Source organism: Polypterus senegalus, chromosome 5, assembly GCF_016835505.1.
Source record: "Polypterus senegalus isolate Bchr_013 chromosome 5, ASM1683550v1, whole genome shotgun sequence".
NCBI classification, from domain to species: Eukaryota; Metazoa; Chordata; class Cladistia; order Polypteriformes; family Polypteridae; genus Polypterus; species Polypterus senegalus.
In genome coordinates, this window is record NC_053158.1 from 143,622,221 (window position 1) to 143,766,399 (window position 144,179).

Below are 144,179 nucleotides of genomic sequence, written 5' to 3' on the forward strand. Positions count from 1 at the left end.
CAACCGCCTACCGTAAGCTATTTTCTTTTTTCTTCGGTTAAATTCTTGAATAAAAGTGCACTTGTTTTGTTATACTTGTACCTTTTGTGAAAGTGCTTATTTCATATTTGTATTTCAGGCTTCACACATTATACATTTCATTTCTACATTTTGTCAATTATTGCTAGAACATGAAAAACATTTATGTGTTTTTACAGAGATTGTTGATGACACTGAACACACATGAAATGTATGTATTCCAAATGACGATGTACTTTTTTACCCAATAAAGCTCCAGCTCTTCACTTGAAGATAAACAATGAGCACTGAGAAGCATCTTTGTGAATTGAACTATGGCGGTGGGTGGGGGGATGGGATAGCAGGCTGCTTGCTGTTATCGACACATTTAATGGACAAAAGACACTGATGGAGAGGTGCGAATGGATTTAAGGTGGACCGGATTTACGAGTTTTCTCATTGGCTCTGGTAATTCTAGTGTCAATCTACAGGAAAGTTTAGTAAACATAAAGTCACCACTGGCAACTCCCAGCATGTTATCTAGAAACCAGCTTATTCTATATGAGGATATGCATAATTCTAGTGATTCTTTTCCACTAGAACTCTATTTAAATATAAAATAAACTTGTATGCAATTAAAATAACATTAGAATTCTTGAAGCCTATGAAAAAACTTGTAATCCTGGTCCACCTTAAATCCCTTCACACCTCTCCATCAGCGTCTTTTGTTTTGTAAACATGTCGATCAGCACAAGCAACAAGTAGCCTTCTGTTCCATCTGTTCCCTAACCACCACCAGGATTTCATAATTTACTTATGAATATGTTCTGTTTCTGCTGGTTGCTGAAGTCACTAAGATTACAATATGATATTTAGTTTAGAGTAAAGTCTGTTTCTTTAACAAAAACATTTTTCAGCTTTTCTCTGTTTATTTTTAACATAGTGTTCCTAAGTGGACTCACCTTTAAAAGTTGCTTAAGTAGAATGAAAAATGATATCAGTATTCTCCTAATTATAGGAAAAAGAGTGTTTGTACGCTCTATGAACATAATAGTGTTTCATACTTGTAAAGGTACAACCTGAACAATTGTTTCAGAAAATACGTCAGCTTATTGATTACTGTTTACTTCACTGTGGTAAAAGCAGGCTATAATTTATTCAGTAAAGTAACCTTGATTTGTAACAGTCTAAAGGCTTTGGTCTTACATTATCTATGCACTGCTTTTCTTTCTTTCTTGACTTGACTGGTGCTTACATTTTTATGATTTTCCTGTATTTTATGATATGCATATGTAGATAATTATGATGTTGCAGATTATTCTTTCTCTTTTGCCATTGATGATTTTTGTAGCTTGTGGATGTATCTGGAGCATCAGTTACTATACCATGTTGCGCCAGGCAGAAAAATATATACATTGTGATGTCAACTGAGGGAACACACAAAGAAATGCTGGGGTGCCCATCAGGTCTCCCCTTGTAATAACTAAACAGTTCACCAAAATAAACACCAAAACAAAAGAAGATGGTATAACCTGATTAGAATGAGACAGTTCAGGTTTTGAAGAGTGTCACAGGGTCAGGTCAGAGCTTCTTCTGGCGGTCTGGTCTGTTTTTCAAGAAACGAGAGTGTCTCGGCTTTACAGTTGCTCTCATTGGGCGGTTTCTCTGAGAGAAAAAGAGGCAATAGCGTCAGCCACAATGCTCTCTCATGTCCTGGAGTGGTAGTGCTTATTCTCTGATGAGTCTGAAAGGTGATCCTCTAATGGACATGCATGAAAATTTTTGTTTGGATTATTAGTTAAAAACAATAATAAAGTATATTATTAACTCTAAAGTTTTACATCATATAATCAGAGGTGGGTAGTAACGAGTTACATTTACTCCGTTACATTTACTTGAGTAACTTTTTAAAAAAATTGTACTTCTGCGAGTAGTTTAAATGCACCATATTTGTTACTTTTTATTTGAGTACATTTGTGAAGAAGAAACGCTACTCTTACTTCGCTACATTGCGCAACACTCGACTCGTTACTTTTTTTCATTTACACATTTATATACGCTCGTACGCTATATTTTAGTTGGAGAGAAGTCGCCAGTGGATCTACTGAATGACTGTTTCACCAATCAGATGTAGCAACAATAATCACATGACTCTGTTTCACCAAACAGACATAGCAACAATAATCACATGACTCTGTTTCACTAATCAGATGTAGCCATGCAGTCACATGGCCACACACAAGCTTCATGCGTCTGCAGCCTGTGAGAGACTTTTTAGTCATATGGGGCTCCTGATCACTGCTAAACGGTCACAGCTTCACTGAAGGAAACTTGAGAGCCAACTCCTGCTGAAGCTTAAACATTACTTCACTGAATGAAGAACAAGCACATTTTAACCAAACATGCACAGACACACACAGTCAAAGTAAAGTGAGACTTCTTGTATGTGCAGAAGCTGCCTTGTTCTAATGTTATTTTCTATCAGCTCTGCTATTTGGAAGGCAAGTGAATATATGCAGTATTATACTGTCAGTGTACAGTATATCTTGTCACTGTAAGCAGTTTGCACTGTTCAAACATACATGTTACCTACGGTATTGGCTTCAAAACTTTGTGTTATTTGTGCATCTTTATTTTGTAAAGATGTTATTTATTTTTACTCATTTTTTATTTGGAAATTGCAGAATTTGCACATTATTTAATATTTTTGTCTGTCTTAATACATTTCTAAAAAATAAAAAATTTATTATGATCAAACAGTTACTCAGTACTTGAGTAGTCTTTTCAACAAATGCTTTTTTACTCTTACTTGAGTATTTTTTTGGATGACTACTTTTTACTTCAACTTGAGTAATATTATTTTGAAGTAACGCTACTCTTACTTGGGTATAATTTTTGGCTACTCATCCCACCTCTGCATATAATACCTGTTTTTCTACCACTTGGATTCACAGCATCAATGGGTGCTGTGTATTATCTCACCCTGAACTGATAACTCATCTGCTACAGAATGTGTGCATGCATATACACAACAAGGCAATTAAGTATTACCAGATAAATGGATACTGTATGTCTTTAAATTAAAATCAAAGAACAAATCAGGATGAAATATAGACAGAACAGGCAGACTCTGCAGCTTTTCAATGTGACATATATTGTTTGTATATATTCAAGGTTTGTGCCTTGCTTAATGCAGGATGTGTTTTTTTTGTAACATTAGTAAAGCGACTCTTTATTCCATGGTGGCACAGTGGTTAGTGTTACTGGCTTGCAATTCCACAGTTCTAGATTTGAATCCATGCTCCCATCTGCACATTTTCAGCTGGATAGGTTTCCTTCAAACACCCCAAAGGCATACATGCTAGGCTAACTGGTGACCTCAAATTAGCACAGTATGCACGAGTTTACTCTGCCTTGTGCCAGATGCTGCAAGAATTTGCTCATGACATTAAAATAAATCAAGCCAGTTTAATGATGGATGTATGGACAAAATCATAGATTGAGGAAAGGTGTAGGCTGTCTGGCTAAAACAGCATCCCATTTAGTTTTAGATACATGTATTAGCTGTGCATAAGAACATAAGAAATTTAACAAACAAAAGGAGAGCATTCGGTCCATCAAGACTGTTTTTTAGTTAAGCTGTCCCAATGATGTAAAAAGATCTGGCTCACAGGAAGCAGTTGAGGCTGCTAACCCTGGAGAGACCATCAATCCACCGTGTGGAACACCTGCATTCATTCACAGCCAATTCAATGTCTCCATTTAACCTAGCCTGCATGTTTTTAGGATATGGGAAGAAAACTGGACTACTGACTTAAGACAGAAAAATGTACAATCTTTACAGAGGAAGTACGCAGGTTGGGAATGCTTTTAATTACAATTATCCTGAAATAACACACACTTGAAATATCACGACAGCTAGTTTTTATAACCTGACTTAGCATATTAAGTAAGTTGGATATTTGGAGCAGTTGTGTTTATAGATGTGTGATTAAATAAAAAACCTGAACATGGTTATTGAAAACACCTCCCTGCGATTCTAATCTCATAGAAATCAAATATGAAATCATTCCCATATCTTATGCTGGCATAACCCAATCTGAAGCTGAATGTTTTTGACCAAATGGATCTCTGAGACATAAACATCATTTTTTTCAGCTTTGCATTGCTTTCTGGCTTCTATAGCTAGCCATATTCGTGAGCCTTTAACAAGGCAAATTAAAATTGACAATTCAAGCTTTTCTTCCCCACTGAATTTCAACTGGGTAAGCACATTTGAAAACAGACGGATAGAACATTAATATTCCTTCTGTTATTCTAGTGGTTTTCGAACATGTCGGGTAACACAACAATATACAGGGGTGCTGCAAAAGCTCTTGGTAATTAATTAATTATGACAATGTTTTTTGATATGAACTGCTGGTGTCTAAGACTGTGTTTGGGAGAATGCTTTAAGAGGGAAAAGCAAAAACAAATTAAGTTAAGGCAAGATTAGAAATCTAATATGTATGTTATTAAGACATGTGGTGGGCTTAAGGTTGCAGGTGAGTTGTTTGGGCTTTTCTTCAGAACATATAGTATTTCACTTCATAAAAACTCTGCAAAATTCACTCTATTGACTCTGGAATAAAGATGTTTTAGATCCAGTCTAACTTGTAACCAGCTTTGTACCCCCAAAGCCCCTCTAAGTAGATGATCAGCAAGATTTAAGTGCTGCTACTTGACCACTTTTGCTTTTTGTCGGTGTCATTACACAGCTCCCCCTCTGTGTGTGGAATTTATACAAATGGGGCTCCATCAATGGTTGGTTCAGCAAAAGAATATATCTCTTTAGTAAAGTAAGAAAACAGTTACATCATAAAAATTACTGTTTATTCCATTTGAAGTGCTGATTGGAAGATTCCTCAGCAATGAGTTGAAAAATGAACTAGCCTCAGTTCTAAAAATGATCAAATATCTGAAAAGTAGACCACTTAAATCACATGTTTGCCAAGACATTGAGGGAAAGCCTTTTAATCTTCTTCCTCACTAGAAAGCAAGATGGATATCTAAGAAAGACAAAGTGTTGTCAGAAGTGGTTGAACTGAAGGATGAGGTATTTTTTACACTTTAGAATTCTGCATTTCATTTGCAGATGATATTTGAATTGCAAGTATCATAAATAGTTGATATCTTTGAATATTTAAACAAGATTAGCCAAAAATGCAAGTGAAAGCTAAAAATATCTCCCTCTGAAATCTCTCAAATCTTTGATTTTAAGTTAAACTTGTGGGTCAACATGGTGAAAAAAGTCAATGTGAATATTTTATGTTACCGCCTGCTTTTGCTACAGAGAATAAAAAAGATCATATCATTAATTTCTGAGCATCTTCAAGTATAGGAATAATATATTTAGTTTTATTTTCCAAACATGAGTCCTGAAAAATATGCATATATAAATATGAGTTGTGGAGCCCACGAGTTTAAAGATATTCTAAGCTCAGTCTCACCAAGAAAAATGTAATGGTGATAGTTTGAAAGTCAAACTTAAAGAAGTGCTTCATGAGAAGTTATAAATAGAAATGAAGAATGAATCTTCACATTGAAAAAAATGCTCTGATAATTCTTCTACAATTTTTAAAATATTAGCTGTGGTATCCGGGGTGAACTTCTCCAGGCTGGTGGTAAGGCTGTCCTCCTGGCATTGCAAGCAATCTTTGCTTCCATTTGGGAGACTGGCATCATCCCAACTGACTGGAAAATGGGACTGATCGTCCCTATCTGGAAAGGGATGGGTGATCGCCTGGATTGCAGCAACTACAGGGGGATAACACTGCTCTCGGTGCCGGGTAAGGTCCTTGCTAGGGTCGTCCTCAATATGATCCATGATCACTTGCTGACCTACCAGCGACCGGAACACTCTGGTTTTACACCTAAGAAATCTACCATTGACCGCATCCTGGCACTGAGGGTACTCATGGAGCACAAACACGAATACTGGCACAGTTTCTTTGCAGCCTTTGTCGATTTTCATAAAGCGTTCGACTCAGTTGATCTAGCTGCTCTGTGGGACATCCTGAGGGTTCACGGGATCCCCTCGAGGCTGGCGGATATCATGGCCGGCCTGTACACTGGTACTGTGAGTGCTGTGCAGAGTGGAGGCAGAACCTCTGTGTTTTTCCCAGTTGATTCTGGGGTTCATCAGGGGTGTGTTCTTGCTCCTACTCTGTTCAATGCTTGTATGGACTGGGTGTTGGGCAAGGTTGTGGGGTCCAGCGGCTGTGGGGCATCTGTTGGTAAAGAAAGATTCATGGATCTTGACTTTGCTAACGATGCTTTGATCTTCACTGAGTCAATGGAGGCTCTGATTGGGGCACTCGAGAGACTGAGCGAGGAGTCTGAGTGTCTGGGTTTGCAAGTGTCCTGGATAAAAACCAAGATCCAGGCCTTTAATGACGTCTTGGGCACAGCCATTAGCAATGTGTCTGTCTGAGGAGTGTCGACCTTGTCAAGAGGTTTACTTACCTTGGCAGTGACATTCATGTCTCTGGTGATTCTTCCTATGAAGTCAGTAGATGGATTGGGACAGCATGAGGGGTCATGAGGTCATTGGAAAGGGGTGTGTGGTGCTCCCAATATCTATGCAAAAGGATGAAGGTCCAAGTCTTTAGAGTCCTGGTGCTTCCTGTCTTACTATATGGTTGCAAGACATGGACGCTATCCAGTGACCTGAGACGAAGACTGGACTCCTTTGGTACTGTGTCTCTCCGTAAAATCCTTGGGTACCGTTGGTTTGACTTTGTTTTGAATGAACGGATTTGCTAATGGAGTCCCGAATGAGGCACATTACTTGCATTGTGAGGGAGTGTCAGTTACGGCACTACAGCCATGTGGCGTGTTTCCCTTAGGGTGGTCCAGCTCGTAAGATCCTAATTGTTGGGGACCAGAGTGGCTGGACCAGGCCAAGGGGTTGCCCACGTAACACCTGGCTGCGGCAGATAGAGGGTCATTTCCGGAGGGTGGGACTGGACCGTGTGTCTGCCTAGGGGGTTGCCAACTGAGATCCCAAGTTGTTTCGTCGTGTAGTGGGTGTGGCAAAGCACTATACCAGTGCATGCTCCCCAACCTGACTTGACTTGACTTGCTGTCTGAGTTATGATTTTATGTATAACAAGTATAAAACTAACTACAGAGATGCTACAAATGATTGAGAGAGTAATGAGAGTATGTGTCCAGTATTTTAACTAATATTAAAAGGTCCGTTAAGTTATTTCAGGCCCAAATATCTTATTGAAAAGTTACAATCATAAACCAGGTTAGTCTGTTTTGTTCATTTCATGATTACCACGATTATAGTTATGTATTTGTAATGTCCCTAAAGACGTAGTAAAATTTAGAACTCTCGTAACCCTCAATGGCGGTGTACTTTGGGAAGTGGATCGATCTAACAGAAAATTGACTAGGGCTGTCACAAAATAAAAATAAATGACTTACGGGTGCCTTCATTAAAAAATGTTGAAAAATATTGTGTTATTTACTCTTCTAGTTGCTGAACATGTAGCCGATTGGGCATAAACCCTCTTAGTTTTCTTCCTATCATTAGTAATGCCTAAAAGGCCTAAAAGATTAAAAAATCAGGTTATTATTAAAATAAAGTGTGTAAGAGAAGGTTAATAAAATACAAACTAAATGACAAAACAAGAGGGCAAAACAAAAACTTTCCTTAACAGGTCTTAAGTGCCCGTATGTCTGGTGGGGCACCCTAACCACTTGACCACCTACCAAGAACTCTCTCTCATCTGTTTATTTGTGTTTCTTTCTTTTATAAAACCCATGCCTCTCCTTACATCCCTTACCTCAACTTACATTCTGACCATAAGTACAATTACAATAAACTTCTGACTTGAGGTGGCTTTAATCCCTCTGCAGGGATCACGGACATCTGGAATCACTTATAAGTTCTGAGTAGTCCTTCTTTAGTTACAAATGTCACCAGACTAGAAGTCCCAATGTGATTGGGGGGAAATGCTTTGAACTATGTAAGGAACTTGGAGGAGAACTATTGCAACTCAACATTTAGAGGAGCAATGTAGTAAGGATGCCTCCAGGGCACCATCCAGAGGAGATGTACCAGGCATAACCCACAGGGAGAAGACCCAGAGGCAGAACAGGGCACACTGGTGAGATTATTGCCTTTTAGCTCTCTTAAATATCACAGGAGCAGCTGCAAAATGTTGCTGATGAATGGTTGACTTAGTCTCTGTAGTTTGACATGCTGCCACTGCAAACCTCACCAGAGAAATTTATGCAGATGTACAGTGAAGTAATGAAAGGCCAAGCTTCCAGTGGTTGCAGTAAATAAAGTAGCTAACCACTGTAATAATGTACATCATTTTCAGTTAATATTGTTTTTTGCTGTACCTTATAAAGTAATGCTACCATTTATATTGCAGAGTATCTGTTTCAGTTGTAATTGGTAATATGCATTTCTAGGAAAAGAGGTTAGAGTTAATAGTACCCTTAATTTTTGATTCCTTCCAGTACTTCTTATGGTGGTTATTAAAACTGGGATCAATTAAACTGATTTCGGCAAGTTTGGATTCTATTGTCAATATTGCAATATATAGCATAGCGCTTATCAAAAGGCATTGGGGCCTTGCCAGGTACAGTACGTTCTGAGACTTTAACACAGAGAGTATATTGACTCTACAAGTGAGTTTAATTTTGATTAATATGAGCAGCAATTGAAACTCCATAATCCATATTTTTTTTCTAAATTCTGTAATACAAATGAGTAAAAGTTTTAATTCTCTGAGAATAGTATTCACTACCAAGTTTTTTAAAATGTTTAATTGTTTTATAAGAATATATAAAATTTAAACTTCTACCATGAATATGTGTATTTTAGGTATTAGTTATATTGTACAGAATACAGAAATAACTAAAAAATATACCCCTCTGTACATTGCCATTCTCCCCATATGTGCAAGTTTTTCCTGCAATATTTTGGGTTACCCTTATGATGGACTGGTGCCTTGTCCAAGGCTCAATGCTTGTTGAGATAGGCTCCATCCCCCTCAGGATAAGCACACTTAGAAAATGGTATGTTATGGTATTCCAGGTTTTTCCTCATAACAACATGGATGGAGTTAATCGGTTCCTTGGTAGGGCCTGGCCTGCCAGCCTACCATAACGGATGTGCTATACCACTGACATAAATCCCATATTAAATTATTTTTTGTTTCTAGAAAAGTTTTTTTTATTAAAACTAAATCTCATGTAAATATATTGATAATCAGGTAAAAACAATGGTTAAATCCACCCTGGTCTAAGAATCCTCTTTTGCACACCATTAAAAAACAAACATTCTTTATGACTTCAGTTTGTTTACTGTTTCAAATTTGGCTTGAGACAGATTATTTCAATTTGTACAGTATATTTTATATACAATGTTTTCCTTTTTTACTTGTCCAATAGTGAATGTTTTCAGCAAAAACATACTCAGCAATCTATATAAGTGCTGCACTTATCATTTTCACTAATGTACCTATGGATAGGAACAGCACTGTCCTGGAAAATTCTATTACCATCAAAATATAAATGCTTTAAATGAATGAATACCATTTTTTTTTTTGCAAATATTGACATTTACCTTGCTTTGTAAGGGAATCATTCAGTCTAAGGCACTCTTGGAAACTGTACACCACACTACAAAAGAAACACTAGAACCCTTCATTGTTAAAGATGTTTTTGAATTTGTAGACCTCTTTTCAATCCATCACACATCAACTTTCTCAGTTGTTGAGAACATAGTGGATAACTGACTTGAGCAATTTTTCCAGTGTTCAGCAGACTTCTGTTTTTTTGCACATTTTTTGTTCTAAAAGGAATTGGATTTCCATCTTAATTTCATCTTGAATTAATACAGACGTGTTAATTATTATTTCATTAACAGTTAATCCTAGCTGCTGAACAGGCCTACAAATGAGGAGCAGGCAAAACAACTGTAAGGAGTTGGGTAACCATCAACCTTTGGTTTGTATAAATAGGGCAAGAAAGGAATCTAAAAATAAGATTTATTAACATTTTTTTTAATGAAGTCTTTACATGTGTAGAAGCGGATAGTCTCCCAGCAGTAATAGGGACTACTATGTAGGTACTGAGTAATCTGGAAATTATAGGAAAAGTACTTCTCAGATTAAATAGGCTGAAATTAAACAAATCCCCAGAACAAAATAGTATTTAATTTCAAATGCTCAAGAAGGTTAGTGAACAAATATATAAACCCTTGATGCACATTTTCACCAAGACACTGTGCACACTTTGCTCCTTTAAAATCTTGGTCTGATTCTTTTACCTGGTCTGTTCCTTGGTAAACCACTTAAAGCTAAAGGCCGTAGACTGGAATGTTTGTCTGCTAAGACTGGTTTTGCTAAATATAATTTTCTTTTTTAAAAAGATGCTCTTTCTGCCACCAAATCTGCCTATTATACAAAACAGTTCAGGTTAGGTGAAGGGAATTCTAGAGCTTTGCGTTCTCCTGTTAATAAGGTTCTACAGCTGCCTAATGCCCTTGCTCAGCACCTTTACTCAATTTTACAATGTGATAATTTTATCCATCCATCCATTTTCTAACCCGCTGAATCCAAATACAGGGTCACGGGGGTCTGCTGGAGCCAATCCCAGCCAACACAGGGCACAAGGCAGGAACCAATCCTGGGCAGGGTGCCAACCCACCGCAAGACACACACAAACACACCCACACACCAAGCACACACTAGGGCCAATTTAGAATCGCCAATCCACCTAACCTGCATGTCTTTGGATTGTGGGAGGAAACCGGAGTGCCCGGAGGAAACCCACGCAGACACGGGGAGAAATTCTTTAATGCAAAAATTAGCAATATTCTCCAGCAACTGACATCAGAAGTAGGTACACTACACAATACTCTTAACCTTGCCTCTGGTAGGCCCTGTTCAAATTCCTTTTGTCATTTATACTCACTTCTGTCTCTGAAATCTCTGATCTCATTAAAAAATCTAAATCTTCTACTTCTCAGTTAAATCCAGTTCCCACTCATCTGGTAAACATTTGTCTCCCTTCTATTACCTCATTAATAACTGATATTATACATTCTCCACCTTCTTCTGTTTTTATTTCATTCAGCTCTTAAGATTGCTACTATAACTCTGACTTTAAAGAAACCAGGGGCCTCATGCATAACATTGTGCATAGAATTCACACTAAAATATGGCTTACGGACAAAAGCAAAAATGTGTGTACGCACAAAAATATCCAGATGGATAAATCTGTGCGTTCACCAACTTCCATGTTCTTCCGCTCCATAAATCCCGGTCAGCGTGAAAAGTAACGGACATGCACGCGCCTGCTGCCATTCCCCAACTCCTCCCAGAATTACGTCTCTTTGAATATGGAAATCAATATAAATAGCCCTTAAGCTCAGCGTTCTGTGAAAAGGCAATGGAAAAAGCACGGGGGAAAATAGAAGAATTTCAGCGAATACCAAGTGGAGGCAAGGAAAATCATACTATTTGTTGGTTTAAATAGTGGTACAAACAACAAAAGGAAGTTGATCGGGTGACATAAAGTTTTCGGAGAAACTCGAAAGCTCAAGTTCACAAAGTCGCTCAGTGCCCAAAATAAAAAAAGAAGTTCTCAGATATCAAAGTCGCCGTGAAAAGGCGAGTCATAGCCCACTGTCTGAGTGTCATATGAAAGCTTATTGGGGTAGAGAGAAAAGAAAAAAAAGGGACATAGTGGGAAAAAAGCTCACAATGTCAACTTTAATCTCGAAATTTCCACTTTAATCACGTAGTCTATTTTGTCATTAAAGTAGAACATCATAAACTTTGTCTTAAAATCGTTTAATGTTCTATTTTCTCAAATACCATCATAACTAAGGTAGCACGTTAAATGCATTGTTTTGTAAGTGTTCTTCTATGTGTTCTATGTGTGTGAATCACTACATGCTTCTTAAACGGGCTTTCTCTTCCTCCAACAAGACATATAATCCATTACATTCATGATATTACAGCTCTCTGAATAATTTAAATACTGAGATCTATACTTGATATCATTTTCATGATGATAGGAATGTAAGCATGTATTAAACATGGGAACACGGTGGCACAGTGATAGTGACGAGCTGGCACTCCATCCAGAGATTGTTTCTGCCTCACTCAAGATGCTTGTTGTGTCGTTTGCTACCTTCGATGAAATAATTTATTGCAGCAGTACTCTCTTTCAAACATACTAACCTCCAATTCCTGTCCTTCCTTTTCTTTCTCTAAGTACCCAATCGCCGCACAATCATCTCTGTAACAGACGTTAAGCCAACTGTAAGCTTAGAATGCCGTTTCTTCAAAACTTTTAAGGAACATTGAAATATCTTCATAGTACATGTTTAATTATCCTATCCATCTATCATTCCAGTGTCACGCCAGCCCCTGCAAGAATACAGCTCGAGGCAGGAACAATCCCTGAATGGGGTGCCAGCTCCTTGCTAGCACTGCGACACCATGTCCTCACATGTTTAATTACTAAAAATATAGATTATTTAAATAATGTTAACATTTTATCTGTATAATGTAATAAACATATTTTGCTGCATTTCATCTTAAAATTATATTGTCATCATATGTAAATATGTGCTAAAGCGGCTCAGGTTGTGCAATATTATAACTGTATCACAAATTTACAGTGAGGTAATTGTACTTATAAGTACAAACAGTTCTACAAGGAACACTCGATGAACTGATTGATTGCATTTATAGTTCTTGAGATGAAACAGTTTCTGAACCGCAAGGTCAGTACAGGAAAAGCTCTGAAGCGTTTGCCGTATGGGTGCAGTTACTATTGGCACTATGACTGAGGTAGTGTGTGCTAGATGCTGTATACCGATAATTCTCTTTCCGGTCAGCTGCTGTAGAGCTGTGATTCCACACTCAGATACAGTGATATAAATACTCCGAGTGGTGCAGTGAGAGTAATATGGAAAAAGATGATCCGCTGTGGCAAACCCTAACGGGGGCAGCTAAACAACGCTAAAGCAGCTATGGTATTTCGAATAGTTTGGCCATTCTGTGGACCATTATATTTACAATATATAATTACAATCAGATGCCTTAAACTAATAAAAAATATGTGGTTAATTTCAGCGTATATGATAAAGGCGTGTCAGGGATGTGGATCTAAAAAAAGAAAGGGAAATCACACACAAACAGTAGCACTGCTTTGACGCTGGGTGCCACCAGTTTGGAAAACTGAGTGGAAAACTTGCATACGCCAGGGTCTGAGCTAGTGTGAAAATGTATGTGGCTTTAAGGCAAGTTTAGTTTTTATACATCTCGATGTGAGCATGGAAACGGGCATATGCAACATTTTCGTTTGTAGGCACCATTTATACATGAGGCCCCAGATGCTGACCCTGATAATCTGAACAATTTTTAACCAATTTCAAATCTGCCATTTTATTTACTACATATTTATACACATCTTCATACTCTTAGATATTCTTATTTAAATATCTTGGCTACACCCTCTGCTCATTTATCTACCATGGGGTCTAGATATTAAGCTTTGTTGGTCATCATCTTTGGAACTCCCTTCCTCAAGATATCCACAGCATTGATTATCTTCCCATCTTTAAATTCATACTTAAAAATGATCTCTTAACTTGCCTACTCCTCTTGATTTTGTCCCTTGATTGTACAGTCTAGTACATTTATGACCATTGTGACGGACAGCCGGGTCCCATGCCCGGCCGGGACGCCTCTGCTGCATACGTCCCGGGGGAGCCATCATGGACATTGCAGTACCTTTCTCGGGGCGCTTGGGGGCAGTCTCCCTGGCCGTGGATCCCTCCTCAATCTCCCTCGTGGCTCCATGGGACATGGAGTCCACCAAAGCAGCCCGGTTGGGAGATGGGGTGGCCGCTAGGGGTTGCTGCGGAGAACCAGCCACCACACTGGACGGTTTATCAGCCCCACCCGAAGGTGCAATTAAGACCAGCTGGTCAGGCACCTGGAACACTTCCAGGTGGGGTATAAAAGGGCCTGCCTCCCAGCAATCAGGGCCAGAATTGGGAGGAAGAGGACACGGTTGCCTGGGAGGAGTGGTGGAGCAGGAAAGTGTTGGTTTGGTGTGGGTTTTGTGCTTGGGACTGTGTTGGGCCGGTGGGACACGGGGAAGACGTGTGCCCACGGCTGAAGAGCAAAGAAATAAAAACCCTTGAGTGTGAACACGTGCCTCTGAGTAGTCTGTGCTGGGTCGGGCGATATATAGCGCCTTTATCACACCATATATACATAATGCTATTTTAATTGTATGTTGCTATTTTTCATTGTATTGTTTTCTTTTTATTTATTGTTTATTTCTTTTAGTATTTATTAATTTAATTAATTCTTTCTTTTAGTAAATTTCTTTGACTTTTTTGTAAAATGTCCTTTAGTGCCAGTAAAGGTGCCTTTAAATAAAATCTATTATTATTATTATTATTATTATTATTATTACTAGGGAAATTTTGAAAGAGTGGAAAATTACAAATATTATCCCATTATATGAAAAGCATGATTGGCCATATCCAAGAAATTATAGGCCAGAATGCTTAACATGCATCACAAGTAAATTAATGGAAGAAATTATTAAGGAACTAATTGAGCAACACATGGCAAGAACAGGAGTTTTACAGAACAGTCAGCAAAGGTTCAGATAAGGGAGGTCATGTTTTACGAACATGCTGGAATTTCATGAGGAAGAAACAAAAAGATACTATCAAAGTGATGAGTACAATATTATTTATCTTGACTTTCACCATGTGATAAGGTTTCAGCATTTGATAAGGTGCTATATGAGAGGTTGAGTATCAAACTAAAAGGAATGTGAGTTCAGGGTATAGTATGTAGATGGGTGCAGAACTGGCTAAAACACAGGAAGCAGAGGGTGGTGGTGTGAGGAACCTTTTTGAAATTAGTGATGTTAAGAGCCCCACTAGGGTCAGTGCAAGGCCTCTGTTTTTTTAATATACATAAATGATTTGGATAGAAATATAAATAATAACATGTACAGTAGGAAATAAAAGTGTTAGGTCTGAATACAAAACATTGGTCTCAACATTGACAATACTCCATAAGAAAGGGATTTAGGAGTCGTAGTAGACTTGTTACTATAAACTGCCAGACAGTATTCAGAAGCCATTAAGAAGGCAAATAGAATGTTAGTTTATATAACATGATGTGTGGAGTTACACATCAAGGAGGTTATGCTCAAGCTTTACAATGCACTGGTTAGTCCTCACCTCAGTACTGTGTACAGTTTTCATCTTAAGGATACAAACAAGACATAGAAGCACTAAAAAAAAAATCCATAGAAGAGAGACTTTTATGATTCCAGGACAACAGTGAATGTATTATGAGGAATAATTAAATGAGCTGAGCATTTTCAGTTTAAGCAAAAGAGATTGCTGAAGTGTTTAAAATTATGAAGGGAATTAGTACAGTGGATCAAAATGTTACTTTAAAATAAGATCAACAAGAACACAGAGACACAATTGGAAATTTCAAACAGACATTAGAAATTTTTTGGAATATGTTGCCAAGTTGTGAGGTAGTCAGTAGGACTTTAGAGGCCTTCAACGCTAGACTTGATGTTATTTTGGAAGAATTAAAAATATTTTAAAAACATCAAAAAGAGGCACAAAGGGGAGGCCTAACAGGCAATTCAAAGCAAACAATGTTTCAAATGTCTCTTTAATCATAATCCTTTAACCAAGAGCAGGGGTCAACAAGAAACAGAAAATCCAACAAAAAACAGTGACACGCAGTAACTCCAGTAAACCACAATGGTTCTCACTGTTAGACTTTGGCATTCAGTTTAAATAGGCTGAGGGAGGACCTAGGAGTGTTGACGTCAGGGTGGTCCTGTCTCTTGGGGTTCCACCTACAAGGAACATTAGTAAATTTAAAAAGACAGAGCATAATAACAATATCACATATGAAATCAATATAAAAACACTTAACAACACAAAATTAAATAAAAACAAGAATAAAATCTAAAATACACATAATTTTAATCCACTACATCACAATTGTAAGCACTTTTTTCATGAAAAATTAGTTCGTACTGGAGTTCCTTTTAAATCCAATGTAATCCAACAATCATTCCTCATTTAAGGTTACTGAGAACCTTTTCTTAAAGGAATGCTCCACTGGCCTATCCCTCTCACTCATTCTTCACAGCCCTGTCTTCAGTTCAAAAGCTGAATCCTTCCTGTTTGTGCACTACTTTCAATTTCTAGAATTATTTAACAGTATTTTAGCAAAAAAAAAAAAATCATGTATTTTGTAAGTATGACTGGATGACTTGATATGGGGATTATGCCAAACCTGCAATGTGAGATTTGTCATGGATGTTTTCGATATTTTGTTTGCTGTTGTCCAGCATAGGAAACCATAGACGTCCATTATATCATAAAGACTATTATCTCTGTTTCCTATGAAATCATGAGATTATTTTTTTTTTTCATCCATCATCACAAACCACGGTAGGGTTAATAACATATAAAACAATATAATTTATGGGTGGAGTATTCCTTTAAGCATGGCACTCAACAGCACCTGACTCTGCCCAGCATATTTATAAATAATATGTCAATTGCTTAATTATCTTAATGAACACTCCTGCAACAAATAAATAAACAAACAAACATGTAGAATCATTAGTATTACAACTTCAATCCACTCAACTTTCAGGAAAAAGGGGTAGGAATTACAAAATCATTTATCAGACCAGTACAAAAAGCTAACCAAATTATACCTCTCCTGCTCCAACAAAGGCAAAATAGGTTTACTTTCCTGTTATTTAATCACAGTCACTATGTTCCAGATTTGATTGCATTTTTTCTTCTCACACAAATTTTTAAATGCACAAAGCTGCCACTGTTCTTTGCAATAGTCTTATTTTCTAATATGGCAGACATTCTTAACAAGTCTCTACTTGCCTAAATAAGCCTGAGCATTGTCAAAGTAGCCCATTCTAAACCACTACAGGCAATTAATTAAAACATACACACACACACACACACACACACAGTGTATGTATATATAAATATTATGATGTGAAATCAGGAAGCAGACAGAAAAAGGCTTGGGGATGGCCACCCCATATACTGAAAAATCAGCAAATGGGGAAAAAAATATGTCTTTACAGGAGCAGAGTTCACAACTGAACAAACTAACAGATTGAGACTGCTCTATAAATATGGTGGGTAGGAGGAAAAGGTGGAGTCAGGACAGCCGGAACAGGAACTGATGTAACAGGAAGAGGTCATCAGGGTGGGCCAGAAGTGATGGTGATGTTATTAAAGAGTAACAGGAAAGAGTAGGGTTTTATTTACTAATTATTGCTTAATGTTTTTAGCAATATCTTTGTCCATTTCTGATGTGTATAGCTTGTCTTATTACTTTATCAGAAAGAAGAATGCATTTTTAAATGCTGCTTATTGAACATTCGCTCTCTTGGCAGTAAAGCTGTTTTGGTAAATGATATATTAAGTACAAAATCTGATCTGTGTCTTCTCACTGAAACCAGGCTTAGTAAGCTGAGGCATCACCAGATGGGTACTCGTTCCTTCATAAGTCTAGAGATTCTGGTCGAGGAGGCCTTGGAATAATTCATTGTAACAAAATGCAAATTACTTCTAAAAATTTACATCCTTTGAGGCATTCATTTTAAATATTAAAACAGATTCCAAAACAATTATAATGCTAGTCTACAGACCACCAGGGCCATATTCATTGTTCATGACTGAATTTAGCGACCTTTTATCTGATTTGGCTATAAATTATGATCACATAGTATTGATGGGGATTTTAATGTACACATTGATGTGGAAACTGACACTTTTAGCAAATGTTTTACTTATTTGTTAAATTCAGTAGGATTTTGTCAGATTGTCAAAGGTCCAACTCATAATTATAACCATACATTACGTTTAATTATAACTTACAAAGTTGAAATTGAAAATTTTAATATTACTCCATTAAAATAAATTATTTCCAATCACTACTTAATTAAATTTGATTTAGTCCTGCCCTTGCACTCACAGATTAAAACAAAGACAGTGCGACATCTAGATTGTAATTCAAAATTTATAGATACTTTGAGTAAGTCTAGTGTAATTGTGGAAAACCATTTAGATCAGTTAACATCAAATGTAAACGTGGAAAACAATTTAGATCAGCTAACATCACATTATAATGTGACCTTGAGAGATGCTCTGGACACAGTGGCTCCCCTTAAAACAAAAGTGATCAAAGCACATAGAAACTCTCCCTGGTTTAATGAAAACACTCAAGCTCTTAAATTAGTACAGAAAACTGGAGCACAGATGGAGGACAACAAAGCTACATGTCTTTCAAATTGCATGGACAGAGAGTGTTAAAAAATATAAAAAAAGCTCTCCTTAAAGCTTGCTCAGAATACTATTCTACAATAATAGATAACAATAATAAAAATCCTTGGGTACTATTTAGAACATTGGCTAAATTAACAAATGGGAATTCAGATCTACAGTGCAAAATACCAACAGATATTAGCAGTACAGACTTTATGAACTTCTTCAATGAGAAAATTAAAAATATAAGATCCCAGATCTCAGCATCACAGTACAAACCACATGCTAGCTTATCATTCAGCACTTTAGTAATTTTAATCCTGTAACTAAGCAGGAAGTCTTAAAGTTAAATTCTAAAATGAAACCCTTTACTTGTTCCCTAGATCCAGTGCCAACAAAACTAGTAAAAAGCACAATTTATGTTCTTGCAGCGCCTATTCTAAATATTATCAATAGTTCATTATTGCATGGCACAGTACCTGATGCACTAAAAGTGTCAGTCATTAAACCATTACTTAAAAAGTCAGACCTAGACCCACACATACTAAATAATTATAGGCCTATTTCAAATTTACCTTTTCTCTCTAAAATACTAGAAACAAATAGTCATCAATCAGCTTTAGTCACACTTTACGCATTACAATTTATTCGAGAAATTCCAGTCTGGTTTCCGCACTGGTCACAGAAACGGCACTAACACGGGTTGTAAACAACATTCTGATATCCTCTGATGAAGGAAACTCCACTGTAATTATGTTGTTAGACTTAAGTGCAGCATTTGACACTATTGACCATTCTATTTTATTACACAGGCTAGAAAATGATGTTGGGCTTACAGGCACTGTACTTGCTTAGTTTAGTTCTTATTTATCAAATATGTACAGAAATGTGCTGACAGTACTCCATCATTATATACAGAAGGTGTCCCACAGGGCTCAGTACTGGGACCTTTATTGTTTTCACTTTACATGCTTCCACTGGGATCTGTAATTAGGAAACAATGTTAATTTTCACTCATGTGCAGATGACACCCAGTTATACCTTTCATTTAGATCAAATGAAGTTTCTCCAATGTTGTCTTTAATTATATGTGTTAGTGAATTAAAGGGAGTGGATGGATGAGAACTACTTGTCTTTAAACACAGATAAAACAGAGATGTTAATTATTGGAGGGAATGACGCTGATCACAACAATAGTTTGTCATCCTTTAACTCAGTTGGAATCACCATTAATTTTACTGAATCAGCCTGTTATCTTTGACTCTACAATGTCATTTAAAGCGCACATTACAAAGTTGTCCGAATCATGTTTCTTCCATCTGAAAAATGTTGGGAAATTAAGGCGCTTTCTAAATAAATAGGATTCTGAGAAATTAATTCATGCATTTATTTCTAGTAGGATTGACTACTGCAATGCGGTGTTCACTGCATGTTCAAACTGTTCTTTATACAGCCTCCAGTTAATCTGAAATGCTTCTGCAAGAATTCGTACAAGAACAAGAAAATACAAATACATAACTCTAGTTCTTAAATCGTCACATTGGCTCCCGGTTAAGTTTAGTGTAGGTTTAAAAATCCTTCTTTTAACATATAAAGCCTTAAGTGGCCAAGGTCCGGCTTACTTATCTGAATTTATCATGACTTACAAACCTGAGTGCACATTAAGATCTCAAGATGCTGGTCTGTTTATGATTCCAAAAATTAATAAAATAACAGTGGGAGATCAAGCTCTCACCTACTCTGTTTCTCTTCTAGTAATTGAAATGTGGCACTTGGTGTTACGACCCACCTGCTATGTTGTTTTGCCTGCCTAAGGTAAAGTCATTCCTGATAAAGAATCGCAGGAATTGTCAGGTAGCTGGGTCATCGGATTGGCTGGCCCAGCACTGTCTCAACTGTGGAATGGCCTAATGAGGGAGGCAGCTTGATGGCTAAGGTTTCCAGGACTTTAAACAAATCCAAATCATATTATGTGATATCATCTACTATTAAATTCTGCTCCATACTTAATAATATTAGTAATATTTTTATACTGTATTGAGGATTACTTGTATTGTTGTCGACATATTGATTTGGCTAAATTTTACACCGGATGCCCTTCCTGACGTAACCCTCCCCATTTATCCGGGCTTGGGACCAGCACGAAGAAACACACTGGTTTGTGCATCCCCTGTGGATGGGTTAGGTTAGGTTATTAAAGGATAAAGATGGAAACGTACTCACAAGCGAGAAGAGTGTGTTGAGCAGATGGAAAGAGTACTTTGAGAGGCTGATGAATGATGAGAACGAGAGAGAGAAGAGGTTGGATGATGTGGAGAAAGTGAATCAGGAAGTGCAACAGATTAACAAGGAGGAAGTAAGGACAGCTTTGAAGAGGATGAAAAATGGAAAGGCCATTGGTCCAGATGACATACCTATGGAAGCATGGATATGTTTAGGATAGATGGCAGTGGAGTTTTTAACCAGATTGTTTAATGGAATCTTGGAAAGTGAGAGGATGCCTGAAGAGTGGAGAAGAAGTGTACTGGTGCCAAAATTTAAGAATAAGGAGGATGTGCAGGACTGCAGTAGCTACAGGGGAATAAAATTGAAGAGTCACAGTATGAGGTTATGGGAACGAGTAGTGGAAGCTAGGTTAAGAAGTGAGGTGATGATTATTGAGCAGCAGTATGGTTTCATGCCAAGAAAGAGCACCACAGATGCAATGTTTGCTCTGAGGATGTTGATGGAGAAGTTTAGAGAAGGCCAGAAGGTGTTGCATTGCGTCTTTGTGGACCTGGAGAAAACATATGACAGGGTGCCTCGAGAGGAGCAGTTGTATTGTATGAGGAAGTCGGGAGTGGCAGAGAAGTATGTAAGAGTTGTACAAGATATGTACGAGGGAAGTGTGACAGTAGTGAGGTCTGCGGTAGGAGTGACAGATGCATTCAAGTTGGAGGTGGGATTACATCAGGGATCGGCTCTGAGCCCTTTCTTACTTGCAATGGTGATGGACAAGTTAACAGACGACATTAGACAGGAGTCCCCATGGACTATGATGTTTGCTGATGACATTGTGATCTATAGCGATAGTAGGGAGCAGGTTGAGGATGCCCTGGAGAGGTGGAGATATGCTCTAGAGAGGAGAGGAATGAAGGTCAGTAGGAACAAGACAGAATGGATGTGTGTAAATGAGAGGGAGGTCAGTGGAATGGTGAGGACAGAGGGAGTAGAGTTGGCGAAGGTGGATGAGTTTAAATACTCATCAAAAAGTACAGAGTAATGGGGAGTGTAGAAGAGAGGTGAAAAAGAGAGTACAGGCAGGGTGGAATGGGTGGAGAAGAGTGTTTTAGGAGTGATTTGTCACTGACGGGTATCAGCAAGAGTGAAAGGGAAGGTCTACAGGACAGTAGTGAGACCAGCTATGTTATATGGGTTGGAGACGGTGGCACTGACCAGAAAGCAGGAGACAGAGCTGGAGGTGGCAGAGTTAAAGGTGCTAAGATTTGCACTGGGTGTGACGAGGATGGATAGAATTAGAACATAGTACATTAGAGGGTTAGCTCAAGTTGGACGGTTGGGAGACAAAGTCAGAGAGGCGAGATTGCGTTGGTTTGGACATGTACAGAAGAGAGATGCTGGGTATATTGGGAGAAGGATGCTAAGGATAAAGCTACCAGGGAAGAGGAAAAGAGGAAGGCTTAAGCGAAGGTTTATGGATGTGGTGAGAGAGGACATGCAGGTGATGGGTGTAATTGAACAAGATGCAGAGGACAGAAAGATATGGAAGAAGATGATCTGCTGTGGCAACCCCTAACGGGAGCAGCCAAAAAAAGAAGATTGAGGATTACTTGTGTTCTGTGTATTGTATTGTATTGACCCCCTTGTTTTTGACATCCACTGCACGCCCAACCTAACTGGAAAGGGGTCTCTTTTTTGAACTGCCTTTCCCAAAGTTTCTTCCATTTTTCCCTACAAGGGTTTTTTTGGTAGTTTTTCCTTGTCTTCTTAGAGAGGGATCTGCACTGGCAATCGAAAGGTTGCCCGTTCGAATCCCGTAAATGCCAAAAGGGACTCTGCTCTGTTGGGCCCTTGAGCAGGGCCCTTAACCTGCAATTGCTGAGTGCTTTGAGTAGTGAGAAAAACGCTATATAAATACAAAAAATTATTATTATTATTATTTAGATTCAAGGCTGGGGGGCTGTCAATAGACAGGGCCTGTTAAAGCCCATTGCGGCACTTCTTGTGTGATTTTGGGCTATATAAAAATAAATTGAATTGTATTGTACTTATTACCATGTGAGTATTGTATATTACAGCTTTTCCCAACCTGTGGGCAGTATGCCACTCGTGGGCAGTGGCAGCATTGCAGGTGGGCTGTGGCTGATACTGGACAAAACCCACTCCCCAAACTGCTCTGACAATTGAACTTCTTTCACAGCAGGAGCATTATAGGTGGATTGTGGCAAATACTGGATGACCACTCTGATGATTGTGTTCAATTCACCAAGGAGGAAAAACGTTGGTAATTACACTTGATTCATCTAACATACTGGTGATTGAGTGGGACTCCTCCACCAGGAAAGCTCAGATGATCATGCTAAATTGCTCAGGTGGGCCATGAATGTGCTGACATGTGAAAAACTGGGTTGTGATGCCATCAGGTAGGGAAACCCTGGAATACTGAATTAAGGTATGTTTGCATTATAAAATCAAGAAGGAGTTCAGCTCGAAAGGAGGAACAATATTCTAACCTGGGTGTGTATGGCTTATGTAAAAAGTTGATCTTTATCCAAATCAAATGATCTCAAGTCTATTTCATTTTCAAAAACAGAGATTTGGAAACAGACTATGCTAATAATGTGATTATAACCATAAATGTAGCAATTGTTACTAACAGAAGCAGAGACGTAAATAAAAGCACTAATGATTGTTCTTTGCAAAAGTGAACTCCTGAGCTTTTATTTAGCCCTGAAGGCTCAAATCTCAAAAGCTGTTCCCAAGATGCAGTATGTGATAAAGGGATGACATTCTGCTAGTCTGTGTTCTCTACAAGGTATTCCCACCTCTGACATTTCCTTCCTTGCTGTAATGCCAGAGCTGTTTTAATTTGGCAGCCAGGCAGTAACAAGGACTGAGAGATAAAGACTGAGTCAGTAAATAAATGTGGGTAAAAATAAGGAAATTTGATAGATACTGTAACAAAGCCTAATTCATAAAACAAAAATGAAGTAAAAAATAACAAAGCCAGGTCTGGTCAAATGCCGCACACATATCCCATGTATGTTGTCATTGCACTTAAAGTATTTAAACTTTACTAGCCAACCCGTGGCATAGCACACGCCACATAATTATCAACGTGAACAGTCAACGTGGCTCACAGCTGCATGTGGACTGTAGCACAGAACAAAGCGAATGAGGATGTTTTTGGTGACGTGTTGGGGACGGGCACATGAGCAAGCAGTGCCCATGCCTCGAGAGCGAGGGTGGACGCAGGAGGAGGGTGAGAGTTGGTGGGCGGGGCTCTGTCGTGCTTTCCCCATGATGCGAGAGAAGGGTTAGAGTGGGCGGTCTGGGCTTTGTCGTGCATACCCCATGGTCGGGCAACTTGGTCGATTATATATACAGTGGAACCTCGATTCACGACTGTTTTATCTTGGTAGAGTAATATATATTGCTCTACTTTCCCCTATTGTATTATTAATATGTAGCCTTAGAATGCCTAATCTCACAGACTTACCACTGTATATAACTTATCCCCACCTTCCCTTCTATATCTATAACCTCAGGCAATTAGATGTAGTAAAAAGACAAGCAGGAGTTAAGTTACACATAAAATAATGAATTACTGATAATATTCATAAATAATAACAAAATGCAAAGTACATTTGAATATTGGCAACCATACAACCTGATAAAATGGTGATGTGTAATTCAGGTGGCACACAGACTTGCAGTTACTTAAAATGTCTCTAGTTAAGGCATCATTGGTGCTCAGCTTTCAGCCACATGCCTGTTCAATATGGCTGCTGAGCTGTGCTCTTCATTGTGTTGTCTTCATCATCACAGGTTAGCAAGAGAGATGCTTCTTCCATCATATGTTAGTTAGAGAGAGAGAATGTGGTTGAGCAAGTACATTTATAGATGTTCTCTCCAATTCCTAGAACCAATAGGACATCATGGTACTTAAAGGCCTCTGAGACAAGCCAATTCCAAACAGCCATATCTCAGACCAATGGGAGCAATAGTACATTCAACACCTGCAACCCCCCCAAGACCATATGTTAAGCTAACCTGGCTTTGTGTGGGGGATCAAACTGGTTTAAGACACATCCCCCTAAATCCTGTCATAAAATTACAAAGAAAAGTCGTAAACATGGGGGGGGATAAACAAGAATGCCTCTCACCAAGGTACCACTAAATTACATTGGTTTGCCTAAATTATAAATAAAGACATACAAAACATTTATCAAGTTATATGCAAAATCCCACATCACAACAACGACCATAATTCGTTCCAAAACTCTGGTCGTAAACCGATTTGGTCGTGAACCGAAGTAATTTCCCCCATAGGATTGTATGTAAATACAATGAATCCATTCCAGACCGTACGAAATGTATGTAAATATTTTTTTAAGTTTTTAAGCACAAATATAGTTAATTATACCATAGAATGCACAGCGTAATAGTAAACTAAATGTAAAAACATTGAATAACACTGAAAAAACCTATAGCGCTATAGCACTACGAACCGCTCACTAAAAACACTTTTTTAATGAGTTTTAAGCACAGGGAAAAAGATTAACATTTGAAAAATCCGTAATTTAATAAACAACCAAGAAAAGTAACATTGCAACAATGCACGTGCGCACCTGTGTGTGTGTGTGTGTGTCTCTCCCTCTCGTGCGCCCGTGTGTGTTTGTCTTTTTCTCGCGAGCCTATGTGTGTGTGTGTGTGTGTCTCTCTCTCACGCGCCTGTGTATGTGTGTGTCTCTCGCGCGCACCTGTGTATGTGTGTGTCTCTCGCGCGCACCTGTGTGTGTGTCTCTCTCTCTCTCTCTCTCTCGCGTGCCTGTGTGTGCGTCTCTCTCTGTCACGCGCCTGTGTGTGTGTGTCTCTCTCTCGCGTGCCTGTGTGTGTGTGTGTGTCTCTCTCTCTCTTGCGCACCTGTGTGTGTGTGTGTCTCTCTCGCTCTCTCTCTCTCTCTCGCGTGCCTGTGTGTGTGTGTGTGTGTGTGTGTGTGTGTGTGTGTGTCTCTCTCGCGCGCCTGTGTGTGTGTGTCTCTCTAATGTGGACTGTAGCACAGACAAAAGCGACTGAGGCTGTGTTTGGTGAGTTGTTGCGTGCCGGCACATGAGCAAGCAGTGCACATGCCTCGAGAGCAACGGTGGACGCAGGAGGAGGGTTTCAGCTGGCGGGCAGGGTGCTGTTGTATGTGTCCCATGACGTGGGAGGGTTAGAGTTGGTGGGCGGGGCTCTGTGAGTTGGCAGGTGGGGCTCTCTGTCTTGCTTGCGCTCAGTGTCTTGTGTGCACTTAGTGAATTATATATATAGATGTTACTCAAAAGGTGCACTAATGACGTAGGGTGGGCCACTCACATCATGTCTCTGTTTCTTGCTCACTTGTTCATTCAATTTGTAGGCCTTACAAATTGTGGCCTGACAGCATGGCCTACAACAGGGGTGGCGAACTCCAGGCCTAGAGTGCCTCAGTGGCTGCAGATTTTCATTCTTACTATGTTCTTAATTAGTGACCAGTTTTTTCTGCTGATTACTTCTTTTAATTAACTTGACTTAGGCCCAATAGTTGTTTCTTTTTCTTTAATTAGCAGCCAAACAATAATGAGTCACAAAACAAGCCACCACATGACCAGCTCCCCTGTGCCCATTTCACAATATCTGAAATTAGGAGAGGTGATGGTCTTGGTAAGGTTGATCTCTCAGGTCACCAAAACATTTTGACAGTGCTCTTAGAAAGAACAGAAAGACAACAGTTTTCGAAATGTGTGCTGTGGTAGAATGGGAGTAGCAAGAATTGGCTTTACATTAAGAAAGTGATTGGAGTGAAATTGGTTGGAGTTTGAAGCCCCAGCTTAGCTGGTCATCCATTAGCTCGTTTAACATCTCATTTCTGCTTGGCTGTCATTTAATGTAGAAAGGAATCAATTCAAAGGGCTGAACTCTTCTAACAGGGCTATTAAAGTGATGGGAAAAAATTAATTAACAATGAAAACTGGTCACTGATTAGGAAAAGGGTTAGAATGAAAACCTGTAGCCACTGCGGCACTTCAGGCCTGGAGTTCGCCACCCCTGGCCTATAGTGAGAGCAGCCCACCAGGAGCTGTCCAATTAATCCAATGGCTAGCCCATACCTGCCTGGATGGAACCACTGGCTATTGAGCTATGCATTTATGCATACATTAACACCTGGCCAAATTAGCATTGTCTTGCTAAGAATCAGCATCAGTTCTGAATATGGGTTTAAACAATACTGCCTAAAGAAAATATACAAGGCCATTTTCAATTAAAACGTATAAATTGTTTCTTCCAAATTTAGTTTTTTTTCCAGGTTGAATGTACAAATGGCAGACATTGAGCAGACATTTCCACTAACTGGAATTGTAGTATTTATAGATGCTTCTTAAGTTCATCGATGATAAATTGCCCCTATCTTCAAGTGCTAACTAGAACATTTCCATTCACTTAATTGAATAATTTATAATAGTCAGGGAAGTGCATGAGCATTTCAATATCACTAACTGAACAGTGTCTGCCTAAAGGCAAGTGGATAACACAGGCATCATATACTGTAGGTAGATTGTGTTTACACAATGCAAAATGAAATCACTGGATGAATTATGACATGACTTAAAGGGAACACCCAATCAAGTTACTTCTTAAATCAATAAACTGTAAACTAAATAGAATTCCAATGTCATCTTCATTTTCCCTAGGGGAATATATATATATATTTTTTAATTTGGCTGACACCTATAAAAATAAGGCATAGACATTTTGCTGCTTTGAGTAAATCTGCTATTGAAAGTAATAGATCAGGCAGGCAGTCAAATGAAAATGACAGTATGCTTCTGCATGCTCCTTTTTTATTCTTTGTGTTTGCTAGCAGACCATAGGTTAGAGTACTGTTGTGCAAATGGGAACTTGAATGTAATGTTTATGGATGTTTAACCGGATTAAATTAAGGCAGGTGTTCATTATACTATGCAATTTGTAATTAATCTCACAATCAGCTAAACAGATAAGGTTAAGATAAGATAAGGAAACCTGAAGCAATGGTGATATTTGCCTTGCAGAGAAAAATCGTGTGTCGTGATATTGAACGAGAAAGAGAATGATAGAAACATTAGTAGCCTTTAAAATGTTGAATAAGGCACATATAATGAGATATATCACATTAAGTTCATTATTTATAATTTTATATTTGAGATTTTCCATAAATATATTTTGCCTGTGAAAATTAAGCTTCACAAAGTTCTAGGTAACAAATTGTAATCAAAGTATTTCATATCTTATTTAATAAGCAATTGTTCCAAAAGAATAATCTGAAGATAACAGGACTAGGCTCACAAAGTTCTAAAACAACAATTATTTCTATAGCGTATTTTCATACACATTTGTTTCCTTGACTGTAATGCCGATATGAATGATGCTATAGCCAAAGTAATATACTGTAAAAACATTCAGGAGCTCATACAGCAATGGAAAATAGACACACACATCACAAGTGTAAAGGTTTCTTGTTCTGTTTATTTTAACTTGAACAATGTGCAAGTGAATTATGTACATTTTCATATACTGTAGCAGCCAATCAGAGATGCCATTTGCTAAGCTCTGGTGTTGTGGCTGTAGAGCCATGCCTTTACTGTTTTATCCCTTTCAAAGTTACTTATTATTTCTGGCCATTCGAAATGCTGTTCTTTCGCTAAATTTGCTCCCATGTAATCGGCCTCAGGATATGCCACTACACATTGTGGACTGTGCCCGGCAGTTTATCCCGGCCAAGTCCCCCAAGCCACCAGATGGAGCCCTCCCTGCAGTATGGAGGTGCCCCGAAGACCAGCAGGGAGTCATGGGCTTTGTAGTTTGTATCCTCAGCCCTGCTGGATACCACAGGGGCCGCAAGAGGGAGCTGCAGGGAGGACCAAAGACTGCTTTTTGCCCTATGCCCCGGAAGTACTTCCAAATCCCATGACAGGAAGAAATGATGTGCTTCCAGGGTGAAGATAAGGACTATTTACCCTGACCCGGAAGGAATAAGGTCTTGTGGACTGTTGGGCAGGAACACCTCTGGGTCAGGGAGTATAAAAGGACCATGGGAACTTCCAGACAATGAGCTGAGCTGGGTGGTAGAAGGTCAACGTGTCTGGGAGTGGAGGATTGATTTATTATTAGTATTGTTATTGTATTTGGTTTATGAATAGTGTGGAGTGGAGGGTGCTTGGTGCACGTCATTATTATAATAAAAAGAATAATTGTGGCACTTTTACCAGGTGTTTGGCGTGGTACCTGAGGGTTCAAGGGAGCGCTAGTGCCCCCTACTGCTACAACATATACATCTGCTTCTATATTCCTGGCACAGAAGTATTCTAATCTGTGGTCTCCCCCTCTCCAGCTTTTTGATTTTACTGCCAGTTTCACAGCTCCCCGTAGCTTGTTGATACCAGTCTCCATGTATCTTCTAACAGCCATTCTCACTACTGCTAGAAACTCAGCAGTTCCCAAAGCAGCTGACCTGAATTTCATGACTGTCAACACTCTGCTTTAGCTGCTGCTGTTTTGCAGCTCACCAGTAATTTTCATGAATACCACCATGTGTTTATTAGGGGTGCCTATCAGAAATGCTCCTTCATCTCTGCCATACATGATCAGTCATAAACTTAGCACACTCATAGACTTATTGTACATGCTCACCTATTCACACCACATGTGCATCCAACATTACTGTGGTCTAAAATCCTTATATGCTTTCTTGGAGGTGGCTCCACACCCTAGACCTTTAAGTTATAGAGTTTTTTTAGCAAAGTCTGCTGTTTATTGCCTTTACTTGATAAGATAACTTGAATACGCAAAGGCTTTTCCACCTGTAGCTTAGAGCTGGTCTTGCATCCCTCTTAAACTGTTGGTATATCAACTGACCTTCCTTATCTGAGACTAAAACAATCATATCCAAACCTCTGACCAAGGTGCTCAGACATCAACAGCCGAGTTGTTGGAATATGTTATGTATGGTTGAGCTCATGTCTATTGAAGATATCCTCTTTGGAAGTACCCGCTAGGACTAAAAAAAATGACAAACCACAAGATTATAAATCTTCCTGATAAACAACAAAGATTAATTCTGTAAATGTTACATTAACAGAAAAGTTACTAGAAATAAATAAGTAAAAATAATATCAGCAGTAGATATTTAAATGCTGAAGGGAGAGGACAAACACAGAACTCCAGACCTAGATACCTAGGCCAAAACCTTGCTTGAGAAAGGTAAGGTTAATTCTGCTCAAAAGTTCATCTTTTACTTTTCCAATGACCACTCCTGGTGGAAAAACAGTTGTAGTTGCAGCAGGGAACTGTTATTGGCTATGGGTCCCAAGGCACATAATTCCCAAAAAGCACCTTCAAAAATGCCCACTAGAAGGGGATATACCACCAAATCCTGGCAAGATAACAGGGCAAATGCAGGATCTTTATAAAAATAAAAGATGTATTTTTAACACAATGTTCAGTCGAAAACAGTTAAAAAATCCAAACATTTGCAACAAGGCACAGCAAAACACAATAACTCATCCAATACAGAGTGCATCCATAATGAACTGCCAGAACCTATGGAAGACTCTCTGGATTTATAGGGCAGATGGCAGTAATTGGCAGGTGACCCTGCCTCTTGGGCAACCACCCAAAAACATATGGGATATAATCAAGGCACTGATACATAGGCAGAATAAAACACGAATAATACAAATGATAAACACAAGCAATATTAATGTAAACAAAAGAAACAAAATTGAACAAAAAACAGCATAAAACAAAGATTTGAACCCAAGCCAGAGAAGGGACCCTGACTGAAACATTAAAGGAACCTTTGCCATATTGACTCGCTTCTCCTTCTACTTGAAATCATACCAAGTAGGTAAAATGTTCAAAACTATAAAAGTAAAAAAATACAAACAAATAAATAGATGAGAAAAGGAGCCCCTGTTAATGGATTTCTAAGAAATTATGCATATAGCAAATACAGCATTTATTATAAAAATATGCAAGTTCAAATTCAGATTGGGAAATTATAATAATTCAATAGTTCTCTGTCACTATTATTTATCTGTTGTGAAAGATAGGGGCCACTGTCATCCCATTGAACCCTCAGATCAGACACCAGATAAAAGTCCAAAAGTTCAATTTATTATAATAAAGTGCACAAAGCACCCTCCTCTCCACAATACTCATAAACAAATACAATTCTCTAATCAATAACAATCCTCCATCTCACAGACGCGTTGCCACCCTGCCACCCAGCTCAGCTCGTCTGTCTGGGATTTCCCATAGTCCTTTTATAGACCCTGACCTTGAAGTGTTTTTGATCCTCTTAGTCCATGTGATTCTTATCACTTCCAGGTCAGATGAAAGTACGTCATTTCCTCTGTCGCTGTTCCTAAGACGTACTTTCGGGTTATAGGAAAATAGTAGTCTCTGCTCCTCCCTGCAGCGTCCCCTGGAGGTCCCCATGGTATCCAGCAGGGCTGTAATGAAAAACTCCACTGTCCATGATGCCCTGCTGGAACTCGGGGTACCTCTATGTTGTAAGAAGGGCTCCACCTGACAGCCTTGGGGTATTGGCCGGGATGAAGAGCCGACAATAATCCCTCACTGTAAAGCGCCCCAATGACATGCTATCCAACTTGGCCAACATGATGAAGTCAAAAACTTTAGCTGGAGATTTTAAAATAGATCGTAACTCTCTATCACGTATTTCTGTGAAAAGTAGTAATTTTAAGAAATATGAACCATAACTACCCATTGACTTTCCATAGATGACAAATAACAACAGTACAAACATGTGATTTTTATATCACTTGCCATTAGGCTGTTGGGCTTATTTTTTTATCTACATGATGTTGTAAAATGCTGCTAAAATCATGTAATTGATTTACATTGAATTACATTCTGTTATCACTTTTATTTTAGGATCAGACTTATTATTACACAAAATTAATAAACAAAAATGTGATAACTGACCCTATGATACATAAATAAAAATTTTAAATGTCCCAATTTTCAAAACAGTCACCTAAGCCCCTGAATGCATCTGAATTGTACACTCTACATCAGGGGTCACCAACTCCAGTCCTGGGGCCTCGTGCATAACACCGTGCACAGAATTCACACTAAAACATGGCATAAGGACAAAAGCTGAAATGTGCGTACACACAAAAAATCCAGATGCATAAAGCTGTGCAAATGTCAACTTCCACGTTCTTCCGCTCCATAAATCCCGTTCAGCGTGAAAGGTAACGCGCGTGCACGCACCTGCTGCCCCATCCCAACTCTTCCCAGAATTACGCCTCTTTGAATATGCAAATCAATATAAATAGCCCTTAAGATCAGCGTTCTGTGAAAAGGCAATGACAAAAGCACGGGGGAAAATAGAAGAATTTCAGCGAATACCAACTGGAGGCAAGGAAAAACATACTATTTGTTGGCTTAAACAGTGGAATAAACAACAAAGGGAAGTTGATTGAGTGACATAGAGTGTTGGAGAAACTCGAAAGCTCAAGTTCACAAAGTCTAACAGTGCCGACATAAAAAAGAAATTGTCAGATATCAAAGTCATCGTGAAAAGGCGAGTCATAGCCCACCTCATATGAAAGCTTATTAGCGTACAGAGAAAAGAAAACAAAAATAGGGACACAGTCGGGAAAAAGCTTGAAATGTCAACTTTAATCTCAAAATTTCCATTTTAATTATGTACTTTATTTTGTCATTAAAGTAGAACATCATAAACTTCATCTTAAAATTGTTTAATTTACTAGTTTCTCAAATACTATTGTGACTAAAGTAGCACGTTAAATGCTTTGTTATGTACAGTATATGTTCTTCTATGTGCTCTATATGTGTGAATCACTACGTGCTTCTTAAACGAGCTTTTTCTTCCTCCGACTGGACACAGAATCCATTACATTTTTATATTACAGCTCTCTGAATAATCAAAATACTGAGATGTATACTTGATATCATTTTCATCATGATTTGAGTTAAATAATGTTATGAAACATGTGAACACTTTGGTGCAGTGATAGTGACGAGCTGGTGCCCTGTCTAGAGATTGTTCCTGCCTCCCACAAGATGCTTGTGTGACCTTCAATAAAATCATTTATTGCAGCAGTACTGTCTCTTTCAAATATACTAACCTCCAATTCCTGTCCTTCCTTTTCTTTCTCCAAGTAACCAATCACCACACAAGCAGCTCTGTAATAGATGTTAAGCCATCTGTAAGCTTAGAACATGGATTCTTCAAAACTTTTAAGGAACATTGAAATATCTTTGTAGTACAGTGGAACCTCGTTTCACGAACGTCTCGGTTCACGTACAACTCGGTTCACGACCAAAAAGTTCGCCAAACTTTTGGCTCGGTTCACGACCACACGCTCGGTATATGAACAAGCCAGTTTCCCTTTCAGTTTGCGCGTGCCGATGATTTCCGCACGTGTTGTATTTTTCTCAGTCAGACGTGCCTGCCTGCTGCTGAGAGAGAGAGAGAGAGAGAGAGATAGCCACGTGCCTGCCTGCCTGCCTGCCTGGGGAGGGGGAGATTGCTACACGTGCTTGCCTGCCTGCCTTCCTGCTACTGACAGGGGGGAGGGGGGATTTGCATGCACTACGTGCCTGCCTGCCTGCCTGCTACTGACGGGGGGGGGAGGGGAGCCACGTGCCTGCCTGGCTGGTTTATTTAAGCAGAGCTGCTCCCTGTTCATTGTTCTCAGTCAGACGTGCGTGCTTTACTTGTGCTCTCTTTGTGCTCTACAGTATTTCGTCTGCTTTTGCAGTTAACTATGGCTTCTAAGCAAGTGAAGAGTGGTGAGAAGAAAGTTTTGAAGAAAATTGAAATCGAAGTATAGAAAGAAATTATTGAAAAGTTTGAGCGTGGCGTTTGTGTTACTGATCTTGCCACCGAGTACAAGAAGTCAAAATCTATGATTTTGACTATTCTAAAGCAGAAAGAATCTACTGTATTAAAGCAGCTGATATTGCAGAAGGAGTTACAGCTTTAACCAGGCAGAGGCTTCAAGTGCTGGAAGAGGTGGAAAAACTGTTTACCAGTTTACTCATTTAACAATTTGAGAACCCTCGTGCTTTAAAGCAGCACAATGTAAACAAAGCCAGACTGCCAGTAATGTGGAGGGCAAACACGAAGGGTTGGGTCACAAGGACTTTGTTTTTGGAATGGCTGCATGTGGCTTTCACTCCCACCAGCTAAACAGCTAAAAACACCAGAAACCCAAGAAATCACAAGAGAGAAAACACCTGAAGGAAAACATCCCTCCATTGTGGAGCCAGACTTTTCCTCCTTACTTCATGCCAGAAGTCGACTCATGAAAAGTTAGTTTTCTTGGTGGGGTTTTTTTACGGATTTTTCAAAAGTTAATTTTTCAGTTCGTAGCGTGAATTGTTGCAATGTTACTTTTCTCTTTTTTCAAATGTTTTTTTTCCACTGTGCTTAAAACTCATTAAAAAAAAGTTTTTACAGCGATCGGGCTGTAAGGCTAAAATAGCGTGATCTTGTTACTTTTTTGGTTGCTTGTGGTTGGTTTTTAAATTAAAGTTCGGATTTGTTCAAATGTTCCCCTCTTTTCAGAGAGAGAGAGAGAGAGAGGGCTCGGGAGCTAGCGAGCAGAGAGAGCGAGCGCGTGCTGCTGACAGGGGTGTGTGTGTGTGTGCTGCTGATGGGGGGGGGGGCGTAGGGTGTGTGTGCTACAGAGGGAGAGAGCGCGAACGAGCGCAGAGAGAAAGCGAGCTCGTGTTTCTGTGTGCTACAGAGAGAGAGAGCACAAGCGAGCCTGCTCATGTAGCTGAGCTGGGAGCCTGGGTGTTATGTGTCAGTGTTATTCAATGTTTTTACATTAGTTTACTATTACACTGTGCATTCTATGGTGTAATTAACTATATTTGTGCTTAATCTTTAAATATATTTACATATTTACATACAGTTCGTACGATCTGGAACAGATTAATTGTATTTACATACAATCCTATGGGGAAAATTGCTTCAGTTCACGACCAACTCAGTTTTGGAAGGGATTATGGTCATGAACCGAGGTTCCACTGTACATTTGATTATTCTATCCATCTGTCCTTCCAGTGTCGTGCCAGCCCCATACAGCGCGAGGCAGGGACAATCTCTGTACTAGCTAGCGCTGCGATACCGTGTCCTCACATGTTTAATTATTAACAATATAGATTATTTAAATGATGTTAAAATTTTATCTGTATAATGTAATAAACATATTTTGCTGCATTTCATCTTAAAAATTATATCGTCATCATACTGTATGTAAATATGTGCTTTATAAAGCGGCTCAAGTTGTGCAATATTATAACTGTATTGCAAGTTTACAGTGAGGTAATTGTACTAATAAGTACAAAGAGTTCTACAAGGAGCAATTGATGGACTGATTGAGTGTGATTATAGTTCTTGGGATGAAACTTTTTCTGAACCGCGAGGTCAGTACAGAAAAGACTCTGATGTGTTTGTCATATGAGAGCAGTTCAAATAGCGCATAACTGAGGCACCGTGTGCTTGATGCTGTATACCGATAATTCTCTTTCCAATTAGTTGCTGTAGGGCTGTGATTCCACACTCAGATACAGTGGGATAAATAGTCTGCTAAATAGATGCTAAAGCAGCTATGGTATCTGGAATAGTTTTTCCATTCCGTGGACCATTATATTGTTACAGGTTAATTACAATCAGATGTCTTAAACTAATAAACAATATGTGGTTAATTTCAGTGTATTTGATAAAGCCGCTTTAGGGTTGTGGATCTAAAAAATAAAGGGAAACCACACTGGAACAAAAGCACTGCTTTGATGCCAAGTTTAGGTTTTATACATCATGATTTTTGTGTAGAAACGGGAGTACACATTTTTGTGTGTACACACCGTTTATACATGAGGCCCCTGGTAAGCTACTATGGCTGCAAATTTTCATTCTATTTTCTTAATTAGTTACCAGTTTTTGCTTCTAATTAGCTATTTCCCATTATTTTAATTGACTTTTCTTGAGACTCTGACTGCTGAATTGATTCTTTTTTCCTTAAACGGCACCTAAACATAAATTTGATATGAAATGAGCCAACAGATAATCAACTAAATTGGGGTCTTAAACTCCAACCTTCATTCAGTTTCTTAACTTGAAGCCAATTCTGGTTGCTAATTAAACCCATTATTTAATTCCATGCTGCTCTTTCTGCCATGGCAGACATTTCCAAACTGTTGATTTTCTTTTTTAAGAGCACTGTCCAAATGTTTTATGTACCTGAGCAGATCAACAATACTGAGGACTTCACCTTTCTTTGTTTTAAGTTATTGTGTGTTTATTGAAGGTTGTTGTTTATGTGTTGGTTCATTTTGTGTCTTAATATTGTTTGGTTGCTAATCAATGAAAAAAAGAAATAATTAATTGGACTGAGTCTTAAGTTGTGCATCAATTAAAATTACTGCAAAGAGTTAATTAGCAGTTAATGAGTAGCAAAAGCTGTTCACTAATTAAGAAAAGGGTTAGAATTAAAACCAGCAGCCATAGTAGTGCTCCAGGACTGGAGTTGGAGACCCCTGATCTACATGTATTTTTTAAAATTTATAAAAAGGTACTTTCACTGTTCCTACCAATAATTTTATTTTCCATTGTTCTTAATCTGAAGGAAAATGTGCTTAAATATCTGATTGGCTGTCATGACATTAGTCCTCTTCTCTGTCACTTTTCGACCATTTTGTTCATTACAGCCTGTGAATTCAGTGCTGGAGACCTATAACATCAGGGCCTGCACTGAGTTCTGTCTTGAAATTAAACCATTTAAACAAAGCTTACCAACATCAGACATTTTCTTAAACATAAATTCTTAAGTGAATGAGGAGTAAAAATATGTTATTTCAAATTCTGCAGTAGTCGGATTAATCCACCCTCGTTATTTAGCCCTAAACAACATTTCTGTGTGTTAGTTGGCACGCTCGAGGCATTTAGTTTTACTACAATCATAAGTTTCCTCTTTTTCTTGCCATGGCCAGTTTTATGTTAAACTGCACTCTTATCTTTCTATCCCTTATGTAATGACTTTTTGATATAATAAAATATATTTCTGAGGGTATTTAATCAATGTTCATTTTTACTATTTCTTTGGTACAGTGCCTTTTGTTCATTTTTAAGTAAGGCTTATTTTTAATTTTTTAATTGAACTTGGACAGCACTTTGGCATACTGAATTTTCCATGTTTGTGTGTTTTTTTTTTTCTTTGTGTAATCTGGTTTTACTCCAACGTCCCAAAGATGTGTATGTGTTACACATGTGTGCAATAACTGGGGATTCTAAATCAGCCCCATGAAAGTGTACTGGACTCAGTAGGTTTGATTATACTGTGTTATGCTAAATATCCATGTCAATCTACTTAGACCAGCAAATGATAACATTCCAAATGTAACACTTCCCCACTGTTAAAGATACTAGCCACCAGGGGTCTCAGCACACACTTCAGGTTTCTCCACGATGACATTTTCACTTTTTCCTGATATTATGGACCTGATTCTTAATGTCAAGGTTTGACTTCATAATGTATCAAGAAAACTTATTGAATCCTTTACCTGTTTAGTATCATGAAGAGAGCCAGGATGTCTCCATCTATGCTTACTTATATAGATACAGATTGGGATCTACTCTCACTGGTGACAAAACATGAAGTGCCTGCTCATCTCTGAAACAGCAAACACAGCAGAGGATAGTGAAATTTTACATGGTCTCTGTAGTGCTACCTCCGGCACTACCTGGAACATTATTTCATATGCGCCCAGGTTTTAATTGAATACTTCATTTTAATTTAACAGATGGAGTCCACCATGCTAATTTCCTTCACAATTTACTTAACACTTTAATCATCCCACCTCTTAACCTTCTTTTGCTTGAACAGAATAGGTTCTTGTCCTTCAGTCTTTCCTCATAACTCATACTTCACACACCTATAGTCAATGACACATTATTGTATTGACTAAAGACACTGAAACATAGATTTTACAAATGGAACTTGATGGCCAAAAGATTTTTATTGAAGCAATGTAAGACTGGACTAGTGATTAACTTCTTGTAGTCTGCTGTTTTGAGTCACAGGGCAGACCTCTAAAATAGGAAACACTTCCCTCCACTCCTTTAATCTCACTTTTTAAACTCTATAACTTGGATTCCTTGGATTCGTTCATTTCAATCCACAGTTTTGTACCTTAACACTTCCTTTGTTCTGTTTCTTTGTTGACTCCTTTTGTCCCCCTCTCTTTTTTCTTTTCTCTTTCCCTCACTGGGTGTTTAACTTCTGCCTAGTAGCTAAGCATCCCAGGATCTCTTCTAAGAAATGTGCTACCCTAACATGTAGCAGCCAACTAACAACCTTTAAGTTTAATAAAAAGATGTTACAGTATATTAGTGACACACAGCTGCCTTCTGTTCAGGACATATATAACAAACTCTCTCTTGATCATCCTGCAAAGTTATTTTTATCTCCTCTGTTCTGGCAGCTCTTAGCACTGTCAACACTAGATTCAGGGACAGTTTTCATCCTCAGGTCCTAACACTACTCAAACGCATTGACAAATGTATGAACATACCAAGTGTGTGTTCTTCTTATAGACATTTTCCAATGTTGTATGTTATTTAATGTTTGGTCTTGTATTCATTGTTGTATTGGTATTGCACTGTTGTTACTAGTCTGTGGAAGACCTACTTGAACATGCTTGAACATCTTGTTGGGCTTAAAGGGGCTGCTCTTAACAGGTTCAGGTCATATTTAACTGGTAGACACTTTTCAGTTACTTGAAATTTCTCTTTTTCGTCTACTGCTCCTCTTAAATATGCCGTTCCTCAGGGATCCATTTTGGGTCCTATTTTATTCTCTATATACCTTCACCCTATTGGAGCGATTTTTTAGGAAATTTAACATTTCTTTTCACTGCTATGCTGATGATACTCAGGTTTATATTCCTGTCTGCAACTCTGCAATAAATTTACTCCACAACTGTCTTTCTGAACTAATCCTGGATGGCTAATAATTTTCTTGATCTGAATCAAAATAAAACAGAGGTGCTTATATTGGGTCCATCATCTAAAGCTCAAATTGGTCTTGGAATTCTCGGCTCTTTCTCTGTCTTTTGAAACCTCAAGTCCGCAATCTTGGTGTTATCTTTGACAGTAACCTCTCTTTTGAGAAACAGATTAATTCTGTAGTTAGGAGTTGCTTTTTCCAGCTTCGACTATTAGGTAAGATCAAGCCTTTTTTTATCTTCTAGGGATCTTGAGAAAGCTACTCATGCTTTTATTTTTTCTCGCCTCAATTACTGCAACTTGCTGTATTCTGGGATTAACAAATCCCTGATACACAGGTTATAGATGGTCCAGAATGCTGACGCTGGCTTTCTGGTTGGGGCAAGAAAGTATGACTCTGTTTCTCTTATTTTAGCTTCTTTACACTGGCTGCCTGTCAGTTTTCGAATTGATTTTAAAATCTTGTTGCTTGTTTTTAAATCTTTACATGAGCTTGCTCCTGCATATTTATCTGAATTGTGTGCTTTACACCAGCCATCCAGAGTGCTTAGATCTTCTGTCTCTTGTTGTCCCTCGTACCAAGTGTAAAACTAAGGGGGAGAGAGCTTTTACAGCTGCTGCTCCACGCCTGTGGAACTCTTTACCTCATCACATAAAGGAGTCGTCTAAAATTGAACTGTTCAAAACAAAATTAATGACTCATTTCTATTCACTTGCATTCCTTGAACTTCTGTAATATTGATGGTTTCCTCATTGTGATTATATAACATTCCTTCTATTTATTATGTATTTTATTTATATTCTTATATTTTTTTTCTATTTATGTTATTTATTTGTTTTCTTTTATTCTATTATTGTAAAGCACTTTGGCCACAGCATTCCTATGTTGTTTTAAATATGTTATATAAATAAATTGACATTGACATACAAGTAAGAATATCATTGTACTGTGTACACATGACAATAAACTTGGACTTGAACCTGATTAAATGGATAATAAATGTGTAAGCATCATAATATATGTAGATCACAGGATTTCAATTGTTGAACACAAGATGTTAAATGGTGTACTTTAAATATTACGCCAGTTACTTTTAACCCTAGTCTAAAGCTTGCACTGTAGCCATTGGTTATCTTCCTATCCAGATTGTTATTTAAAGGATAAGATTGGCATTTTTCAAGTTGAAGTTGTTACTCCATAAAGATGGCATATATGCATTTCCTATGAGAAATGGTTTTCTAAAGTTTAACATTTTCTATATACAAGGTGTGATCAAAAAATACTGTGAGTATTTTAAAAAAGAAATGTTTATTGCAGTAAAAGATTTACAACTACTAGTCACCCTCAGAATACTCTTCTCCACTTCGAATGCACTTATCCCAACACTCCTTCCACTTTGCGAAGCAGTTCTGGAAGTTTTCTTTAGAAAGAGTCTTTAGTTGGGATGTCGTGGCTGACTGGATGTCCTCAATGGATTGAAATTGTTTGCCTTTCATGTTCATTTGCAAATTTGGGAACAGCCAGAAGTCGCACGGTGCCAGATCTGGTGAATAAGGTGGATACAGACACAGCATAATGTTTTTATTTGACAGGAATTGTCGTACTAGAAAGGATGTGTGACAAGGAGTGTTGTCATGATGAAGAATAAAAACCATTTCAACATTTTCCTCGGTTATTGATGTTAAAGGACGTCCTGATCTATTCTCGTCTTCAACCGAGTCAGATCCATTACAAAATCGATCAAACCACTTGAAAACAGTCTTAATTGTCTGTGCAGTGTCACCATAAACCGATTTTAACATCTGATGGGTTTCCTGAGCTTTTTGAAATTTGAAACAAAATTTCACGTTAATGTGTTGCTAGATATCCATTATTAACGACACATTTGAAAAAGACACTTGAACTCAACAGTGGCTCAAAAATGACTGACAGTATCAAACAAGCTGAAACTTGTCACAAACTAGGCTCTAGGATGGACATGTCAGAACCTGCATTGAATTGTTTTGCGTTGCTCTTGGATGGTGCTCTGCATCAACATTCACCATATTTTTTGATCACACCTTGTATTTTAGAAAATGCAACCAGTGGTGGTGTTTTACAATTAACTCTATGGGGCTTGGGGCACCAACGGAAAATAACACATAACAAATAACCAAATATGTCAATTTTTCAAGACAGTTGTCAAGTCAAGATACATATTGTAAAAAGGACTATACATGTCACTTTTCAACAAATAAAAAACACCAATATTATGAGATTTGACCATTCTAAAAGACCGCCTGCGCGTGACACCTCAGCATTTGTCTTTTTCTACAATAACTTTTCACACCTCTGGGAGTTGTTTCCTCACCAAAGAAAAATCACAGCAAACTGTTCATGCCACGTGACTGGTTTTGTTTTGATTTACTTCTGTATTTATGTGCGAACTCACACAAGTTAATTGAAAAACTATCTCTAGATTGAAAAAAATAGTACCAGGAATATGTGATAAAATGATTGTTTCAAGATTCGATTTTGTTGTCACAAATGTGTGTCTGAAACATGGAAAGCATGTTTTGTTATATCAAAGCTCAAAGAGGACGTATTTGGAAAGTTTTTATGCTTTTAACTCTTTGGTGTCCTATGCCCCATTGTATTCATTGTAAAACACTGGGACTAGCTATTTATTTGTTAAAATTTACAGAAAATGCTTCACACAATTTTGCAGGGCAAAGTCATATATATCATGTTTGTGAAGAAATAAGTTTTACCTGAAACGTACCATGCTTAGGCATTGAAAACTAAGTTTTACTTTGAGTAAAACATGTTATCTGACTAGATAATTTTTCTCCATCTATCCTTCTACTGTATTAATTCCATTTTGTGCACATTGTACTTTCTGATGAAATCAAAAATGTTGACTCTCTTGTTGAATAGCACACACATGAGTAAATGGTACCAATGAGGTATAAACCATGTGTAGGCATGGATAGGCACAGGTCTACCCTGATTGGTAACAGGAATTCACAATCAAGTAGGTAATCGTTTTTTTGATTACTGCATATTTTTAAGATAATGAAATTTGATTTGTTTTCCGTGAGTGGAAAAAATTGCATTCTGTTCTAATCAATATTAGTGACTCTTCCAGTACATGCAACATTTTGTGTTCTGTGAATGTGCTGTGTTGGTTTCATCAGTCTTTAATTTATGAATATTCAACTCCAAGCCACACCTCCTGTGGCTTATGATTCAGGATTTTAGTCAGTCCTTTCTCTGGATCCAGTCATCAAAAATAAGATAATATTTCATAAACATTTTGCATGCCTGCAATGGCAATGTGCTTTAGCATTAAAGATGCCTGATTGTTAGAATTTTTGAATGCAGTTGTATTGCTTGACCTTCTCTTTGTTGTATACATCTCAATAGGTTAGTTTCCACTGTTATGTACTTTTACTTGGGTAGGAGTTGTGGCTGTCACAAATTGATACACTTTTTTATAGGGCAGACTGTTGTACTGCTGGTTGAGTTTATTATGAAGCTGTTGCATTGTTGTGTTAAACTCTTGCTATTGTTTTTGCACCATCTCAGAATGGTAGTGGTAGAATAGTTAGAATAATGACTGCACTACTGTCAGCAATAAGATATGGTAGTTTAATGGTATAAGAGGGCGGCACGGGTCCTCCCTGCGTGGAGTTTGCATGTTCTCCCCGTGTCTACGTGGGTTTCCTCCGGGCGCTCCGGTTTCCTCCCACAATCCAAAGACATGCAGGTTAGGTGGATTGGTGATTCTAAATTGGCCCTAGTGTGTGCTTGGTGTGTGGGTGTGTTTGTGTGTGTCCTGCGGTGGGTTGGCACCCTGCCCAGGATTGGTTCCTGCCTTGTGCCCTGTGTTGGCTGGGATTGGCTCCAGCAGACCCCCGTGACCCTATTCGGATTCAGCGGGTTAGACAATGGATGGATGGATGTTATAAGATAGGGGGGCATATTTGAACAATGTAATGCATAAGAGCAGATAGCTCGATGGTCTACCTAGTTTTTCACATAGCTGCTCAAAAAGGTATTTCTGCTTATACCACTGGGATTCTCTACTGCTGGCTACTTTGTAAATTGCAAATCATTGGTAATTGATATCTGGTAAAATGGACTCATTTAGGAGTCACTCTTAAAGTTTATAATAGTTAATTAAAAAAAATAATGCAGCAGCACCAATGTCTGTGCATTTTGATTTGTGACTACACAGTAAGAAAAGGTCTGCGATTGGTAGTTTCTGTGACTGCAAACACAGCCTCCGAAATTAACATCCAGACTAAACTATTAACCTAAAGCAAATGATAAAATCAATTACATTGTCAGACTGGCTTCTCATGATTAAATTTGATAGAAATTAAAACCAGCAGCCAAAGTTTTCCTAACATGAAGATTAATGCTATGTTTCATTTGAAATGGGAAGTCAGAGTTTCCAAGTTCTTAGTCATAATTTTCATCTGGAACACCCCCTTAAATAGGATTTCCAACTCAGAAACTCATGGCTGGTCTGTCAAGCCCGAGTTCACCCGATTTCATGTCATGATGTCAATCCAAGATGGCAACCTATACCATGAACTATACTGAAAGAAGTAGTATTATGCTGTTTATTAGCACCTCAATCTATTTTTGTCTCATTAAATTAGTCATACACATAGTACTGTCCAACTTCTACCTGTGGACACGTTACTAAAGTGTTTGAATATCATGTATTGCATTATCAACTGTTATGTATTCCATTGGAGCAAGCACAACAAAGGTTTTCCTGAATGCACCCATATTGATTTTCCAAATGTTTTACTGGAACGCGATCATCTTAGGTGTGACATCATTCCCAGCTCCAGGTAAATGGAGCACAGCATAAGCACCATTGCAATTGGTGCTGCTCATGAAGTCTCAGGTATTGTACATGAGATATTAAGAGCTGCTGTTACAATTTGCTAGGTTTCTCTTTGATTTGTTTAGACTTTTTTTGGACAATGTATTTATTTTGAATTATGTAAATATTTTATTGCTATTTTTGTGACAGTATTGCTGTGCTGTTTTATTAGCCATTGTTTTTGTGTTGCCTTATTTTGTTTGTAGTTGTTCATCGGCACCATCATGTATTTTTTCAGCGACAATACCTGTCACTTGGCACAAATGCTGTTAAAGCATGGTCATTGCTATGAAAGATGGTGACACACATAGGAAAATGTTTGAATATTTTGATAAAAAATGCATATGATTCACGATCAATAAATACCTTACTAATGGGCTTCTGGCTTAATATATAGTTTGAATTTCATGACTTTGTTTGATTGCTACCACAAAAGATAATTTTGCCTCTCATGCTTCTGACCTTCAGCTAGTTTTTAGATCATTCTGTGCCCTTTAAGTTTAAGAAGATATTTCATATTCCTGACTTATAATTTAGTTGCAATTATTTGACTTTGCCTGGTAGCTGACATGGTGACTTTGCCAAAATATCATTTGCCCTCTCATGCTTCTGGCCTTCAATTAGTTTTTGAACCATTCTATGCCCAATATGCTTAAAAAGACATTTGATAATCTTGGCCTCAATGAAAAAATAGGTAAGAGTTTGATCTGGGATTAGTTGTCTAATTCAAACACAACACCAGTCCATTTGTTTTTCCTACTAGATTAATACATACTGAACAGATTTTTTTATTGATATCTACTTATTTTCTAATATTTTTATAATATAAATTCTCAATTAAGTGTATGAGAAACTTTATACATTTTGTGTTTGGTTGTTTTTTTATTGGGTTCAGATGATTGATCAATTTGGTCTGGTTTTATTTTTCCTAAATTAGAGCAAGTCTCAAGCCTCAGAAGAAAAGTATATGATTGGGCTGGAGAAGAATCAAGTCCACTGCACCTACAATCACCAGGCTGGGAAACTAAGGCAGCAGGAAGGAAACAGGTGACATTTTGCTCTTTTTGACTTCTTTAAGAACATTGAATCTGATAATGTTTTTGAAGTGTAGATAGAGATAAATCAATGTTTAAGTATTTTCCCTGTTAGCTTCTGAAGCATTACAGTCCTTTTGGACCCTGCTGTTTTGAAAGAGGGAAGTTCAATTAGAGACGTGCTTTACCTTTTGAAAACTGGCAGCACAACAGGATGATAGGAAGTTTTCTTTTCTGTGTGTTTTTCAAACAAGAGCACTCGTGTTTCTATTTCAGTCCATGAAAGCAAGTAAGTTAGTCTCTCTGGAGCAGCTCACAGATTGCAGTGACCTACTGTCGAGAGAATAACGTCAGCAATAGGAAGTGAGCTAAAAATGAGCCTAACACAGGAAGGAAACCTTGGCTTTATGGGGTCTTGAAATTACTATTGAAAGACTCCCTAGCTCCAGATATTAGATAAAAATGTGCCCATCTGACTGGATATAATTCCAGGAACTGATGTGCTATTTTTAAATACTGTCAAGCATTTCATCCTCAGAAGGTAACATGCTGTCTCATGACAGTTGCTAGTCCCAAAGGCAAAGACTTTTGTAGGATCCTTTCCAAAAAATACACCTTTGTAGTTGAGTGGATCACAATTTTTCGCTCTATAGTGTTGATTTTCCTAACATTAAATTACTGAGGTACACTGCAGTGCAAATTACAGAAGAAATATATTGACTATGACAAGGAAAGATTAATTAAAGATGTAATTGATCTGGATAATTAATAATGTTCTATGAAACAGTACAGATATTTCAGAACTAATAATATAATCTAATATAATAATTAAATGTAAGTAAGTGAAAAGTATTTATACCATGAAATTAAATCTTGCTTACTTTAAGAAATTTTTGTCAAGTAAATTGTTCTTAACCCATTGGCAGATTTCTTTGGTAAATTAAGCAAAACAACTCCCATTTAAAAAGTTTTTTTTGTTTTTTTTTTTTGTTTTTGCACAATGTTAGTATATTTGAAAATACACGTAGTCTCTTGTTACAGCTATTTAGAATATAGATGCAAAAAAAGAAGAGATTGTTTCCTTTGATATTTGCGCAGGTTTTAAAAGTACATTTATTGTAGAATACTACAGCTAAAGTCCTGACTCGTACAAAATTCCCGACAGATATGTTATTGCCACTTCAGTGAAATATTCATTAAGTGTATTGTATCATTGTGTTTCTGGAAGATGAATCCTCTGATGAGGATCCTCTGAAAATGAGTCTGAGGTCTGGAAATCATTCCTGCAAATGTTTATATATTGTAAAAATACCTATTCTGTATCTTCACAATAAAACACTTTAATACTTTTAATTGGTAAAACTGTAAGCACTCTTTCAGCTCACAATATCAATTATTGGTTTCAATGTGAAAGAATATTTGGTTACATTTTATTTAGCTGCTTGTAAGAGAAGGACAAGACAATGATTGGGGTACAAGCCTGGTGTCTTTGTATACCATATATACAGTGCTCGGGTCTAGAAACATGAAAAATTGAACATAAAATCAATACCTGACATGTACGCCCATTCAAAAATATGACACTTTTTTTTTTTTTTTAACATTTTTTTGCTTCCTCTTGTCTCACACCAGGTTCTCAGATACATCGAATTTTGTTGCATTAGCACAGCTACCAATTTCTTTCGCCACTTCAACATCTTTTAATTTAAAACCAGCTTCATATTTTCTGCTCTTACGATAAAGGTGTATAAGGGTGTGAGATACAAAAAACACAAAACAATGCAGACGTTGCTCGGAATAGTTTGGGCATTACCGTCTGGTGACATAGGCACAATACATAGGAAAAAAAGGCAGTGTGCTCCGTGGTTACTCTCTCAGGTGCACGTTAGCATATCATAATCTCTTTGACCAATAGTGTGAGTTTTCCGAATTCGACTTATAAAATCAAGCCCCTACTTATCCACAGGAGAACTTAAACGAGTATATACAGTAATTGAAAGTTTGTTCTTAAGCAAAAAACACACAATAAGTTGCAGAAATGTCTTTTCAGACGCAAATTCAAAATCAACTAACAAAGATGGCCTAGCCTCCAGTTTTCAGTCCTTTCAGCAGTAACAGGCAGGTCCAGGTGGATGAACACCAGAAATTACATCAGAGGTGTTATAGCCATTAATCATTAAGTCTTCAGAGGGTGGAAGAGAAAAGGTATTAGGACTCAATGCCATCCCCTAGAACAGCAGTCGAATTACAGTCGCTACAGCCCTTTTGGTGTCCCCTATGCACATATGGGTGATATACTACATTAACAGTCTGCGTTTAATAAAACATCTCATTTAAAATTATATAATACAAAGAAAAATGACAAGTTATTATAAATAGCATAGTTAATTAAAATTAATAGACCTGTAATAGATGCTTTATAATGGATAGCTAAACTACAGTGAGACAGAATATATTGCAGTTAATTGTTGTAGTGCTGGAAACTCACAATGATGCTGTGCTAGACACTGAATTTGGCAAAAAATATTACATATAAAGGTAAATATCCAGGTTTCTTGTTAAATTTTGGGCCCACCTTTTGATTTTTTTCTCATGTATTCAATAAATATCAAATCTTAACACTAAATGCCCTTCTGTATTTTAATATGTTGTTGTATGCATAAAAGGACATATCATAAGTTATGTACTGATATTCAATATTTAGTTAAATTTAATGGCTTCTAAGCCAATATAAGCAGCTTAACCAAATACTGGTCTTTAATCCTGAGGCATTCGAATGACTGTTAGATCATAATGATATGTTGCCAATTATCTTCTTTAATAACTTTTTTTGTCCAAGGCAGAAAACAAACCCCAGGCAGGGCACCAACTCACCGCAGGACACACACACACCAAGCACACACTAGGGACAATTTAGAATCGCCAATGCACCTAACCTGCATGTCTTTGGACTGTGGGAGGAAACAGGAGTACCCGGTGGAAACCCACGCAGACACGGCGAGAACATTCTTAAAAAAAATACCTTAATTATATCTAGATAGACTGCAACTTAACTCATTTTATGATCATTAAATATAACTAGTTGCATCAGAACCCATTTAGGAATATAATAGTAAAGTAAGCATTCAATTAGAAGTATTTCAAGAATTGTGTGAATTGACTTATTTGAACACCAACTCAATTTGTCCGGATTGTAGTCCAGTAACAAGTGTAACATAATATCCTTCTAACTAAAAAACAAGATAGATAGATAGATAGATAGATAGATAGATAGATAGATAGATAGATAGATAGATAGATAGATAGATAGATAGATAGATAGATAGATAGATAGATAGATAGATAGATAGATAGATAGATAGATAGATAGATAGATAGATCAAACCCAGATGTGTGTAAGTTATACAGGTATTTGCTGGTAAGTACAAATCGGGGTGGAAGCTGTAGAATGAATTGAAGATGTGTATAGCATTAGTATCCAACAATGTGCCCAGTCCTGCTGGGGTTTGCCCTTTTTCCTCATGATCCTATACTGGAATAACTGGATTTGTAAAAAGAAATAAAAATGTAAACAGCAAAAAACAAAATTAAAAAATAGCTAACACATGTTTTGCAGAGCAGAGACAATATTCTACATCATGTTTTCACTCAATCAGACACAGATCAACTAACTGAACTCTGACTTCTTTATTCAATCTGCATTTTTCCCCTTGGTAGTATAAGACAATATTTAGTAAAATAAAGCAATTCAATTCTGGGTGATCAGAACAGCATGCAGCTCCTGAGCATGTAGTCAATAGGTAATCTCTACTTCAAGTGTAAAGGTTTCATTGCTTCAAGGCATTTGCTGATAGCCCTCGGTTCGTTCAATAGGATAGTATAGATAGTCAACACCCAGAGAAGTCACATTCCTGACTGTAGTTTATTTAAGATGTTAAAGGTAACTTGAGGGTAAAGATATTTACACAGCCCATCATTTATAAAAAATAAGGCTCTGAATGTTTGAAATTCTTGAACGGCTTATAATCATTTAACAGCTGCAGGTGCATTCTCTTCAAGGGCAGTTGGCAATTTGTTTTAAACAATGAAGATTCTGAACAAAAAAATGGAACTGCACTAAAAAGTCCAAACAGCACATCCATTGCTTGACAGTTTCATACAAAATCATGTTTACTTTAATTGTAACATTTTCTATTTTTTTCACACAAACGTGGTGCAGTGTAAACTCTTAAACAAATTACATGTAGCAGTTCAAAACTTAGAATCTGGTACAAATGATCCTCTGACTCAGTTAAGTACTGTTAATTACACTCATTAAATCATAAGTTTCCCTCTTCACCAAAATCTCCATTTTGTGAATGTTGTCAAGACCCGTACAGACCTAGAGACAGTAGTAAAATACATTTTCAGCATTCAGACAATTTGAAAAATTGGATTTTACTCAAGCATTTTTTTCATGAATTACTGATTACAGAAATATTATTTATTATAAAATATTTTATCTTCTTTTTCAAAAGTATACTTATTATCTTTTTTCCTCAGTTTGTGCCTGGCATAGATTAATACAAATTCAAACTCTACATCATGAAAACTTTTTCTTCTAGTTTAGTGAGATCTGCAGGTTTAGATCCAACTACTGAGAGATACAACCAGTCACTAAACTCTCATCATCCTGTTTTTGACTTATATTATATATTATTACTTTTTGTGTCTCGATGATGATGAGGATTTCAGGGAGAACGTTTACCTGATAGGTGATGGCACAAGTCAGGGATCATCATTCATCATTCATCTAACAGAATATCTTCTGACTGCAAGAGGAAACTGACACAAACATACCTTGAGCATCCATTTCCTTAATAATCTTAGTTTACAATCCCTTCCTTTCAAAGATCCAAGAGGACACTGGGAAAATGACCTCTCAATTAATATATCAGAAAAGGAGTGGAAAGTAGCAATGCAGAGAATTCACTCAAGCTCCATATGCGCAAAGCATACAATTATACAACTCAAAATTATATATCGAGCACATCTGTCTCGACTAAAACTCTCCAAAATGTTTCCAGGGCATGATCCAACCTGCGAACGTTGCAACCAAGCCCCAGCCTCACTAGGTCACATGTTCTGGGCCTGCACCAAATTAACATTATTCTGGACAAAAATTTTTAATTACCTCTCAGACAGTCTTGGACTCACAATCCCTCCTAACCCATTAACAGCTGTGTTTGGGGTTCTTCCAGAGGGTCTTAAAGTGGAGAAAGACAAACAAACTGTGATTGCATTCACTACACTGTTGGCACGCAGACTTATTCTGATAAACTGGAAGAACCCAAACTCTCCTCTTTTAAGTCAGTGGGAAACTGATGTGTTATATTATTTAAAATTGGAAAAAATCAAATACTCAGTTAGAGGATCTGTGCAGACTTTTTTCAAAACATGGCAGGATCTAATCAGTAATATTTTGAAATGATTTTATAAAGCACAGAGAATTTGTTGATTTAGGTATTTTTAAAAGCCTTAAATTTTACACCGTTTGGCTTGCTCTCTCTCTCAAGGGTGGGGATCGATCTGTTCTTAGCATAATTCTTTTTTTTTTGTAAAAACTTGATTGCTATGTATTGATTGTAATAAAATTAATAAAAAAAAAAAAATTAAAAAAAAAAATAATCTTAGTTTACTGCAGTGTTACAGCAGGTTGAGTCTCAAAGGCCGCTAGTCTAATATGGGATACAAACATACACTATTTACATGAAGACAATGAAGAAAAGTTAAATAATTAAAGTTGATTTTTTTAGAATGTGGAATAAAAGTTTAGTATCAAGAATAAATGAACCACAGACATGAAGAATATGAAGACTGTATGCAGACAGTAACCAAGTAGTATGTATGGAGGTTCAGCCCCCTAACACAGACAGACAGACACCATATGTGCAAAAATCACACACGTTTAATAACCTTTTCTTCTTTGCATCACCACACAATGCCTAAAACAGCCACAATTACTCAGTCCCTTCTTTTCTCTCTTTTCTCAAGTCTTCTACGCCTCTACTCCTCTCCTCGTAAGCTCTGTCCTCTTTCACCTGACTCCGGTTCTCCGAATGGAGTGAGGCGGCCCCTTTTATAATGCACCCAGATGTGCTCCCTGGTGACCTTCCTGCAGCACGTCCTGGTGTGGCGGAAATACTGCAGTCCATGGCTCCGGAGCCATCCAGGCGCCCCCTGGCGGTGGCCACAGACCCCCATTGGGTTGAGCTTCCAAGCATTTCCTGATTTAACTCAGAGGGACTGCCCACTTGTGCCCTGGGAAAGATATTGCCCCTCTCCCGGTCCTTCCCTTCTCCAGACATCCCGGTGGGGCAAGGTCCCCAGTCGTCTGACACATACTGTATGTCAAACCCAAGAAGCTGTGAGGACAGTGCACTCTGCATTTTTTTATCATTGGCCTTTGTGGCTGCACCACTGAATTAAAGCTGACTTTGAAAATGACAAACAACATTTATGGAAGTCAGAGTTCAAGTAACAAAATGCATAGTTTTAGAAAACCGTACCAAACTACACCAAAATGTTTGGGTTGTAACAACCATAATTCTTTCCAAATTCAGCATGCAAAGAAGAAAATGTGACAAGGATGCCAAGTGAAAAAAACCCTGCCATCATGATAGACTAACAGCATTAAGTGACTAACTCACTGACAAGAGCTCTGTATAACACTGCCATTAATCAAGAAGAATAATTTTAAGGCCCAACTTGTGTTTGCCAGAAAGAAAGAAGTTTTGGGAAAAGGTTTTATGATCAGGTGAGACTACCACTCAGCTTTTAATGAAATTTCAAAGAAATTTGAATGAATGACAAAGAAAATTTCACCTACATTGTATCATGTTAGCAGCATCATGTAATGGCAATTCTTTTCAGAATATTACGGCTGAAAACAAAATGTATTACGCACCATACCTTAAAATATTACATTGGAGCTTGTTTCCAGGTGATAAAAAGGTGAAGCTTAGGAAAAGATTTACTTTTCAGAAGGACCACAATAGTAAACGTAGAGCCAAAGCAGCATTTTCTCTGAGGGGTGCAGTCAAAGCTCTGTCCACAACCACACAGAGGAAATGTACACATTAAAAGTAGTGGTATGCAAGCACAGTACTAGAAACTTTAAGAAATTGGAGTAAATATGCCAGGAGGACAAGACTTAAAGCTCATATTAAGCTCAAAATACCCTCAGAAAGATATTAATGTGTGGGAACAGAATGGAAACAGTTTATTTCAATTATTTTCTTGACCATTTCAGTACATAGTATGAATATACTTTAAGACAATGTGGGTATCCTTTAAAATGATTGAATACTTTTGTAAGTGACTATGTATACTGTAGTAGTTATACAGCATATTTACGGAATTATTTTTTTATTTTTAACTGAACTATTTGTGTTACAACCAAATAAAAATGCAAACATTTTGTAAACAGTGGTTATTTAAATCTGATCTTTGTATGCAGTAACTGAGTCTTTAAAGTGACAGATTACAACTAAATTAAATAAAGACTCCATTTTACAGCAAGCTCCAATCAGCAAGAAAGAAATTGTTTTGTAAAATTCCAAAGCAGTGACCCTCATTTTTGAATGTACATCCGAATGTAAGACGTCGCTTTATAGAAATTTAAGTTCTGATTTATGAACCAGCTATAAACCATCACATTTGATTGTATACTAACTATGAGGTGATAAATCATATGCAATCTTTGCCACTGCTGACATTTTTGTGGAAATCAACATTCTGTAAAATCCCACCCTGAAAACACCATATATTTCAAGGACACTCCTATAAGTTGTCCTTGTCAGTGCAGTAATTTATCATGAAAGGCTCTCTGACAGTATATGAGCATAGGAATTAGTTAGTCCCAAACACACGTGTCTTAGGTTGACTGGTGTGTCTACGATGATTATGATGTGATTGTGAGCCCAGTGATCAAATGGCGCCTTATTCTAGATTTGTCCCTGCCCTGTGATTGATGTGTGTGGTGTAGTGGTTAAGGCTTTGGACCTCAAAACCTGAGGTTGTGGGTTCAAATGCTGCTACTGACACTGTGTGACCATGAGCAAGTCATTTGATCTGCCTGTGCTCTTACTGGAAAAGCAAAAGAAATGTAACCACTTGTATCATCAATGTTGTAAGTTTCCTTTGATAAAGGCATCAGCTAAAGAAGTAAATGTAGATGCTGCCAGACCATGTGACTCTGAATGAGTATGGAAATATTATGTTATGCTACAGATAATGAAACAGTATTCTCTGCTATGAAAGTACAGAGAAGGGCAAACATAAAGTAATAATAAGTAAAGCAATGGGTCCCTTTACTGCCACAAATAAACATGTTTACAGACTGATAAGCTGGGAATTTTTTTAATAGATAAATTAAAAGAGTTGCTGGAAAAAGATTGCTAAATATGAAATCAAAGTAGCTGTCAATGGTTACTTAGAAAATAAGAGTGGCAAAATGATATAGTGAATAGCCCTGTCTCCTCTATTATTTGGATCCTAAATTAATTCACAGCTGACCATCTGTAAAAACTTCACATGTTCTCCCCGTGTTCATATGGGTTTCCACAGCGCATTCTGTTTTTGCAGATAGTCCAAAAACATGCCATTAGGTTTATCAGGAAACCTAAACTGGCCCTCAATGAAGGAGAACTTTTGATGCCATTATAAGCTCTAATTCCTCCAATGATGTCCCGGATAAAGTAGAATGAATAAGTATATTAAAGAAATAGTGGCGCAGTTGTTAAGGGTGTTACCCAGTGTCCTGCACCCATATCCATGTCTGTATAGGTTTAACTTCCACAACCCCAAAGACATGTGTGGTAGATTAATTGGTAGTTTCAGACTTCAAGTGTCAGTATGGAGTATGTGTGAGTAGATTCTGGGATGGATTAGAGACCTGTTCAAGGCAGCTTCCTTCCTTGTTCTTAATATTACTGGGATATGGTCCATTACAGATGATACACATTTGTCCAGAAGAAAAACAGAATTCTTGGGCAGGCCTTTAAACATGAGGGGCCCAAGACAATGCTAACCACTGTGCCACTGTGGAGCCGATCTTTATTTTAGTGTTTCCATAAACTTCAAGATAAAAGTTTACATTTATACAAAAACAAATGAAATTTTTAACATTTATTTTTCCCATTTCTTTGTACTCCAGATATAAGTATATACAAATATGAGGTTTTGGGTGAGGCGTTTTATTTAATTGTTTACCTCTGAAAGTAATGATTAATTGATTGAGAGGGAGAAATACAGAAGAAAGCTGTCTGCAGGGAATTCTAGTTGTCTGTGCATGTCCAGCAGTTGCTTTTTTTTGTTTTATTTAATCAAATGATTTTATCGTGGGAACATTTTACACCTTATGCTTCAGACACTACCAGAAGTCACACCTTTTTTCTCACCTTTAATTATATTTTGAAAGAAAGAGAGAGCAAAATCAAATAAAAGTTTAATTTACTGTCCAAGATAAGTTTCAAGTCAATTGTGCAACTTGTTTATTTGATAGATAGATAGATAGATAGATAGATAGATAGATAGATAGATAGATAGATAGATAGATAGATAGATAGATAGATAGATAGATAGATAGATAGATACTTTATTAATCCCAAGGGGAAATTCACATACTCCAGCACCAGCATACTGATAAAAAACAATATTAAATGAAAGAGTGACAATAATGCTGGTATAACAGACAACAATTTTGTATAATGTTAACATTATTTTGGGCCTCCTAAAATCCACCACTAGTTCCTTGGTTTTGCTGGTGTTCAGTTGTAGGTGGTTTGAATCGCACCATTTAACAAAGTACTTGATTAGGTTCCTATACTCCTCCTCCTGCTCACTCCTGATGCTGCCTATGATAGCAGTGTCATCAGCGAACTTTTGCACGTGGCAGGACTCCGAGTTGTATTGGAAGTTTAATGTATATAGGCTGAACAGGACTGGAGAAAGTACAGTCCCCTGCGGCGCTCCTGTGTTGCTGGCCACAATGTCAGACCTGCAGTTCCTGAGACACACATACTGAGGTCTGTCTCTAAGATAGTCCGTGATCCATGCCACCATGTATGAATCTACTCCCATCTCTGTCAGCTTGTCCCAAAGGAGCAGAGGTTTGATGGTGTTGAAGGCACTATAGAAGTCCAGAAACATAATTCTTACAGCACCACTGCCTCTGTCCAAGTGGGAGAGAGATCGGTGTAGCATATAGATGATGGCATCCTCCACTCCCACCTTCTCCTGGTATGCTAACTGCAGAGGGTTGACGGTGTGGTGGACCTGTGGCCTCAGGAGGTGAAGCAGTAGCCGCTCCATGGTCTTCATCACATGTGACATCAGAGTGACAGGCCAGAAGTCATTCAGCTCACTAGAACGTGACACCTTTGGGACTGGGGTGATGCAAGATGTTATCCAAAGCCTCAGGACTGTCCCCTGTTCCAGGCTCAGGTTGAAGATGCACTGTAAAAGACTCCCCAGCTCCAATGCACAGACCTTCAGCAGTCGTGGCGATACTCCAACTGGACCCACTGCTTTGCTGGCACGAAGTCTCCTCAGCTCTCTGCTTACCTGGGCTGCTGTAATTGTAGGTGGGGATGTCTCTCCTATGCTGGTATCAGCAGAAGGGTGGAGAGTGCAGTACTCTGAGGTGAGTGTGGGTTAGGGTGGTCAAACCTGTTGAAGAAGTTGTTCATCTGGTTTGCTCTCTCCACGTCCATCTGGACGGTGGCACCCCACTTTGAGCTGCAGCCAGTGATGATCTTCATCCCATCCCACACTTCCTTCATGTTGTTATTCTGCAACTTCTGCTTCAGCTTTCTCCTGTACTGCTCCTTCGCCGCCCTGAGCTGAACTCGGAGTTCCTTCTGCACGCGCTTGAGCTCATGTTGATCACCGACTTTAAAAGCCCTTTTCTTCTGGTTCAAAAGGCCCTTGATGTCACTTGTAATCCATGGCTTGTTGTTAGCATAGCAGCGTACTGTTTTTACTGGAACTACAATGTCCATACAGAAGTTAATGTAGTCAGTAGTGCAGTCAACAACCTCCTCAATATTCACACTATATGATCCCTGCAGGATATCCCAGTCCGTAGTTCCAAAGCAGTCTCTCAGAGCTTGCTCTGCCTCAGGGGACCACTTCCTTAATTTGCTCAGTAAAAGTCTAATCGTGATTGCCTGACCATTCATTCTTTTAGCAGTTTCTTAATTGGCAAAAAAGTGAGGAAAATGATGTCACAATTACTCAGTAAAACAAAGAGAACCCAGATCTTTAAACCAGCAAGCCCTTTTCCATTAGAGTTTTCTTGAATTCTTATCTGCTCTGCCTTTCTGTTTGAAATGTACAACTCTACAGCTTATACTTACCCTCTCATTTGTGTGCTTTGTCACTTAGCTCAAGTCCAATGGTTCCAGTTATAATTATTCCTGCATGCTTTAAGTCCAATTTCTCACGTCATGGAAAATCAGTTGTAATATCCTACACCACACAACCTCCACAAAGACTAATTTTTCTTAACTGCAACAATCCCAATCCACCCTCTCTAGATTTGTGAGAAAGAATTATCTTTATATATAATATGCTACCGTGGCTGTTCATCACTGCTTTTGCATGAGGTACAATGCTCTAATAACATTTTTTACTACAATACAATTTTTGAAACACTGTTAAATCATATTTTGTAATTCTATCATTTTAAACATTATAGGAAAATATTTTCCATGTATATTACTAGTTTGTGGCAATACTTCTTATGTATTTTGGAGTCCAAGCTTACAATTATGGCTTACTCACTATGTGTGTGAATTTAACATATTATTTTTGAGGTTTCTCCAGATACCCAAATGAGCAAAATACATGTTAGTTATTGATTATTAACTTTCCTTGTATGACTGAACCTGGATGAGTGCATGAATGTGATCCATCATAAACTGGCACCGAATTCAGGTTTGATTTTCACCCATTGTTTTTTTGAGACTGGCTCCAGTTCCTGAAAACCAGCATTTAAATGAAAGAAGTTTTCAACAATGACAGTTCACTCTTCCATGCAAACAAACATCTCAAGCCATTAAATATGACATCTTTCACTGTATTTCAGTAGATGTTGTTAATTTGCTTAAAAGTAAACTAATCTGTGGCAAATAACTCTGTCCTTCTCTAGCAAAAAGCAAATAAGACACCATTCAGTCTGCAGAATAAGAAGGGAAAAGGCAGCTCATGATCAAAGGAGTCCTTAAATAATGGCAAGGATTTAGCATCTTTATGCATTATCCCTTTCTCAATGAAATACGGTTTTTTGAAAACATGTTTTTATTCAATACAAATTCACTGTTAAAAGACTTTGATTCAGTCGTCTATATTCTGGCACATAACAGGTTTAAATAGAGTTTTGTTTTTCTCCATAGGATTTTCTTTCAAAGAATTTAAAAAGAAAAGGTTTTGAATAGTTAGGACTAGATCATGTACTATGATTCAGTAAGTCGACAGCTTTAAACTTCTGTTTATACTAAAAGCATTAAGCATCTAAGTGAAAGAACAAGAGCTGGGGTTCCTTAGCCTTACATTACTATAAGTTAGAATATTTTCAGAAAAATAACCCCAAAAACTTCAGTTGGTAAAAGGAAAGCAATGTAAAAGAAACCATGTAATCTGTAAGATCGCTGTAATGCTCCCTCTAATGAGCTCTGATGGGAAGCCTTTTAGTTTGTTCTGCTCCTCTCCTCCTTCAGATTTTAGTCTTGCCGTATGTTCCTCCAAAACATTTCCATTCAAATTTGTATTTAATTTTTTCTCTAGAACAACTAAAATACTAAAGTGTACTTTTCTTTTGATGCTGAATATTATTATTATGTACTGACCCCTAATTCCTTTCACTGAAAGAGAGATATACATTTTATGATATTAAAGTTCCTCTGGAATACCAGCAGGTTTAATAGCTTCCCTGGTCAAGTAGCCCAGATGAAACACATTGCTGTCTGTTGAGGAAGTGTCAGGGCACCCAAATCATATCTAATCCTTGAAGTCTCCTTGTCAAATGCATTGTACCAAACCCTCACCTATTTCTGTGACCATACAGCACTACCCACTAGCAGTGAATTTTAGATGGAGTTCATTTGAAACCAGATCACACTATACATGAAGTTTTGAGAGGTCCTGCCATCTCAAAAGTGATTGATGCAGCAGCAGACCTTCAACCATAATTCTTATGGCCTGAAACATAATCATACATAATGTACTGATGAATTGTCTGACAAACTCAGCTTCCCTGATTGTCAGACAGAGCCTTCTTGAGTCTGAGAATGGAAGCAGAAAATGTATTAGAGATAGGGACACTCTTTTACCTTTCCCTTGTGCAACATCAAAATCAGTCCTTGGTTGACACTCACCATGCCTATGTGGTAAATGTATGTGTGTGTGCGTGTGTGTGTGTGTGTGCCATACAGTATAGTGGATGTCCAGAATGGGACAGATAGTGTTCCCTTTCCTGTGCAGGATAGCAAAATGAAAGGATGGTGGAGACTGCCTATCAGCACTGTATACTTTTCCAGTATGGTAGGTGGCAACATCTCATTACTGGATCATCCATGTCCACACACATAGGGCAACCAGAGAATTGTAGTCCTGTTGGACAGACATGCTGGGTGTCATTTGTACATCTAGAGGCAGCTCCCAACAATATCCTGATGGGGCTCCACTTGACTCAGAAGTGCTTCTTCAAAGCAATGTCATATTAGAAGAAGTACTCCTGGGTCAAGCAGAAAAGATAGTAGAAGTCGGGAGAGGAGGTGGACAAAAAGAAAGGAAGAAAAATAATATTGTATTGCTGAGTGTTGGCAAAATCTGTACAAGCTATTTGTTATACAATAAAACACCTGTTTGAAGCAGGAACTGTCATTAGTTTAGTTGTGGCCTGTAGAGGGCATCTCAGAACCCCAAACCACAGACAAAACCACACCAGCAACAGTCCCAGGTTCAAACAGATGTTTACTTTAATAACAGTTTTGCCCACAATCAGCAATACAATATTATTTTTCTTTCACGGTGTATAAAATGGTGTTGCAAGATGTTGCAACTTAATGGATTCTGTGTCCTGGGTTTAAGTCCCAAACGTTTTTGTATGGAGTTTGCTCATTCTCCAAATTTCTGCATGAATCCAGTTTGTCTATCACATTCCCAAAAAACTGCAAGGTTAATTAAGTCTTATTTGACCCCAGTATGAGTGGGTCCTGTGATGGGCTGCTGTCTCATCTTAGGTTGGTTCCTACCTTGTACTCAGATCTTCCAGGGTAGGCTTTGACTTGTGATGGCAAATCTTATTAAGCAGGATGGAGAATGTCATGTGATACATAAAAAAAGAGATAGAGAATTTAGAGGAGCAGCAACTGATAAAGGTCAGTACAAAAACAATTACATGATCTTACAAGGCTTTAGGAAGAAAAGCTGAACAGACACAGGCAATGAAAAGATATTTTATTTTGACATACCAACACAGAACAATACCTCTTTTTTGTAGCGGTATAAACCTGGGGATAGTCACCTCAGAGGTTTAGGTATAGAGAAATGTCATTGATGGACAGCTGTCAGTCAAAAAATAGTTTCTCATTATGCAAGTCTTTAGTCTTTTAGAGAGGCCTGTTGGTCATTAAGTATTCATTGATGTGCAAATAATTCCCAGAATTCTCCACACAGCATACATTACACCAGTGGCTTCTGAGGTTGCAGCAGAGATTATCTGAAACTGGCAGCATATTGCCACCCCATTCTTGCTTTTAAATTACACATATACCTGATAATTTTACTAAATCCCTTACATGAAGGTAGGAAAAGTACTTCTCTTAAAATGAAAAAAAAAATACTTGTTTTCTTTTAATGCAAAATATTTATTCTTGTGTGTTTCACCAATAGACTATATACTCTATATGAAAAAGACTTATCTCTTAAATTTCAGTAACTGCAGCCAAATGTCTCCTGTAATTGCAGATTATTTTGTCACATCATTGTGGTCCAATTTTACTTCATTCCATCCTTAACTTGGTTACATGTCAAGGTCTGTTAATCCATTTGGTCCTAGCATTACATTTCCCTTCGGTGAACTTGAACATGAGTACTTAGTCATTGGGAAACATTCAATTTGCTATAGGCATTCTTCGTTTTCTGGGATATTTATCTTGCTGTGCAGTCTATTCTTGTTTCACAGGATGGACTTGATATTCTTGACACTTGATATGAGATTCCTGTTGATATCCTCAGATGAAGTCAAGAGCCATTTGGCACTTCTTACTTATTAAGATCACATTTTGGTGTAATTTTCCCTAACTCCCTAACTGTCCAAAGACATACATGTTAGATGAATTGGCAATTTTAAAGTGTGTGGGTGTGGGTGTTTGCCCTGTGATTGACGGGCACCCTGACCAGGGTTTGTTCTTACCTTGCACCTTGTGCTAGTTGGGATACCCTCTAGTACCACCCATGACCCTGGTCTAGATTAAGCAGGTTAGAAAATGTCATGACATATAACTACTTAAGGTAAATATATGATTGACAATGGAATACAATTAAATATAACCATGAAATATAAACAGTGGCAAAGATAAGCAATTAAACTCAGGGCCATGGAGCTTCATGGAGGCATCAGTGTACCACCTTTTATGTAAAACTTGTTACAAACTTACTTAATTCCTTTCACTTTTGGAACGTACTCATAAAACCTGAATTATGCATACTGTTGCTGTTTGGGTTCTCAGTTGCACAAATGAAATTAATAAACAGTTATTTTTAAAGGCACACTTTAGTCTTGAAGAAGTTGGAGTAGATTGAAACTTTCAGCATCAAATAAAACACAAAGGTAAACGTAACTAATCTTCAATAACATTAGACTCCATTAGAGTCTTCTCAGAGTTGATAAAATTCAAAAGCAAATTCTCAGATCTGCTCTGCCTAAGCTGGATGGGTACACCACATTTGAACAGATAGAAGCAAAGCCAAGGCATTATCAAAAGAGACACTTTTAATGAATTTTACCGCCATGAGATACTGTATTAAATTTGTATGTTAGGGCAATAGATCCCACAACTTTCTGACTATAGTTTGTAAGAAATAAAAAAAACGGCTGGAAAGAGAAAGTGCAGCATTTTCTACCCCAGATTGCACAATAAGCATATTTATATTGTATATTCTTCTCTCTTTGATTTTATTCCATTGCAACATAAAGAACATTCCATTAAAAGGTGTCATTCTATCCAGGGTCCTCCTTTAAAGCCATTTTCTGCCCCCTTATTCTCCATTCTGATTAACTGCCTAGCTGTATCTTGCTAATTTTGGTAACTTCTCCATTTATTCATTTTTCCTCTAGTATGGGATCCTTTGTTCATTTTTCTGTTAATCTCTGAAGCAAAAGAAAAGGAGCTTGATTGAAAGAACTGTATCAGTTATGAAAGATGAGTCCAACCCACCCAAAAAACACTGTTTAGATAAGTATAGGGGCAAGCCCAAAACATGAACTAGCCACATGTGTTTATGTTTTTATTATCATTATTACTGTGCTTGAAATAAATTAAAGATGAACTCCATCCATGTTTCCGAGATGTCTTAACCATCTAGCAGTGGGTACCCTGTGACAATATATGTAAACATTATGCAGCAGAATGAAGTGGTATCATTTAATCATTCTTAATTTTTTGTCACACAGTTTGTATACACAGCTTTAATCATGGTTTTTCATGTCTAGCAAAGTGAATTTAGACTGACAAGTAACCACAATATACATCCTCTGTCACATTCAGGGTTCAAAGCCATCTGTGCACACAATACGACAAGTAAGATTAAACATTTTCATGTTTCAAATAGAACACCTGTACAAATTATTACTTCCTAAAATCACATCCAATACTTCAAAGAGATAGCCTAATCCCTTCAACATATATATCTTCTTTGAGCCCCCTAATCTCTCTTTCTTTATTTAGACTTTGACATCATTTGGTTTGATGTCTTTGTAAATAATGCAGAGGACTCTGACTGGAATGCTATTTTCTTCTGAGGTCCTTTTATTTCATAACAAGGCAACTGAATAAAAGAGGCAGCTTCCTGAAATGCAGAGCACTGCAATGTCTGCACTTTTAGAGCAGCGTGTTTTAGTCTGACTAGGTTAGACTGCTCATTTTCTGGTGTATATTCAGACACAACTAAATAACAGAATACTCCTAGAAAATATCACTCAGAAATGATGTATTTATTGTTAGTAAAATAAAAGTGTAAAAAGTGTAACGGTAAATGTGTTTAAATACTTACAGTAACATTTGGCGTCATTTTCTTTCGATGTAATGTCCCTTTACTAAGAACTTGAGCACCACAGCAGCATGGTGGTTAGCCTTACAGTCCAAATGTTCTGGGTACAAATGCTGTCTTCATCAATGTCTGTTTGAAGTTTACTTGTTTTCCCTTTGTCTGTGTGAATTTTTACAGTTATTTAACTTTCTCGCCACATCCTGGAAGACTTGTAATATGATTTAATTGATAAAACTAATATAGGCTGGTTTGAGCGAGCACTTAATGCTGCTGAGACAGGCTGCAACTCCCTCTACTATTAATTACTACTCTAAATTTGATCTGATTCTTTAACTAAAGGGCAGACGTCTCTTAGTTTAATCTTGCCATTTATTCAAAGGTATTAGTTTAGAGCCCATATATTGAGCCAATTGATTTAACACACTTGTATTTTTAATTTGGGAGGAAATCCATAAAGTTTGGGAGGAAAAATCTGTACAGTTTTTGGGAAGAAGTTGTCAGCATCACAGAGGAAGAAACTCGGCTGGAAACAGAACTAAGTGTTCTGGAGCTCAAACCACTGTATGTTGTGTATCTCTAATACATTTCTCAGAAAGATTTAGTTTTTAAATATTAGAGTTTAGAAATGAAGGAAGTGCATTACAATCTGGTAGATTTCAAGAAGTAAAACAAATTTCAGTTTCATTAGACTTATCAGATTCAGCCATCAACTCTTTAGTATCGTGGAAACGATTAAGAAAGAAAGGTATGATACATAAAGAAGCAATTTCAAACAGAAGTCTGAAACTGTCTGACAGCTGTTTTAATCTTTCCTGCTTTGACAATCATTTATTGTTGTTTTTGGTGAAAAAAAATTAATGCTTTGAAATTAATCTTAATAAGCAAGATCTTCCATGATCAAGTTCAAGTCAAGTCAAATTTGATTAGTTTCGTTAGATTTTCCTGCTTCCTGAATCAAGCATCCTGGGTTCAAATCCCAAAAGCAATTGTTGTCTGTATAGAGTCTGCATGTTCTTCTCTTTTCTGTGTGGGTTTTTGTTTCTCCACATTCCCCAGGATTCCAAACACATTTCAAACATGTGTTTGTTTTGTTAGTTACTGATTTTAATTTGGTCTTAAATAAGTGTGGGCTTGTGTGTATGTATTAATGTTCCTACAATGGACCTTCACTGTTTTGGGGTCCTGCCTTACGCCCGATGCTATCAGGAAAGAATGAGGAAAAATTCAGTAAAGACATCATTTAAGCACGCTTGAGAATGTCAAAATAGGTTCTCCTGTTGTTCAGATAAACCGACACAATATTTCAAAAGTTACCTCAGTGGATTTCTGTACGAAAAAAGGAAACTTGCATAAGGTGTCACAAAATTCCACCAAAATGAAAGACATAAAGAGGATTGTAAATCCTTTCTGAAATCAGAAGGTTGACTCCAAAAATAATTACAAATACTCCTTACAAAAAATATACTGCAAGCATTAGGTTTTGTTTATAAGGAAAGCCAAGTGATACACATTAAACTTTTATTTTGGCGTGATTTCAACCAGAGTTAATATCCATCTATCCATTCATCCATCCATCCATCCTTCCATTTTCTGAACTCACTTTTTTCAAAACATGTTTAGCTCCTTGTTTGCTGTATTATCAACCCCAAAATAAATAATATGAACTATAGTCCAGGGATCTGACACAATCTGGGCAGTAAACAGTTTGTTTGTGTGAAGTAAACTGAGTAGTCTTGGAAGAACCATTCCACAGGCACTAAAATCATCATTTACCCTTGAGGAGTTATGAAATCCACACTTCTTTCCATCGTCTATTCCATATCGGTAAAGTTTGAGGTGAAACTGTCTGGGTAACAATTTTGAAATTATAATTTTCACAGTGTCACACATGTCCAAATAGGGGACAGCCAAAGGGCCTGATTGGAGCACGAAAGAACAAAATGTGGGGATTGGAATAGAGTATTAATGCCTTTTTCCCTTCCTCAACAGAAAAATGGAAAATTAATGGTCCTACCTTACATAGTGCCCATATGTTAAAGTCCATTCTGGCTACAGAAGATGATTCCAATTCTGGTTCCCAATGATGGCTTCACTTCCGGTCTCTTCCTGATGATTGAATTTCCGTCACCCGATTATGATGTCAGATCCAGCTCCTTCGTACATCATCACAAGATTTAACTTCCTGTTTGTCATTGTATTTCCTGCCATGCACCCATAAAAGCACTGTGAAGTAATTTTGTGATTGTCAAATGTTTGGTTTATACATCTTTGACCGTGACTTTAGTCCAAAACCGAATCCAGGACCCACCAAAACTATACGGGGCATTCCCCCAACCCTTGATCTTTCTTGTTTGTGTTTTATTTTATCACAACTGGCTCTAACATGAAATGGTTGTACTCTTACAAAAACTAAAACTAACAAGCAAGTTGAAAAAAAAACTTGCAAAATTTCCAGAAACTTATATTTATAAAGTTTAAAGGCTATAAATCATGATAAACCCTGTCATTTTATCTTGTCTTAATTTACATCTTTGCAAATGAGTTCTATTAGTAAAATTTGCGTGCAATTTATGAAGTGCAGATTTCAAACTCATGAAGTGCAGATTTCAAACTCAACAAATCTGCCATTTTTATGTAGATGTAAGCTGCTGATAATAGTAAAACATTTTATGTGATTATAAACTAAATCAAAATCTACCATTTTGTAATCCAGACAAGTACATTTATTGAAAATATGAGGAATGTGCACATGCTAATGAAATACTTGATTTTTCAGAAGCACTAAAATTGTTAATAGTTTAATTCAAAACTAATAGGTACAAGATTAACTGATGATGGTAAGTGTGCTTAAATTACTGAAATATTTTGTGTGTTCAACAGCAATAGTAGTGATTGTGAGGGTTAAATGGATGTTACGGAAAAGGAACACATGATAACAATGAACCTCAGGCCATGGAATGAGGGCTCGTCTTTTTCAAAGCCCTGCTTTCCTGGAAGGGACATTTAGAAGGGTAGTTTCAATTTACCTTAAAAAGAGACAACAGATGCAGACAAAAGGCTTACCAAAACCATTTTGACTATCTTTCAAATTTTTGTCGCAATTTACCATCTTAAATGTGACTTGAAATGCGTCATTAACACATTTAACTGGAATTACAAACAGCTATACCCTCAGGCAAATACATGTGGTAAAATATTATAAACTAAGAAACATGTGCTTGTAGATCTACCTGAGGTGAACATAACTACATTTTTTGACAGCTTTACTATCAAGTGACCCAGAACTAAGTGACCTACAGTACACATAGCAATCTGGCGTATGCTAAAGGCACTATGTGAACTTTTGCTGTCATATTCTGTTTAGCATGATGTGTAAAACTTGTTAATCACATAAACATGTAAAATATGAGAAATTTAAAAGAATTGTTATCATATATATTTTCCATGTTTAAACTGTGCTAAAGTTCACAAGTTCTCACTATGGTGAAAAATCATAATATCTTCTTGTGTTGTATCATCTTCATTGAAACACTTAAAACTTGATTGTCCCTGATAAAATGCTCTATTCTGTAGACTAATCAAAATGGAACAGCTGATTTTGAATTCATGGGCGGTGCTATATATTTATTTTTTCAAGAAAAAGCACAACTTTAAAAAATACTTGTATACAGGTTTATACTACTTGTATTCCTGATGCATAATTCATGATTCACATTTGAGAAAAGGCCATGGAGCATAGATTATGGGTAATATAAGAAAGAGAGAGAAAGAGAGAGAGAGAGAGGTGGAATGTCAAAAACCATTCAATTATTTGGTGGTGTTTAAATCCTAGAAAATGTAATGAACACTCTAAGAGCCTCAGGCTTTTTTGTTTTTTCATGCATATGTTTGTTTAATTCAAAGCTTTTTGCTAAATAGCATTTAACTTGCTGACTTTAATGTTTTTGGATGGCTGCATCACTATGACATCATTGCAATGGTTGCTGATCTCAATTAAAAGTGTGATGACACATGCCCATTTTCTTATGATGAGGCACGGAGTTCTGAATGCTTTTCTGAACTTTTTTAGAAAGCAAAATTCTGTCTTTATTGTTTCTGTTGCTATTTGTTTCACAATTTACTTGCTTTTTATGTACACTTGGCACAATATTTTTTTAATTCTTTTTTGTTTTCTGAACTTGTTACTTTGCTTTTTTTGTGCATATTTCTCACTTTTTTTTTGTCAGAATCGCTGAATTTTATTTGTGCTTGCTAGAATGGTCACCTTTGATCATATGAGTGGAATAAGCACTTGCTTTCCACACAATCGAAATGCTTGTATAGCTTTATTTTAAGTCTATTGTCAGTGTCTCCACTGCTTCTTTGTATTGGATAGGATTTATTTTGTTGTCATTCAGATCACACAACAAGTTGTGCAAGGCTAAATGAAATTACATTCCTCCAGGCTCAAAGTTGGAACACAAAAATAGAGACAAGTTCACATTATACAACAACAGATAGGCATAATAGACAGCATAAATAGACAGAATATATGCATAACCCAATAGACAAATTGGTGAACATAATGCACAGACAGAACAGCATTTTAGGAGATGTAAGATTGGAAATATATGTGTTCAAACAGTCTGTGTATGTGTGTATACAGGAATTTAACTGTCCCATTATGCCAGCATGTTGATTGTTGTTGGTGGGAGTTGAGTAGGGTGATAGTCTGTGGGAAGAAACTCCTACTGAGTGTGGCAGTCTTGAACTGCATACTGCAGTAACGTTTGCCAAAGGGCAAAAGTTTGAACAGTCCATTTCTCTGAAAATTTTACTAGCACTAGCTAGTGTGACGAGTACAAATTATGTACAGTATAGACGGGAAGGTGGTCCCGATGATTTCTTCTGCTTCTTCACCACTCTTTGGAGGTTACTTCTAATCTGAAACAGTGCAGCTGCCATACCAGACTGTGAAGTTGTCAAGATGCTCTCTATAGCACATCTGTAGAATACTGTGAGTACAGGAGGCTGGGGGTTTACGCTTGTGATCCTTCACAGAAAGTGAAGGTGCTGCCATGCATTCTTGACAAGGGAGGTGGTGTTTGTATTCCATGTCAGGTCATCCATGATGTGCACCCCCAGGAACTAGGTGCTTCTTTCTGACTCTGCAGTGATGCCATGGATGATAAATGGAGTATGTGCCATGTGTTTCCTCCTTAAGTCAACAATGGTCTCCTTTGTCTTGTTGATATACAGTGACAGGTTGTTGCTGCCACACTTGACAATTAGTTAGTTCACTTCCTCCCAGTAGGCTGAGTCATCATCACTGTTTAATGAGGCCCATCACCATTGGGTTTTCTGTGAATCTGATGATATTTGAGTCATGCCTGGCACGGCAATCATGAGTCATTAAAGTGAACAGCAGAGGGTTTAGAACCCAGCCCTGGGGGACTCCAGTGTTCATGGTGATGGCCTCAGAGGTGTTTCTTCCAACACCGACTGTCTGAGGTCTGTCTATGAGGAAGTCCAATATCCAGTTGCATGATAGGGTGTTGTTTCCTAGTGGGTCAAGTTTTCTTACTAAGTGCTTGGTAGTTAATGGTATTAAAAGTGGGCCTAAAATCAATAAAGAGCATTCAAACATAACTGTTCTTATTTTCCAGATGGGAAAAGGTCAGATGGAGTGTTGTCGATGTAGCATCTTCTATGGAGCAGTTAGAGCCGTACGTAAACTGAAGTGGATCAAAAGTTGCAGGGAGTTTGGATGTTATTTGGTCCTTAACCTGCCTTTCAAAACAGTTCATCACGATGGATGTGGGAGCTATAGGGTGATAGTCATTGATGCTGGTGACTTCTTTCCTTATTATATTCTCTGTTACTAGATTTCGAGGTATACATAGTTCTGTTAACCATCTCCTCAGAACAGATTGGAACCATTACTGTGTCAGTGGTCACTGCAGTAGTTGAACTGTCCTTCAATACCAGCATTTCATAATTAGATGCGGTCTAACCAAAAATTAATCAAGGCACCAATTGTTACTGATGTGTCTTAATTAATAAATTTTTATAAGTTACAAAAACCTAAATAGAAGCTTATGATGAATCTCGGAAAGTGGACAAATAAAATTTCGATTTTTTGTGCCAAGATGCTTATTAATACATTTTAAATTAATTTTAGGCAAAATGTAGAGACATGAGAGTGACTTGAAATGGCACAATATCAATAGAATACTTACATTCCGTAAGAAAGTAGTTTTATAAAGAATGAATTGTTCAATCTGCCCGAACTTACTGAAATGCAAGTAAAGACTTTTTCTAATATCAGATTTTAAAAAAGTATTGATCCAAAACAGGGCAACATTCCTTAATGGCTGGAAATACAAGTGGGTTTGCATCACTACATGGGGAAATTAAAAAGTCTAATGGCGTCCTATGAAATATCCCACCAACTGCTCCTCTAATGAGGAAATAAACCACAGTTGTTGTAGCATGACCAGCAGTTGGCATCTCTGTGTGTCTCAAAATGTAGGAGCAGTTTTATCATCAAATAAGTGTTTCTGCACAACTTCAGGTATAGTCAAATATTGTTGTATTTAATAATGGCATGAGGAAAACCAGCCACAAATGATTAAAATTGCTGACAAAATCTTCTAAACTTTTCACTGTGTCATCAGACAACCCTTCACAGTCTTTTGAGGCGACTGGCTACTGATAAGTGTCCCATATCATAAATCTGTCATTTTTGAGGTGTTGAGAATGTTGTCCAGATTTTACTGATGCCCCTTTTACCACCATGTGGTCATGAATATAAAGACTGTCCCTTTTCTGAGAGTCACTGGTCCATGATCTAAATCTTAATCTAGTGATCCACATAGAGAAACATATCTTCTTTAGCCAGCAGCAGACATTAAGATAGATAATTGGACAATCCTTTGCATGATTTTGTGGTTCTATTGTGGGCTGTATCCACTAGATTATTCCCAACAGGTGCACATGCTTTTCTCCTACCATCATTGCATATATTATTCAATTGCAACATTTTAATAACAAGGAATTGAAAGAGAGAATTAGCGTACTTCACCACCCCCTGATCCGGCATGGAACTACATTTATTCAGGCCCTTTGGTTGTCCCCTAAACACGTGTATGTGACAGCATGTATGGTCAATGTTGTATTTGTGTATTGTAGTGTCATTAAAAGTGATCTTAATCAAAATGAGGGTTTGCTTGCTTTAATACATTTGTCTATGATAGATGTGTTGAGGTTTTAAACTTTATTCTTATCATTGTAAAAAAGTAAAATAAAAGATGTTAATGATCCCGGGAAACTATATTTATTGTCACAAAGGTGAGATAGTTTTGAAAAAGTACAAAGGCAGATGCTTCAGGTTAAAAGTGGTGTTGGCTTCAGCACAGTTCTGTCTTGTGCTCCAAAATAAAGGTGTCATGATGATGTGTTTAATTGCTGGGAGAGTAACTAAAAATACACTTGAAATTCTCTCAAAAATGGATAGAATTGACTTTCCACGTTGGAATTGTGGTGTTGCTTCTGTTGGCACAATTGCATCACAAATTGAGGAAAATATGCAGATCTCAGTGGATCAGCCAACCTTTAGGAATGAACATACAAAACCTCATTTATTTTTGACTTCTGATAGTCAGGACGAGCAACTCCATCCTTTTGGAAGCAAAACATAAAGTTACTGCCATGCTCATTATAACAATGAAATGCTTAGAGTTTATTCAAAAGAGTATCCCCTGAGTGTGCCCTCCACAAACTGCATAGATGTCTACATTTGTAACTGGGTTCCAGCACATTTAACCAGTATAGTGAACTTAACAGTTTTCCTTTCTGATCTGAGAAGAATATAACCTTAATGGAGAAACAGTATTTTGTCTTTATTTTTTATACTAATTTTATTCATACATTTTATTAATAATACATACACCAGCTCTAACAGTGTGCAGTGTGTTTGCTATGTGCTTAAGCCTTTATAAATTATTTGAATCCTATATAAAAAAATCACAATACAACAAAAGCACAGAGGCTTAAATAACATAAAATAGAACAAAGAGAAAATAAGCAAATCCAGACTGAGTCAGAGAAAGAGATGATACTCTCAGGAAAATGTCATTGATTGATTCTTTTGTGTTAATTTTGTATTTTCGTTTATTATTGTCTTTCATTATTATTTCAGTAATGTTATCTTTAGAAACATTACTTTTTAGTTTCTAATGTTTTCTCCTGATGTATTATTATTTTATTTCTTGTTATTTTGATTTGTTTTTATTTCATGCCGCCATTCTGGAGCACAGTTGTCACAGCAAACCACCCAAACTTTGACTAATCAAATGAAAGATTACTGCTCAAACAGCAAAAATATTAACAACCAAAAAAATCATTTTTGGGAAGGACAATCTGTTTTTGACTCATATTTTATTTTATGACATCAGTTCTAGTTAATTCCAAATAATATGAAGAAAAGTATGCAACGCATCTTGCCACTAGTGGCCCCATGCTAAAAAACAGATAATGACAGTAAAACATGGAGACTGACATGACTTAAGGAGGGAAACAGACAGACTCTCATTAGTCAACTAAAATAACTGCAGAACAGTATTGTTGAAAATAACAATTTTTATGTTATCTTACAAATAGGTTACGGATTAGAAGAGTGTGATTTGATGAACCCTGGGTAGTGGAAATTAACACAAAGAGAGATCCTCAATATGTGAAAAGCAAATAAGCCCATCTACTGAGGGTCAAGAACGCAGGCTGGCATTGTGGTGTATTTTATGTTGTTCACAATCTGTCTCCTGAAATGAGCAGAATGCTACAGGATCTGCTTTTCATGGTCACAGTATATTCAACAGAATAATGTTCCATCTCATAGGGTGGAAATTCCTGAATTGGTTCCAGGAACACCATAGTACATCCATTTTAAAGTAGATATTGTTTAGAGTTCAGATCCATTACAAGTTCTTTTCTAACAGCTGTGGTAAAGTTAAGAATGCTACCATTAGAAGAGGTGAGTGAGGTTTGCAGATTTCTAGATGCTGTTAGTGGTGTCTTTGGTGGCACAAGGTGGTACAGGGCAGGGGAAAGTACAATGAAGAACCTCCAGAAGAAAAATGAACTTCCAGAGGGTTAGAAAATGTCTTGAATGTACCATTCCAAGAAAAGGAGGGATGGGAGAGGGTGGTCAACCCTGTAGTGTACATTGTGCCGTGAAAGGTAGGGCACCAATGCAGAGACGCTGAGATGGTCTTTCATGACCAAGTGTAATGTATTACTGGACTAAAAATGTGCTGCATCTTTGTAAAGGTAATAACACAAGAATATTAAAACATGTTTGTGGTGGTGGTTTGTGGTACAAAAGTATTACATTATTCTTCATCATTTATATAATGATTTATATACAACCGAAAAAAAGCATCTGCTAAATATACAATTATGGTGGACCTTTAATCATATGGACTTTATGTTGGTAATGTAACCTAGTGGCTAACACTTTGACAGTCATCCAGTTGTTAGGCAATCTCTGGCACTCAACTCTCTGTTTTGTAATTTGCAGACTTTATAAAAGAAAGGTAATGAGCTAGACATGTCACTGAAATTAAAATTATTAAACATTTACGTGATTTTTGGAGTCAAATATTTAGACAATCTCCTGCACACTTTTCAAAGTTTACTCACTTTGACCTTAGAGACCTTTGCTTCCATTGAACCTTTTCTTAGTGCTCTAAGTTTCTGTTAAAAAGAATTATATCTAGTTTATGTCATTTAGTATTTTGGTGTTAATCATGACTTAGACATTATTAATTTCTTAGGAATATATCTCTGTTTACCATCTCTGTATTCCAGATGGTGTCATCTCACATTCTTTTAAACTGTTGGGTTTGAACAGATATGGATACCTTGATTTTTTTAAGTGATGAACCACCACAGGCAAGGTAGAAAGTTGTTGTTTGTATATGGAGTTGCAGCTATGACATCTGTCAGATTCACATGGTTCACTTTAGTTTTATGCAGCCAATGTGTCATGTTCTTCCACTGTCTGATTGTTTATAGCAGCAGTGAGGTTGTGTGATAATCTGTGCCAAAGCAAGGTATGGTAAGATGGCATTGGTATGTAGCTGCCGAGTTTTAGGTCACCAAATGATGATGATGAAACTTCATGAAACTTTAGGAGAAAAGAGAGAACAAAAGAAATCACTGGTGGTTTATCACATTGCATTTTTAGTGGCATCAAGGTCGTTTGAAAGTAAGGCACATGCACAAAGGACTCGTTTCAGAATGGAGTCAAATAGTTTCAAGTCAGTAGAAGGTTCATCAGCAGTACTACATGGTTGTCTTGACAAAGTTTTTTGTATGCCAGCAATTCAGTTGAAGGAGGTTGAATTTGGATCTTGTTCAGTAGGTCAGCAATGTCAACAAAATCCTTGAACAGGATCACATGGTGGAAGGGAGAGTCATCTGCCAAAAGGATTGAGCTGAAACTTGGTTTATTGTGAGAACATTCATAAGCAGCAGAAAAAGGATGGGCCCTGAGACACTAACTTGGAGCCCATCAGCATTCACAAGATTAGTTGTTGACTTCTACCCTAGATATGACAACTGCCCAAAACTGGTATGGAGAAGCTGTTTGCACTGAGTTTAGACAGTAGACATCTATTGCAAACCTAGTCAAATGCAAATAAGATGGGCACTGCAATAAAGCAACCTTCCATTCTTACATTTAAATCATTTGTCCAATACTAAGTATTTAATGCTAGCATGTCAACTATGGAAAGACCTGTTTGGAAGTCATACTTGTGGTCAGAGATGAAATGATTTCAATGTAAATTGCAATGAAAATGGGCAAGAAAACATTGTTTCATGATAATCTCTATCACCTTCAGTATAAACAGTACAAGTAACATAAGAAAATAATCATCTTTATCTGCTTGTGAGCCATCTTTGAGAACTAGGGGCATGTATGTGCATGCTACAATGCCAACTGGCAATTTGCAGGGGGAACAAAACCAGCAACCATCACCCACACATAAACATAAGACAAAGGTAATCTCAAAATTGTTATACTTGGGCTGGATATATTCATCGAGACTAATGACAATGTTAATGTTCAACTTCAAGTTCAGGTTCATTAGCGTAAGATAACTAAAACAATAAGAGTAGCCAAAAGTTATGTAACATCTTCCAATATAAGCAAATATTTCTCTATTATAAAAAAAAAATCTTGGAAGGAGACAAGACATATTTCCTCAGAAAGACAGTTACATGTCCGGTGAGACGAGGTGCGGTACACATGCAGATCAGGTTAGAGATAATGGAAGTACGAAAATTCGAAATTCTCAAAAAAAGGATAGTAAAGATCGCATTAATTCAAACAAATGGAAATTATTACTTGGTGAAATAACGTAACAGCGAAAAGACATTGAATATATTGTTAGGATTGAAACTTTAAGTTGGAGACTTGTAAATCGTCTAATTCTTGTTGCCAGGAAGAATTAAAAGATTCCAAAAACGTTGGCACAATATGAAGTCTCTGTGAGACGGAGACTTTTAACATGAGATTCTTTCAAGTCACGCCCTACTTACAACCATTTTCTAACAAAACCATGGTCATCTAACCTCAGTTGTGTGAATGCTTTTGTCAGACACATTTCACACTTCTCAGCTCTTATAAATTTTATCAGGTGAATAATTTTATACAATCTAGATGACACGTCAACAACTAGGCGAAGAAAAAAGAGCATGGACAAACATTCGAAAAAGTCATTTTATTTATTAGAGAGAAAGAAACGATATTCACTCACAGGCAGTTATATGTTACGTTGTCAAAATGTAAGTCCAAACATGGAATGAAAATTCACTGCGATCTAGAAGAAAAGTTAATTCCAAATATTGTTTTTACTAAAGTTTTAAAGTAAAAGTAAAACTATAGTAAAAATGAAAATAATGCATATGTAACAATTACCATGAGAATTACAATCTCTTTAAATTGTATATCTGGTTAACCAAACCCAGGGGTGAGCGAGTAGGGGCCAGAGCTCCCTAGTTTTATTTTACAATAAACTGCAATAGGAGGAAGCCAACCCTCCTATAAAATAGTAATACTATAACATTGTGCCCCTATAGAACTTCAAGTTGCATCTATAAATCAATATTATCAATTATATATTTATAATTTAAACATTGCAGTATACATTCATATTCATGGTTGAACTTTTTAAATTTAAAAATAAAGACATAATAATTAAGATCATGGCATACTTTTGAAATGTTGCCAATAATTTAGCACAGCAGCCTTGTTGCACTGCTCCACCATAGAACAGTTGGAAATTCTCCCAGTCATGACAGTTTTTTTGTGGTAACAAAACCCACTACTGACACTGTGTGGCCTCTGTGTCACTTCATCTGCTTTCAACTGGAAAAAGAAAAACATGTAGCCAATTGTAGCTGAAATGTTGTTCGTTGCCTTGGATAAAGGCATCAGCCAAAACTAATAAATAATCATGGTAAGGATGTAGACCGGTCTACATGTGTTTTGTGGACTTGGAAAAGGCATTCGACCGTGTCCCTCGGAGAATCCTGTGGGGGGTGCTCCGGGAGTATGGGGTACCGGACCCCCTGATAAGAGCTGTTCGGTCTCTGTACAACCGGTGTCAGAGCTTGGTCCGCATTGCCAGCAGTAAGTCGACCCCGTTTCCAGTGAGAGTTGGACTCCGCCAGGGCTACCCTTTGTCACCGATTCTGTTCATAACTTTTATGGACAGAATTTCTAGGCGCAGCCAGGGTGTTGAAGGGGTCCGGTTTGGTGGACTCAGGATTGGGTCACTGCTTTTTGCAGATGATGTTGTCCTGTTTGCTTCATCAGGCCGTGATCTTCAGCTCTCTCTGGATCGGTTCGCAGCTGAGTGTGAAGCGGCTGGGATGAGAATCAGCACCTCCAAATCTGAGAGCATGGTCCTCAGCCGGAAAAGGGTGGAGTGCCCTCTCAGGGTTGGGGGAGAGATCCTGCCCCAAGTGGAGGAGTTCAAGTATCTCGGGGTCTTGTTCACGAGTGAGGGAAGAATGGAGCGTGAGATCGACAGGCGGATCGGTGCGGCGTCCTCAGTGATGCGGGCTCTGCATCGGTCTGTCGTGGTGAAAAAGGAGCTGAGCCGTAAGGCAAAGCTCTCAATTTACCAGTCGATCTACGATCCTACCATCACCTATGGTCATGAGCTATGGGTAGTGAACGATAGAACGAGATTGCGAATACAAGCGGCTGAAATGAGTTTCCTCCGCAGGGTGTCTGGGCTTTCCCTTAAAGATAGGGTGAGAAGCTCAGTCATCCGGGAGGGGCTCAGAGTAGAGCCGCTGCTCCTCCACATCGAGAGGAGTCAGATGAGGTGGCTCGGGCATCTGATCAGGAAGCATCCTGGATGCCTCCCTGGTGAGGTGTTCCGGGCACGTCCAACCGGGAGGAGGCCCCGGGGAAGACCCAGGACACGCTGGAGGGACTATGTCTCCCGGCTGGCCTGGGAACGCTTGGGATTCTCCCGGAAGAGCTGGAAGAAGTGGCAGGGGAGAGGGAAGTCTGGGCCTCTCTGCTTAACCTGCTGCCCCCGCCACCCGACCTCGGATAAGCGGAAGAGGATGGATGGATGGATGGATGGTAAGGAGACCTGGGCTTGCTTGCCAGGTCCTCCCTGTGTGGAGTTTGCATGTTCTCCCCGTGTTTGCGTGTGTTTCCTCCGGGTGCTCTGGCTTCCTCCCAGAGTCCAAAGACATGCAGGTTAGGTGCCTAAATTGTCCCTAGTGTGTGCTTGGTGTGTAGGTGTGTGTGTGCCCTGCGGTGGGCTGGTGCCCTGCCTGGGATTTGATCCTGCCTTGCGCCCTGTGCTGTGCTAGCTGGGATTGGCTCCAGCAGACCCCCATGACCCTGTGTTAGAATATAGCGGGTTGGACAATGACTGACTCACTGACATGGTACATTCAATGGAACCAGAAACTGCTGATCATTATTTACAGTATTTTCGGATTCCTAAATCATTTATGCCTTTATTACATTAAATTTCTTTTCCAATATCTCCCTGTTATTTTGTATTATGCGCTTTTTGTATTGATATTACTGTTATTCATCTACTGAGCTTTACACACATTCCAGTTTAATGGTTGTGATGGACCCCCATCTATCTGAGCAACACTGCATGCAAAGAAGGGACCAAACACTGAACAATATGCTAATGATATTATTATATTTTTATTATCATTATAGTTGTTTCTTTAGAACACAATAATATGAGTCAGAATCTTAACATGCTAATTACAGATTATGAAAACTGCATTCCTGTGAAGCACTGTTTTGCTATCTGACCAAATGACTTGCACTTTTTACATTTTGCAATGTGGGAGGTTTTTTTTTGTACACAACCAAGTGTTTTGCTTAGTATCTGTTGCTCAAAGAACCACTCCTTCCAGACAGTAATTACATTAAGTGTTTTTTTAAGATTATTGACAACAAAGTACATAATTTGTTTTCTTTAATGTGTTTAATAAATGTGGATGAATAGAAATATCATTAACAAATAAAATTTTATCATCATCATATTATCATTTAACATCCACATGTTTACTCCAATTAGGCTAATTGGCTATCAGAAGCTAATTGCCTGATTCCCTAAAGGCCTGCCATTATTTTCTGGAATTTCCCAAGCTGTTTAAAAGCACAGTTGACAAACTGTATGTGAACTTGTGACCCATTGGAATTGTGGCACGGTCAATAACAAGTGAAATACTCTGTCGGTGAACACTCTTGGAAAAAAATACTTTTGCCCTTCACAAATTAGATGTCTTAAACGATATGCCAAATTTATACTTTGTTAGTATAAAATCTGTAGAGAGTGAATAAGGTGAGTTTTAAAGAATTCCCCTTAAGTGTATGTAAACTTTTGACTTCAATTGTAAATTAAGGAAAGTTATGCTCAGACTAAAAATACACTAGTGAAACCTCATTTGGAGTACAGTGTGCAATTGTAGTCATCACACTACGAGAAACAACAACAACAACAACATCATTTATTTATATAGCACATTTTCATACAAGAAATGTAGCTCAAAGTGCTTTACATAATGAAGAATAGAAAAATAAAAGACACAGTAAGAAAATAATATAATAATTATAGCCTGGCTCACCCCTTGGGATTTTCTTCTGCTTATCACAGAAGTGAATAAAAGTTTGCATCAGAACGTATCTATCATCACGGGACATAACCTGTCCAAAGCCACCAGCGGACAAAGCACATTTGGACCAATGCTCCCTGAAGTTATATCACCAGTTTAGTCCCATCTCTATTTGTAATGCTGCCACAAAGCCCTTCATCTCATCTTTTGCTGTGGGCTTCCATTTTGAAAAATGAGAAAGACATAACAACACTCGAAGCTGGGCAGAGGAGAGCAACCAAGTGTATCAAAGGACTTAAAGGACATTTTGTACTTTGACAGGCTCAGAGAATCAAATATGTTTAGGTTTGAGGAGAGGAGACTATGTATGGGGCCTAATTCAGGTGTTCTAAATCCTTAAAGGTATTGATAAAGCAGATCCAGTAGAATTGTTTCAACTTAATTTGGAATCACTTGCTCAAGGACATCAGTGTAAAATAAAGTAAACTGCATTTAAGACTAAAGCCAATAGACACTTCTTCATACAAATGGGTTGTGGAAATTTCGAACAAACTACTGAGCCATGCAGTTGAAGTGGAAATCTTGACAACTTTTAAGATGTAACTGGATGAGAAGTATTAGGATAGCTTAACTTTTTGCTAAACAAAAGAGCTTGATGGACTGAATGGTCTCCTCTAATTTGTCAAATTTCTTATATTCTACATAGACACTCACTTCTTGCACCCAAAGGTGCATATGCCAGATTAACTAATGGTTCCAAATTGTGTAGGTGTGATTTGAGGTTACATGAGTTTGTGTCTGAGAGTGCACCCTACAGTGAACTGGTGCCCAGTTGAGGGTTTGTTCCTGTCTTGTACCCGTTGCCACTGGGATGGGCTTCAGTCCCCCTCGACCCTGAGTTGGGTTAAACTGGATCGCGCTTCATGATTCTTGTTTAAGTTTGTTTGCAACCTAACTATTTTAATATATTGCATTTTATAGTCATGGTATTTAATGATGTTTTGCAGTTCTTCCAGTTTGAGATTTTAAACTTTACTTTTTCAATTAACTTCTTATGAATTATATACCACCAATATTTTTCTTTAACTGTTCAATAAGATGAATCTTTTAAAGCCACAAAAAAAATTTTTAGTAGATATGTTAGAACACAAAAATAGCTGGATTGTTTTAAGATATTTGTTAGAATGACTTACAGTGCATCCTGAAAGTATTCCCTTTTTCCACATTTTGTTATGTTACAGCCTTATTCCAAAATGGATTCATTTCATTTTTTTCCTCAGAATTCTACACACAACACCCCATAATGACAACATGAAAAAAATTTACTTGAAGTTTTTGCAAATTTATTTAAAATAAAAAAAACTGAGAAATCACATGTACATAAGTATTCACAGCCTTTGCTCAATACTTTGTCGATGCATCTTTGGCAGCAATTACAGCCTCAAGTCTTTTTGAATATGATGGCACAAGCTTGGCACACCTATCCTGGGCCAGTTTCACCCCATTCCTCTTTGCAGTACCTCTCAAGCTCCATCAGCTTGTGCACCATGGTGCACAACCATTTTAAGATCTCTCCAGAGATGTTTAATCGGATTCAAATCTGGGCTCTGGCTGGGCCACTCAAGGACATTCACAGAGTTGTCCTGAAGCCACTCCTTTGATATCTTGGTTGTGTGCTTAGGATCGTTGTCCTGCTGAAAGATGAACCGTTAACCCAGTCTGAGGTCAAGAGCGCTCTGGAGCAGGTTTTCATCCAGGATGTCTCTGTACATTGCTGCAGTCATCTTTCTCTTTATCCTGACTAGTCTCCCAGTTCCTGCTGCTGAAAAACATCTCCACAGCATGATGCTGCCACCACCATGCTTCACTGTATGGATGGTATTGGCCTGGTGATGAGCGGTGCCTGGTTTCCTCCAAAGAGTTCAATCTTTGTCTCATCAGACCAGAGAATTTTGTTTCTCATGGTCTGAGAGTCCTTCAGGTGCTTTTTGGCAAATTCCAGGTGGGCTGCCATGTGCCTTTTACTAAGGAGTGGCTTCCGTCTGGCCACTCTACCATACAGGCCTGATTGGTGGATTGCTGCAGAGATGGTTGTCCTTCTGGAAGGTTCTCTTCTCTCCACAGAGGACCTCTGGAGCTCTGACAGAGTGACCATCGGGTTCTTGGTCACCTCCCTGACTAAGGCAAATCTCCCCCGATCGCTCAGTTTAGATGGCCGGTCAGTTCTGGTGGTTTCAAACTTCTTCCACTTATGGATGATGGAGGCCACTGTGCTCAATGGGACCTTCAAAGCAGCAGAAATTTTTCTGTAACCTTCCCCAGATTTGTGCCTCGAGACAATCCTGTCTCGGAGGTCTACAGACAATTCCTTTGACTTCATGCTTGGTTTGTGCTCTGACATGAACTGTCAACTGTGGGAACTTATATAGACAGGTGTGTGCCTTTCCAGATCATGTCCAATCAACTGAATTTACCACAGGTGGACTCCAATTAAGTTGCAGAAACATCTCAAGGATGATCACTGGAAACAGGATGCACGTGAGATCAATTTTGAGCTTCATGGCAAAGGCTGTGAATACTTATGTACATGTGATTTCTCAGTTTTTTATTTTTAATAAATGTGCAAAAATCTCATGTCAACTTTTTTCACATTGTCAATATGGGGTGTTGAGTGTAGAATTCTGAGGAAAAAAATGAATGTAATCCATTTTGGAATGAGGCTGTAACGTAACAAAATGTGGAAAAAGTGATGCGCTGTGAATACTTGCCGGATGCACTGTACTTAGAAACTTCTTGCAGCTTTTGTATTCTTTTCATTCCTAGTAGAACTGCTTTGCAATGAAAGCACCATATAACTTGCAAGAAATCCATGTTATGTTACTGTAAGAAATACAAAGATTTTAATTAGCAAACCAATAGTATTACTATTTTTTTAACTAATCACAATTAAGAATTGTGTGCTGGTTTTGGAACTGGACATTTTTCAAAGAAACTATACAAGGGCTTCTAAAAATTAGGCCAACAAGATTTATTATGAAACTGTTACAATAGTTTATAATTATGAACCACAAGCAATAGCTTCTGCAAGTATAAACAGATATGTCTCATTCTTGTATATTTGTGTTGTTTTGAAATACTGAAGAATTTGGTGCAAGAGTTTCTACATCTGAATGGATGGAGTAGAATTCAGAAACTGGGAGGAGATGATTTCTTAAAATAACTAGGTGAATAATGGTATGCCTTAGTAATCTGCACACCTTCAGTCTGTGGGCAATTCCCACCACCACACAGCAGATAATTTATGTACCTAATAATTACTTTGTGGTACAGCCAAGTATTACCGTAGGTACATTTTGCCCACACCTGGTTTTGTAACCACCCTTATAACTGACTTTATAATACCGAAATGTTATTGAAAATACAAAAAATATTACACTCAGAACTAAACAATTATAATATAAATTTTATTTTTGTATGAATAACAAACTAAACATGTACATGCTAGCAATGTCTGTATAAATGGGTGCCCAAGGAGGGAACACCATAAATACCCTACAAAATCTCTACTAGAGAGACTGTGATTCAGAGTGGCAGGAAAGTGCAACTTGATATGCCATCATGGAAAGCATTGGTTGCTAACAGATGGCAGACCACCTCATGTTTGTTACTTTGAAAGTGCAGGATACAATTTACAGAACAATGTAAAAGAAATTAATCCAAAAGGATTAAGGATTCATTAGTCCAGAATGGACATCTTTTAGATCTTTACTATCAGATGAAACCTTCCATGGTTGGCAGTACAAGCAGTTATACTGTATGTTGTGACACTGGGTCATGTGTTGAGATGGGCTCTGTTGAACAATCAGATAAATTTGTGCAGCTGATACTCACAGCAGAATAATAGTGCAGTGACAGTTTGAAGAAAACATATAATCCCTGTGTGTTTTATTGAACAAAGGGCAACAACATCAGTAAAGCATTCCCAGAGATTAGAGCCATTTGTGGAATTGCCTTTTCACAAAATGGCACAAGTAAAACCTGCCCTAAACAGTATACAAAAGGTGATATGATGATCTTGAAGTATTATCATAACAGGCAGGAGAGATGACTAGCTATCCTAATACCCACTTTTTGGGCAGTTTAGTGTTTGAAAATGTTTTAGGATTCTACTGTATCATCTCGATGTGCATGATTAGTGGCCTTTAGACCTACTGACTGATCACTGGAATTTATTAGATGTTCATTTAAGGTACAACATACATTAAATATATTCACCAATGGGTAACAATTTACAGACATAGTAATTGAAGATCCACTTTCTTAAGTCAATTGATCATGGCAATCTATTGAGGGTACTACATCTCTGCAAACTATAGAAAGCATTGGTCTTGATGTTGTAATAACCTTACACACTATGCATTAATCCTTACATATTCCTGTTCTTATAATAATAATAATACATTTTATTTAATAGGTGCCTTTCTTAGCACTCAAGGTCACCTTACAATGAAATTAAATATTAGTAAAATAAAAACAAAGAGAATGATAAATCAAAAAGCAATAATTAGCAAACAAGCAAAGATAACTGGTAGTAACAGTGCAAAATTCACAATTGGTATGCCAGTTTGAAAAGATAAGTTTTGAGGACAGTTTTAAAATGTGATATTGAGTCAAGATGACGAATATGACAGGAAAGAGAATTCCAGAGTTGAGGAGCACTATGAGAGACGCTCGAGCTCCCATAGCACAGAGTCTGATGTGTGGTACAGAAAGTAGAGCTGCAGAGGAGAATCAGAGTGAGAGAAACAGAGTGTAAGTCTGTAGGAGATCACTGAGGTTGTGGAGAGCTTTAAATGTTAAGAGCAGTATTGTGAATTGTATTCTGTAGTTAACAGGGAGCCAGTGAAGTTGAGAAAGAATAGGTGTAATATGTTCAGTGGATTTAGAACAGCAGGCTATTATCCTGGCAGCAGAATTTTGAATAAATTGTAAGCGATAGATACATTTTTGTGGGATGACAGATAGAATAGAATTACAGTAATCTATTCACGAGGTGTCTCCGGCATTAACTAATACTTTAGTACTGTGTTGGGTAAGAACAGGAAAAAGTCTAGAAATGTTTCAGAGATTGAAGAAGGCAGTCCTACAAACATTACTTATATGGGAAGGAAAAGAGAGAGTACTGTCAAGAATGACACCCAGGCTCTTCACCTGGGTAGAGATGTTCGTGTTACTATTGTTAATTAAAATAGAAGACTGGTTAAACTTAGCAAGTGTGGATTTAGAACCAATGAGGAGCACCTCAGTTTTATTGCTGTTTAGTTAGAGAAAATTGTGAGTCATCCATGTCTTTATGTCTTGGAGACATGCCATAAGAGTATCTGGAGAGAAAACAGAACTGGATTTAGTGGATAGATATACCTGTGTTTCATCAGTGTAACAATTAAATTTAATACCATGGTGCCGGAAGATATTACCTATTGGGAAGATATAAATAAGAAAAAAAAGTGGCCCCAAATCAGAACCCTGCAGAACTCCCTGAGTGACGACTGCATGCTCAGGTTTAAAGCCCTTTATTTGAACAAATTGTCTCCTATCAGTGAGGTAGGAAGAAAACCATTGGAGGACAAGACCACAGACTCCAAAACTAGCTAGTTGTTTCAAAAGTATCTGATGGGATATGGTGTCAAATGCGGAGCAGAAGTCAAGAAGCACAAGAATTGATAAAAGTCCCATATCATCTGCCCGGAGAAGATCATTTGTGATTTTGACCAGGGCAGTTTCTGTGCTGTGTTTAGGACAGTGTTTCTCAACCTTTAAGTATTTGCGACCCAAGTTTTCATAACAGTTTTAATCGCACCCCCTAACATTTTTTTGAAATGTAGATGCATATTTTATTATACCTACTTAACTTTTATTGACAATTATCTAACTCTGTATTTATATTGTTCTAGTATCAGAATGTAGTTTAAGTTAATCTGTTTTGGTTTCAACAGATGTTTTTTTCATATTTTTTATTCTTGTTTTCTTTTTTCACATCTTCGCGCCCCTCTTTTTGTTACTTCGTGCCCCCCTAGGGGGGCTTGCCCCACAGGTTGAGAACCACTGGTTTAGGATGAAACCCAGATTGAAACTGTTCAAAAAGGGTTTTTTTTTGAAAGATGGGACTGGAGTTGGTAGGCAGCTATCTTTTCAAGAACTTTAGATATGAATGGAACATTTGCAATAGGCTAATTGTTAAGGATATTTGGGTCCAAACCTATTTTTTTCAGAATTGGAGTAATTAAGGATGTTTTTAGTGAGAGGGGGGCCATGCCCGTAGTAAGGGAAGAGTTAATTGTAGCAGTTATCATGGCGGAAATATGTAACAGACAGGACTTAACAAAGCTTGTAGGTGTTGGATCTAATTGGCATGTGCAAGAATTAGATTTTGTAATAAGCTCTGAGATATTTTTTTCAGCTGGTAAACTGAAATCTGAGAATAGGGTGGCTGGTGAGGGAATATGGGTGATAGTGGGCAGCATGTAATTTTCTGCAGACATAGAGGAAGCAAGCTGCTGGTGGATTTTTTCAATTTTTGAGTTGAAGAAATCCAAAGAAAGTGCAGCAGTATTTAACAGAGAGGTTATGGTAAGCAACATTTTCTGGTGGTGTAATTAGCCTTTTCATTGTAGAAAAAAGAGCTTTAGTATTATTCCCTCCTGTATTGATAATGTTAGAATAGTATACAGTTTTAGTAGCAGAAAGAGCATTTTTGTATTTTAACTTATGATCTGAATACATTTCCTTGTGTACAACAAGACCCGTCTTTTTAGCTAGGTGCTCCAACTGTCGGCCCGTGGCTTTGAGCTGACAGAGTTCAGGTGTAAACCAGGGAGCAGTGTGAATAAATGAAACAATCCGTGTTTTTAAGGGAGCTAGTGTATCAAAGGCAGAAGACAGAGCAGCATTGTAAAGGTCCACAAATTCTGATGGTGTGGTAGCAGAAGGAGAAACAGGCTGGGATTGCAGTAAATCTATAAGGGGCTCTGGGTTTACTTGCTTGACATTACAAAGTGAAATTACGCGCTGAACCTTTAATTTATTGAGAGGTAAGCTAACATCAAATGTGATCATTTTGTGATCTGAGATAGGTAATTCAATAGGAATAAGATTATGAGGTGTGATACCAGAGCAGCAAGCTAAATCTAAAATATGATCCTTTTAATGGGTCGAAAAGTTGACATATTGAATTAAATTAAAACAGTCAAGGATTTCATTAAAATCATTTGTCAGTGCATCACTTGGCATGTCAACGTGTATGTTAAAATCACCCATGAGAATGACATTAGTAGACATTGCACACAAAGTTGTTAAAAGAGTAAAAAAGTTCTGCAATAAAAACACTTGATAGTTTAGGAGGTCTGTATAAAACAGCAATTATAATAGGTGAAGGTCTGCAGAGATACGCTGGAAGAGGTATCGGTAATAATTTTAGGTTTTTGCGGTAAATTATTGCTAGACCACCTCCCCTCCCTAAAGAATGGGATTTGGAGATGCAGACAAACTCTGGAGGGAGCACTTCATTTAGATGAAAATAATCACCCGATTGCTGCCAAGTCTCCGTAAGACATAAAAAGTTCATCTCAGTGTCTATGATAAAATCACCAATCAACAGAGCTTTGTTAGAGATAGATTGAGTATTAAATAATCCAAACTTCAAAGCGTTTATGGACGTGTATTCCTGTGATTTTACCAGAGGAATCAGCACGTTATGGTCAGCACGTCGCTCAAAAATATGTGGACGTTCTTCAGACCAAAGTGAAGAAATAAACCCACTGCTACTCCTGCTGAGACAAAAATGATGACAAGAGCCCCGTTCTTCTTACCATTCCAGAACTTATCCTGATAAACATAAGAACAGTTCTGGAACCTTTATTACCACAACATCATTCTAAAGATGCAACTGTAAGATAAACATGCTGTATGTTGCATTGATGACTCAAAGAGTGTCAAAGAGAGCTAATGATGTGGTTCTTATCAAGCTCATCCAATTGTTCATGTGACTGATAGAAATATCATCTTGGCACTCCTTGTTAATTGTAGCAAGAGAAGAATCATCTCTTGGGGAATAAGATTCATAGCCCTCTAGTGACAGTCATGGCTTTTCAAATTTGATCTCCCATGTCACAATCACAGAAATGAATGGGAACATTGGTACAGACTACAAATATAAACTATAGAAATTATAGTCTGATACTTAGAAAAAATGAAGCTTTTAAATTGTATGAACATCACATTAAGTGATAAACATTTAATAATGTAATGTCGCTTCTCCTCTAATTAAAAAGAAAAGTAATGCCTCCACCCTGTTAATTAGCAAGTGTTGAAGACATTTACAGAAACAGTGCAGCAAAGTAAATGTTTGGGTTTTTTTAAGTTTGTCACGCTAGTGCGCACAGACCACTTCACAGGCGCATATGAGCAGGTCAAATGTTTCATGTGGGGAGGAATTAAAGACATTATTTTTTCACCATATCCTTCATAATGTAAACTGTTGCTGAGCATTTTACACATGGCTAATCATTTGTTATTTTCTCTTGTGTAAATCCTTCCTTTTTCTGAGCTTTTTTGTAGCCCTGTCAATAAGTGCTAGATAAAGTGTTAGTGCACTCCTGGCAATCACTATTGTATTTTTCAATTCCTTCAATAATTCTCTTGCTCAGTCTTTCAGTTAAAGAAGGATCCATTCATCCACCCTTTTTTAAACTCACTTTATGGTCATAAGGTTGGAGCCTGTTCTGGTAAGAGTGCGTGTAACGTAGAAACCAACTCTAGATGGGCCCCACTCCATGGTACACTTAGGCATGTGCCCATGCTCACTCAATTTAGATTGCCCACATAGATAAATAAACACATCTTTGAGATATAGGAAGTGTTCATTCTTATCTTCCTAATAAAGTGACAATATCTATAGGGAACTCTACTGGGAGGAGAGAGGTCTATGGTTCTTCAGATTTGGTGGTATTTGGACTACTGAGAAAACTTCCTAATAAAGTGACAATATCTATAGGAAACTCTACTGGGAGGAGAGAGGTCTATGGTTCTTCAGATTTGGTGGTATTTGGACTACTGAGAAAACTAACAGATTCAGATTACTCATTTGGTTATGGCTGTTGTCACAAGAACGAGACATTGACAGATAAAGAGTTGGGGCAGCCACCCGTATATTGTGGTATCCTGGCTGCAAAAGTCGTTTTCTTTCAGACAATACAGAGCACTGAAGTGCACACAACCGAGTCCAAAACAAGACTAAAGAAACAAAGGAAAAGGGGCAGGTTTTAAAGGGGAGACAGGAAGTGAGGTCGTATGGATCCGCACGTGGTCTTCCACCATTGGCTCGTAGCGGAGGTGACATCAGAGGGACTGGAGCTGGTGTGGCCGACTTCCATTGGCTCAGTCCCGAAGTGATGTCAGGTGATCCAGGTGAAATCCCCCGGGGATGGTCTACAGGCAAGGGAGAAAAAGAGTCAGTGCACTCTGCCACACCCGGCATGCCTCGAACTGCCTTCACTCAAGCCCTTTAGCTGCCTCCCATGCGCACGTGTGTGACAAGGCCCCCCCCTTAGCCCAGACCCGACGGGTCGGGCGACCTAACCGAGAGGTCGAACCCGAGAAGAGCATCAGCGTTGGCGTGGAGAGCGCCCGGCGATGAGCAGCGAAAACTTATGCGGCTGCAGGTCAAGAAACCACCGGGTGACCCGCGGATTCGACTCCTTGTGGAGGGCCATCCACTGTAGGGTGCATGGTCCGTGACAAGGGTGAATTCCGCCCAACAGGTAGTACCTCAGCTGAGTAATCGCCCATTTAATCGCCAGAGCCTCCCTCTCCACCGCAGCATACCTGGTCTCCCGGTCCAACAGTTTCCGGCTCAGGAACATGATGGGGTGCTCCACACCATCGACGCTTTGGCTCAGCACGGCCCCAGGCCTGTGTCCGGCGTCCGTCTGGAGGATGAAAGGCAAAGAAAAGTTAGGTGCCATCAAAACAGGTGTGGGCGTAAGGGCCTGCTTTAAGTCACCAAATGCAGCGCCTGTTTTTCAGTCCATACCACAATGTTCGGGCCCTCTTCTTTGTTAAATCAGTCAAGGCGCCGCTCTCTCCGAAAACCGGGTACAAACCGGCGGTAGTACCCGCTAACCGAAAGGCTTGGACTTGCCGCTTGGTTCATGGACGGGCCATTTCAGAATGGCATCAATTTTGGAGCACTGTGGCCTTACGGTACCCGACCCACCAGGTAGCCTAAATATTTGGCCGCTTAATCCAAGAAGCATTTCTTGGGATTAATCCGAGCCCGCCTCACCAAGTGTCCGTAATACCGCTTGGACATGCTGTAGGTGTTCCTTCCATGTGCTGGAATAGATGACCACGTCATCCAGGTAGGCAGCACTGTATGAGTTATGAGGCGAAGCACTTTGTCCACCAGACGCTGAAAGGTTGCTGGAGCCCGTGTAACCCAAATGGAAGGACACGATACTGCCAGTGTCCGCTAGGGGTACTAAACGGTTTTTCCTTCGGAGTCCGTTAAAGGAACCTGCCAGTACCCTTTCGTCATGTCAAGTGTGGTCAGGTATTGAGCCTGTCCAAGCCTCTCGAGGAGGTCGCCCACGCGTGGCATTGGATAAGCATCAAATTGGGAGACTTGATTAAGCCGACGGAAGTCATTGCAGAACCTCCAACTTCCGTCAGGCTTACCGGCGAGCACAATGGGGCTGGACCAGGGACTATAACTTTCCTCAATCACACCTAGCTCCAGCATGCGCTTGATCTCAAGCTCCACTTCAGCCTTTTTGCCTCGGGAAGGCGATACGGGCGTTCTCGGACAACAACCCGGGCTCTGTCACGATGTTGTGCTCAATCAGAGAGGTCCTTCCGGGTTCTCACTGACTACCTCCCGAACGGTCCGGATAACTGTTTCCAGCTCCTGCCGCTGTCTGGGACTTAAGTCCGTGCCGAAGTTAAGGTCGTGTGTGTGAGCGAAGAGTGGCGGGCTGGCGGAGGAGGGATCGGGTCCCTGTCCTTCCACGGTTTCAGCAGGTTCACATGATAAACCGCTCCTTTGGCCGGCGATTGGGTTGACTCACCAAATAGTCGACCAGTCCCTTCCTCTCCTTAACCGTAGGGGCCCTGCCAGTGGGCAAGCAATTTAGAGTGGGAGGTAGGCACTAGGACCATGACCCGATCTCCGGGCGGAACTCCCAAGAGGCGTGCAGCGGTTGTAGTACCGGGCCTGCTGCTTGAGCCTCCTCCATGTGACTTTTAAGGACAGGCGAATTTTTCCAAATCTATCGCAGTAACTGCGCGATATATTCCAGTATGTTTGTGGAGGGAAGAGCCTCTTCTTCCCAGCCTTCTTTCAAAATATCTAATATGCCCGAGGTTGTCGCCCATATAGTAGTTCAAAGGGGAGAACCCGTGGAGGCTTGTGGGACTTCCGATAGGCAAAAGGACGAGGGGAGGAGCTGATCCCAGTTCCTTCCATCCTCGCTGACCACCTTACGCAGCATTTGCTTGAGAGTTTGATTAAACCTCTCTACTAATCCGTCGGTTTGAGGATGATACACGAGGTCTTTAAATGCTTTATTTTCAGTAATCTGGCAGTCTCCTTGAACGTTTCCGAGGTGAAGGGGGTCCCCTGGTCTGTCAAGACTTCTTTGGGGATCCCCACGCGAATACCCTAGTAATTCCCGTGCGATGGCTTTAGAGGTAGCTGGCGCAACGGAACAGCTTCGGGTATCGTGTAGCGTAATCCACGAGGACTAAAATGTACTTGTGTCCTCGGGCTGAGGGCTCCAGGGTCCCACCAGGTCGACCCGATTCTGTGGAAGGGAGCGTCAATCAGTGGAATAGGAATGAGAGGAGCACGGTCCCTCCTAGGAATTTGTCGCAGTTGACACTCCGGGCAGGAAGCGCAAAAGCGGCGAACCTCCTCATTAATTCCTGGCCAGTAGAAACGGGCTTGATCCGCTCCAGAGTTTTTCGGTGCCCAGGTGGCCACCTAGGAGGTGGGCGTGTGCTAGCTCACAGACCTGCGCGGAAGGTACTGCACTAGCAGCAGCCTCGTCTCCTGCCCGTCATGCATTGCTACACGGTAAAGGAGGTCATTATCTAGCACAAAGTAGGGGCCCTGTGGCATCGACTGATTAGTGCGCTGGCCATTGACAAGGACCACTGCATTTTTTACAAACTTCAGGGAGTCATCATTCCATTGCTCCCTTCTAAAAGAAGCCGGCGTTTCTTTAAATTGGAACCGCAACACGGAGAGAGGGTCAGCGTCGACCTCAATGGGCGTGGTTTCCTCCCGCTCCGCCGCGTCGGTGGATGGCGTGTTAGCCAGCGGCGGCCGGGAGTTGCCACGTCAGTCAGGGCGACTGCCGTCTCTCTCTGCCGGCTGATTACACGGCGTGGAGGCAGCTTGAGACGGGTTATCTCCGTCCATAACGAGGCCCAAATTAACCCCGGAGTGGTATGTGTCTCACCGCTTTTGATTTTAGACCAGTCCCCCTAGTATCACCGGGTGTGGAGGATCAGGTAGGACGCTACGGTGAGCTTACGAACTGACCCTCCGTAACTGATGACACAGCGGCGGACCTGTACCAGCGGATGTCTCCGTGGACACAGGTTATACCGGTCTTAAATTTAGCCACTGTTGCGGTTGCACAAAGCGGGGGCAACAATGGAAATGTTGCTGCGGTCGAACAAACCTGTGGTCTTGTGTCCGTTGGCGATCACCACGCCAGTATGTGGGACCGCCAACGGATTAGCCAGAGCACACCAACCCCTCCTCACCCTCCACCTGCATTCCTCCTTGCCTCCAAGCGGTTTTGCGCCCCGCTGGACGCCAATCGGGCTCCGGATTGTACAGGGTGGGGCTAGGTCTTGGAACATACCCGGCTGAGTTTGACATGAGGACGGTTCTGCTCCCCAGAGTGTGAGGCCGCCCTCTGCGTCTCCATAAGCTCTATGAGCTCAGCCATGTTCTTGAACGCTCGCCCCAAACCGGCTGGGTGAAGCCACGGGAAGCGCTTCCAGGAGCAGATAGCAAGCTACCTGCTCTATTATTTGGTAGGGCGTGTTTTCAAATGGCGTAGCCAATGCCCTACCATTGCCCATAAGGACCAGGCTTGTTTGTTGGTTGGCCGTCAGGGTCCAACCTCCATTTTTATTTTATTCACCTGCCAGTCTGGGGCACCCCTAGGTGGTAAATGGGGCTTTGGTTTCGCAGGGAGGCAGGCACTCTCCCCCAAGAGAGCATACTGAGTCCCTTTGCCTCCCCCTCCAGGGCAGCCCAATTCTGTGAGCCCCACCCGCACACTCCCTGGCCACTCCAGATGGGCTAGTTATGAGTGCGGGGCGGAGCCCGCACCGGTCACGCCGAACCACGGGCACCCTCCCGCCTGAATACTCGGCCCGCACGCTCCCACCTGGGTATATTGCAGGTCCTGTCCCCTTCTCCTCGGGACTTCTCCATCCTGCCGACTACGCCACTGTCACAAGAACGAGACATTGACAGATAAAGAGTTGGGGCAGCCACCCGTATATTGTGGTATCCTGGCTGCAAAAGTCGTTTTCTTTCAGAAATACAGAGCACTGAAGTGCACACAACCGAGTCCAAAACAAGACTAAAGAAACAAAGGAAAAGGGGCAGGTTTTAAAGGGGAGACAGGAAGTGAGGTCGTATGGATCCGCACGTGGTCTTCCACCATTGGCTCAGAGCGGAGGTGACATCAGAGGGACTGGAGCTGGTGTGGCCGACTTCCATTGGCTCAGTCCCGGAAGTGATGTCAGGTGATCCAGGTGAAATCCCCGGGATGGTCTACAGGCAAGGGAGAAAAGAGTCAGTGCACTCTGCCACACCCGGCATGCCTCGAACTGCCTTCACTCAAGCCCTTTAGCTGCCTCCCGTATTGTGTTATGTTGGTTTTAGTCCACATAATGAAGGTGCAAATATCACACTCACAACACTTTTATGTTATTTATATTTTTGATCTATTAAGTAATGATAATTTAAATGCATGCTTCTATTTTTATTGTGAATTTTAATTTTAGGTTCATCTGCCACTGATGTTGCTTTATTGATCTAATGTGCTATTAAATAAAATCCTTTCCAAGCTCTTCCCAGGTACAGTGGTGTGAAAAACTATTTGCCCCCTTCCTGATTTCTTATTCTTTTGCATGTTTGTCACACAAAATGTTTCTGATCATCAAACACATCTAACCATTAGTCAAATATAACACAAGTAAACACAAAATGCAGTTTTAAATGATGGTTTTATTATTTAGGGAGAAAAAATCCAAACCTACATGGCCCTGTGTGAAAAAGTAATTGCCCCTTGTTAAAAATAACCTAACTGTGGTGTATCACACCTGAGTTCAATTTCCGTAGCCACCCCCAGGCCTGATTACTGCCACACCTGTTTCAATCAAGAAATCACTTCAATAGGAGCTGCCTGACACAGAGAAGTAGACCAAAAGCACCTCAAAAGCTAGACATCATGCCAAGATCCAAAGAAATTCAGGAACAAATGAGAACAGAAGTAATTGAGATCTATCAGTCTGGTAAAGGTTATAAAGCCATTTCTAAAGCTTTGGGACTCCAGCGAACCACAGTGAGAGCCATTATCCACAAATGGCAAAAACATGGAACAGTGGTGAACCTTCCCAGGAGTGGCCGGCCGACCAAAATTACCCCAAGAGCACAGAGACGACTCATCCGAGAGGTCACAAAGACCCCAGGACAACGTCTAAAGAACTGCAGGCCTCACTTGCCTCAATTAAGGTCAGTGTTCGCGACTCCACCATAAGAAAGAGACTGGACAAAAACGGCCTGCAGATTTTCAAGACGCAAACCACTGTTAAGCAAAAAGAACATTAGGGCTCGTCTCAATTTTGCTAAGAAACATCTCAATGATTGCCAAGACTTTTGGGAAAATACCTTGTGGACTAATGAGACAAAAGTTGAACTTTTTGGAAGGCAAATGCCCCGTTACATCTGGCGTAAAAGGAACACAGCATTTCAGAAAAAGAACATCATACCAACAGTAAAATATGGTGGTGGTAGTGTGATGGTCTGGGGTTGTTTTGCTGCTTCAGGACCTGAAAGGCCTGCTGTGATAGATGGAACCATGAATTCTACTGTCTACCAAAAAATCCTGAAGGAGAATGTCCGGCCATCTGTTCGTCAACTCAAGCTGAAGCGATCTTGGGTGCTGCAACAGGACAATGATCCAAAACACACCAGCAAATCCACCTCTGAATGGCTGAAGAAAAACAAAATGAAGACATTGGAGTGGCCTAGTCAAAGTCCTGACCTGAATCCAATTGAGATGCTATGGCATGACCTTAAAAAGGCGGTTCATGCTAGAAAACCCTCAAATAAAGCTGAATTACAACAATTCTGCAAAGATGAGATGCCAAAATTCCTCCAGAGCGCTGTAAAAGACTCATTGCAAGTGATCGCAAACGCTTGATTGCAGTTATTGCTGCTTAGGGTGGCTCAACCAGTTATTAGGTTCAGGGGGCAATTACTTTTTCACACAGGGCCATGTAGGTTTGGATTTTTTTTTTCTCCCTAAATAATAAAAACCATCATTTAAAAACTGCATTTTGTGTTTACTTGTGTTATATTTGACTAATGGTTAAATGTGTTTGATGATCAGAAACATTTTGTGTGACAAACATGCAAAAGAAAAAGAAATCAGGAAGGGGGCAAATAGTTTTTCACACCACTGTATGTGATACCACCCCAGGCTGCTGCCACTAATGGTCTTGTCATTTACTTCCTCCATAGTCTTAAGAAACCAACCCATGAGGGCAACTGACCCTACCCCTTCTGGTCCCAAAAAGGATGACCACCCAGAAGGAGGCATCTCTTATCACGGAGACAGCCTGAAGAGAAGAGTTCAAACTCAGAAGACCCAATGGTAGAGTCGAACTCATAGATGCCACTCAACTAAGTACCAGTTATTTTTGTTATTTTTCTCACGCCATTGGGTACCCTTTTTTTTTTTTTTTTTTTTTGAATATTGTCAGCAAATGGGGATGTTGGCACCTCAAAATATTCCTGTTTTGTTGACTCTCCTTCCCTCAGGCAACCACACTATCTTAAAATGTTAATAATGAGTAAAATTATCTTTTTAAAAAATTCAATGTAATAAAAGCTTTATTGATGAAGTATTTATTAGTTCTGATGCTGCAAACCCCTTCAAAAAAACCTATAAAAATTATGTTTGCTTGTAATTTTTTCAGATTTATTTAACATAATCAGAAAATCGTCAAATTGCGCCAAACCAGCTGAAATTTTATACAGCGCTGCCAATAGGGGGCACCACTTAGCCCCAAACCCCAGACACAACTACGAAAGGACAGGCCGGGGTTATTTTTATTTTCAAACATCTGTCTATCTATCAAGAAAGCCTTGAAGAACTGTAATTACTTTTGGGAGGCTGCGGCCCATCATTCATTACTTACAGTAGATGAATAATTCTATACTGAAAATTGAATTGCCTTCATTTTTTTCCTTCACCAGTAAAATGTACTTTTTCAGGAGGATTATTCTCTGAGTGTACCTTAAGCCATATATATTTCCAGGTATGGAGAGATGCATCTTAAATAGCCTAAGAAAACTAATTAGTGTTTATTTTTTCAGTAGTTATGCAACTATAACAAGCTCTAATTCAAAACAACTGGCAACTGAAACAATTTAAGTGTGTATCGGAGACTCTCCAAAACAACAATGAGATTTTGAAGAAAGTAGAAGTGACCTTCATTCATCACAAGATTCCAAAAATAAAAAAAAAATGCTTCTGGATTTAATTTAAATTTCACTGTCTTAATGTAAATAAGACAATAAACACCAGTGCAGTTACTCATTAGAGCGTGCCAGTCACATAGATGTATGGATGTTTAGATTGAATAAAATGCCAAATCTATGTTCCTTCAAAGAATATTTGTCCAACTGTGTCTAACACACGAATCTTGATGAAGGCAAGGTTTCAAATAACATTTGTTGTTTTAAAATATCCAGACTATAATATGTAAATATATTGACAGTAACATGGAGAAAATTGGAGAAGGAATTATAACTTTAGTAATTATTGCCAGCGATGACAGGGTTGTCAGACACCTTAGTAGGCAAAGTAGGACACACAAAGCAGGAAGTGAGGACAGAGGAAGACGCATTGAAAGTTTCAATTAGGGGTCTCCTAAGCAGTGCTTGAAGTGGAATGAAATAATTGCCTGTACTGCCTATTTTTGTTGGCTGTACTTCTTCATTGCAATGTGGAGCTTTCAGAGCATTGTTATACAGTATGTATATAACATAGACTGGTTATGGGGAGGCTGGGATTCAGACGGTAAAACCATTTAGTGCCAGTATTTAAACCCCTTAAACATAATATTGCTGGTACATTGTATGGGTGTGTACTGGCCAACTTTAAGCCCTGACTCATACCATAAACATGTAAAAAGCCAGACATTTTTAAAGGTTTTTAGCTTTGTCTGCCAGATGGTGGACTTGAGGCTAAAGGGAGGACGTGTCCTCTTTTTGCCGGATATCTGGCAACTGTAAGCAGCAGGGAAGCAAAAAACAATGCTGTGAGAAAATCAAATAAAGAAGAATGAATTCACTGTTATGGGGTTTTTGCTTTGAGGGCTTACCAAGTAACAGGCATATTTGACCAGTAGCTTTCACTGTTTAGCAAAACAAAGAAAGAAAGAAAGAAAGAAAGAAAGAAAGAAAGAAAGAAAGAAAGAAAGAAAGAAAGAGCACTCCTTTTTTAATTCATGAAAAAGTAAAAGTGTTCTCTTCTGCCCCTTAATAATTAGAATTTAAATTTCAGCTACATTTCATTCTGTATCTTTAAATGTATAAAACAAATTAAAAACATTCTTGTGTTGTTTTTTATTCTCCTCTTATATCTCAGCTTTGTTCATGATGTAATTCCCAGCAGAATAACAGAGCAAGTCAGTGCAGACTTTGGTTAGTTTGCTCACTTTTGAAATGTTTGAGTGGACTAAAGATTGTAAGGTTCCAGCCTTGAATATTTCATTTAGATAATAATGTATGACTTTGAGAGAGCAGGTTATATTTATGCAAATACTTCTTACTGATTACATGAAGTCTGTTTAGGTGTGCAGAACAGAAAACAGGTCATACAAGTTGAAAATGTTGTGCAGCATTGTGTGTTACAGAATTATTTGTGTAATTCTGTTTTTGGGAAGATGATTATAAAATTATGGAAAAATAAAACAACAACCACAGCTAATTTTTCATAGAAACAAAATACAAAGACGAACGTCAGTATATTTGATTCATATCATATGATAGTGCCTTGAATAAAGCAATGATTACTAAGGAAGTCGGGTGTCATCTTTCAGTTCTGCAAACATTCCACTAAACTAAAAGTAGAGGGTGGATTACTGATCAGATGACAAGGGAGCATACCAAAGCATAAACCCTTGCTAGAGTAATATCAGCTGGTCATTTGACTCACCAAGAGAATGCTGTTTTGAAAAGAATTCAACTTCCTGCTTTTAGGTGCTATTGGATATGACTTTTGGCTTGGCATTTATGTTTACTGTTTCAGAATCATTAGCGATAAGTTAACAGTACACTTTTACAAATGCATCAAAATAAAATCAATTCACATTACATATTATTATGTTAGTTTTGAGACAAATATAAAGGTCCAAATGCACAGAAAGCCAGCAATTAAGGTCAATGACACACATTGTAAAACAGAGAATGATAAACTATGTCAAAATAGATATCAAAAAGTAATATGATTTGAAAGAAAAAACATGTTAGATTAGAAAGTGTTAGATTTTCACAAAGGTCACATCCCTGGTCTGTTTCTTTTTTTTTTTAGCTTTATCAATAGCAATTGGCTTAATTGTTTTTCATTTGTTTATTACAATTCTTTTTGCTATTCATTTAATTTTCCTCTGTTTCTGAGTTAATTATGTTGTTTGGTTTAATGATATTATGATTTGCCTGGCTAATAAGCTGTGAAGCCTCAGTCAGGGTTCCTCCCCTGGCTGGAGTTCAGATTCATGTTTTATGTCTGTTTTTGATTCTTTTATTTATTCTAATGTTACTTTTGATTATGTTTATGTATGTAAGATGTCTTCATTATCTTCTTTGTGTTTTGTGGACAGTCCTCCAAGAGGCAGGGCCACCTGCCATTCACCACCAGGAACTGCCCTATAACTGCCATGGTTCCTGGTGGTTCATTTCAAACGTACCTGGGACTTGTGAGTTTACTTGTGTTTTGCTGTGTTTATTTCTACACAGGGAAAAGACAAATTGATAATAACTAGAAAAATGGACGAAAAGAAAAACAAACATAAATCAAGCAAGAGTCTGAACAAGGAGAACAAAAACCCACCAATTACCAATGCCAAAAACTGCGAGACATGAACAAGGTCAAAAAGGATTGCAGAGTTCAAAAACAGTAAAGAATCAAACACAAATTGATGAAAATAAAGCACAAGAAGGTTTTGGAATCCAAGTAGACGGATATAGAAGTAGACCTAGAATGACCCTTATATCTTGGTGAGTGATGGCTGACAGCCTTATAACCTCTGAAGCCACACCTTACACTGTGCAAAAGCTTGACAATTTAGTGCAGCTGAGCAAAAAACAAAATGGTGGCGGAAAATGGCCCAAAATAAAAAAGAACTTTAGAACAAAGCACTAAATTGAAAACAAACAATTAAACAAATTCCTTTTTTAAATCATTTGCTTATGTTAATGTTTTTGAGTATTTAGTTTCCATGTGTTTATGTATCTTGTATTATTCCCCATGTGTTTTATAGGTAGTTCCCCCCAAAAGGTGGAGCCACCTTCCCATAACCGCTTCAGCCCTATATAGGTGGGTGGCAACCACAGTCCCTTGTGGTTTATCTGAATGTGCTCGGAGTGTAGTGAGTTTTCTTGTGTGTGTTTATTCTTGTGCTTTCATAATTTGTCTGGATTTTGAACTTGTGTTCTGTTTTTGACCATTCTTTGGAATTTGTAGTTTGGATTTGTTTGCCTTGAATTCCCATTGCCTTTTGTGCAATTTTTACTCAGAACATTTTTTTGAAGAATAAATGCTTTTATTTATAAAATGTATACATGGTCCTTTTCATTACTAGCCAGGAGGTTGGCAGTGAATTTCCCCCACTAGTGGGTATTTAGAATATTCTGTGTACTTTGGAACATTCAAGTTCACAACCACAAAACTCCAAAAAAGACTCAGCTTAAAGATTAGGCCTGAAGGCTTCATTGAGTTCTTAGGCACAAAATCAGCCTGGCCCAAAAATCAAGTAGCAGGCTTAAAACCTGCACATGCTTAGCAAAAAAGGTGAAGCCTTTTAAAAATTAAAAAAAATGAAAAGGAGACTATAATGTAAAAAATCCCTTTTCCACTATTAAAAAGTCTCTCTATATGTAAAAAAACTTTACCAAAAAGGGAAAAAGAGAGGTAATGCCTTAAAGGCATTTTTCAAAGCAATCAAAACCAGGTCAATAATCCAAACAGCAAATCCTTACACAAGGACTTACATAAATCAAAAAATTCCAAAAACAAGAGAGCCAAATATTAAAGTTTTAACTAATTTCTCAGCACTATAGTACTGAGAATTCTTCAAGCTTATGTTAGGTCCATAAATATTTGGACAGAGACAACTTTTTTCTAATTTTGGTTCTGCACATTACCACAATGAATTTTAAATGAAACAACTCAGATGCAGTTGAAGTGCAGACTTTCAGCTTTAATTCAGTGGGGTGAAGAAAACGATTGTATAAAAATGTTTGGCAAGTAAAGCATTTTTTTAACAAAATCCCTTTATTTAAGGGGCTTAAAAGTACTTGGACAATTGACTTAAAGGCTATTTCATGGGCAGGTGTGAGCAAGTCCATCATTATGTTATTATCAATTAAGCAGATAAAAGGCCTGGAGTTGATTTGAGGTGTGGTGCTTGCATGTGGAAGATTTTGCTGTGAACAGACAACATGCGGTCAAAGGAGCTCTCCATGCAGGTGAAAGAAGCCATCCTTAAGCTGCGAAAACAGAAAAAACCCATCTGAGAAATTGCTACAATATTACGAGTGGTAAAATCTACAGTTTGGTACATCCTGAGAAAGAAAGCAAGCACTGGTGAACTCAGCAACGCAAAAAGACCTGGACGTCCACGGAAGACAACAGTGGTGGATGATCGCAGAATCATTTCCATGGTGAAGAGAAACCCCTTTACAACAGCCAACCAAGTGAACAACACTCTCAGGGGTCGGCGTATCGATATCCAAGTCTACCATAAAGAGAAGACTGCATGAAAGTAAATACAGAGAGTACACTGCAAGGTGCAAGCCACTCATAAGCCTCAAGAATAGAAAGGCTAGATTGGACTTTTCTAAAGAACATCTAAAAAAGCCAGCACAGTTCTGGAAAAACATTCTTTGGACAGATGAAACCAAGATCAACCTCTACCAGAATGATGGCAAGAAAAAAGTATGGAGAAGGCGTGGAACAGCTCATTATCCAAAGCATACCACATCATCTGTAAAACACGGTGGAGGAAGTGTGATGGCTTGGCGTGCATGGCTGCCAGTGTCACTGGGACACTAGTGTTTATTGATGATGTGACACAGAACAGAAGCAGCTGAATGAATTCTGAGGTGTTCAGAGACATACTGTCTGCTCAAATCCAGCTAAATGCAGTCAAATTGATTGTTCGGTGTTTCATGATACAGATGGACAATGACCCAAAACATACAGCCAAAGCAACCCAGGAGTTTATTAAAGCAAAGAAGTGGAAAATTCTTGAATGGCCAAGTCAGTCACCTGATCTTAACCCAACTGAGCATTCATTTCACTTGTTGAAGACTAAACTTCAGACAGAAAGGCCCACAAACAAACAGCAACTGAAAGCCGCTGCAGTAAAGGCCTGGCAGAGCATTAAAAAGGAGGAAACCCAGCATCTGGTGATGTCCATGAGTTCAAGACTTCAGGCTGTCATTGCCAGCAAAGGGTTTTCAACCAAGTATTAGAAATTAACATTTTATTTCCAGTTATTTAATTTGTCCAATTACTTTTGAGTCCCTGAAATGAAGGGATTGTGTTAAAAAAATGCTTTAGCTGCCTCACATTTTTATGCAATCTTTTTGTTCAACCCACTGAATTGAAGTTGAAAATCGGCACTTTCACTGCATCTGAGTTGTTTCATTTAAAATTCATTGTGGTAATGTACAGGACCAAAATTAGAAAAAAGTTGTCTCCATCCATATATTTATGGACCTAACTGTATATATGGATTTCGTCAGTGCCACAACTGCAGCATCAGGAATGCCCCACCATACAGGCTCAAAACACAAAGACCAAGGAGTAAAACAGATATGAACTAAATGGGAATACAAACTAAACACATAAATAGAAATCCACAAAATGAATACTTAAGAACAATAAAATATAAAAGTTGGAAAAAGAAAAACCTCTTTGAAAAACAGAATTTGCTAATGAATGCACTAAAACAATAAAGAAAAAAGAATAAGTACTTGAGCCATGAATGAAACCAGTTTGAACCCTAGAAATGATAGTGACTGAGGTGAGAGTGCTGATTAGGTAGCAGTCCTCAAGCCCAGCAAGTAGTTGCAGCACTTGAAGGCTATTTAAATCTCAGATAGCCACGGCAGCTTTGCAGTGGTATTAGCTTTAACTTGCATTGTTCTGTTCTTTCTAGAAATTCTTCCAGTTTCTGACCATTAGTTTTGGATTATTTCTATCCGTCCATCCATCCATTTTCCTACCCATTGAATCCAAACACAGGTTCACGGGGGTCTGCTGGAGCCAATCCCAGCCAACACAGGGCACAAGGCAGGAACAAATCCCGGGCAGGGCGCCAACCCACCGCAGGTATTACTTCTATTTTTTTTTTAATATAATCTTTAAATTTTAGATTGTGGAACTCTTTTTTGTAATTAATTGTTTGCTGATCTTGGCTTTCATTTTGTTCTGACATTTTCTTAGTTCAGCATTTCCAAATTTTAATATATTTTAGATTTGGGATTTTGCCCTGATTTCACCCTATTTTTTCATTTTGACCTTTGGAGGTTTGAAAATGAGTGTTTAGAATTTGCAATGTTTTCCTTATTTAGATTAATAAATTAACAAATACTTTAAATTAATTCATCAATTGTTCTGCTGGTAGACAGGGCTTTGATGGTCACCCCCAACATTTACAGTAAACTTTAAACCAGACAGAGGGCTAGCCCCTTCCTATAAATATATATATAGTAAACATTACACAGCCATGACACATTGGCTAGAATTGGAACTGCAAACCAACTTTCTTTTTTCATTCAGCACTAGAGAAAGTCCAGAGATGAGCTACTAGACTCATTCCAGGTCTTCCATTTATGAGCTACAAGGAAAGAATAAAGAAGTTTGACTTATAAGCAATAGAGGATTCAGAACTGGTATGACAGAAGTGTTTAAATTATAAAGGATATTTGTGATGGTAGATGCTACCTATTACTTCAAAATTAATTATATACCAAAAGCACTGTGACTAAGATGAAAGCTGTTTAAAAGGTAACCTTGCATGCATTTTAAAATCTATTTCTTACACAGACAGCAAGATATACTGTACATGGTATACATTACTAAAGAGTGTTTTAGGTAGTGAAACAAATCTCAATGTAAAGTGGTATAGCTGCCATGGAGGAAGGACATGCACCCTGGCCAGGATAAAGGATGGATTCTAGCCATGCTAGGAGCTCATTACAGATGGACTGGTTGTACTGACATTCTGGGAGCAGTTAATTCCTCCAAATGACAGATTGCAGTGTTCCTCAAGGCTGAACCCAATTAACACATCTGTAAGGTGGCATGGGAACTGGAGTCCATAAATGCAGCCCTGTCTGAGTCTTTGGATGCTGCCAGAGGGCACTGCCAGATGAGGGCTGTCCTAGTTTCCAAATGACCCAGAAGTGCTTTGGACAACCTGGGAATGACACTGGAATCAGTTATCTGGTCTGAGTTAAAAGAGAGCCCACCTCCTCACTTAATCAAGTCGGAAGGCAGCAGGCAACACTCTGCAGGAGGTGGAAAGAGAGTATTTGTGCATTTTGGCTGGTACTTGTATGAAGAAGGTGATGGAACCACATAAAAATCTTTATTTGAACCTGGAATTGTGTCTGAAGTTTGGGGCTCAATGGCACCCCTTTTGTGGTTACAGCGATCTAGAATAGGGGAAAAGCACGTGTGCTCTACGAAAGTTGAATAAATGGTGTATATAGTGCAAAAGACCTTAAAAGCCACCTAAGAAAAACACAATGTAGAATAAAAGTAAGAGACAAAATTTAACTTCTTCATTTTAAAACTGTAACTTTTTAGCAGCAGGTTAGCACTTACTGTATACAAAAGCCACCCTCAAGTAAACTAAATCATATTACTAAGTTGAAAAACTTTTATTAAGTAAAATGTTAGGGTTGAATAGTGGACAAATCTGGCAAGGATCAAATACCCATTTGTCTCTCACTATAATCCATAAATATTTCATAATGGAAAGATATGTTACATTAAGGAACTTTATGGGGATGGACAGGATTAGAAAGGAGTACATTAGAGGGTCAGCTCATGTTGGACAGTAGGGAGATAAGCAAGTTAATGGTAAAAGGTCTTACTTATTCAATTGTTCAACTCTAGCATGTCAGGCTTTCTCTGCTTCAATATTTTAATCAATTCTAAAATTACAATATTTTCAAATTTGATTAAATGCAAAGTTTACTTTGCGTCTTCTTTTATTATGTGAAACCTTTTTAGGGTATACTGTATGCCATTGCCTTATATAACAAGAAGATATTTTAGCATCTAAATCACTGCAGAAATGTGATCCTTTGCTTACTGTACTGTATTAATCTATACCAGGGTGTCCCCGAGACCTAATTTCTGGGAGGATGGCACAATACATTAATCATAGTTCTTTCTATGGCAACTGTCATTAAAAAAATGTAGACCTGAATTGTCTATTCCTACATGGTATACTATAATGTACCTTATATTATACTATTTAGCCAAAATTTGACAGCACTGAAGAATACAGATTTTGCTACCAGATGAGGTGGTCACTCTTGCCTTTAATATTATGTTAGTTGTTGGTTCTTACAAATTTAACCTCAGTCTCAATGAGCAACTAAATGTGAGCACAGTTCCATAAATATAGTCGGTGACAATAAAAAGAAAAATGAATTAGTGTACTTAACTATCAAAGTTAATTGTAAACTACTGTATTCAAACCAAAACGAGCCACGTGCAGCAGTTGCGCAGTAATAAATGCCTGTGTTATTAAGCAATTAAGTATTTAATCTTTTCTGAGCTTTTCCATGCACACAGTTTTTCAGCAGGTTTCACTGTTTACACTGATAACTATTTCACCACAGGAAAATATATTTCTACATCTGCTTGTTAGCAGTTAATAGGAAAAGTAATAGAAAGTAATTGAAAAGCTAAGCAAATATAAAGACTATTGAATGCAATGGTTAATAAGCAATAGAGACTGTATTGATTTTATTTTATAAACAACATTTATCCCCAGTAACAATTTAGGTGCAGACAGGTTGCTGGTGTAATTTACTAGATAAAAAAAACAATAAGTAGGGTTATAGATTTTTAACGTCCTCCTGGAAAGGAAATTATCAAGATGCTGGTTTATTGAATATGGAGCAAAGCCAAATATTCTGCTGCAGCTACATACTTAATGTTTATTAAATCGATTAATAATTACATTGTGACTAAGCAACCAAAAAGTATTGTACAAGCTTTTCAGAATATGTGAAGGGAAATTTGCCCTCCATGTCAATAACAAGTGATTATAAGCGCAGATTACAAAATGGAGTTTATAAAATGTCGTTGCCATTTGGGGTTCAAATGAGCAATTTAACAAATACCATTCATTTTTAAAAGTACATTTTGAGATGTCATACTATCCCTAAACAGTTTTTAAGTGCAGTTTTTCTAATTTCTGTTTCCAGCCACACAGAGCATCAAAATCTGAATCTGCTGCCTTGTGGTTTAAAGTTCAGTGTCTTCACTAGAAGGACACACTGATTGATGTTAAATGCTAGTTCCAAGGAAAATTCTACAGTGAAAGGATTCTGCAAATGCAAATAAACAGAGCGGAAGATACATCCATTATTGCCAGTTATTGGTTAACTTTTAGTTGGCAGCAATTGTGTAAGGCTTTTGCTAGTACCTTATCCAGGGCTGATTCCTTCCTTGTCGCTGATGCTGCTAGAATAGGCTTTATTCCCTTTCAGATAATTATTGGAATAAGCTGGTTAAGAAAATACACAAATGCTTCTCAAGGCTTACAGTCTAGAATAAAGTGAAGAGTAGAGAAAGGGTAGAGAGACAGAACTGTTTGTCCCCAAGGGTAAATTTGACTTTTTACAGAAATGTATTAAATAACCCAGCCACAGAGGATTCAGAAACCAGTTTGCTTTATTGTGCCGGTCCCAAGCCCGGATAAATGGGGAGGATTACATCAGGAAGGGCATCTGGTGTAAAATGTTGCCAGATCAACATGCGGTCACCAATACTGATTTCCATAACCGGATTGGTCGACTACCACCACTGTTAGCCAATAGGGTGCTGGCGGGAGTTGGGCTACTGTTGGCCGAAGAAGGAGAAGAAGAGGGCGGAGAAATGTCTGGAGGAAAGAGGAGAGAAGGAAAGTAATGGGAGTGGAACTAAGGATAGGAACTTTTAATGTTGGCAGTCTCCTTGGACTATGATGTTTGCTGATGACATTGTGATCTCTAGCGAGAGTTGGGAGAAGGATGAGGAGACCCTGGAGAGATAGAGATATGCTCTGGAGAGAAGAGGAATGACGTTCAGTAGGAACAAGACAGAATAAATGTGTGTGAATGAGAGGAAGGTCAGTGGAATGATGAGGATGCAGGGAGTAGAGTTGGCGAAGGTGGATGAGTTTAAATACTTGGGATCAACAGTACAGAGTAATGGGGATTGTGGAAAAGAGGTGGAAAAGAGAGTGCAGGCAGGGTGGAATGGGTGGAGAAGAGTGTCAGGAGTGATTTGTGACAGACGGGTATCAGCAAGAGTGAATTGGAAGTACTATAGGAAATTAGTGAGACCAGCTTTGTTATATGGTTTGGAGATGGTGGCACTAACCAGAAAGCAGGAGACAGAGCTGAAGGTGGCAGAATTAAAGATGCTAAGATTTGCATTGGGTGTGACGAGGATGGGCAGGATTAGAAATGAGTACATTAGAAAGTCAGTTCAGGTTGGATGGTTAGGAGACAAAGTCAGAGAGGTGAGATTGCGTTGGTTTGGACATGTGCGGAGGAGAGATGCTGGGTATATTTGGAAAAGGATGTTAAAGATAGAGCTGCCAGGCAAGAGGAAAAGAGGAAGGCTTAAGACAAGGTTTATAGATGTGGTGAGAGAAGACATGCAGGCGATGGGTGTGACAGAGCAAGATGTAGAGGACAGGTAGATATGGAACAAGATAATCCGCTGTGGCAACCCTTAACAGGAGCAGCCAAAAGAAGAAAAAGACAGAGATCTCATTAAATAACTAAATACATAAATAGATGGATAAATCAATATATAATCACCAGAATGACTAAAAAGGAAGAACATTTTAAAAAGAAAGAAAACTTCTCAATTGGCAGTCACTGTCATAGTGAGGCTTTATACAGGCATATTGCTGTTGATGTAAAGGAGCCCCAGTAGCATTTCTTGACACACTTCTGTTGAATAATTCATTGGCTGAAAGTCCTCAGTGTTAGAGTGTTAGACAGAGGATGTGCATTATTGTTCATAATGACACTTAGTTTTCTTTTAATTCTCTCCTTCGCTACTACCTCTAGGGGCTCAAGAGTGTGTCCCATAACTGAATCTGCCCTTTTAATTAGCTTGATGATTCATTGGGTTTCTCTTGAAGTGATGTTACAAGCCAGCACAGCATAGAAAACATCACTGGCCATCACAGAGTTGTAGAAGATGTGAAGGGTTATCACTTCCCACATTAAATGAACACAGTCTCTTAATGAAGAAGAACCTGCTCTGCCCTTTCTCATATAGTTCCTCTGTGTTAGAAGACCAGTTCAACCTGTCATTGATGTGAACCCTGATATTCCTGTAGGAGTGTAACACTTCTACATCAAATCCCTGGACAGTGACCGGACACAGGGGCTCTTTGGTGCAGCAAAAGTCAGTAATCAGTTCATTGGTTTATTGATGTTAAGATGCAGACAGTTCTCTTTGCATCAAGAAATAACGTTCTCCACCTGACTCTTATACAGTACTCTGTCTCATCTCCCTTATTGATACACCCCATAAGTGAAAAATCGTCTGTGAATTTCTGCAAGTGACATGACCTAGTGTTATATTTGTAGTTGGAGGTGTACAGAGTGAAGGGGAAAGGGGAGAGGACTGTTCCATGTGGTGCTCCAGTGTTGCTGCCATCTTTATCGAAAAACACAGTCATTGAGTCTCACAAGCTGTGGTCTGCCTGACAGATAATCCACTATCCAGGACACCATAGGCTCATCCACCTGCGTATCTCTAAGTTTACCCTTAAACAGGGATTGGCTGGACGGTATTGAAAGCACTGGAGAAATCAAGAAACATAATCCTCACAGTGCTGTCAGCTTTCTCCAGAAGAGAATAAGCCTTGTGGAGCAAACAGATAATTGCATCCTCTACTCCAATCTTCGTCAGACAGGCAAACCAATGAGTCCAGGTGGTCTAACAAAAGAGGACTCATATAATCCGGGACTAGTCTCTCAAAGGTCTTCATCATGTGAGTTATAAGTACCAGTAATCTGTAATCATTAGGTGAGGAACCATCTGACTTCTTTGGAACAATAACAATGCAGGATGTTTTCCACAGCAGCAGCACTTTCTGGAGCCTTAGAAACAGACTGAACAGGTGACAAAGGACACCATAAAGTTGGCCAGCACAGGTCTTAAGAACTCGAGGACTGATTCCATCTGGAGTAAACAGTAAAGAGGAATAACACTGTCACTCAGATTGGTCAAACTGTAAGCACATACTGAAGATAGGTCCTTTCAACTTGTTGTGCACTTCTATGAAAATATGCTAGGGAATTTAGCTGGAAGACTAAAAAGGAAAAACAATAACAGTCAGAGTGGTGACATGATAAGTGTATAGTCAAGAAAAAATCTTTCAGCTTCTTTTGCATCCTCTTATAACACTGCTGTCATTCACTAAGCCAGCTATTGACTGTGGCTAAGTATCTGCACTGGCAATCAGAAGGTGGCCGGTTCGGATACCGTAAATGCCAATAGGGACTCTGCTCTGTTGGGCCCTTGAGCAAGGCCCTTAACCTGCAATTGCTGAGAGCTTTGAGTAGTGAGAAAAGCGCTATATAAATGCAGAGAATTAAAATACAGTTTTACTGCTTGAGTACATGCTGTCTGACCGTGAAGTAAGCTTTATGCATGGGTAGAGGTACAGTATATTTGTTAATCAAAATATCACAGTTGTTTAAGCTAATTCTGGAGTAAGTTAGAAAACATTTTATAGTCAACAGTTTGCATGTTTATGGACTCAGTTAGATGTCCTAGCACAGAAACTCGGTTCAGAAGGGGTGCTCTGATGTCTGGAATTGCAAAATCCTTTCCCCTTCTAGTGTCTACTGAGACTCTAGCATAGATGGTGACCGAAAATTATTGATTCACCCATACATAAATATAAATTAAAAATGTAAAGATGCTAGTCATCCCAAGCAGGCCAATTAGGGAGCATGGTCCAAACCGTTCAATACAACGGGAGTGTTGCAAATTTGAAAAAATTGAGAGGTATCTTGATTCTGATTTTTACCTCCAGTGTTTTAAAATTGAGGGCATCTGTTTTGGTTGCGATCTGTGTTACTTTGTGTCATGTTGTTTCTTAGTAATGGTGCCAGTTACTGGGCACGTGTTGTGCATTGTTACTTGATAATGGGGGCTAATTAAAGAAGTATTTGCATAAGGTGCAGTGTTCTAGTTTTGACTCATTAATTAAAAAGTAAAAACTGTCTTTTGCTTAGCATTGGTGGGATAAAAATAAGTGTTTTGAAAAAACATATTTTGAGAAAAATCATCTTCATCCAGACAACTACAGTACTTTAATATAAGCAACACAATGCATCAGGTAAAAATTACCCTGTGGCAATTTTTTTTAAATACATTTACTGTACTTGTTTTGTTCAGTAATTTGAGTTTATAATTCTATCATAATAAAGCAATTGACAAAAGGGAAATTTTAAGATGCTGTTCAAGTTCAAATAACAATTCTTAAGCAAATTTACCCCATGAGTAGATGACATTCCGCAGTTGGGAACCCCAATATAAGTACTAAGTAAAAACTTGTAGACCACTAAAAAACAAATGCATCACTTGAAGAGATGATATTTGCTAATACTAACAATAAATTAAAATAAAGTAAAAAATAGCAATAATAATATTAATGTGTTAGCAATATCCCATTTGAAAAGGGTAAATACAGTATATTAAATGGATAGCAAAAAATCTTACTTCCAAAATAGTGCAAAGTTCTCTAAAAATGACTGGATTTCAACTAGAAAATGAAAAATGAAGAACAAAAAGAAGAAATTAGTAATGAAAATTGATGAAACTGTTTAAAAGATATAACTGAAATTCAATTGTTTACATAAAAATGAAACAGTAATGCCTACCAAGTAACACTGCAAGCATATCTTCTCAAGACAAGTGGTAAGTAGACCAAAAGTAGGGACAAACCAAAAAGGTGGTGTTTAAAGTAAACAGCTAAGATTGTTAATTTCTTTTAGACTAATTCATTTCACAGTATTAAGTATGTAAAACCAAAAGGCCTCCTGATGTACAGTAATAGAAAATTTCTGTAGTTACCATGTCTTGGATGTGGTCTCTAAAACAATCTCAAATCAAAAAGTGAATTAAGTTAATAAAATGTGTAGAAGCAGAGTGTTTAACAGAATGTGTCCTGATATTACTCTTATGTTTTGTGATACAATGTCTAACAGTGTAACAGTTTTTTGCCTATGAATAACAAGAGAATGGACACTCTAGTAAGTGAATAATATCTTTAGCTTTGGATTGTGTGATTTTTAACTTTCCCATCTGGTAATTTCCAATGTCAACATTTAGTGTGGAAGATGGCTTAGATGACGTAAACGAGTATATAAATAATCAGCTTCGTAATCATTTTTGTTGGGACTTCTGGAAAAGGCAAACAACAGTAATTGTATAAAGGTGGGATTAATACGAAGCATATGCAAATAGTATAAAATAACTTATTGGAGTCGACTGGCATATACGGAATACTGTATGTGATAGATCAAGTTGACAGTGGCCTTTTCAGGTGCTGTAATGAAAAAATTCTTAACCCACAAACAGAGTACATGTGAATGCTCTGTACAAATTTTTCTTATAATAACCATGATCCTGAGGGTGTTGTTTCCAAAATTACTGAAATTGTGATGAGAACAGCAAATTGTACATAAATGGTAAAAAAAAAACAGAAAACAAAAGGTGGGAGACCAACTGGCTATGTAGAGGAGAATGTTATATTTAGTGGGTTTTCTGGAAACATGAAAAAGTTATTCAGAGCTAGTAGTGTGATTAAAATGCATTGTGACTGCAAGATTACGCTCACAGTTACTTAGAATATTTGGAAAATGAAAGAGCAAATCGATATCACCCTGATAGATTAGAAATATATAATCAAAGCAGCAAAATCATACAATTGTTTTCAATAAGGATTGTAAGCAGAATAAATGAAGTTTTATATCAATATATCACATTGTTGTAGTTATGTTTGATTTAATTTATTTTTAAATTCCTCATAATAACATTGCTTTACATTTAAACTTCATATTTATTTATTAGATATTATTATTATTATTCATATTTATTAGAATTTTCAATTCATTGATCCATCCATCTACAAATCCATTTTCTGAATTTTCCACTATATAGTTGTTGGGATCTGTGGTGGGCTGGCGCCCTGCCCAGGGTTTGTTTCCTGCCTTGCGCCCTGTGTAGCTGGTATCGGCTCCAGGAGACCCCCGTGACCCTGTAGTTAGGATATAGTGGGTTGGATAATGGATGGATGGATGGATAGTTGATGGGTCTCAGAGGCTACCCTACAGGAAACAATCTTGAATGTGACATCTTTTTATCAAGTCCCACATTTGGTTATACTGGACAAATTTAGATGAACCAGTTAATTTAATGCTCATTTTTGGGATTTGTGAAGAATGCAGACTATCTGAAGAAAAACCAGACTATTGCAAACAGAGTGTGCAAACGGAATAATGATGGTGATTCAATTGGAAATTGAAAACTGGTCTTTGGAGTTATGAGACAGCCTTATTAATAACTTGATATTACCTGACTAATATTTTAGTTTTAAATATACTTTTAAATTATAATAAACATGGTTATTAATTTCTTTGTAATTAATTAAATAATCCATCCATCCATTATCCAACCCACTATATCCTAACTACAGGGTCACGGGGGTCTGCTGGAGTTAATCCCAGCCAACACAGGGCGCAAGGTAGGAAACAAACCCTGGGCAGGGCGCGAGCCCACCGCAGATGAATTAAATAATGTATAAGATAAATGAATCCATTTTTAGCAGAAGTGAAATAGATTTTTGACTATTGCTATCTAAACTGCATGCTGGCAGCATGGTTGAGAAGCAGTGGCAGCATCCATGGTAAAATGATGTGAGCCTAACAAATTCGGTTTCACAGCAGCTGTGGATTCATTGTATTGTTCAAATGATCAGTGATTGCTCTGTAATAACTCACATTTTCTGCAATGTTTTGTAAATGTTCTTCTTGAGGCTATTATTTATGAATTAGCAAAAGTTGCTTCCACTGCACTGTAATTTGTGTTCCCCTTTTTATTTATTTCTAGATGTAAAATTAATTTTGCTAATTGTTTTATTAAATTTTACAAGTCAATTCATCACTTAAAAAAGGAGGTGGGAGCATTTTCAATCAGGCCTGTTATCAGGTAGTTGAACAGTCAAGTAACTAAGGTATACAGACATACAGACAGTCCTTTCATCCTTCCAGCCACTTTTAAAAGTGCGTAGATCAGTACAGAGTTGCAATCCATAGCACTCTCACTCACTCACCTCTGCTCTTTTAAACTGAACTAAATTAGTGTTACCATTTAACCTAAACTGCATGAGGGATCAAAATGGAATAACTGGTGAAAACCCTCCTAAGCAGATACACATAGAACATGTCCAAGGGTTTAGACCCCTTTTCTAGAGGGCTCGTTTAGCTCTGTCAAGCTTTCTGGTTCTATCTCCTTAATGTGTATAGTATGCCTCTTACAATATGGCTGATCTGGTTTGATTTCTAAATCTGTTTTCATGTAAGGCAGTAATTGAAGTTGAATAAGCATGTATTAGAAAATATCTGTTTTTACCCTAGGCCATTAAACATTAGTAAATACTGACTCTGCAAAGACAACTGTTATGGAAAATTCCTTTGAACTAATATCTAAAAATAGTACGTATTTTGTTATTCATGAACACAATATACAATTTCTCTAATGATCAGTCTGTGTATAATTGAAATGAACTGAGGGTTTAATCTAAAACCTATATGTTTACTTCTGGCCTTAGGCACTTATGGTATGGAGGCACATCATACGCTGTGTAAGAAGTAGAAACACCCAGGCTGGAAGCACTTGCAAAAAGAAATTGTTGGCCCAAGCATAAGGCAGAATTCCTGTCACATGAGATAAAAGAGCTAAATTTAGTACCTTCAGTGTTGAATAAATCATTAATTCCACAAATTTCTGCCAGTTTTTCATGAATTTCGATGAATTCCTATGAAATAATTCACACAAATGTCTCCTTTTTTCATGTTTAAAACTCGGTGGAACAAAAAATTGAGCTGTACCTGCTTTCTGGGATTGAGCTCCTTCATTTTTAAAGCAAAGATCTAGAACTTGTTCTCAGAATTTCTGCTTTAAATTCTAGTGCCTGATCTTGTTTTCCTCTTAATTATAATTACATCTGTGGACCCAGAATAAATTCCCGAAGTTTGAAGACAATACCATCCAGTTTCAAAATGTGTTTTTACATTGCACTGGCAGTTCCCTGTGTTACACAATTGTTTTCTTAACCAGACAAATTTCTGTGTTGTCATTAGTTAAAGTCCTGCTTCCATTGGATGACTCATTCAATATGGTAATCCTGCTTCATTAAAACCTGTGGGTGTGCCATGAATTCAAGTTTGTATACACCATTGCAGGCTTCTGTTTAGCATTACTCACCGAGGCATTTGTGTTTATTTGTTTCAATTTAAGACATACTGTTGTATTTTAAGTTAACAAGTATACAACCTGTAATTTTCTTCTTTCCCTGTTTTTTATGTAAAAGAATGCAACCAAACGTCTGCAATGTATTGTGTGCTGCTTACAAATAAGCAAAATATGTCAACAGATCGGCCTACGTGTGAAGTGTAGGGTTGCCTGAGGTATAATAACAGATGAGTGCACATTTCCTGTATCCTTTGCAATCAAAGGAGACTTGATTGTCCATTCTCAACATTTCATGGTACAGGTGAGCAATTACCGACTTCTATTCAGAGAAGTATATAAGAGTGATTTACTCAACAGCAGTTTCAACTCATATGGAGGACAGCTCATTCAAATTCTTGGAAATTTGCACTCCAGTGGGGGTTTCTTTGAGTCTACAAATGCAGAAATACTTCATCCATTAACACCTGCCTCTTAATAACATTCTGGCTTCAATGTAAAAACTGCACATTTTAAATAGTGGTATCAGGACAACATTTTACCCTCTAACCCTAGCAAAAACAAAGAGCTAGTCACAAACGTCAAGAAGCCGGAGACAGACAATATCCTACCACACTATGTTCATCAGAGGTGTGCATAGTTTCAGCAGCTTTACATTTTTTGAATTCACCATCACTCATGATCTGATGTGGACACAGCACATTTCAGTTGTTTCCAAGCTGGTTGACGTATGCCTTTACTTCCCTGGATGTTTAAGGAAAGTTTGAAAGTCTCCATGTATGTTCACCAGCCTCTAGAAGTGCATAGTCAAGTCTATCTTTACTGGCTGCATCACATCCTGGTATGCCACATGTTTACACAGCACAGAAGTGTGTATTGAGGGCAGAATATTACTGGCACACAATTCCCTCCTGTTCAGCATTATTCAAGTATTTTTCAGTTTGAAACTCTTTAGCACCCAATTAGTTTTTCCCAGTTTATTTTTGTGAAATTCAAAATATGTTTTTATTATGATGGTTACATCATGCCAGCCCCTTTTTTATTGAGCTGTTTTGCCACATAGGTGCCACTAATAAATGTTCTGTACTCATTGCCATTTTCACAATATTAAACTGCAGTCCCTATGTAAGACAGTTGTTGTGATGAGCAGACTACAAAATAGTGAAAAATGTGAGAGGCCTCTGACAATCAACAAACAAAGCCTGTCTGAAGATAAGCCTCATCCAACCAAAAAGGGGCCTAATCCGGAGCATGAGTGACCAACACTACTTTCCTATTAACCAAACAACAAGTACAAACCACACAAACAGAAGCAGAATGATGACTGAATAAAACTGTTATTGTAAACAGTTAAATCACTGCAGTGCATTCCCACACTTACAGATTACAATACAAGACACTTCACTGATAAAACATTAATACACAAATTACAATTATCCTAAAGGATTAACTGAATGTCCATCCATAGAAATACTGTTTTTTTTTTCTTAATGTTTGTTTTTTGCAAGGTTTACACCGAGCCATAACTCGGTACTGGGAAACCACCTCACATAGGCTTGTCAGGCCCTCTCTTTAATGGTCTCCCTAAAATGATAGAATGATCCTTTATGTTGTCTTACCTTCTATGAATGAACCCAGGTACACCTGACTCCTCCTGTAGGCAGTGTAGTTTCCCTGAAATATCCACAACCTTCTTCTGCCATTGTTCCTTGCCTCTTTTCTCCCCTCTCTTTGCCACTGCACTTTCACCTTTTTAGGTATGGTCAACCCCTCCCCTTTTAGATTTTATTGGCCTTTCAAGTCAGATGCTCATTTCCTGGTAATTCATAGGTTCCTATTTAGATTTTTTTTACTGTAATTATAGGAAGGCACAACCCAATAAAGACATCAGTAACACATGATATTTGTTACACCAGGGTCCCGACGGGGTTTGGAGCCTATCACAGCTAGCACAGGAGCAAATCCTAGACAGGGAGCCAGTCCATCACAGGACAAACACAGATTCACGCACTAAGGCCAATTTAGCATTTACAATTCACCTAACGTGCATGTTTTTGGAGTACAGGAAGAAGCCGGCAAGAACATACAAATTTCTTGCAGAGAGGACCTGGGACGCAGACTGTGCTCTTTTTACTGTGAGGCAACAGTTCTACCACTGCACTAACCAACATAATCATGAAAATGCCAATGCAAAGTAAAACACCCATCCTCTGGCCCTCATCTAACCTAACCCCCTTGCACTTCACATCTTCAAATAGCACAAGATATTTATGGAGGAGCAAAGGCACAACTGCATATAGGAAAAACTAAGTGGTGATTAAGTAAAACTCTCATCCTGGTGGGTCTGAACAAGTTGTATATATGATTACCTTTTAGAAATATATGAGCCGGTCACACCATTAATTCTAACAGAGATAGCTCAGGAAGCATAAGGTTGTAGAAAGAGGATTTCCAGAAATAAAAATACAGAGTCAGGAGATTTCCAACTTGAAGCTAGGACTAACATGCACTGATTTTGCCCAGTTTGAAAGAGAAAAGAGAAAGAGCAGAAAGATCCAAAAGAAGGAAAACTGGTGGAATAAATGGAATATTATACTAGAGGATAGGAGAAATAAACTGTGACATAGCTCATGAAAAGGCTGAAGCTTTAGGACATTCCTTGTACACATTCTTGTTTTTGAGAGGTTTAGAAGAGCAAAGTAAACAAAGGGGTACACTAGAAAGCCCCATAGCAAACTATTTACTGGGAATGATATACATATGATTAAAAAATTTGAATTGTGTGTGCTAATGATTATTTGAGGTAAAAGTCATGTTCTTAAAATTCAAGGCCTAATCAAGAACAGTGAACAGTGAAAGATCATATTCCTGAACAGTCTAAATGGGCAAGGACTTGAAGTCATCCTTACGTAAAAAGGCATAAGTAACAGAGACAGATTTTGTCTGAGTGGCCAGATAATGAGAAAATAATTAAAAGATAATGACAGGAAAACAGAGAAGACAGTGAAATACCACAAAACCTGACAACAGACTGGAGCTGGAGATAAATGAAAAAAAAAAGATGACGGAATAGAAAATGTGGACCTTAGTGGCTGAAATGTTCTGAGCTCTGAGCCATCAAAAATATGGGCGTAACAATACCACGCTCTGCCCAGCAGAGAAATGAGACAAGGTTTCCTCTTATACAAAGACAGAGGTTTTTAAAAATGTAGACTTGACAGTAAGGCTTTTAAATGCAGTGATCAGCATGAGCTCAAGTGCTAGCAGAAGGAACTCCGAGTCCAGCTCAGGGTGACAAAGGAGCAGTACAGGAGGAAGCTAGAGCAAAAGTTGTAGAATAACAGCATGAAGGATGTGTTAGATGGGATGAAGATCATCACTGGCTGCAGCTTGAAGCAGGGTGCCTCCATCGAGAGGGACAGGGAGAAAGCAAACCTGATGAACAACTTTTTTAGCAGGTTTGACCACCCTAACCCATTCTCTTTCTCACCTCGGAGTACTGCATCCTCCACCCATCCTTTTGCTGATACCAGCTGTAAAAGAACGAGTCTCAACACTTTGAAAAAGGTTTGGGGCAGCCTCCCGTATATTGTTCCTAGCTTTATTTATTTTGGGTACAGCAATGTTGCTTAGTCGAGTTCCACACTGATCTGTTTAAGTTAGCCAAGATGGAGGCTTTTATGTCTTGTAACCCAGAAGTGACGTCAGTCTGGGTACCTGTCCCGGTACAGGAAGTGATGTCCGTCTAGGTGCCGGGACAGGAAGTGACGTCTGTCTAGGTACCGGGACTGGGAGTGATGTCAGGTCAGGTAGGTTTTCCCTTATTTGATCTGCAGAAATAACAGACAAAGGCCTGGCGGTTAATCACCTTCACTTGGTCCTTTCAGCTTGTTCTAGTTGCACGTGTGTGACACAGCATAGGAGAGAGTTTCCCCCCACCCTCAATTACAGCAGCCCAGGTGAGCAGAGAGCTGAGGAGACTTCGTACCAGCAAAGCAGTGGGTCCAGATGGAGTATCACCATGACTGTTGAAGGCCTGTGCGTTGGAGCTGGGGAGTCCTTTACAGCACATCTTCAACCTGAGCCTGGAACAGGGGAGAGTCCCAAGGCTTTGGAAAACATCTTGTATCACCCCAGTCCCAAAGGTATCACGTCCTAGTGAGCTGAATGACTTCAGGCCTGTTGCCCTGACGTCACATGTGATGAAGACCATGGAGCGGCTGCTGCTTCACCACCTGAGGCCACAGGTCCACGCGCCCTCGACCTTCTGCAGTTCACATACCAGGAGAAGGTAGGAGCGGAGGATGCCATCATCTACATGCTACACCGATCCCTCTTCCACTTGGACAGAGGCAGTGGTGCAGTAAGAATTATGTTTCCGGACTTCAAGCTGACAGAGATGGGAGTAGATTCATAACTGGTGGCATGGATCGTGAACTATCTTACAGACAGACCTTAGTATGTGCATCTCGGGAACTGCAGGTCTGACATTGTGGTCAGCAGCACAGGAGCGGTGAAGGGGACAGTGCTTTCTCCGGTCCTGTTAAGCCTATATACATCGGACTTCCAATACAACTTGGAGTCCTGCCACGTGCAAAGTTCACTGACGACACTGCTATCATGGGCTGCATCAGGGGTGGGCAGGAGGAGGAGTATAGGAACCTAATCAAGTACTTTGTTAAATGGTGTGACTCAAACCACCTACAACTGAACACCAGCAAAACCAAAGAGCTGGTGGTGGATTTTAGGAGGCCCTGGCCCCTCATGGACCCCATGATCATCAGAGGTGACTGCGTACAGAGTGCAGATCAATAAATACCTGGGAGTGCAGAAGGATGATGAATTGGACTGGACTGCCAATGCTGATGCTCTGTGCAAGAGGGGACAGAGCCGACTATACTTCCTTAAAAGGCTGGCGTCCTTCAACATCTGCAATAAGATTTTGAAGATGTTCTATCAGACGGTTGTGGCGAGCGCCCTCTTCTACACGGTGGTGTGCTGTGGAGGCAGCATAAAGAAGAAGGATGCCTCATGCCTGGAGAAACTAGTGAGGAAGGCAGGCTCTATTGTAGGCAAGGTGCTGAACAGTTTGACATCTATGGCAGAGCGGCATGGAGAACCCACTGCATCCACAGAACAGTATCATCTCCAGACAGAAGAGCAGCTTCAGTTACAGATTGCTGTAACTGTCCTGCTCCACTGACGGACTGAGGAGATTGTTCCTCCCCCACACTATGCGACTCTTCAATTCCACTGGGGTTAAACGTTAACATTATACAATGTTATTGACTGTTATACCTGCCTAGATCTATCTATCTATCTATCTATTAGAATACAGATTAATGGGTCTGCTGTTTTATATTACAGAAGTAAAGGGAAGAAGTAAGAGAGATCTGGGGTAAACCAGGGTGGAGGTCATCTAGGACACACTAACTTCTCCAACCAGGTCTCAAGGTAAATGCCAAGTGATATAATTCCAAAATAGGTAGGAACCGCTCCACCAACAGACTTGTCACATATGAAGATGTAGTGTTTGATGGAGGGTCATTTGCTATTGTACAGAAATAGAGACAGGAGAAATCTAACTTTTTGCAAATATTTTATGAGGTGATGAAGAGGGAGCATAACACTAATAAATCTGAACTGAGGAGCAATACAAGGATGACTATTATTAAAGAACAATAAACTTGAAATGTGAGCTGAAAGTACTGTAATTACTGAATGTGAAAATGTAGAAGTTGTGAGGAAGAGAAAAAAGGATAGCAACCCCTACTGCTAGTTAATAAAATCTGGAAGTGTAAAAAATCTTACAGTGTAAGAACAAATACTCCTTTTTCAGTTTAGATATGGTCTTCCTCCTTCTTATTAAGTCTGAGTGCATAGAAAAAGACAGAAAAAAGGCAGGCATTTTTAACATCTCAGACTGAAGTGGATAACAGAAGGGTATGCAAAAACATACTACCAGTTTACCAAACTAAAGAACCATCTGCTGGCCAGGAAATCTTTTGTTTCTGTCTGATGTGGGGTCTAACACCAAGCCCCATTACTCTAATAAACTGTTATCAGATATTAATGTTTTAAGTTCTTACATCTTTTTAGTAAACAAAAATATTTAAGGAATGTCCACTTATATTGTTAGGAAATCTTTCATTAAAAAAAAGATCTGCAGCCAAATTTTCTACCATTTAATGGAATCCATATGTAGACTATGCATTTTTTTTGCTCTTCCCAGATGACTAGCACAGCATGAAAAATAAGCAACAACTACACATATTTTAAATAGCAATCAATACTACTAACGTGAATATAAAAATATATAAAAGTAAAATATGATTTTGAAAATGTTCTCACACAGCAATCTTCTCAAAGTGTAACTGCAGCAGATAGTGAGGAATGCAATCTAAGAGCTGAGGACAGTTCCTTAATTGCTGAAACTGAATTTCTGGAGAGAGCTTAAAGTTTTCTGTTCTTATGCACATGGATTCTGAGAAATCATAATTTTGCTCAGCTAAATCAAAACGTTCATTTTTTTAGTATAGACTTTCTCTGAATGCCAAAGATGGAATGTGTAAGCATAAGGAAAAAAATCTTAATCTAATTCAGAGCATCAGCATGCTTGAACCTATCCTGGCATTACTGTACACAAGGCAGGAAATGGATCTGGACAGGGTGTAAGTTGTTTCCATAGTCCATTCCAAAACACACACCTCCACACTTGCACAAGTCCATTTGAAATTACAATTCTAACTTACATGGGTGCCATAGGGAACATAGGAGGAAAACCAGCCTTCCCAGAAGAAAATATGCACAAACATGAGGGAATGTGGAAACTAAACATGGACAATAACTGTACATGTACTCAAACCTAGCACACTGGATATGTGATGTGCCAGTGCTATTTACTGTGCAGCCATCCCTAATGCCTTTACCATTAAAGCAATACACATTGATATGCTTTGTACGGACCTAGTTCCCCTCACCACATTAATGTCTTTTACAATAATTGGTCAACAATACTTCACTTTCAGTCTATTAGTGTATTAGTCTGATGAGGATTACGTTGGCAATATGCTGGTTTAGGCAGCCCTATCCTAGACCTTTTCTTTTGGTATTTCTTAGGGAATCCCTAGATTCTTACAGGCCAGTCAAGATATGCAAGCCCTCCAGTCTTTCCCTCTGTCTTTCTATAGTAACCTGTCCCTGTTACACCCTCATTCCACAGGAGATACCCAGGGGGTATTCTAACCATGTGTTCAAACCACCTCAGTAGAGAACTTCCAATGAAGAGAAGCAGAGCTTCCACTCCAAGGGCTTACCATATTGCTGAGCTCCACACCATGTTATTGATAATGAGTTTCACAACCCTGTGCAAGGACCTTGTTTAGGTAGATCATTCTGTCAATCACTACCCAAAGCTGCTGACCATAGGTGAGGATTATGATGTAGACTAACTGGTAAAGTTTAAACTCCAACTGAGGACATAGCTTATTTTTCCTACGATATTCTGGGAAAATCTTCACGAAACTGCAACCACACCTAATTCATTGGTCAGTCTCAAAATCAAACTCTGCAATCACTCATTAACAAGACTCACAGGTATCTGATTTTCTGCATTTGGAACAGCTCCTCATCCTTTACCTGTGCTAACACAACATGCTTTTCCAGAATATGACCACAGAGTAAGAGGTGCCCATTCCAAATGCATGGTACTTAGCTGGTAACTGTTACAGTTTGCACCAGAGATTATCTCCATTCACCTAGCCTTGACTGGTTCTTTTCATCTTGCAACAGGAACTGAGACAAAACACACCTCATCTTCTTTTTGGGCTGCTCCCGTTAGGGGTTGCCATAGCAGATCATCTTCTTCCAAATCTTCCTGTCCTCTGCATCTTGCTCTGTCACACCCACCACCTGCATGTCCTCTCTCACCACATCCATAAACCTTCTCTTAGGCCTTCCTCTTTCCTGGCAGCTCTGTTCTTAGCATCCTTTTCCCAATATACCCAGCATCTCTCCTCTGCACATGTCCAACAAGACACACCCTTGAGGACAAACTGAATGAATTCCACTTAACACCAAATATGCAAACACATTTCTGGCCAAGCAACTGCTGTACAAGATCTGAATGGCCCAAAGAAGAAGCCATTGGGTCACATATTTTAGTAGCACCTTTCACAAGATACCACAAGTTACATGATCATTTCCATGTTCACAAATGATACTTAGACTGGGTTACAAATTGTCTTGAACACTTTTATATTTGTTTAAGGACAAAACGTTGGTCCACTGATCTGTGGTAAAGATGACGGCTTTTCTGGTGTGGGAAAGGGCATGCAGGTTGTCACACATGGGCTATTAGGAGGCAGTCAAAGAGCCTAAAGGTGAGTAAAACATTGCGAGATAAGGGGTTGTCACGTGGTACTTACCTGAACTCTTTTTTCTCATCAACAGAAAACAAGAAGAAATCTAATACCACAACTTCTGGGTTCCAAAATGGCCCTGATTATGGCACTTCCGGTCACCTTTGATGACGTCACTTCCGGCACCCACAAAACACCTCGCTTCCGGTTCCTGTTGCCACATCACCACCTTGCCAACCGTTTCCTGTCACATGTTTTTCTCTTGCTATATAACTGCCATTTTGAAAACAGTTCATTGTTCATTGTGCTTTTTCAAAGACTCTGAATCAATTATTTTCTTATTGTCTGACAACAATATATGGGGACGGTCCCCAAATCTTTATTTTGTATTTTGTGAAGTTTATTAGATCACAAGGTTTCTCATTGAAACAAAGCTATGTTTATAGCTGGGTTTATTTACCCAGAATAATCCATAAATGACTTCCATGAATGACAGTTACAATTTTATTCAAGGGAACTATATTGAGAAGAATATAATAAAATTGACTAAAAAGCAGAGGCTATTCAGTCAATCGAGCTTATTTTTTAGGAGGGATTTGTAAACCCAAGTCTAGAGGAACGTTTGGGAGTAATTTTTTCTAGTAAGCTACCGATGGCTGATTAATTGACATTTGTTTATTGTGCTCAGCCCAAAACTTGGATCTGTTGAATATTGAGAGATGGTTACAGCACCAGTCAGGATTTTTTTTTTGTAAAAATTGATCTATTTGTATGGAATGATTACAATGAAAATCAATAAAATAAAAAAAAAGAAAATGGGAAAAAGTGAACAAGATCCAGACATATTTCATGAGCCTGTCTGTGCTAAATTTTTTTAACTTCAGTTTGTTCATTTATTTTTTACGGAACTAATCATTGGTTAAAATGGTAATTATTGTCAATCTGCACACCACCTTCTTGAGCTTGAACTTGAGTCCACCTCAGAAGCATCACTAAGCCACTATCTAAGTTACAGAAGCAGCTAAAAAAGCACATGGAGGTATTTGATATTGTTTTTTATGTTAGGCATAAATGCTACAAAAAGAATATCGCAGATATTTATTGTGAGTGTACTTCACAGTTTTCAGTAGCACTATAGCAGATTTAAATGAGAAATGTCTCCTTGTATACACAGCAAAAGAAGTAACAGAATAAAACAAATTATGTAATTTTAGAGACCAAAAATTATTCTAATTAAGTATAAAGTCTGTTTCAACAATGTTAATGCATGTAGCTGATAAAAGAAAATTAAGAACAAATAGAATAAATTGTCATGACTGCTTACTAGGTAATTTTTAAAATATTTTTGTTATTTTAATATTAATTTATTTTAGCATTATACTGTTGAAGGCATCACAATGGTGATCTGTGTTTTTTTTTTCTTTGAGGGCACAGTCATTTTAAAGATTTATTTCTCTGGAAACAGCCATACAGTTTATGGTTACAACAGCTGTTGGTAGTCATGTTAGCCAAGTGTGTGCTGTCACAGAGGTGAGGTATGTAAAGTTATCACATCACATTTATAAACCACCACAGCATGAACACTCCAGTGTCCACACTCTAGATCCTCAATAAAAAGAGTTATCAAATTTAGAGTATAATGAGAGAAACTTAGTGATGGTTCTTTGTCTTTCTCTTTTGCATACGAATTATGATTACTGTTTTGAACTTCAACGCTTGGTTTTTCAGGTACCCCTTGCCTGTTTGTTGATAACCTTTTCTAGTTTTCTCCAACAATTAAGATAATTTCTGATGTGAATACTGCAGTCCTGAAGGGCTTCGCTATATTTACTAGAAAGAATGAAAGATGCAGATTTGCATTTGGAGGGCTAGAAGGAGTTAAATGGCAATAAACGCTAATATGAATCTAGTAAATAAAACACGAATTTCAAAAATTGGTCACCAAAAATAAGACTTTCAGAAATAAACATAATGAAAGAGATATCGTTTAAAATATCATGAAGCTTGGATGCAAAGAATACTGTGCTGCCATGTTTGATAGGAAGCCATTGATGTCACATGACCTCTCCTCACAAACTGGTGTACAATTACACTTAAACATGTTTAATACTGTAGTTATATTATACCTTGCTGCAAAACCTTATAATTCCCATTAAACATCTGAAAATAGTTGAGCAAACTTATTTGGACTCCTAGTAATTGCACAAGTAAAACAAACCTATATATGTACATTTTAAAACACAGTCCATTTCAGAACTTCAGTGGTCCAGAGCCCATCCCATCAGGATAAGACACAAAGGCAAGAACCAACCATGCATTTGTGCCAATCCAGCAAAAGATAACAGGAAAATACAAATTAAAATATATATATACAGTATATATTGCTAATGCTGGCATTTTCTTTTCCAAGAAGATTATACTTACAGTAAATAGAATAGATGAGAAAAGACTATTCACTTGGAAGCCAAAAAACTTTTATTTCAATTTACCTCTTATCTCTTAAAAAAATAAATGCTTTTCAAACATGTAAGATCATGTCTCTTTCATGAATATTTACTATGACAAATAATTCAAGAAATCATTTTCATGGCAAACTGAGGACTATGCCTGAGTTTCACAAGCAGTGGTACTTCTCACTCTTATATGTGATTTAGCAGTCAAAGGTGTGGAGCAGGATCAGTCACATTGTGCTTTACTGTGAGTGACAACAGGAGACTGATAATACATTTTACTTTAGAGGGAATAAATCTTTCAAAGATTCACTTGAAACCCCCTGAGTGTTTGGCACATCTAATATACTGTGGTTGACGTTGTTCACTCTATTGATAAGCTTAAATGTGTGGTATCATAGTAGCTGTAACTGTGGCTTAGGTTTAGCTTCGGGCGCCACTCCTTGATATCATTGCAGGTCTGTGCAAAACTCAGTTTCTTTCTGTTCCTGTAAATAACCCTGATAAATATTTCTAGTGCAATATGTGATATAAACTTTTTAAAATTTTCTTTTATTACTTATTGCAGAGGCAGAGTTTTCAGTTACACGACTGCTTCTGGCTGTGGATTACAAAGCAATATAAGAGCTTTGCTAAGTAACTGACTTCTGTTTATCCAGCAACTTTGTAATCCACCTTATTTGACATGACACTTTTGACAGTTTCTGTGTAAATAATGGCATGCTAATCCCAAGGCAGCCTTTAATCAAGAAATGTTTTTCCCTCAACAATTGCAAGCCGATTACTGAAACCCATTGCTGCACTGTGGAAAAGAAAAAGTTAGCAATTTATGAGTAAACTATTGTTATTATCAAAATTAGCAGCTTTATTAAATAATGACTGTGGATTCAAAAAAAACAAAGAGAAACCCTAAAAAATATGGCGCCCCTTCGCATTCCTTTTTCTGCAATAACAGAACCTGCCCACAATAGTTTAAGCCCCGATTTGCCTGCAGGGTAATATACTAACTGAATTTCAGACAGATTTGTCAAATAACATATTCCACCTACAGTAAACTCGTAATCCTTACACACACTGAATAGAGTCTGTGCATAGCTGCATTATAAATAGCTTTTGCTTCCACGAAATGTGCTCTAGGTCTAATGTATAGACCAGTCTCACTGTTCTTTTTTTAACCCAACTTGCTGCCCCACCCTTACAATTAATAAGAATTGATGAAATATCCTTGACACTTCTGTCATGTTGAAGTATATTTATGAAAAGTACTTGTCAGATTTAGGCAAGTCTCATGAGTTGTCTTAGCATGCAAAAGATTCTGGTTCACCGCTGCCAGGTTATTTTTAGATCGTTATATAAGCTGTTGTTAAACCCAGCCACAGGGGATACACAAGCCAGTGTGTTTCTTCATGCTGGTCCCAAGCCCAGAAAAATGGAGCGGGTTACGTCAGGAAGGGAATCCGGTGTAAAATTTTGCCAAATCAATATGCAGACAACAATACAAATTTCCATACTGGATCAGTCGAGCCCCGGGTTAACAATGACTGCCACCAGTACTGTTAGCCAACAGGGTGCTGGTGGAAATTGGGCTACTGTTGGCCGAAGAAGAAGAAGGAGAAGAAGGGGGGTGGGGGGTAACGTGTCCAGAGGCAGGTGAAAAGGAGGAAGGTAAAGAGAGTGGAACTGAGGGTAGGAACTTTGAATGTTGGCAGTATGACTGGTAAGGGGAGAGAGTTAGCAGATATGATGGCGAGAAGGAAGGTTGATATATTGTGGTGCAAGAGACTAAATGGAAGGGGAGTAAGGCCAGGTGGATCAGAGGTGATTTCAAATTGTTCTATCATGGTGTGGATGGGAGGAGAAATGGAGTAGGGGTTATTCTGAAGAAACAGTATGTTAAGCGTGTTTTGGAGGTGAAAGTGTCAGGCAGAGTAATGATTATGAAGCTGGAAATTGGAGGTGTGATGATGAATGTTGTTAGTGCCTATGCCCTGCAAGTTGAGTGTGCAATGGGTGAGAAAGAAGATTTTTGGAGTGAGTTGGATGAAGTGATGAACAGTGTGCCCAAGGGACAGAAAGTGGTGATTGGAGTGGATTTTAATGGACATGTTGGCGAAGGGAACAGAGGAGACGAGGAGGTGATGGGTAGGTATGGTGTCAAGGAGAGGAATGAAGAAGGTCAGAAGATAGTGGATTTTGCCAAAAACATGGACATGGCTGTGGTGAATACATATTTTAAGAAGAGGGAGGAACATAGAGTTACGTACAAGAGTGGAGGAAGATGCACACAGGTAGATTACATCCTATGTAGAAGAGTCAATCTGAAGGAGATTGAAGACTGCAAAGTGGTGGCAGGGGAAAGTGTAGTTAAGCCGCATAGGATGGTTATCTGTAGGATGACGTTGGAGATCAAGAAGAGGAAGAGAGTGAGGGCAGAGCCAAGGATCAAATGGAATTTGAAAAAGGAAGACTGCAAGGTTGAGTTTAGGGAGAAAGTGAGACAGGCACTGGGTCGTAGTGAAGATGCTGATGATGACAGTTAGGAAACTACAGCAGATGTAATAAGAGTGACAGCAAGAAGGGTGCTTGGCATGACATCTGGATAGAGAGGAAAAGGAAACCTGGTGGTGGAATGGGGAAGTACAGGAGAGTATACAGAGGAAGAGGATGGCAAAGGAGAAGTGGGATAGTCAGGGAGATGCAGAAAGTAGACAAGAGTACAAGGAGATAAGACACAAGGTGAAGAGAGAGGTGGCAAAGACTAAAGAAAAGGCATATGATTTGTATGAGAGGTTGGATACTAAGGAGGGACAAAAGGACCTGTACTGATTGGCTCAACAGAAGGACCGAGCTGGGAAAGATGTGCAGCAGGTTAGGGTGATAAAGGATAAAAATGGAAATGTACTCATAAGTGAGGAAAGTGTGTTGAGTAGATGGAAATAGTACTTTGAAAGGCTTATGAATGAAGAGAACGAGAGAGAGAAGAGGTTGGATGATGTGGAGATAGTGAATCAGGAAGTGCAACGGATAACCAAGGAGGAAGTAAGGACAGCTATGAAGAGGATAAAGAATGGAAAAGCCGTTGGTCCAGATGACATAACTGTGGAAGCATGGAGGTGTTTAGGAGAGATGGCAGTGGAGTTTTTAACCAGATTGTTTAATGAAATCTTGGAAAGTGAGAGGATGCCTGAGGAGTGGAGAAGAAGTGTACTGGTGCCAAAATTTAAGAATAAGGAGGATGTGCAGGACTGCAGTAGCTACAGGGGAATAAAATTGAAGAGTCACAGTATGAGGTTATGGGAAAGAGTATTGGAAGCTAGGTTAAGAAGTGAGGTGATGATTATTGAGCAGCAGTATGGTTTCATGCCAAGAAAGAGCACCACAGATGCAATGTTTGCTCTGAGGATGTTGATGGAGAAGTTTAGAGAAAGCCAGAAGGTGTTGCATTGCATCTTTGAGGACCTGGAGAAAGCATATGACAGGGTGCCTCGAGAGGAGTTGTGGTATTGTATTAGGAAGTTGGAAGTGGCAGAGAAGTATGTAAGAGTTGTACAGGATATGTACCGGGAAGTGTGACAGTGGTGAGGTCTGCGGTACGAGTGACGGATGCATTCAAGGTGGAGGTGGGATTAAATCAGGGATCAGCTCTGAGCCATTTCTTATTTGCATTGGTGATGGACAGGTTGACAGATGAGATTAGACAGGAGTCCCTGTGGACTATGATGTTTGCTGATGACATTGTGATTTCTGATGACTACAGGGTGATGGGGGTCTGCTGGAGTTAATCCCAGCCAGCACAGGGATCAAGGCAGGAACAAATCCTGGGCAAGGCCCACTGCAGGGCACACACACACACACCAAGCACACACTAGGGACAATTTAGGATCGCCAATGCACCTAACCTGCATGTCTTTGGACTGTGGGAGGAAACTGGAGCACCCAGAGGAAACCCACGCAGACATTGGGAAAACATACAAGCTCCACACAGGGATGACCCAGGAAGCAAATCCAGGTCTCCTTACTGCAAGGCAGCAGGCTACCACTACGCCACCGTGCTGCCCTGAAATAGACACTAACCTAAAAATATAGTTTATTTATAATCTATCAAAATGCATTACTAGATTACTGCAGAGATGGTATATTAGGGAATTTAGTGATTATAAGCAAGTCTAGTGGATCATCAGAGAGTGTGTTAGTAAATGGTGGACTGCTGCCACATCCAGGGATGGTTCTTGCCTTGTCCTGCTGAGATAGGTTTGGTCATGAATTACATTAAACAGATTAGAGAATTTTATTTTATGTCACTGTGATAGGTATTCTTGGGCTTCATGGTGGCACACTTGTTAACACTATTTCCCCACACATCCTGGAGACTTGAATCAAAACCTTGCATACACTTCTGTCTCTAAAATAACTTTCACAATTGATTTTGCTATTGCACAACCTGAAACTTACTAAAATTAGGCAGGTTAAAGTTTTTTGGTGTGCATTGTAGTTGTGATCCATATTGCTTTGTGCTTTGCAGTGCAGCTTGTGATAGTGTACTCTGTGAATTGTAGAATATGAAGTGTTGATTATTGTCTTGATTATGATCATGTCTGTTTCAGAAGGTTCACCTGAAATGCAAATTTTGCAGAATTATGCTTTCTGATGCTATAATGCACAACATCAACTTTTGCTTTAACTTCAGCGATGTTTGAAAGTAAACTGTAAATAAAACAGTGTAATTATTTGTAAAAAAAAAATAAATGTCAAAATAAAGTGATAGCAGTGTTTGGCAGACCAATCTTAATTAAGCAAGAGTCAAAAATATGAACAACATGGCATAATCTTGGTGTCTAACTTAGACGTCAACATATTGCTAACTGTGGGAAGCTCAGTTTATTGGTGAAAGGTATAACAAGACGGCATCTAGTCACTACTGCCATGTTTCCTTTTAGAGTACAAAAACCTGTTTCAAATTGACTTTCTGTCCTTATTCATCATTTCTGAGTGCTTTTGCTCTAAAAATGGCACATATTTTTGAAGCACTTTGTATCACTAAACAAGTAACTTTACACATGGCCGCATTATTATGTTCGTTTAAAAAATTTGAAAAGCCCTTCATTTTTAACAACATAAAATAGTTAAGCTCAAGAGGATTTAGCATGTGTGGTATTTGTTCTTCTAATTATGTACTGTGGAATTAAAAATATGATCTATACTTCTTTTTGCAGATGCTCCCTGACAACACCCCCGTTTAAGTCAAACTGATTTTGAAAGTTGCTGGAATGTAGTGTTTGCTATTTTATTTTAACTCTGTTTCAGTGTGCATTATCAGACTGACTGAAGGTTTTAAAACACTACTGCCTACTTTCATTGAGTCATCTGATTATTTTTCCATTACCTCTTTCATATACGTAGCTTAATTTTCACCATTTAGATAACACTGGGTATAACTAAGTTCATAGTTCCTCTAGTACAGCCAAGGATTAATGTGAAAATGAATAGATTATTTTTTGCTGAAGAAAATAATGTGGGGACAACAGAATAATAAAAGGCTATGGGAGAAGTTTAGTGATTGTTTGAAATAATAATGATTGTTATGATATTCAAATTAGTCTAATCATATAAAGTAGCCAGTAAAAGGCTTTTTGATATTTGTAGAGATCTAAATAATCTTAAAAGTAATGGTCATTTTAACCCAATATATGAAAGAAATATTAATGACATGATCAATATTACTTATGTGGCTTAATTTATAAACATTGGTCAAATGGGGAATTTAGAAGTGCTGCGGCTGACTTCCAACTCCAGGAGACTGGGCTTTGTCAGGAACGGGCTGGAGATCTGCTTTTAAGCCATCCATATGTATATCATGTATGCCTGCTCCCATCCAGTCCCATCCTAGGCAGCATTTTCATCATTAGGGAAAGCCTGGATTGTGCTTTACCTAAACCTGGCACTTTGCAGCTCTGCAGCAGCCCATGCAGACTTCTGCTTAATTTGGCAGTTTGACATTTTTGTTTTGTTAGATATTAGTGTGTGTTTTTTGATCTTGCTTTGTTTATTTTTGATTTTGAATCCTTTCTACTGATTTGCTAGGATCACTGTTTTTCTGACCTCTTTCTTGTTTTTTTTTTTTTTAATCTCTATGAATTTGCCATTTTAACAATTGTTTTCTATATAATTCACTCTTTTTTTTATGACCTCTTGTCTGTATTTTTTTTTTATTTGTTTGTGAACTATTTGGATGATGGGCTTGTATAAATAAGTTATTAATTTTCTTACCATCGTGTCAGCTTCATTTATGACTTACCCTGAATTGAAATTTTCCTTACTGTGCACAGTCAGCTGTTCTTTATCACACAGTTTTTCCCATCTGGCAGTTGTCTGCTGGAGAATTTGCTCCTGGGGCTGCATTACACACACTCTTGCCTCTGTACTTGTTTAAGTCTGGCCTGGTCACTGTTTATGTAGAGTTTGCACATTTTCTTCATGTTTTATTTTTCTGTATGTGTCGGTTTTAATAATAAGAATAACAATAATAATACATTTTATTGATTTAGCACCTTTCCCATGCTCAAAGCACTTCATAGAAATTTAGAAAGAATAACAGGGTATATACAACATTTGAAAAAAATAATATCTGCATAAAACACTAAATAAAGGATATATAAAGCATTGAAATAGAATAAGAGACAATAAACCGGAATGAAATATAAAATATATAAATACTACAAAAAACTCTGAACAAAAAACATACTTTGTGGTACAAAGACAAATCTTCCTGGGCATCTGGACAGTAAGGGTAAACTAAAAGAGAGGTCAGAAAGTCAGGGTAAGTTAAATGCCTTCCTGAATAAATGAGTTTAAGTTGTTTTTTGAAGGAACTGAGTCAGCTGGTCTTATAAATTTTAGGAGCTCGTTCCAAAGTCTGGGCGCTATATAGTGGGGGGCTCTGTCACTCACAGAGTACAGGCTGGTTTAGGGCACAGTGAGAGTGCTACATGATTAATGTCGTCATAAATGTATTTTGTGCTGAGTCCTGTCTGTCGTCATGTTGTCCTGTTTACATGGTCTGAGTGTATATAAATAGAATCCCATGGAAACAAAAGAGGATGGATAACACTGTGGAGCCATGGTCCCTCATGATAATTTGTCCTGTCAATTCCACCACCTGCATCCGATCATTCGCTATTTAAAGAGAAGGACAGAAAGAAAAAAAGACATTCTGTTCTACTAGACCGCCAATTCACTACAGAGACCGGTGAAAGCACCGATCCAAATCATTCGCACCTTTGTCTACCTGACAGTTTCAACGCCCGACAACAACATCTTTGCTCTGCAAAACCCCAGGGTTCTGGATCACGCCACGTACCAAGGATAAACATGGTGAGACTGTTTCTTGTTGTTTGCTTGGGGAGAGGAGCAAGCCATCATTTTCAACCGTGTAATTTCTGTAGGACAATTTTTCCAGCTGAACCAGGTTCACAAAGATTATTCATTTCTTTTAAATCTTCTGGACTTTTAGATACGTCTCAAACTTTCTGTGTGTCTTATTGAGTTTGTGTTCAGTGTGGGGTCAAGTGGTGGGTTTGTATTGTATAATAAATTTGTGCTGCACTTTTTCTTTTTATTATTACTTTCCACTGGACTTTTGGGGTTGACTGTTATGTCGAGGTTGGTTGGGTATGATATATGTATTGTTTGGTGTTAGTTCATTTCTTTTTAAAAATATGTACTCACTTTATTATTTCACATATGGTTTGTTTTTTGGCTTATTTTTGATCATGGATTGGTGGAAGTTTATTTGGAAATAGTATGGCTTGTCGGGTCTAATGTCCTCAACTTGCCAGGCCATGAGTTGGTCATTACAAGATTGCCATAATTGGTGGACCTAAGTGAGCGAACATGAGCACAGTGATGGAGGAAGTTACTGCTGTAAATGTTTTTCCACCAAAAACATGTTTGGTAGTTAGTTATAGAATTTTACAATATGTTATTCATCTTAGAACATGCAAGATGACAGATATATGCTGTGTCATAAGTTTGTGTCAAGTGGATTCACTGTTTTTTGAAGCAGCAGGATGACTGACAGTATATTAGCGAAGTGGCAGTGTTTTCATGTGTACAGAGTACAGTAAAATTCCTACTACTGATCTGGCCAACTTTCAACGTGCCAGGATGATCAACTGAAAATCGGTCCAGTAAAATGTTGTGGCACTAGCTCTTTGTCATCCTTTAATTCTGAAACTGGATCCAGTGAGTTCAGTAAGTAAACTGATTTACCAGTGAATTAAATAGTTTGATGGATCTTGTTCTTTAGGAATAACAAAGAACCTTAAAGTGTCACATACAGTACATTTAATGTTGTAAGAAGTTTAAAAGCTGCTGCGCTAAAGACAAATTATCAGGCTGTTTAACTCATAATAGAATAAAGTGTCAAATTATGAAGATAAGTCTAGAAGTCTAAAAGATGATTCAAAATGAGATCTGTAAATAAATAACTTTTATTAACCTGTTAGTGAGAGGAGTTATTATAGTTGGGCAAGAGTATCCAAATAATATTTTGTAATTGCACCCAAACGCACCTTTATAGTGTTAGTTTATTTGAACCGCTTAGAAAATACAAGGTTGATGTAGATCAGGCCAGGTCAGGTTGGGGAGCATGCACTGGTACAGGGCGTTGCTGGACCCACCACACGACAAAACAGCTTGGGATCCTGGTTGGCAACACCCCTGGCAGACACACAGTACAGTCACATCATCCAGAAATGACCCTCTATCTGCTGCAGCCAGGTGGCCAGGACATGGGCATCCCCTTGGCCTTGTCCAGCCACTTCAGTCCTCAACAATGAGGATCTTGTGAGCCGGATCAACCTCGGGAAATTGTGCCACATGGCTGTAGTGCCATAACTGATGCGCACTCACAATGCAGGTAATATGCCTCATTTGGGACTCTGTGAGCAACCGCTCATTCGATACAAAGTCAAACCAACGGTACCCAAGGATTCTCAGAAGAGACACAGTACCAAAGGAGTCCAGTCTCCGTCTTAGGTCACTAGATAGCGCCCATGTCTTGCAACCATATAGCAAGACAGGCAGCACCAGGACTCTAAAGACTTGGACCGTCGTCCTTTTGCATAGATATCAGGAGTGCCACACACCCCTTTCCAGCGACCTCATGACCATCCATGATCTCCCAATCCGTCTACTGACATCATAGGAAGAATCACCAGAGACATGAATGTCACTGCTGAGGTACGTAAATGTCTTGACAAGGTCAACACTCTCTCCACAAACAGACACACTGATGATGCTTGTGCCTAAGAGGTCATTAAAGGCCTGGATCTTGGTTTTTATCCAGGAGGCTCGCAAACCCGAATGATCATATTCCTCGCTCAGTCCCTCAAAAGCTCCAATCAGAACCTCCATTGACTCCATGAAGATCACAGTATCATTGACAAAGTCAACATCAGTGAACCTTTCTTCGCCAACAGATGCCCCACAGCTGCTGAACTCCAAGACCTTGCTCAACACCCAGTCCATGCAAGCATTTAACACAGTAGGAGCAAGAACACACCTCTGACTAACCCCAGAATCAAGTGGGAATAACGCAGAGGTTCTGCCTCCACTCTGCAGAGCACTCACAGTACCAGTTTACAGGCCTGACATGTTATCCAGCAACCTTGAGGGGATCCTGTTAAGTCTTAGGATGTCCCACAGGGCTGCTTGATCAACTGAGTTAAACGCTTTATGAATATCGACAAAGGCTGCAAAGAACCTCAGCCGATATTCGCTTTTGCATTCCATGAGAACCCTTAGTGCTAGGATACGGTCGATGGTAGACGTCTTAGACATAAAACCAGACTGCTCCTGTCGCTGGTAGGTGAGCAAATGATCATAGTTCCTATTGAGGAAAACCCAAGCAAGGTCCTTACCCGACACCAAGAGCAGTGTTATCCCCCTGTTGTTGTCGCAATGGTTATTTATTATTCAGGAGACTGTACAAATTCCACATAGACACCCCAATCTAAGATTCAAACCCATTCCTCTACAGGTGTGAGCACCATCGCAAACCATTAAACAAGTATGCCTTTTAATATTCTGGACAGAAAAATATCTTAACATCAAAGCTGCTAAAGAACATAACAAGAAAAATATGCTTGTTTTATTAAAAAAGCTTTTCACTATTTATTTCATGTACAGTATATTTCTTTCTTTTTGAAAAAAAAATGCTATTCCTAAGCAGCTCTGTCTTTCAGTATGTTTGACATATAAATGCAATGAATGACATTTCTTTTTATATATTTGACCCATGTGTTTTTTCTTCCAAAGAGCGATACTTCCTGTTATCTTTTTGGATGGTGCTTTGTCAACATTGACATTAATCTGGCTTAAGAAAAATTAAGCCTTTTGAGATAGTGATGAAGGTGTAGGGCTCAGGAATACATAAGCTGAAAATGAAACAATTAGTTCAAAGGCACCAAGAAAAAAGTACTGTATAAAAGAAACGTTTAACAAATGGGGGACTAGGAAATCATTTATATTTCTACCGTAGGTTAACTGATGACAGATAAATTGCAGTCAGTAACTCAAATTGCACTATTTTATAAAAAAAGAAATTCTAATTTATAGGAAAAGGTGAGTGGGTAGCCCAATGCTCACCTACAAGAAGAAGGTTCAGACATTTACTGCAACTCATTACAAACATACTCCCCAGCTTCCCTAAATTCAAATTTTGAGTTATTACCATGCCATATATATTAACTGCATAGTTTGATATTATACCATTTAATCAGTAAATAGGTATCATATGCAAGTAATAACAAGCCATTCATAAACTGTCACTAAACACTTTCTAAATTCATAAATTCTTCATAAATAATAGTATAACTGGAAAGTAATACTTATAGTTCACAGCATCATGCAGGAAATTGCCCATACAAGAATATAATGAAAAAATAGCATTTTAAGCCAAACAAAAATCATAAAAAGAGAGATAATCTTAAGGAGAGCAGAAATATTGAAGTAATGACTGTTAAAAAAAAAAAAACGGTGCTTCTTTGTTTCTGTCTGTCAAATGTCTCCCTCTAATCTCTCAGCTCTCTCCCTTTCTCTATCCTACATCTGTGTACCTTTGCCTAAGTCATCTGCCAACTTCAAATTCAATTAATCTGTGGCAGAGAACAGCCTTTTGAACCTGTCCAGGTGGTTATTACAAAGATAAGCCCGAAAATCACAAACAAAGTCAAAGGCAGGTCTGTAAAATTTTGGGGTCTCACGGTCATCTGGTTTCACCCCTCAGACCTGACCCAGGATATGGAGGTCTGCCTGCTTGTTTTTATGAATAGAAGGACTGCACTTGATACTATAAGGGGGTTGCTGCTAGCAACTGCCTTCTTGGGGAATTAGTTTTGTGGGCACACTCTTTTACTGTGGTGACTCTGAGCTTTTCTCTTCTAGGGCACAATTTACATAGACAGGTTTTATAGTCCTCTAGTAGCTTCTGTCCTCACACACTGGAATGCAATGTTTTTTTTTTCAGCTCTTAACATCTCCCACTCCATTGCCCTTGGTACTATCATACTTTGTCCTAAGGAGGAAAGAGCTGCCACTTCTACCTCTTAATTTTCTTTGCCAAACAGTTAACAGGGTTACCATAAGCTATATACTTAATTCATTGAATTTTGTGATGTGATGTACCCTGAGGACTGTGTGAAGTAAAGGGTGCTACTGGGTTCCCAAACCCCAGACACACAAAACCCAGCAATTAACAATGAATACAGCCAATATACAGATTTAAATGCTCTCTCTCTGTGTCTTTCTCCTTCCCTCCATCTCTCCTCCAGTGTGTGTCACTCGCTGCCTCCCGACTCTGACTCCACAAGGTAAGGCGGGAGTACTTTCAATGGTCCAGCGTGGCTTGTTGGAAGCACTTAAAGTTCATATGGAAACCACAGAGGTCCACCCCCAGCAGTGCCCTCTATTGACATCCAAGGACCCCTACAGGGCTGTACTTCCGAACTCTAATTCCCATGTGTTCAAACTAGGACTACTGATGAGGAACACTGCCACCTATTAGTTTTGGGGGTGTGAACTGCTCCTTGTCTCCAGCTCTCACTAGTCCATCCTTCTTTCCAGTAACCCAGCCAGGATGTAAATTATGAGGTGTTTCGGCCGGATAAGGTCTGCAACCAGGCCATCCTTCCATTATGGCTATCTTGCTGGGCAAGAAATCCTCATCCATCTAGGCCATGATGCCTCTCTATCCTTCTGGGCACTTACATGACAAATTAAGTACCATGGTGTAGCTGAGCTCTTTCACCAGGATAGATTTTCCTGATTTACATAGAATAATTTCTCAACTGAAACCCTCCACCTGTGTCCTTGACCCAATACCAACAAGTTTTTTCAAAGAAGTATCGGGCGTGCTAATTGATAATATTCTTGACATAGTAAATTTGTCATTAGATACGGGGATCTTCCCAGACTGTCTTAAGACTGCTGTAGGTAAACCCCTACTCAAGAAAAATAATCTTGACCCCTCTGCTTTTGAAAATTTTAGACCCATCTCTAACCTGCCTTTCTTAAGTAAAATTCTAGAGAAGGCAGTCATTATGCAGTTAAATGACCACCTCAAAAAACATGCTATTCTTGATAAATTTCAGTCAGGTTTTAGAACAAATCACAGCACAGAAACTAAACTCGTTAAAGTAGTAAATGATTTACGGGTAAATGCAGACAGCTAAGCTAAATAAAGAGAAAACTGAAATTTTAGTGATTGGCAATAATGGATTCAATGAGGTTATCAGAAATAAACTTGATGCACTAGGATTGAAAGTTAAGACGGAAATAAAAAACTTAGGGGTAACCGTTGACTGTAATCTGAATTTTAAATGGCATATTCATCAGACCACTAGGACAGCATTTTTTCACCTAAGAAACATAGCAAAAGTTAGACCTCTTATATCATTGAAAGATGCTGAGAAATTAATTCACGCTTTTGTTTTCAGTAGACTAGATTACTGTAACGCACTCCTCTCAGGACTACCCAAAAAAGGCATAAATTGTTTGCAACGAGTGCAGAATGCAGCTGCTAGAATCCTAACTAGGAAAAGAAAATCCAAACACATTTCTCCAGTTTTAATGTCACTACACTGGTTACCTGTGTCATTCAGGATTGACTTTAAAATACTGCTTATGGTTTATAAAGCCTTAAATAATCTCGCTCCATCTTATATATCGGAATGTCTGACACCTTATATTCCAAATCGTAACCTTAGATCCTCAAATGAGTGTCTCCTTAGAATTCCAAGAACAAAACTTAAAAGAAGTGGTGAGGCGGCCTTCTGCTGTTAAGCACCTAAAATCTGGAATAGCCTGCCAATAGGAATTCGCCAGGCTGATACAGTAGAGCACTTTAAAACACTGCTGAAAACACATTATTTTAACATGGCCTTTTTATAACTTCACTTTAACTTAATACTGATACTCTGTATGTTCAATTCATTATAATAACTATTGATGGTGGCTCTAAAATCCGTACTAACCTCTACTCTCTGTTCTGTTTCTTTTTCCGGTTTCTTTGTGGTGGCGGCCTGAGCCACCACCACCTACTCAAAGCATCATGATGCTCCTACATGAACTAAAAGCCAGAAGCCTGCATGACCATCATCATCAAGTCCTTCCGTGAGAACCCTAAATCCAAAGAGGACTGTTTCATTTATGTTAGGTAGAATGCCCAGAGGGGACTGGGCGGTCTCATGGTCTGGAATCCCTGCAGATTTTATTTTTTTCTCCAGCCATCTGGAGTTTTTTTTTTATATACTCCCTGGCCTTTGGACCTTACTTTTATTCTATGTTAATTAATGTTGACTTATTTTTCTTACTGTGTCTTTTATTTTTCTATTCTTCATTATCTAAAGCACTTTGAGCTACATTTTCTGTATGTAAATGTGCTTTATAAATAAATATTGTTGTTTAGTACTGCTGCATCATAGCTCTTGGCTTTGAATACTTATACTGGTCTCTGCATAGATTTTGAACAGCATTGTTGTCTATGTGCTGATATTTCAGGACATTTCAGTTTTCTTCCCACATTGTAAAACCCAGGGCTGCTACAATATGCTTGATGACCCTGAATTGAGTAAGTGTATATGAAAATGGATACATTGATTTAATCAGGAATGCTTTATGCAAACAGCATATTTATATGAAGTTCAAACTCAAGGTTATTGCCATATGTTAATGGTATAAAGAATTCTTACTTAAATGCCTCATACAATCTAATAACTAATGACCCACAACTGACAATTAATACTAAAATAGTGAAAAATACACTATATACTGTATTAAATACAAAAATAGACAATATAAAGAAAAATATTCATGCAATTTCTAATATGTCATTGCCAAATTGTTCTAAAAACTGTATTTAAAAACTGTCCCTGAATTTCACGTGTGACTTCTAATAGTCCATGTTTTGCCAAAAAATAAAAAACGGTAGTGGAAAAACAATAATCAGGATTGTAAAATGGTAAGCAAAAAAATAATGTCAAAATCAAAGAACCAGGCGAACAACATAAAAATGAGATGACGTTAACTCGAAACAAAGATGAACTCAAAGCACCCCATTAGTGCCTAAAGCCCTAAAAGAGTTTTAAACTCACATCTATCACTACAAAAGTTTCCTTTACACAAATAATCCAAAATCTTGGACAATCTTATATATAATACACCACCATCTTAAATAGGCTCTGGAAGATGATGTCACAGCATGAAATTTTGTGTACTGTCAGCAAAGAAACAAAACCTTTGTGGAGCCCACGATAGACAAAAATAGCCCTTACAAAATGAAATACATGTAAATATATATTTAAAAAAATATATCACTACCTGCATTGGCGATCCTAAATTCTCCCTACTGTGTGCTTGGTGTGTGGGTGTGTGTGTGTCCTGTGGTGGGCTGGGGCCCTACCCCAGATTTGTTCCTGCCTTGCGCCCTGTGTTGGCTGGGATTGGCTCCAGCAGAGCCCCGTGACCTGTGTTTGGATATAGTGGGTTAGATAATAACTGACTGAATGACTATTACTACCTATATGAAAATATTTTAAAATATGTTATAAACTCTTTAAGGATACATACAGTATATTACAATAACTGTTTACTGAAAATATTATTGTAAAATATATAAAGTATTTCTGTTTATATATATCGCACCAATGTATTTTTCATAAATACAAAATCAGATTTTTTCATATATTTTAAAATATTTGAAATAATGTACTATAATATTTTAGAAAACTATTATAGTATATTTTTAAATACTCTGTTAAGGCTAGTTTTAAAGTACTGTAAATAAATTTTGGAATCTAGATTACATATTTCAAAATAGATATTTGTCTTTTTTGAGTATTGTAGTATATTTTAAAATGATATTGACCAAGCATTGAATCTATCATCCAATTGATATCTTGTGGGTATTTCTTATTCTAGATCAAATGGCACTGTGTCACAGCACAAAGTCTAAACTTATTAACCAAATACAAGTAAGTAATAAGGTCATAAATTGATGCCTACTTATGCTGGTGAAGGTACCAAACTGAACTACTTTTAGAGAGTTAAAGGGGGTTTAAGACAAATTGGAATCAATTGAAATCAAATTCTACACGTCACATGCAATTTGATTTAATTTGAATTGATTCCAAATTTATCTTAAACTCCCTGTAACTCTCTTAATACAATGGGAAGACTGAGTTGAAGGCAAAAAGATGAAACATGAATGACCTGCCAAGGGTCTGAACACACAGTATATTGCAAGTCTTGAAGGTTTCTGAGAGTCATCAGCTTGTGTGATAGGAGCCTTACAGGGCATCAGCTTCAAAACCAGCTTATTACTGATCAAAGTAAGCAAGTCATTTTCTGTGCTTTAATTTGAGAGTACTTTGAGACATCACACTGCATATAGTTCTATAAAAACTGGAAAAATTGAGGTGTCCTAAAACATTTGACCGTTTTAGCAATGACATTCTTAACTGCCACTCGACTTGTCAAACCTGCAGCTCAATGTCATGTCTTCAGAATTGAAAGTAAGAGGAGCAACAGAGGAAGTTAAGGTGATCAACCATGTTGATAATAGCATCAATGGACTGTGCCCACTTGGTGAAGGTGAGTCTAAATATTTTGAAGTTGCTGAAACTTTCTACAGCATCCCATCCAGTATAGAATGTGTGGTATGCCAATAGTTCCCTGTAGGCTACGACCAGCTCCTACATTTTTCTAAAAGGGGATACTGTTATCAGGGCACCACTGTGTCAACTGATAAACCTCTTCATTGTTGATGATCAGGCCTTCGATGGTGCTGTAATTATTAATTATAATGCTGAGTCGGAGAGGTGTCTGGTCCTACAGTCATAAAAGAACAAGGAGTACTGCACTAGGTGAAAATCTGGATTATTCCTATTACCTTCAAGATATGGTCATTTTGTATGTGTGACTTCAACAAATATTTCAGTTTTGTTCTGTTCATTTAGTCTATTAATGCCTTCAGACAGATTAGTAATCATGAAAAAGTGATAATGCCTCTCTCTAAATTAATGCATCAGTTTATTCATTTTTAATGAAACCAACTAAGGGCCAGAAGGAAGGGAAATTTCAGAGCAGATCCTGGCAGTAAGTATGCAAAGCAAATACCAACTTAGAAAAGGTGCCGGTCTATCACAGAGTTTAGCTGAAATCTTTGTCATAATGCACGATTCAGCTAGTCTGCACATGTTGTAAAAGATTAAAGTGCAGTATGCAAATGATTGATTTTAATGGTTGAAAACTTGTTTGGTCTGTCAGCGTTTGCTGACAAGTAAGCACACAGGAGTACACTTTTATGTTTTATATTAAACAAAACGTTAGTATCATGATAAAAGTTGATATGGTTTATAATGCTACTGTAGTTGAATTATTTTGCATGTCTCAACATGCAAAATATGGACAATTATCATAACATTTTGAAAATGAATGTTGCTTTTCACTGAAGCATACCAGCCAGGGTTATTATGTTATTAGCCTTTATTTTTGATTTAGTTTTTCATTTAGGGTTTCTATTTTAATTTAGTTTCAGTTACTTTTACAAGTTTGTTTACAATTAAGTTTTATTTTTCATTTAGTTTCACTTTTAGTTAAAAGTTTCAGTATTTTGAAAGCTTTACTCATCTTAGATCCTTGACAACAGCAGAATGAAAATGTTCGAAATCAATGATGGCTAATATAATCTACAAAGTCATACACTTTTTGCAAAACACATCTTTTACTGAATATTTAAATAAGCTTAATGCATCAGTTTCAAATGTGTCACACTACAAATATGAGTACAGTGGTTCTCTCCACTAACAACATGAATTTCATTTAACTTCCACAACAAGTGTACCAGGAAGGCAAAGATCAATCCGGCAGCAGAATATTGCATTTGGTGAAGTAATGGTTTTCGGCTATGAGAGTTTGTTCGTTTTTATATGTTGATGAGATATGCGTTTTCTGTGGTGGATGAGGAAAAGGAGAATGAGATTGGATTGGAAAGAAACAAGTGGAGCTTTACAGTAGGATCAGCATGAAATAGAGCAGTGGCATTAAAGTGTTTTTCAGACTTAGGTTCAGCCGCTGTATTTTAAAGGATAAAGATGAGACAAAAGAGTCACAAAAAGATTTGGGGCAGCAACCCATATAATTATTCCTTGCTGCAAAAGATTTAAGTTGAGAGTACATTTGTGTAATGATTGGAGTCCAAAACAGAACTGTCTTGATGAGGCAAAGATAGCTGTTTTAAATCAGAGGATAGGAAATGACGTCATCAGGGCCAGAAATGGAAGTGATGTTGTCAGGGCCGGAACCGGAAGTGATGTCATCAGGACCAGGCAGAATTTCCTGTAATCGTCCTGCAGTGGAAACAGAGAAAGGGTCAGTACAGTCCTTTACCCCCTTGTCTGCTGTTGAATTAACCTCATTCAGGCCCTTTAGCTGCCTCCCATGCGCATGTGTGTGACAACACCTACTACCAACATTGTCTGAGTGTTAGTTCATTCTTCCTTTACCCCATTGAGGCAATACATTATCATCAATGCCTATGACAACACCTCTGCTTTTGTTTAAAACTGATTTATACTTAATGTACTGTAGTTCCAGAATAAACTCTGTTGTTTCCTTCCAAATAGTTTAGCAATTTTTACATTAGCAGTTTTCACAACAAACATCAGTCTTGGAAGGTTTCAAATAAATCTCACTGCATGAAAAGAAATGACCAATGAAAACAATTTTTGATTGTGTATCAGCAACATCATGCAGCTCTCCAAACATCCAGCACCATAGCTTTCCACAGGACACAGTGACGACATTCTTGGAAACTCAAGAACATTTTTTTCCAATTTTCTCTTTGATCTGATTATGGATGTGTTCAGTCATGGGATAGACCATTCACCTTGGTGCAAGCTTTTTGTTGATGACATTGTGTTGTGCAGCACCATGGTTATTTTTATATATTTTAAGCCCTTATAAACTCTCCCACACTCTCATAAACATTTGCGGCACAGTTATACAGCATAGACCCTTTATATTCTCTTAGATATTAGGTAAGATTCATTGAAATTATGTATGTAAACACACTGTTTATATACAGTAAAACCTAAATATTATTTTAAAGATATCGACTGTCTCCAGTATCACATATGTTACAGCCATTACGATAGACAGGCCACCAGCAATAAATACATACAATGCAAGAAAAATTGTATACAGTAAAATGTGTGTACAGTGACACTAAATGTACGTAAATGTACTAAGGACTGTACATAGAGAATTCATTATGGTTACTCACCAACAATGACACGCCGACTTGTCCAATAACAATGAGTTTAATTTTACTGCATAACAAAGGAGAGCGTTACAGCTTTTCTAAAGGGCCTCTTCAGGCGACTGTGTAGCACCGCCGTTGTTCTTCTTCTGGCAGTCTTCAATCCAAATCCCTAAAGCAGATTCCATCTGGACTACCACCTTATTACGTTCACTTAAAACTTTTTTTTGTACCCTGATTAAAGGACAATGTGGCCGTAGATCTTATATTCTTTTCCTCCTTTTTAAATAAAAAGAATTACGGACTCATTGATGCCATAATGGTGTACCACAGCGCTGTAGCTGTTCCATTCCTTCAACATATCCAAAACTTTTACCTTTTCGTCAATCATTAGCATCTTACGCTTGGGCAGGAGCAGATCATTTTGGAGCCATAATGAAGAGCTTGACTATGCACAAAGATAAACACAAAAGAGCACAAAAGTTAACTCTTTACATAGCGAAACACGTTAATGCTGAATGAGCGAGACTAGACTTCCTGGTTAACGCAGCGGAATTGAATTCGGCGCTCTGTCACTGAGCCAATCAGCACGGTATCCTTCAATAAGGGCGCGTAAATAAAGGTGAGCTTCAAAAGGGCGACCTCAATTAGGCGCAGCGAATAAAGGCGCGTGTAAATAAAGGCGAGCTTCAAAAGGGCGACCTCAATTGGACGCAGCGAATAAAGGTAAACGCAACAAAATTATTACAGAAAATTTATTAGATAAAGGCAGTGATTGAACGTATAAAAAGGCGAAAGCAAGAATATTAAAACATCCAATTAATTAATGCATGAACTTCCAACAAACTATTTCTAAAGCACTCTATATTTCGTTGTTTTCTGCTCTTACTCATTGTTGTGTTACACTTGAAGCTGTAGATTATGTGCAATGCCACGTAGATATTCTGAGATAGTTTTCTCCTTTCTGAATGTGTAGCCTTCGACTACGAGTAGATCTGCACCTTTGTTGCTCTTCACATATTCCAGAGCCATTTGAACTAAATTATTTACGAATGCCTTTATTCGCCGTGCCCAGTTGAGGTCGCCGTTTTGAAGCTCGCCTTTTTGTGCGCGCCCTTATTGAATATAGCCAATCAGCACACATGAACTTAACTGCATGCTCTGATTGGGTAGCTTCTCACCCATCCGCCAATAGTATCCCTTGTATGAAATCAACTGGGCAAACCAACTGAGGAAGCATGTACCAGAAGTAAAATGACCCATTTTCCGCAGAAACCTGCGAAGCATTAATGCGAAAATCCGCATTATATATTTAGATATGCTGACATATAAAATCCACGATAGAGTGAACCCGAGAAAGGCGATATAGCGAGGGATTACTGTATATGAGGTTTAATGATGATTAGGATACAGAAATTAGCTAACTAACTAGAGCACCATTGAAAACAGTTGGATACATTTAAATATCTAGGATCAGTCGTAGCCCAAGATGAAGAATTAGATGTAGAGGTAACCTATGGTGTGCAGTGTGGATGGAACAGTTCGAAGACGGTATCAGGAGAATTATGTGAATGAAGAATTAAGGCTAAGTTTAAAGGTAAGGTTTTTAAGACAGTAATATGACCAGCAATGATGTATGGAGTTGAGACATGGGCAGTAAACGGAGTGCAGGAGAAGAACTTAGATGTGTGCAGAAATATTGAGATGGATGTGTGGAGTTACAAAACTGGGACAAATATCCAAGAAAATATAGAAAATTAGGTTTGACTGGTATGGACATGTGATGAGAAGAGACAAGGAATATGTGGGCAAAAGATTGATGGGAAAAGAAGCACAGGGGAAGAGAAAGAGAGGGAGGCCAAAACAGAGCTGGATGGAAAAATTGAAAGAATTGGGTTTGAGTGAGGAAGAGTTGTAGGACTGAGTTGTATGTAAAAGGTTGATCACGCACATTGACCACACACAGAAGTGGAAAAAGATGAAAAGGAAGAAGAGGAGGAAGACTTAGGACATCATTGCATTTTAATTTACTATCAAACAGTAGAAGAGTCCCACTTTTGTAAGATATGCACTAAAATTTTTTTCTTCATAATTCCATGTTGTTTTCATTTGTGTTGTAATGGATATTATAGTTTTTCTTTACTTTTAACTGTTTACAATCTGATATTTAAATTTCAGTTATCAAGAATATTTTTTCACTACTGGTTTTTGTTTTCATGAAAATGGCAATCTTGATCTGAACATAACAGAATTGTTTAGTAATTCATATGTGCAAAGCACTATTTTACTAACCATACTATGAAAGCACCTGCTACTGGTTATACAGTTGACCACCGCGACGTCACGAACTTTTGTGGCCTCAGTCATTCATGGATTTTTCCTTAGAACTTAACTAATAATTGTTAGCAGAAATCAAAAATATCCTCTGCAATTTTTTAAGGCTTTTTGCATGGAAATATTGTACTGTAGAGAGAACAGGAAGCAACCATAGAGGAAAACGTGGCTTGGGATGGTGAAAGTAGTCAACCCAAGAGAATTATTCATTTTTCCTTGCTGCTGATTGATTGCTGCCCTGTGATGCATCTCCGGCTAAGTGTTCTCATGTTTTCACTTTTGCTCTTCTTAAATGCCACCGAAATGCCCTGAACCTTCTATGGCTTCTGGCAATGAGCCAGAAGAAGTTTAAGAAACTCTAAAAACTACTGGATTTGCTCCGGGTACTAAAAAGTTATGCCACAATAGCTTGCCATTATGGCATCAACGAAAGCACTGTATGCTACATAAAGAAGAACAAGGGAGTGATCAGGAGTACCGAATCAGCAAGTTTCTGTGATAGTGCCAAAAAGGTAATGACCATAAGAAGTAAGAATATCGTCAGGATGGAATCTGCCTTGGCATTGTGGATCACCGACTGCAGGAAGCTGTAATCCATGCATCATCATCATCAATATTATTCATTATTGGTGAGTAACTGTACATTTCAATGTATTTTTATTAAATTAAAATTACTATGTATTTACCCTACTTATAACAAAGAAAACAACAGTGCATACCAAAGAATGAATTACAGTACATATGGTGGTAACATTGGTATTTTACATTCTAGCACTATGGGAGACATAGCAGTACAGTACTGTACAGTATATGC

The 144,179-nt window shown here is 38.4% G+C and overlaps 1 long non-coding RNA gene across 1 annotated transcript; it reads left to right on the top strand.

The window, feature by feature from the left end:
* The first annotated feature begins 36,208 nt into the window (after positions 1–36,208).
* Positions 36,209–96,783, top strand: LOC120530010. Its single transcript, XR_005633871.1, has 3 exons — positions 36,209–36,246; positions 44,499–44,608; positions 96,398–96,783. It is a non-coding gene; the product is annotated as an uncharacterized LOC120530010 (long non-coding RNA).
* Positions 96,784–144,179: the final 47,396 nt, after the last annotated feature.